Genomic DNA, 144,179 nt, shown 5'->3' with positions numbered 1-144,179 from the left:
TTGTTTATTCATTCATTGGTTGATGGACACTTGAGTTGCTTCCATCTTTTGGTTATTGTGAACAATGTTGCTATGAACATAGGTGTTCAAATATCTGTTAAGTCCCTGCTTTCAATTCTTCTGTGTACATTCCTAGAGGTGGGATTGCCAGATCATATGATAATTCTATATTTAACTTTCTAAGGAAACACCAAACTGTTTTCTGTAGTAACTGCACCATTTTACATTTCGACCAGCAATGTACTAGTGTTCCTATTTCTCTGCATCCTTGATTACAGTTGTTATTTTCTAGTTTTTAAATAATAGCCATTCTTGCGGGTGTGAGGTGGTATCTCATTGTGGTTTTGATTTGCATTTTCTAATGATGTTGAGTATCTTTTCATGTGCTTATTGGCCATCTGTACGTCTTCTTTGGAGAAATGTCTATTCAAGTCTTTTGCCTATTCAACCCATTTTGTCTATTCAACCCATTTTTTAATTGGGTTGTTTGTCTTTTCTGTTGTTGCGTTTTAGGAGTTCTATATATAGTCTGGATATTAAACCCTTATCAGATACACAGCTTCAAAAATATTTTCTCCCTTTTTGTAGATTATCTTTTCACTTTCTTGACTATGTACTTTTATGGACAAAAGTTTTTAATTTTGATGGAGTCCAATCTATTTTTTCTTTTATTGCTTTTACTTTTAGTATAAAATCTGAGAATCCATTGCCTAAGGTCCTGAAGATAGTCCTCTGCTTTTGTCTAAGAGTTTTATAATTTTATCTCTTCTGTTGAAACTGTTAATCCATTTTTACTTAATTTTTGCATATAATGTGAGATAAGGGCACACTTTCATTCTTTTGTATGTGGATTTTGAGTTTTCCTAACACGGTTTGTTGAAGAAAGTATTCTTGACCCACTGGGTAAATTTGGCACCCTTGTATGTGCTTATTTCTGAACTCTCAATTCTATTTTATTGCTTTATATGTCTATTTTTGTGCCAGTACCAAACTGTTTTGATTATTGTAGCTTTGCACTAAGCTTTGAAATCAGGAAGTGTGAATCCTCCCATTTTCTTCATTTTCAAGTTGTTTTTAGCAATTTAGGGCTGCTTACCTTCCATGTGAGTTTGATGATTTGCTTTTCCATTTCTGTGAAGAAGACTGTTGGAATTTTGGTTGGATTACATTGAATCTGTAAATCATATTGAGTAGTGTTTACATCTTAATGATATCGAGTCTCCCAATCCTTGTATACAGAATGTCTTTCCATTCATTTAGGTCTTTAAAATTTTCCTTCAGTAATGTTTTGCAGTTTTCCATGTACCACTCCTTTACAACCTTGGTTAAATTGACTTCTAGGTATTTTATTCATTTAGCTGCTATTGTAAATTGAATTGCTTCCTTGATTTTCCTTCTCAGATTTTTCATTGCTGTTATATAGAAACACTACTCATTTTTTTTGTGTCAATCTTGCATCCCACAATTTTGCTGAATTCGTTTATTAGCTGAAATAGCTTTCTTCTGGATTCTTTGGGAGTTTCTATATATAGGATCATGTCATTTGTGAATGGGGATGATTTTAATTCTTCCTTTTTTAGTTTGGGTGCCTTTTATTTCTTTTTCTTGCCTAATAGTTCTGGCCAGAACTTCCAGTAAAATGTTGAGTAGCAGTGGTGAATACGAACATCCTTTTCTGATTCTGATCTTAGGAGGAGAACTTTCAGTCTTTCACTGTTGAGTATGATGTTAGCTATTGCGTTTCTTTTATGTCCTTTATCATGTTAAAGTCCTTTCTATTCCTAGTTTTCTGAGTAGTTTTTTGTTTGTTTGTTTGTTTTTTAACCAAAAAGGGTGCCTGATTTGATCAAATATGGTCTCTTAGGAGGAGCCTGTGTCGTTATTTTTCCTTCATTCTATTAATGTGGTATATTACATTGATTTATTTCCTAATGTTGAACTACGCTTGCATTCTTGGGATAAATCCCACTTTATCATGATGTACAATCTTTTAATATGCTGTTGTATTCAGTTTGTTAATATTTTGCTGAGGGTTTTTGCATCTATATTCATAAGGGAAATTGGTCTAGAACTTCCTTTTCCTGTATTGTCTTTATCTGGCTTTGGTATTATGGTAACAAACGTAGTATTTTAAGTAACTAGGGTTTAAGAGAATTTGGCCTGTTGGAGCAAGAGAGCAGTCTTTGGATTCCATTTTAAATGTCAAAGTGAATAATTGACTTGTGCTTTTGTTTTAAGTCAGATCCTTAAGACTGAAAATTACCATATATATAGGTCTAATTTATTAGATTTCTATGCATTGTTTAGATTTCCAGCTAAGTTTTGGTATTTAATCAAATAATTATATATTTAGGAAGAAAATTAAGGATATTAAATTTATAAATGTACTTTTTAAGTTTTTAGGTTGTTTAGTTAACAATATTTGTAAATGGGACCAATCACTGCTTAAGGTCCTTCAAAGTGGTTATTAAGATTTGCTAAATTAAAAAAAAAAAAGATTTGCTAAATTTATAAAATAACAATAGTAATTCTAAGTTGAACTGGAATCTTAAGGTAAACTAAGACTTTAAATTGCAGCGTTAGAAAATTAAATATTTCTTTTTAAAACTAAAGTAACTCCTGAATGATCTTTTTCTAGGCACAAAAGACAATCTCAAGGGCATCAAAAGACTCACAGTGATGATTTATATATGAACTGTGAAGGATGCACCCTGGAATTGGAGGGACCAGGTATAGTGGGACTAAATTGTACTCAAAGGTGGAAAAAAGTAGCATTTGTGATTTCTCTACCTCTTCTTATTCTGAATTCTCCATTTCCTCTGGTGGGCAGATGGGGTGGTGGTGGGAGGGCAGAGCAGGAGAAATATTCTTTCTAATTAAAGAAAATAAGAGACTACTTTTGGTTTCAGTCTCTTTGGGTAAGTGTGCTCAGTGTTTCAGGAATTTTCCTCTCTCCTCTTCCCCTAGACAAGATGGAATCCGGAAGGTGGAAAGCTTATGTGCTTACATGGCAATGGGGAGAGAGGTGACTGCTCCACATTGGGTCTTCGTCTTGCCTGGTGAGCACTTGCTGGGACTGGTGGTGTTATCTTGGCCCCCCTAGGTCAGGGCATTGGTTTCTGACCTCAGTGACTCTTCCTGGCCTCCAGTGGCATCCTTGTCACCAGGGACTCTGTAAGTCTACTAGGCCTCTTGAACTATCCTGACTTATCAAAGGTACACAGAAGGTATCCTACAAGAGGACACCTCCCTTTGTCTTAGGGGAACTTCCTAGGGTGTGCCTCTAAACTATTCTATCTACTTGTCTTCTACTCCAGACCTTTCCTTTGGGATTAAGTTCTTGTCTCCTTGAACTAGGCTCATTATAAAGTGCTCTTATATGGGTGGAGGACTTAATTCCTCCTCTGCTTCCACCCTCCTGCCCTAGGCCAGCTGTTCCCATTTCCAAGCTGAGTCTTAGATCCTGAAACCCTAACCTCAGTCTGTACCAGGCCCCCATTTCTTGAGCTGTCAAAGCAAGAAATATCAAAGCTGGGAATGTCCATGATTCTTACATGTCCCTTTTCTTTGACTCCATTTGCTTAAAAATTCACAAACCGTATTTTAAAAAGATGGAAGCAGAATTGCTAGGGACACAAAGTTCTTTTAGTAATTATTTTAAAATAGAAATGCAGTTTCTTCATAACAAAAACTTGTTTCTAATGGACATGTAAATCTGAAATAGTTGGGAAGAAAAGCTGAAATATAGATCCAGGTCACTATTAGCCACATGGTACCTTTATAAAAATTAGAGAGATACCTCTTCCTCTGAGTAGATAAAGCCCTGATTAGGCCTCAGTTTGGCAAGAGGAGTGCAGACTGTATTTCAATCCTCACTCACCCCTCGACTTGTGCCATAAACATCCTACGTGACAGTACAAAGCAGTCTGATAGAGATGATGTTTTAATGCAGAGTTTTACTAACTGTATCACCTTGGGTAAACACAAAAGTCCTTAAGACCTTAGATGTTTATATAACAAGTAAAGGGGTCATTCCTGATCTCTGAGGTCCTTTTTATCTAACATAAGCCATGCTCCAGGGGGCCTACATTTTTCCTCTTCGTAGGGAGTTTTGTCAGAAAGTAGAAGTAAGTATCAAATGCTGACCACAAAAAGGAACTGGTCAGAGAAGTGGAAGTGTCAGTAATCCATGGGGAAGAATGAGGAGGTTATTCCAGAGTTCAGGGAAGTTGAACATGAGCAGATTCACATCAAAGACTTTGGTAAGACATATCTAAAAAGATTTTTAGTTCAATGATGGGACTCTCTGGATAGAGACTCCTAAAGGGAAAATGACAAGTGTTTGAGAGAAGTGCTTCAAAATGAAATTCCAAACCTTGCAAACTAGGATGATCCAGAGAGATACATTTGGCAGCCTAGGAAACTCTCCATAAACTCAGATATCAAAGGATATGCACAAAAGATGGAAAAGAATGACATTTCAAGTGTGGCCCTAACTTTTAAAAAAATTGTTAGGAAGCTCAATCCTTAGAATGAAAAGACAATTGTCAAAAATTTTAAAGTGCTAAAAAGGACTTAAAAAGCAGATTTATAGAGATATAATTTGCATGCAACAAAATGCTCCATTAATGTGTACAGTTTGAGCCTTGACAAATATATATACCTCTTAAGATAAAACATTTCAACAATCTCAAAAGTTCCCTTGTCTTTCACTGCAGTCCATCCTCCACCAGCTCACCACTGGTAACCATTCATCTGGTTTCTATCTCTATGGGCTAGTTTTGCCAATTCTGGAAATTCATACAGATAGAATCATATGGTAGGCACACTGTTTTAGTTTTTCTGACTGCGATCAAAAACACCATGAACGGTTGCAGTTTTCAGTCCACCTCATCGATTTGCTGAGCATATTTCTCAGATGTAATGGTTTCGCTGGGATTCAGAAAGCTGTAGTGGATCAGACTGGCAGCAGACCACCAAACAGTGACCATGACCTTTTTTGGTGCAAGTTTGGCTTTGGGAAGTGCTTTGGAGCTTATTCTCAGTCCAACCACTGAGCTGGTCATCACGGGTTGTCATACAAAATCCACTTTTTGTCGCACATCACAATTCGATTGAGAAATGGTTTGTTTTTGTTGTGTAGAATAAGAGAAGACAACACTTCAAAAATGACGATTTTTAAAATATTCAGTCAGCTCATGAGGCACCCACTTATCAAGCTTTTTCACCTTTCCAATTTGCTTCAAATGCTGAACAACTGTAGAATAGTCATCGTAGAATACTTCAGCAACTTCTCGTATAGTTTAAGAGGATCAGCTTCCATGCTTGCTCTCAATTGGTCATTGTCAGCTTCTGATGGCCAGCCACTATGCTTCTCAATTTCAAGGCTCTCTCGTCTCCTTTGCAAAATGTCTTTTTTTAATTAAAGTTAATAGATCACAAAGAACATTACATTAAAAAACATATACCCCACTCCCCACCCCCACCCCATCATGTTTTGTAAATTGTATTTTTTTGAAGATATATACATCACACAAAAAATGTTACATCAAAAAATATAAGAAGCTCCCGTATACCCCCCAACTCCCCACCCCACTCCTCCCACACCAGCAACCTCCTCCATCTTTGTGGCACAATCATCGTACTTGGTGAACACATTTTGGAGCTCTGCTGCACCACATAAATAATAGTTTACCCTGTAGTTAACACTCTTCCCCAGTACAGGCAGTGGGTTATGGCAGGATATATAAAGTCCAGCATCTGACCCTGCAATATCATTTATGACAACTCAAAGTCCCAAAAATGCCCCCACATCACATTTCTTCTTCCCTCTCCCTGCCCTCAGCAACTACTGTGACCACTTTCTCCACCTCAATGCTACAATTTCTTCGATTACTAGTCACAATAGTTTTATAGTAGAATATCAGTAAGTCCACACTTACCCATATTTTATTCCCCCATTCTCTGGGCTGTGGGATGGTGTCTACCTCTAGATCAAGAGGGGTCTTAGATTCCACATGGATAATGGATGCAATTCCTCTGCTTGCAGTTGTTGGTACTCTTGATTCCCTGGTGTGGTGGTTGACCATCTTCACCTCCCTGTTAGCTGACCTGGGTAAGTCCAACGAATCGGTGAGTAGGTGTTGCAACTCTGCTAAGGCTCAGGTCCCAGCTGGCACATGGCCAGCCAAGAGATTCAGGTCCCCTGAGTATGCACCATCCCTCACACCAACCACAGGTTCAGTAAAAGTGACAGAAGAGGCATGTGTAGAAAGGTCACATCTGAGTCCAGCTCCATCACATTCAGAAGCATAAATTTCAAAGTAGGGCCCTCTGACATGGCACAGAACTCCAAATCCATCTTCCATGACTATATATCCTGTGGATCTCTGTAGCCCTCAGGAGAACCAGCCCCTAGGGTTATATCTATTTTGGCTCTCTCTGGGGTCCTGCTGAGGTGTACATAAGCGTGACCCCTCTGATAACCCCCCAACTCTTTTTGGAAGGCTCTTAGCAATATAAAGTCATTAGTCTGCCATTTCCCCCCTTTATTCAAGGTCAAAAAGCAGTTTTTAACACTTGATCCAACATGTAGGCTGAGATATTCTGCTGATCTGAGTTGACCCTTTATTCAAGGTCTCTTTGTAGTTGCAATACCAATTAGTGATTGGTAGTAATCCCTTGGCACCAGGGATGCTCATCCTCAGGAGTCATGTCCCACACTGGAGGGAAGGTAATACATTTACATGCTGAGTTTGGCTTAGGGAGTGGCCACATTTGAGCAACACGGAGGCTCTCAGGAGGTAACTCTTAGGCACCCTGAAGCTCTAGGCCTAGTTGAAATTTCAGGCACACAGGCTCATAAGCATGGTCATCAGCATCAAGGGCTCATTGTTGGACCATCCTTCCTTGTTGGTCTTTGCCATTGCCTTTGGGGGATTATTGTTGTTCCATTGGGGAATGTGACAAGAGCTCCCCTGGGTAGGAAGTCAGCACTCCCTCAGTTGATGTTTATAATTGTAACTACTATAAAAATATCCAATATACATCACAACATTTTTATGTCCCCTATATACATACCCGGGGAAAACTCCCCCCCACTCATATGCCCCCCATCAATAACACCCCACACCAGTGCTCCTCCCCTGCCATAGTTGAACCTCTCTGTGGTCCAAAACCTCTTCAACAATGAAGCCTAATATATTGCCAAATTCAATGAACAGGAAATTGAAATATAGTGATGGGTTTAAAGTTTAGAAATAGAATACATAATAATTTAGAAATACTAAAATAAGTAAAAATAAATTGGTATATTAATAATCTGAAAAATATTATAAAGCTTTGTTTCAAACATTTTGCCTCTCATCATTGTAATAGGTGTTGCCTTGTATGTACAGTGGCAAGGCACTTTCTTTCATTTCTTCCTCAGTGTCTACATCCTTTTTCTTTTCTTCTAACTTTTAATTTTGTCTTCAAAAAAGTTTTAGGGAAGTGGACTTGGCCCAGTGGTTAGGGCGTCTATCTACCACATGGGAGGTCCGCGGTTCAAACCCTGGGCCTCCTTGACCCATGTGCAGCTGGCCCATGCACAGTGCTAATGCATGCAAGGAGTGCTGTGCCACACTGGGGTGTCCCCCGCATAGGGGAGCCCCACATGCAAGGAGTGCGCCCCATAAGGAGAGCCACCCAGCACGAAAGAAAGTTCAGCCTGCCCAGGAATGGCACCACACACATGGAGAGCTGACACAACAAGATGATGCAACAAAAAGAAACACAGATTCCCGTGCCGCTGACAACAAGAGAAGTGGACAAAGAAGAACACGCAGTGAATAGACACAGAGAACAGACAACAGGGGCGGGGGGCGGGGGATGGGAGAGAAAAAATAAATAAATAAATCTTTAAAAAAAAAAGTTTTAGATCGCAGTAATTCACATACACAATATAGGGGACTCCCATATATCCGAAATCAAACCCTTTTCCCCTTTCCCCAGCAATGATCTTTTCATGTTCATGTTATATTTGCTGCAGCTGATGTACAAATTTTGAAAATAGCTATCAAACATGGTTCCATTTTGGTTTACATTATGGTTTATATTTTAGACTGCACAAATTTCTAAATTTTTAACTTCCTTCTGTTTTACATTATGGTTTACATTTTAGCTTATAGACTTTTATACACTTTTGGTATAAGTTAACATGTCCTATATCCATCATTGCATGATCTTGTGGAACACTTCCATTTGCAAAATGTCTTGAACCACCACTGCTCTGTATGTTAGTTACCAGTTTCTGGGCCAAATGTGTTGTTGATGTTGCGAGTTGTCTCCAGTGCCTTATGACCCATTTTGACCTCAAATAGGAAAATCGCTTGAATTTGCTTTTTGCCTAACACCATTTCCATAGTCTAAAATAAATATAAAATAAACAGTAAGAAATAAGTTATTAGCAAAAAAACATAAAGCGTGAAATGCACATTAAAATGATGTATAACATAACCACATTTATTTAAGAATGTATGCCAATATCAAACAGCAAATTTCAACAATGCAAAATTGCAATTACTTTTGCACCAACCTAATAAAATAAGCCAATCTGCAATGTAACAAACTGGAGAGATTTAATTAACTAGGACATTCTTTAGAGAAAAGCGCTAACTTTATTTAAAAGAAATACTTTGAAAAAACAAGTGAGGGTAGAGGTTAAGACGCAAGGCCAGACCTAAGCAACAGAAGGTTGAAAATTTATTCTACATCAATAAGGAAAAGGTATATTACTCATGAGAGGGAAAAAGAAGGAAATGGCGGAGAGACAAAGAGTAAGATAATAAGAAAGGCAAGCAAGATAGTAGGATGCAGAGCTAAGCTGCACCCTGTCATTTGTGAGGTTTGGCCGGGCTGGGCTGTAGCCGGCTTGCACTTGTTCACGAGCCACATGTGCCAACTCCATAATCAGTCCCATCATGTTGGTAGCTTGAATAACCCACAGTGAGAATATTGACACCATAGAAATTGGTAAAGGCTATAATTCAGGCTTTTTCTTCTTCTCAGAAAGGCTATTTACCCTCACACCTTTGGGAATGGCACAAGGAATGCAAACATAAGGTCACATGTCATGTGTCCAAATAATTAAAAGTTATAAATCAGGTTTAAAAAAACCCCATTACATAGAATGTGTTCTATCCTCCTGCTTGATAAATGTATTTTTATAATGATCTGGAAAGGCAGATTTGAATTTAGAATCCTTAGACTCCTTAGAGTGCCCCAACAGGACATGAACAGAGAGAGTTGGTGCCCTGGCCACCCACACCTGCCCTATAAGGCATTTTGCCTTCTATTTATACTCATTGCCCATCCCATGTTGCAGAGGGTCTTGTATGTGCATGAGTGGACATTCCAAACTGCATGTCTAAGTTCTATCTCCACCTCCCATAAAACATGTGTCCTTGGTTAGCCTTGGAGCCTAGTGGTGTGCACACACCTGGATGGTCTGCCTTTGGGAGGACTGAACCAGGAGAGAGGATGCACAGGCCCCAGACATAGGTTCAAGGCTGTGTTGACAGATAGTTCTGGGGTCCTAGCCAGACACTGGTATAGGAGGACATGTACAGGACCATGTGGGCCCCACAGACTCTTTGACCTGTAGGGATGGGTAGAGTCAGAGAAGAGTTAACAGTGAGACCCTCTAAAGCACAAAGCCTAGGACAGGAGCCCTTCCTGCCCAGATCTAAGGGTGGTTTTGTGCTAGGCATTGGACAATGGACCTCTCTCTATGATTCTGGAGAATTTCAGTGAATTCTACAAAAATTATGCAATGCCTAGGTTACTAGATTTTCTTCCTGGAAACTGGAGAAGAAGTGAGTTCTAAACCATAGATTGATACAGAATGAAACAGGCAATACACCTGGACATAATGAGAGTAAGAAGCTAGAGGTTCCAGCTGACATTGGGCCTCATAAGTATTGAGTTGAAAAAAAATTAATCCCTTCCCCTTTGCTTTAGATATCTTCCCTTCCTGCTCTTCTGAGGGTCTCAGTCCAACCATCTTCTCTCTCACATTTTTGACCCTCATCCCTGATGGATCCATCAGTATTTTAACATTTCGTAGATCCCTAGGTCTGCTGTAACTAAGTACTACAAACTGGGTGGCTTGAAACAAGATATTTATTGTTCTGGAGGCCAAAAGTCCAAACTCAAGTTTATCAGCAGGACCATGCTTCCTCTGAAGCCTGTAGGGGAGAGTCCTTCCTTGCTTCTTCTTTGTTTCTGATTGTTTGCTGGCAATTGCATTCTCTCTGTGTCTGTCCAAATTTCTTATAAGGACACCAGTCATCTTGATGACATATTAAAGTGACCCCTAATCCAGTCTGACCTCATCACCTCTAATCACCTCTACAAAGAGCCTCTTTCCAAATAAGGTCACATCTATGGGATAAGATTTAGGACTTGAACACAGCCTTTTGGGGGGACACAATTCAGCCCATAACAAATACACTCAAATTTCTCTCATCCAAACTCAATACAAAATAAAAACTTCCTTTAGCTTGCCCTCCACTGTCTTCTCTTGACAAGTTTCTTCCCTTCTATTTCAAGCCAAAATTCTTGAGAAGTTGCTCATATTTCCTCCCTTATCTCTCACCTTAAATCCACTGCGGTGGTTACTAAAATTCAGAGGATACTTTTAGCCTTTCCTTTGACCTCTCTCTGGCATCTGACATTATTAATTGCTCACCTGTTCCTGATATAACTCCTCTTTGGCTTCCAGGAATTCATTGTTCTGTTACTTTTTAGAACCCCCACCATGCCCTATCTCCTCCATTCTTTAAACACTTGCTTTCTTAGGGCTTTGTCCTAATCCTTCTGTGCTTCTCACTCCCACCCTCTCCTAGGGTAATCTTATGTGGATGATTTCTAATCTTTATCTCCAAACCAGATCGCTTACTTCTAATTTATAGTCTTGAATGGTCTGCTTTGGATCCACTTGGAAATTTTGCAGCCACCTCAAACTCAGCATATTCCAAACTGAACTCACCACCTTTCCCCCTCACTTAGAAAATGTCATCCTGTCACCCACCTGCCCAAGTCAGAAAACCGAGTCTTCTTTCATGTCCCCCTCTCTCTCACAGAACACAGATAGGTCATGTTGCAAACTGATGTAAGTCTATTCCGCTCTTAACAGCTTTTAGGTTCTTACTGGCAGATGTTAAAAGTTTCCAACAGAGGTAGGAGAAGGCTTTATGTTTGTTTCCCCCAAAATCCACTAAAAGTTGGCATGTTACTGTGTTATCAAGCCACAGATGAAATTCTGCCCCATTATTAGCAAGCAGGCACCTTATTTTTATAAGCTCAGCTCAATCCATTAGTTACTGGATGAGCTGGGATAAGGCAAGGCTGCTCTAACAAAGAGGTCCAACAGTTGTACAGTAGTTTAAAGTAACAGTTCAAGGTGAATGTTCCAAGTTGGCAGGAGGTTCTGCTCCATGTGGTCATTCAGGGACTCAAGTTCCCTCCAACAAATGCTCCACAATTTCCAAGACCTTTCATTGTATACATAGCCAAGGTTTTAGCCACCCAAAGGCAAGAGGGAAAGAGAGCATGGGGGAAGCATACTCATGGTCTTGAGGTCTAGGCCCAGAAATCTAGGCACACAATCTTTCACTCACATTCCATCAGACAAAACTTAGTCACATAACCACATTTATATGTTCGATGGGCTGGGAATATGGTTTAGTCATGTATCTAAGAAGAAAGGCAGAAAGGGTTCTGGTGGACAACTGGTTGTCTCCACCCCTGGCACACTGCGAAGTACCTTGAATGAAAGGGTTAGTCAAGGCAGATGCAATAATATTCTAGAGGCAGGTTCAGCTCAGGATTCTTACCAGACTCCTCAGGTGTATATCAGAGCCTGAGCCAAAAAGACTACTCTGTAAGGTATAGGTGGCTGGGTTAATAATTTCCTATACCCTCACACATATACCCCCTACATTACTGCTAACTAATTCTACATATATTGGATACTACTCATTTTTCCAGTTAAAAACTATTTGTATCATATCTTAAGCTTATTAGCAATTAGTATATCGAGATAACGATAGTTGAACCAATAGATAACAATTGGGCCTCTGGAATGTGGAGATCTTATAGGACACTGCAAATATGCCTTGGAGAGTATATTTAACTATGGAACTTCAGATGATAAATTACTGCCTTTAGATTAAAACTAACAAAAACACATACATTCTATTGTCTATGCTCTTGATACATATTGAAAACATTAAAACACACACACACACACAGGAAATACAGAAGACTAGGCACCAGAATTGAGATGATAATTAGCATGTACTGTCCATTCTGTTCAGCTATCAACATATAAATATTCCCAGAGGGATTTTAAAATTAAGGATTTTATGAAGAAGACAAAAATTTTCGTTAAGAATGACTGAGCCCAGTCTGTACATTACAAAGTTTTAAATGTCCTGATGTCAATTTCCAGTTCCTCCTCTTTCAGGATCTGGAGATAATGGTTAACCTCTGTGGCCAGGGGAATACATCTGAGTGGCCTGGATCCTCTTTTCAGTGTCCCACGGTGCTCTCATTCCACACAGATTGGGATGTCCACTTACACTTCCTGTTTCTGGGTCTTTATTATAAATTCAAGTATTTCTTTTTTTGTTTCAGCCTCGACCCCAAATACAGTCTTCAATCACTGTGTCTTTATCAATTCCTTTGCATATTATTGTGTTTCGGCCTTTGAAGAGGCAAAATAACTGATGGTTCAAAGCAAGGGCTCTGGACTTTGATAATCTGAGGCCGAATCCCAGCATTGCCATCTACCACGTGTGTGACTGTGCACAAATGTTACTCAACCTCCCTCTTCCTCAGTTTCCTCACCTGTAAAATTACTTAATCGATGCAAAGTGCTTAGAACAGCACCTGGTAGAGGAAGCGCTATATAGGTGTCGGCTATTATTATTATTCATTTCGGCTGACAGACCTGTAGATTGGGGAATTTTGAATATTCTCCACTTTATTTTAATTTAAGAAGAAAACCACTGGCATATACTTTATACCTTCACCATCATTCTTAATATGTTATGTGCACAACCCCTTCATTAGGCAACTACAGGGACAGGGTCAGATGGCTGCTGGGATTGCCTTGAACCTTGAAATGCTTAAGCTGTGATTTCAGGATCTAAAAAAATTACCTTTCTTTTGCAATTTATCTGTTGTCTCTCTGTTAGACATTTAAACTGATTATGAGACTTTCCATATGAAGAAATAAAGAGGTTCAAAAAAGAGAATTGAAATAAATTTTTTAAAGAGAAAAAGCACAGTAGGCAGCTGATGAAAGAAAATCTGAGAGTTTCCTCATTGCCTGTGACTTAAATTTATCTGTATACCATTTGTTCCCTTTGATAACTGTAGATTTCCTGTGGTGTTAGATAGGCTGAAAATTCTTAGGAAATTTTTAACTCAAGTTGTTTACGAAGAAAGTATGTTTAGACTTTATATAATTCTGTGCCATGAGGCTGTTTCACATGAACTGTTTATCTACTGTTTACTTTAAATATTATACCATCTAGTAGGTAAAAGAAACATAAAATTTAGAATATACTGTATTTAAAAATTACACATAGATCAACAAGCTTGATTCTATCCTGAAGGAATGCCAAAATCAGGTAAATTTCGAGAAAATCACTTTCCAGTTTCCTATGCAGACAATGCAGCCAAATGTGGCTGGATGGTTGTATGCTGGGGGATTGTTGTATGCTGGGGTCCCGGGTTGCCTCGGGCTTTCCTGATTATAGCACTGCAAGTTCCACCTCTTGAAAAATACCTCAGTCCTGGGCACACCAGGGTAGTTGGTCACCAGAACTAAAGGGTCTTGGTTTGCCTGGGACTTTCCTGAGTGTAGCAATGGAAACCCCACATCCTGGGGATTGCCTCCGTCTTGGGCAAAGGGGCTTGGTCACGGACTGAGCCAGTGCTGGAGGCCTTGCATGCCGACCACGTTTACCGGAGCAGCAGCAACATGAACAAACAGGCACCAGATACTATCCATCACCTGCTATGGCTTCCTAGGAGCTTCTCTCAGAGTAGGAAATAGGAGGAGCAATAGACATAATCAATCCCCCCTCAGATTACAGATTTTCCATTTAAGACCTAGAGTGTCATATGCATTCCCCAACACCCATATCATGGTGAGTTTCAGCTGGAGTAATATGCCATCCAGGTCAGGGTTGAGGGTTTTGTCACCTTGTGCCCCATAGAGAGATAAAACATAGTAAAGGTTAGGAGTGTGGGGTCTAGAGCCACCTAAGGTCAAATTTGTAGCTGTCCTTTACTAGGTATGGTGGCTTTATAGTGTCAACTTGGCTAGACTGAACTACTGTCCCAGAATTCCCCTCCCTGTTTTACTGGTTAGCATGGGCCACAGGAGATATTCTACAACCAAGGACTCTGAGTGTGTAAATCACTTAGGTCTGGTGAAAGGCCGTGACATTCCACTATGTTTGGCTACCAGACCTAGAGTTTTTGCTGTAGTATAGATCAAGTGATATGGTAGGTTGCCCAGTTATTTTTATTCATAGGGACAATGTGATCAATTACCCACTGCAAAAGATCTTTGTGAGCCAAGGATTCTGATCACCAATATATCCTACTGCTCTCCACAGTAGATGTGCCCACCAATCTTGTCTTTGGTGCTTAAATACTGCCACTTGGCACTTGCCACTTGTGATCCCACCATCCCCATTGAAATCAATGTGTCCATCTCAATGGTGATATCCCCTAGAATAATACCTGGCCTACGAAGGACAGCACAAGAGCAAATAATAATTTAGTGACCAGAGTATCATCTAGACCTTTTGTTAGAATGTAGCTGGAAGACAGGAGGAGGTAAGTGTGCAGGTTACACATGATAATTCTAGTCCAACATCCCTATCTTTCTAAGCCTTTGGGTTCTTTGTTTTTTATTATAGCAGTAATGTGCTCTAGTAAGTGCACCAGATTTGGGCCTGATATAGTGTTATATTCCACTCTTCTTGTTCTAACATCTCTAAATCCACTCCCACATATGTCCTCCAGGTTTCTGATGATATATATGTCTTAGAAGAGTGTTGCAATTCTTTTGGTGTGTAAACTATTTCCTCTTGGGTTAGAGTGTGTGCCTGTCCTGCTGGAACATACTGAAATTTGACTTTAGTTATATGTCTGATGGCAACAGGGATAATTGTGGTGGCTCTTGAGGAGAATGAACAACCCCTTTCAAGGCATCTTCCCCAGTGAGGTTAACAAGGATATTTAAGCAAAGGAAGGCCAGTCTTTTATCACAGAGCAAGCTAGTTCCACGTGAAAGGGAGGCTCAAAAATTGTGAATTCAACAGTTATTTGTACTTCAGCAACTCATACAATTAAAATTTATTTCTCATTTTCAGCAGTATCAGCCCTCTGGCTACAGAAAGAAGAGATTATTTGAGGCTGTCTGATTCAACAACTCTGAAAGGTAAAGGGTTTGAGCTTGTCATGTTCTCTCTGCAAATACTCATGTGCACTCAGAAAAATCTGTCCAATACCACATCATTATAGTCATCATTTTATTGCCATATAACAATCAAGTGTAACAACTGCTTGAGCTCCTAAGACATTTCCTTCAGTTGGTACTTCACAACAATCAGCCCCAAGTGATAGCTTGACTGTGCAGCCCCTGAATGCCAAGCATTACCAGCTTCCCATTCCCCATTGGCAAGGAGCTCAGCCCTGTCCTCAAGGCTAGGGGCATGGCCAAATCAACCCCCAAGTTCCCATCTTTGCAGGTCTGTCTCCTGGGGTCATTCTCAGCACCAATTCTGTATCACTCTGAGTCCAAGTATAATTTGAACAGGGAAAGTTTAATATAAAGAATTATTAACTACAACAGGGATAAAGGGAATGCTAAAGAAAATACTAGAGTAGAGGAAAAGAACCCAAGGAAGGAAAAAACCCAGAAGGGTGCCCCTCTTTCCAAGGCTGGGTTTCAAACCTTGTCGGAAAAAGTGTGGTTGCAACACACTGGATGGTAGAGACGTTTTCTGTGTTGCCTTAGATCAGAGCTAGTCCAGAGTCACCAGGCAAGTAGAGAACACCCACTCTGGGGTGCATGTGGGCAAGGATGGCAAACAGCTCCGTGGTGTAAGAGGGCTGAGACTGCTACTATACAGAATTTGGGGCATCAAGAACCAGTTGCCAGCAGAGTGGCATGAGGCCTGGTGTCAGGAGGGCTGCAGAGAAGTAGTTACTCGGCAGTGCTGAGAGAAAGCTTGCTGAGAGATTGCACGTTGTATGCACACAGCTGAGAATACTGCCGAAAGTATCCCCACCCAACCCACACGCACCACAGGCAACCACATGTAGGAGCACAGCTGAACCAGAAAGAGAAGCCACTTCCACTGTAGTGTCTCTACAGGGCCCTCTACTGTCAAAGCTTAATGCACTCATTGCAAAGGAGAAATGCTTACAGGACCAGTTCTATTATTACTAGATAATGAAGAGTGGATAATGAAGAGGGCATCTGGAGCTGTGAGGCAATAAATCGAGCCAGCACACTGGTTCTTTAGCTTTCTAAGCATCTCTGTGAGTTTCCAGATACTCTCTCAAAAAATGTCTTTTCTGCCTAAATCAGCCAGTTTACACCCAAGAACACCGATAAACTTGTTTTGTTTGGCTTCCCATTTTTTCTTCTGACAATAATGGTGTATGATTTTGCCTTCAAATGGTCATTTGGGGAGGGATAGACCAAAATTTCCCTGACGTTTTATAATTTTTATAAATATGAGTTAAAATTATCTGAGCCTATAATGAATGTGTCATGCCTGTGAACTACAGATACAAGACCAGGGATCTGGCTTTCTTGCTCTTCCTTGAGGTGCTTGGCTTATCCCTATTCAAGGATTATATACTTGCTCTGACTTCTTTGTGGAGCAGTGTTCCCTCAGGTATGCATGCCATTCCCTCTCATCACATCATTTAAGGATCTATCCAACTGTTACTCAAAACTCCCTCCCTAGCACCCTATCTAAAACAGCCTTCCTTCCCCCCCTTAGCTTTCTTTCACTTTAGCCAGCTCTATTTTTCCTTATAGCATCTTACAATATGCCAAATTATATTAATCCAAATAATACATTTATTTATTTACCTACTCATTTTTTCACTTATTTGTCATTGAAATGTAAGTTCTACAAAGTCAGGGACATAATTTGTTCAAGGTATCTTCAGAACCTAGAACGGTACATGGTACATGGTAGGTACTCAATAAATATTGATTAAATGAATAACTGTAGGTGTCAGAAAAGGAGTGGGGGAAGTGGACTTGGCCCAGTGGTTAGGGTGTCCATCTACCACATGGGAGGTCCGCGGTTCAAACCCTGAGCCTCCTTGACTTGTGTGGCACTGGCCCATGCGCAGTGCTGATGCACACAAGGAGTGCCCTGCCACGCAGGGGTGCCCCCCCCCCCACATAGGGTAGGCCCACGTGCAAGAAGTGTGCCCCATAAGGAGAGCCACCCAGCAAGAAAGTGCAGCCTGCCCAGGAATGGTGCCGCACACACAGAGAGCTGACACAACAAGTTGACGCAACAAAAAGAAACACAGATTCCCGCACAGCTGACAACAACAGAAGTGGACAAAGAAACATGCAACAAACGCAGCAAATAGACAACTGGGGTGGCGGGGGCGGGGTGGGGGCAGGTAGGGGAAAGAAATAAATAAAACAAATCTTGAGAAAAAAAAAAGGAGTGGCTTTTCTGGAACATAAGATCTGTAGCAATAGAATTTTATCTCAGCTTTAGCATGACAGCAACTCAAGTAGGTTTTGGTTATTCTCCCCCAATTTTGTTGACAATGACTTCCATTCACAGTTCTTTTTATTGAGTGTTTTAGTTTCCTATGGCTGCCTGAAACAATAGAAACTTATTCTCTTTCAGTTCTGGAGGACAGAAGACCAAAATACGTCTTATGGAGCTAAAACCAAACCGTCCATAGGGCCATTCTGCCTCTGGAGGCTTTAGGGGAGAATTCCTTGCTTTTTCCAGTATCTAGAGTTCAATTTCTTGCATTCCTTGGTTCATAGTCCTTTCCTGCATCTGCAAAGCCAGTGACATAACATCTCTCTGTTACTCTGCTTCTCTCTGCTTTTGTTACATGGCCTTCTCTTCTGTCTGCAATCTTCTTCTGCCTCCCTCTTATATTTGTGATTGCATTTAGGGCCCACCTGAATAATCCAGGATAATCCCCCCATCTCAAGAGCCTTGATTTAATCACATCTGGAAGGTATTTGCTATACAAGGTAATATTCATAGACTCTAAGAATTACAATGTGGACATCTTGTGTGGCCACAATTATTCAATCTACTACACTGTGATGTAATTTGCATACAATAAAATCCACCCTTTTTAGTTTATAGTTCTATTTGTTTTGACAAATGAATGCAATTGTGTAAAACCATCACAATCAAATATAGAACAGTTTCATCAGTCCCAAAATTCCCTTGTGCCCTTTTGTAGTCTTTGTAGTCAACCCTTCCCCACAATCTCCAACACCTGGCAACTACTGATCTGTTTTCTGTACCCACAGTTTTGCCCTTTCCAGAATACCATATATCTTAGTTCCTTAGCTACTATGACAAATACTGTACAATAGATTGGTTTAAACAATATAAATTTATTGTCTCACAGTTTTGGAAGCTGGAAGGAACTGTGAGACAATAAATTTGTTTCCTCCTGGATCATTTGTGTTCTCATGGGCTGGCAATCCTTGAGTTCCTTGGCTTTCCTGTCACATGGTGATGTTGTCTCCTCTCTCTTCCAGGTTCTGGCTGTGGCCTTCTCCTTTTAAGGCATCCACTAATGGGATTAAGACCCATCCTGATGCAGTTGGACACACCTTAGCTAAAAATAACATCTTCAAAAGTCCTATTTACCATGAGTTCAAGGCTGTAGGAACGGGATTAAGATTAAGAACATGTTTTTTTTTTTCTTCTGTGGTATATAACTCAACCTACCATATGATAACAATAGAATCATACAGTACACAGTGTGGCTTCTTTCAGCTAGTGCACACACATACTGTTGCAGACATCAATAGTTCATTCCTCTTAGTATTCCATTATATAGATGTACCACAGTTTGTTTATCCTTTCAGCAGTTGAAGGGCATTTGGTTTCTAGTTTGAGGTAATTATGAATCATGCTAATACAAACATTTGCATACAGGTTTTTGTGGAAATATAAGTGTTCATTTCTTTTGTGTAAATACCTCAGGGTGCAAGGTCATACGCTAAGTACAAGATTAACTACAAGAAACTTCCAAACTGTTTTCAAAAGTGGCAATACAATTTTGCAGTTCCACTAGCAATGTCTGAGAGTTCTAGTTGCTCTACATCCTCACTAGCATTTCTTACGGTCATTTCCACGTACAAATAAAGAACAAAAACACATATATTCCTGACCAGCTAAAAACAAAGTGAAAAAAATTGAAAAACAAAATGAATGAATGGGGAACAATTATAAACTCACTTAACTATTTCCAACATTCCTCCATGTATCCTGATATCCTAACAAATTTTAATTAGCAATGAATAATTTGTGGTAAAACTATCTTATTTGTAACATATTTTCAAGTGAATGTGTTTAAAATATCTGGAATGTTTATTTTTGTATTAAAATACTGATCAATGACATAAACTTATTCTGGATTATAAAGTGTTAAAGTTGTCTTTATTTCTCTTCAAGGAAATAAAGTACACTGAAAGCAATTTGTGTTGATGAGGCATTTCCTCAGTAGGACCTGACCTCTGATTCCAGTAATTCTCTAGGGACACCCTGTCAGTATGTCTATTGCTAAAAAGTATGAAGGAAGTAAGAGTCATGATAATTTAGGCTTCTGTTAAAATGCTCAATATTGCCAAAAGGAAAAACTAAAAACTTTAATTTTTAAAAGAGTCTTAAACTGGCAAGTAAACAAAAATATAGTTATTTTGCATAATTACTTTCAATTTATTTGCATTGAACTTATACTCTATTAATGGTGGAACATCCTTTTTTTTTTTAAGATTTATTTTTTATTTATTTCACTCCCCATTCCGTCCCCCCCCCCCCAGTTGTCTGCTCTCTATGCCCATTCGCTGTGTGTTCTTATGTGCCCACTTGTGTCAGTGGTACCTGGAATCTGTGTCTCTTTTTGTTGCGTCATCTTGCTGTGCCAGCTCTCCCTGTGTGCGGTGCCAGTCCTGGGCAGGCTGCACTTTTTTCACACTGGGAGGCTCTCCTTACGGGGCGCACTCCTTGCGCATGGGGTTCCCCTACGCAGGGGACACCCCTGCATGGCAGAGCACTCCTTGCGCACATCAGCACCGTGTGTGGGCCAGCTCATCACACAGGTCAGGAGGCCCTGGGTTTGAACCTTGGACTTCCCACATGGTAGACGGACACCCTATCCATTGGGCCAAATCTGCTTCCCTTTACAACTCACCATAATCTTAACAAGTTCTCAATTTTCTGTTCTTATTCTCCCTTTCCCCTAAACTGAAACCATTTAAGAAACTCAGGCTTAGGAACTGAATGCTAACATTCTTTTGCTAAAATAGAACCTTAAAATCAGCTCTTCTTAAGTGAATAGTTCCTCACAGATGGCTTCCATAAAAAGAGGAAAAAGAATGCTAAAAATACCTTCAAACAACGACAACATTGTTTGCTGAGCACAGACCATAAACCAAGTGCTGTCAAAAGTGTCACAGTACTACTCATTTAACAAATACTTATTGAGCACTAATGATGTGCTAGATACTCTTCCAAGCACTGGAAATACAGTATTGACCAAAGCAGAAAACATTTGTGCGTCATGGAGCTAAGATTCTTGTTGATGGAGACAGACAATAAATAAGAAAATAAGTGAAGAAAAATAAGTTAGGAAGTTTATCTACTGGAGTGTGTGCAGATTTAGAAAGAGAGCATGAAGTTTCATTAAGAAGGTAGCCTTTGAGCAAAGACTGAAGGAGAGCGGACAGCTATGAAGATATCAGGGGGAAGCATTCTGGGAACTGCAACAAGGCCAGTGTGCCTGGTGCCATGTTAGCAAAAGAAAGAATGATACAAGAGTCAAGAGGTAACAGTCAGATCTTACAGGTTCTGTTGCCCATGTTAAGAACTTTGGCTTTCTTTTGAGAGAAATTGGGAACCACTGGGAGATTTTGAGCAGAGGCATGACATGCACTACCTTTTGCTTTATCAGGATCACCCTGGCTCTCATAGTAAGAAAAGACTGAGAGGGGACAAGGGCAGAAGGAGGGAGACCTGTTAGGAACTGATTACAGTAATATAGTGGAGAGAGGATGGAGACTTGGACCAAGGTGGTAGTATTGGAGGTGGTAAGAAAAGATCAGGTTTTGAATATATTTTGAAGGTATTGCCAAAAGGCCTTTCTAGTATCTTGGATGTGGAATGTGAGAGTAAAAGAGCAGTTGTGAATGATTCCAAGGGTTTGGAAGTGGAAGAGTAGAGTTACCATTATTGAGATGGAGAGGTGGCTGGGAGGAGGAGGATTGAGGGGAAAGTACAGTTTTGAACATGGTAAGTTGAAGATGCCTATTTTGCATTCAAATAGAAATATCAAGTGAGAGTTTACTATTCAACTGTGCTGAGTTCAAGGAGTAGTTTATGTTGGAGGTACACATTTGGGAATTATCAATGTACAGATAACATTTGTCAAAGAAAATATTGTACCAGGCAATATTAAACAGGTAAGGATGACTTTATTCAAAGTTACTTGCCATACAGAAAAGAGAGAGATCAGATGGCTATTGTGATAAGGGAAAGAGACCAGAACCAAACCTGAATTCACCTCCACTGTAGCAGAGGACAGGAGAACGTTTAAGGACTGGGGTGAGCTAGTGGAAAAGTACTGGAGGATGTTAGGCAGAGGTCAAGCAATGGGATGGGTCAATCACATGGAGGGATCCCCTGAGTTTACTGTTGAGGCCAGGTAGTGAAACATGTTCTCTCTAGAGTCTGTATGGGTCAGGGTGAGGAGTGTCAGGGCCAAGCTTTAGGGAGAAGCTTGTCCGAAGTTTATTCAAGCTAAGGGGAAGTTAAGGCTGTATTCATAAATAGCACAAAGGGATAGGGGGTTCTTACTGTTGGAAATTAAATCATGCCCCCCCACCCCAAAAAGACATGTACAAGTCCCGTGGGTGAACCCTTTTGTAAATAGGACCTGGAAGACGTTATTTGTTAAAGTGTGCCCAAATTGAAAGAAGGTGGGCCTTAATGCAATTTGGCTGAAATTCTTAAAAGCAAAGGAAATTGGGTATGGAAGTAGAAACCAGAGGAAGAGTCAGTAAGAGCCAGATCACCATGTGACAGAGACAGAGATTGAGCCAGCACTAGAACACTACAGACTCCAAGAGAAACATGGCCTGCTGAGACCTTGATGTTGGCCTTCCAGCCTCCAGTCTGAGTGCCAATAAGTTCCTGTTGTTTAAGCCAATCCATTCTGTGGTATTTGTCATGGCAGCCTGACAAACTATGACACTTAAACTAAGCTGCTTTCAAGGATCACAGAATTCAGATGAAATTCAGCATTATCACATTTAAAGTCACAAAAGTGGATGAGATAATTGTGTCATGCAATTCTTACAAAACCACCATGTCATAGATATTGTTTTAACCCCCATTTAAGACATAAGGAAACTGAAGCTTGGGCAAAAATAGTTTGCCTAAGTCATATAGTTAGTAAGTGTATGGATGCAAGTGTATGGATGCTTACCTCAGTTCTTATCTGTGAATAACTTGTTCTGATTTTAAGAAAATTGTCTCTTTGGCTTTAGTTTCCTTATCTGCAAAATTAGGACTTTTTGATCGACAGTTTTCAAAATTGGATTCTCTGGGAATTCTAAGGATCCCCAGAAGTTCTGCAGGGGCTCCCTTGAAGAAGAAAAGGGATGTTCAGAAGAAGGGTTCAGGAATCTTCACCTGGGTTAAAGGGAAGCAGCTCTGTTTTCCTCTGTATCTACATGTTGGCACTTAGTATAAAATTTTATTTGGAAATAAAAGTATTTTTGTTGCTTATGTAACAAAAATTAGAGAAACTCACTGCAATAAGTGGTCTCTATGGTCCCTGCCAGGGTTTTTGTTTTGTTTTGTTGCTGTTGTTGTCTTTAAAGAGTACCAGGGATTGAACCCAGGATTCATACATGTGGTGCAGGCACTCAACCACTGAGCTACATACACATACTCTTGCCTGCCAGTTTTAAGAGTTTCCTTTATTCATCCAACAAGCAATTAGTGCCGATTCATGACAGGCTATGCACTGTGCTACACTCTTATGGGTCTAGCTCAATGTTGAGAAGGTAAGGAATGCTAGGGAGTTTTTCCCATTTTCAGATTTAACTGTAAATAGATAAGAATAACTACAAATCTATCTATATATCTACATATCTATCAGCCTGGCCGTTTGTCCATCCATCCATCCATTCATCCATCCATCCTTCACTATCATATCTATCTCTCAAATTATACATGAAAGAGCATCCAAATAGAAAGGTAATACTGTTGATAGCATGAACATTAAAAACACTGGCATTCTGCTTGATTTTAAAGTCTTTCCAATAGCACATTTTGGCTGATTACCTTTCAAAGCAAGGAGGGAGGGGAAGAAGGGACTAACATCTTTTGAGTTTTATCATGTGCCAAGAAATTTTTCTCAGTTTCGCCTCATACCAACCAAGTGAAGTTAAGTATTATTCCATAGTTTCAACAGATAAGGAAACCAAAGCTGAGTTTATGTAACCGGGCTGAGGCCACTCAGCAGGGATTCATATCCAGGCCTGTCCAATCCCACAGGCAGCACCTATGTACTTTGTGCTATCACTAGCTTGCAACTCATAACTGTAAAGGCTTCCTGTTTGCCAAACCCATTTCAGTATGTATTTTCTTTGTATTCAAGAATTTACCGTCATCTTTTATCTTCTAACTTATACAGTTTTATTGCTTTGATTATATATTGTCAAATTGCTTCCCAAAATGTGGTGCTAAACTTACAGCCAAAACCCAGAGGGCAACCATGCCAGTTTGCCACATACTTGTTACCACTGGGTATTGTCATTTTTAAACATTTTTTGGCCAATATAATTGGCAGAAAAATCACCTGATTGTTTTAATGTTCATTTCTTTGATCTTTGTTTTCTAGTGAATTTGAGTATTTCTTTGTTTGCTTACGACCTTTCCTCTTTTATGTCTAACATTATCCCAAATGAGATGACACATGCAAAAGAGCTTTAAAAATGATGAAGCACTATATAAAGTAATTAGGCCCTGACTTGTGTAATATTGAAGAAAGCCATCCACAGTACCAATATTTACATTGGTCTACAAGCAATTTAGGAGGAAAAACAAGAAAAGAAGGAAAAACAGGAAGTAATTTAAGGGTATAATCTAGGACTGCTTGCCAAGATATTTTGCAAACCATCTACTTATTTGCTTAAAGTGTTTATAAATATTATTTGTATTAATCAGCCAAAGGGGTGCCGATGCAAAATACCAGAAATCAGTTGGTTTTTATAAAGGGTATCTATTTGGGGTAGAAGCTTACAATTACCAGGCCAAAAAGCATAAGTTACTTCCCTCACTAAAGTCTTTTGCCATGTGTTGGAGCAAGATGGCTGCCAACATTTGCCAGGGTTCAGGCTTCCTGGTTTCCTCTCTTCCCAGGGTTCATTTCTCTCTGGGCTCAGCTCCTCTGTTTTCTCCACAATGTCAGCTGTAGACTCTGAGGCTCTCTAGGCTTTGCCTCTCTCCACGAGGCCAACTATAGACTATCAGGTGACCGGCTCTGTCTCTCTCCCGAATTCATTCTGGGTTTAGCTGTTCTGCTCCTTTGGTGCTTACTTCCCTGGCTCCAGCTCAAAACTCTAGCCTCCCTTCTCTGCAGTGCGGTTTCTCTGTGAGTCCTCACCCTCTTGGTGATACAACATCCTACTGATATGGCTCAATCAGAGCCTTAATCATCGTTGAATCAAATAAAAGTAAAACCTCTGAATCCAATATGCCCAGAGGAAAAGACCAGTTTACAAATATAATTCAGTATTTCTTTTTGGAGTTTATCAATAATATTAAACTGCTACATTCTTATTACTGAGCTATTGGCTCACACAGATATAGAAGTCTTATAGAAATGTTGAACTATATGAGATTGCTATCTTTATAGTTCAAACTTTTTAAGTATTGATAATCTCATATGGTATACTGCTATCCATCAACACTGTCCAATAAAAAATATGTGAAATACAAATGTAATTTAAAATTTTCTAGTAGCCACATTAAAAAAGTAAAAAGAAACAGATGAAATTAATTTTAACAATAGATTGTATTTAGCCTGATTTATGCAAATATCTCAACTTTAAATCAATGAAAAATTACTGAGATTCTTTGCATCCCTTTTTTCATACAAAGTCTTCAGAATCTGGTGTGTGTTTTCCATTTACGGCAGGACATCATAATCGAGATTAGCCACATATCAAGTGCTTGACAGCCACATGTGACCAGAGGTTACTGAACTGGACAGCACAGCCCTATATACCAGATTGTGAGCTCTTGAAGATAGAAACTGTCTAATTTATCTCAGTGTCTGTGTCAACTAGCCTGTACTGGGCCATAGGAAATGCTCAACAAATGTTTGGTTTGATGACTCTCTCAATGAATAGTATATATTAGTGAGAACAATTATTAGACAAAAATATTACATCCACATGGAAGAGAGTGTTCTATATAAAGCACAAAATCCAAAATCCCTGTAACTATTAATAAAAAGTTGGCATTTTAAAATGAAAACACAGTCTAAACTGTCTAATATCAGATCTTTGGGATATGATCAACAAGGCAGTGCACATTAATGACAATAAACCAATGGGCAAAGAACAATAAACAATAAACAAATGGGCAGGTAATTCACAGAAGAAATACAAAGGTCCTATAAACACTTTGAAAAAGACTCAAGTATGCTAGTAATAATATAAATGTGGAACAACATATTATTCTTGCCTATGTAAGTGCCAAAAAAAATTATGCCTTAGTGTTTGCGAGGGTCTGAGGAAAGAAGTATGCATGCACTGTTGATAGAAAAGTAGACATTAAATCTTTCTGGAGAATAATTTGAGAATATGTTTCCAAAACCTTAAAAGTGTGCCTAGCACATGCCCATCCTACAATCACTGGACATAAGCATACAGAGATATTCCACTTCTAGGGATTCATCCTATAGAAATAATTAGAGATGTGCCAAAGATATAAATTTATTCATAGCGCTATTGTTTGTGAGGGAAATAATGTAAAAATCCTAAGTGTTCAATAATAGGGTTAGTTAAATTATAGCACATACATAAGATAAAAAACTTAAGCAGCCAACAAGCACTTATATTTTGAAAAAACATTTAATGACAAGGGAAAATACTAAGTGAAAAAAGATTTTAAAAAAGAAGTATAGTGTGCCTATTTTATCAAAAATGTTTATATGTCTATTAAAAGTCAAGAAGACTATTAGTCTGCTAATAGTGCATTATCCTTGGGTAATGATGTTATAAATTATTTTTATTATCTTTGTGTTTTAATGTATTTCTAGACTTACCACAACATACATCTGTTACTTTTGCATTAGGGAAAAAAATGCAGTAAATATTTTTAAAAGATAGACAAGAGCTGAGAGTAACTTTTCATTTCCCATCCTTTATCAATTATTTTTCCTAAGGACGAGAAAGGTGGCATTGCTATTCCCAGGGATGTTTCTGATAATGAGCAAGGTGTGTCAATTCATTACCCCACATTGCAGGAGACCTTTGGACATCATTAATCAAGAAGCTATGTTGGCTCCACTGTGAGATGGGGTTATGACTGTTTTTACCATGTGACTTGCTGGTAGCTCAAGGTATATCTCAACTTGGGTGTTCTGTTGGCACTTGATTTCATTTCCCAGCTGCTAAAACAGATACCATGTAATGGGTTGACTTAACAACACAAATTTATTGGCTCACAGTTTCATATGCTAGAAGGCTGGCTTCCTCCCCGGGTTGGTATCTCTGGCTGACTGACAATCTTTGGGGTTCCTTGGCTTTTCTGTCATGTAACAACATGCAGTGTGGCTTCTCCTTTCTCTTCTGGATTCCCTTAACTCCCAGCTTCTAACTGCTCCCTGCAGCTTCTCTCATTGCTGAAGGCATACTCCTTTGTTGAGTGTAGATGTAATCAGCCATAGATACAACCAACTGACTAATGATTTAAATTCATGAAATACCCTCACAATAACAATAATGCAAGTGCTGGCTTGAGCAAATAACTGGATACCATAACCTAGACAAGTTTGCATGTGAAATTAGCCATCACAGGGTTTATTTTTCTTCTTAGAACTGTAATTCTTTTACAGATGGGGGCAAAGATTATTTCTCAGAGGAAGACAGGGAAGCCTGAGGTTGCAGTTATAGGCCTTTCTCTGGTACTCAATCTTATCCTTTATTTTGGAAAGAAGTTATCAAATAATAAAATCTCCTTTCCTTTGCTTTTGTGGAGACTACTTTTAGGTTATCCTGAAGTCTATTTTTAAAAGGCAAACATTAAAAAGTACAAATAATGTTGGAAGGGTTTAAGATTAAATTCCTATTTTAAGTTAAAACATGGAGTTTAGAACCAATACCTTTCCAATTTTTATTACAAAGGTATATAATAACATGTTACTCATAAGTATTTTCATTTTTGTTTCTTTAATCATTACTCACATCTTTACATAGTTTCAATCATGTGTGCATGAAAATCTATATTTTTATTATGGCACTTCACAATGTGAACTTTTTAATACATTGCTGAATGGTGTACCAGGAGTGGGGTCATGCTTTTGCAACTACCAAAATGCTGGAATGGCTTTATAAATGGGAAAGGGGTATTTGTGGAGGAATTGTGACATGCTTTATGGAAAAGGCCTAGATTGCTTTGAAGAGACTGTTGGTAGGAATATGACGCTAAAGATATTTTTTATGAGGCCCTAGAAGTAAATGATGAAACTATTATTGGAAACTGGAGAAAAGGTGATCCATATTTTAAATTTGCAAAGAACTTATCAAGATTAATTCCGATATTTTTTGGAAGACAGAATTTGAAATTGGTGAGCCTGGTCATTTAGCTGAAGAACTTCCCAAAATGAACTCAAAAGAATATGGCTTGGCTTATCCTTACAGCTTATAGTAAAATGCAAGATGACAGAGATAAGCTGACAAGTGACCTGTTGGGCACAATGAAAACAGAAACTGATTCTGGAAATTCCAAGCCTCTGGAAGTCAAGCCCCTAGACAACAATGCCCCACTTGAGGTCTTAACCAAACTTGGAACTTGTAAATCAGGATTGAAAATGCAGTTATCTAGGAAAGACTTGTGGAAAGTCTTTCTGCCTGATGGCTTGGGCCCCTGTTTCCTGCATACTAAACCAACAAGCTTTCTGAGAGCACTGTATAAACTACAGTTATCCTGGACTAAAAGGGAAATGTAGGAGAAAGATGGAAGGGAAAACAGCTTTAAGAGGAAAACCATGGAAACTGAGATCTGGAATTAAGATATCTCCTTGTGCCAAGAGAAGAACTCCATCCATGTGTGCAGAGAGAGTGAGTTTGCCCTGCGAGCTGAAGGGGTGGATGTTCTCACCCACTGTTCAGGGAGAGTTTTGCCATCCCAGGTTACAGAGAGGGCAGAGCACATTCCACAAGGATTAAGGAGGGCAAGGTTGACAGCTCATAGGTCTGAGAGAGGTGGGCTTGCCCCCATGGATTAGGGAAGGCTAGGTCACCAACTCATTGCTCTGAGAGGGTTGGGCTGGTAGGCCCAAGGTTAGGGAGAATATTACCTTCACTACACTATACTAGGGGGGTTAAGACTTTACCCCAAGGAAGCAGATGTGGTTCAAGCGACTGGGCTCCTGTCTACTCTATAGGAGATCCACGGTTTAATTCCTGGGGTCTCCTGGTGAAGGCAAGCTGGCCCCCACAGTAAGCTCACCCAAGCGGAGAGCTGGCCCCCATGGTGAGCTGGCCCAAGTGGAGAGCTGGCCCACACAGAGTACTGGCCCATGCAGCAAGCTGGCCTGAGTGGAGTGCTGGTGCAACAAGATGACACAACAAAAAGAGACACAGAGGAGAGACAATAAGAGATGCAGTAGACCAGGGAATGAGGTGGTGCAAGATATTGAGCACCTCTCTCCCACTCCAGAAGGTCCCAGAATCAATTCCTGGTGCCACCTAAAGAGAAGATAAGCAGACACAGAAGAACACACAGACAGCAGACAGCACAAAACAATGAGGTGGGGGAGGAGAAATAAATAAATCTTTAAAAGAAAAAAAAACAAAAAACACTTTACCCCAGAGGTCAGGGAATGTGTGACCATTACCCCAATGTTCTTGGATGTTGAGGTCAGGAGCTTGGTCACCACCCAGATGCTTAATGAGGGTGGAACCAAGAAAATGGTCATTGGGCAAGCCTGTGGAAGGGGTAGGCCCCCATGAGGCCCCAGGGAGAAGAAACCATCACCTTAAGAATGACTCTCAGACTTTGAAATCTAATGAAGTATGTCGTGCAGGTTTACAGAATTGTAGAGGAGCCATGACTCATAAGGACCAATTTCTCCTTATGGTAATGCAAATATTTATCCTTTGTCTGTCCCTTTGTATATTGGAAGCAGGTAAGTGGTTTTGTAAGTTTCAGAGGTCTACAGCCAGATGGGACTTTGCTCCAAGACAAACTATATTTCTTTAATTGTAATAAGACTTTGTACTTAGTATTGCTATGGAAATAAGGTTTTTTCTGAATACTGTAATGTCTTTTTAGAATTCAGAGGGTGGAGTATAGCAGTGTGATATTATTTGTGACTTCCAAAAATAGATATTGGATTATATTTGTAAACTGGTCTGTTATTCTGGGCATATTAGGTTGCATTAGATTCAGAGGTTTCACTTTTACTTGATTAAATTATAATTAAGGATTGCTTCAGCCACAGCAGTAGGACACTGAGTCTCCCCCCTCAGTGGGCAGGGACTCACAGGGAAAACGACATGGCAGAAAAGAGAGTGGAGTCTTTGATCCTGGAGCCCCAAGAAATATATACACAGAAGAACACAGAGGAACAGAGATGGCTCCATAGACAAGGCAGAGGCCCTGGGAAGAGAGAGAGCCTGACAGTCTATAGCTGACCTTGTGGAGAGAACAGAGCAGATGAGCTTGGAAAGAAATGAGCCCTGGGGAGAGTGATGGGCCTTATGCCAGGCTACAGCTTAGACTGGAAGAAGGAGGCTGGTTCCTCACAGAGACTGGCAGCCATCTTGCTCCAACATGTGGCAACAGACTTTAGTGAGGGAAGTAACTTATACTTTATGGCGTTCTGATCATAAGCTTCAGCCCCAAATAAATACCCTTTTTAAATGCCAACAGATTTCTGGGACTTTGCATCAGCATGCCCTTGGCTGACTAATACAAATGGCATTAATTTCTCATGGTTGACCCAACACTGGATCTGGCAAGTAACTAAGATGTTAGCTCACTTGAAGTACAATAAATTACAAATATTTATTGAGTTCCATATATTGTGGTGTATTAAAGATGTTGCAGTTAAGTCCAACAAGGTCCCAGTTATCATGGAATCTCTAGCCTAGCAGGTAGAGACAGATCATTTTTAAACCTATGAGAATGCTACTAATATTATCCCTATTTGAGGAAACAAACCACAGAGAGTTCAGGTAACTTGCCCAAGATCATCCAACTGGTAAGTGCTAAAGCAAAATTTCTGACCCAGGTAGGCTATCTCCAGGAAGTGCATTCTTAACTACTACTTCAATGATACCAACAAATGCTCTGAGGGTTCAGAGGACAGGCCACTCAAAATTGGAACTGTATTTGTTTCCTTGTTGCTGTGGTAACAAATTTCCAAAAATTGGCTTAACAGAAATTTATCTGCTTTAAAGGCCGGAATTCTGAAATGGGTGTCACTGGGATAATGAAGTGTCACCAGGGCTGGTTCCTTCTGGAGGCTCTGAGGAGAGAATCCATTTCCTTACCTTTTTCAATTTCTAAAGGTTGCCTACATACCTTGGCTTGTGACACATTCCCTATCACTCCACCCTCTTGCTTTCATCCTCTTACTGCTGGCCTTTGACATTCTTGCTTTCCTCTTATAGGTACACTTGTGATTACATTGGGCCCACCTGGATAGTCCAGGATAATTTTCCCATCTCAAGGTCCAAAACTCATTCACAGCTGTGAGGCCCCTTTTATCAGGTAACGTATCAGGGATCAGGACATGGACATCTTTAAGGGGACATTATTCAGCCTGCCACAGCTGTGGCATTGAAATAGGTAAAACTTGTGCTTTGGGACAAAATTAAAAGATTAGAGTGGATCAGGTGGAGCTTTTATAGCCAGCATTTATAGAGTGCCTTTCCCAAGTGAGGTTCAGTACTAGGGCCCTTTATCATATGCCAACATAATGCTCACAACTGCTAGCAATAAGCAGATAGCATTCATCACTTGCATGGGGTCTTAGAGCTGGTGAGTTCATTGGTAGAATTCATACCCAGTCCTATTTGCTCCAAAATCCAAGTCTTCACCATGGTACCAGCTGCTGGAGAACAGTTGTGATGGCAGGTATGTGCAGGTGAGTGTCGCCTGTGGACAACGAAGAGACCAGCCCAAAGGGTGAAGGGTGTAAGTAGTTGTCTGAAGCTGAATATATTCCAGAAAAAAACATGTTCTTAAAGCTAATCCATTCCTGTGGGTGTGAACCCACTGTAAATAAGACATGATAAGGTTACTTCAGTTAAGGTGTGGCCCACCTCAATCACGATGCGTCTTAATCCTATTACTGGAGTCCATCATAAGAGAATGAAATTTGGACAGAGAGAAAGTCATGGAAGCCAGAAGCTGAAAGCAACAAAACCTGGAAGATAAGGAAGAGACCAGCACACAGAGGAGTCAAGGATTGCTATCAGCCAATCTTCATAAAGAAAGCATTGCCTTGATGATGTCTTGCTGTGGACATTTTCCGGGCCCCAAAACTATGAGGAAATAAATTCTCATTGTTTAACTCAACCCATTTTATAGTATTTACTTTGAGCACCTTGGGAAACTAAAACAGCATATATTGAGTTGGGGGAAAAAGTAGGGTACAGACTGATCATGGAAGCCCTTACAATATGGAAAAGGCATTGAGCAATTTAGCAAATAAATCCAGGAAAAGGGAGAGGCAGTGTTTGTGATATAATCTTCAGACTCAGAGGCCAGGTATCCTGGCTTCCACTCCAACTCCACCCCTATCATAAACCTATACTGGATAACGATTTACGATTTCCCAAGTTCTTTCACTATTTTTTTTCTTTAGAACCTCAAGGTGACTCTGAGGCAGATCAGGATAAGATCCTGCACCATTGGACAATTTCCCAAGGCAAAACTTTGGTAATTTCTACTATCATGAGAAAATACTTACAATATCCTCACAGCTATACTTTTGTGGTTTTTTTTGGTTTTTTTTGTTCTTGTTTTTTGTTTTTTTGTTTTTGTTTTCTCACAGCTATACTTATCACACAACCGTGATACTAGATGACTGCTGCAATTCTTTACAGCCATGATTGTTTTAAGGCAATGATTCTAGAGGTTAAAAATGTACTTTATCTTTTTTCCTTCCCAATCTACTCCTTACTCATTTTTCCTGCTTTTTCAGCCTTTCTACCTGGGAGGAGGAAGGAGAAATGAAAAGAACTGAATAATTCAATTACGTTCAAGCAGCTTTCTGAGAACAAGAAAATCCAAGAATTAACTTTACCTATATTCATGTGTCCTCATATATCACAAAGAACTGCAGGATTTTTACTGATTCTAAGGTTTGTTACATTTCAATTTTCAATGACTGACTTAGAAAAATGAAACAAATACACTGCACTTAACTTAAAATTGGAATCAACCCTAATGGGTTAAGATAGTTAAGCATTCTAAAATATGGGGTAGGGAAACGGACTTGGCCCAATATTTAGGGCATCCGTCTACCACATGGGAGGTCCGCGGTTCAAACCCCGGGCCTCCTTGACCCGTGTGGAGCTGGCCAATGCACAGTGCTGATGCGCACAAGGAGTGCCGCTCCACGCAGGGGTGTCCCCCGCGTAGGGGAACCCCACGCAAGGAGTGCACCCGTAAGGAGAGCCGCCCAGCGCAACAGAAAGTGCAGCCTGCCCAGGAATGGCGCCGCCCACACTTCCCGTGCTGCTGACGACAACAGAAGCGGACAAAGAAACAACACACAGCAAATAGACACAGAAAACAGACAACCGGGGGAGGGGGGGAATTAAATAAATAAATCTTAAAAAAAAAATTATGTAAAATCAAAAGCAACCATATTTCCCTAATAGTAGGGGATAGGGCTTACGGGAAGATGGAAGATTAGAGAGGCAGAGGTATCAATTCTCTCCCAGAAAAAATAGAGGACAAGAGGAGACTGTCTGGAGGGCTGCCCTGGGGCTCAGGACACCAGGGTAACGTGAGACACCACCCAGAAGAGAGAGGGGCAAAGGAAAGTTCCCCGGCTGGCTGAAAAATCCCACAAGCATAGTTGCAGAAGCAGCAGTGTGTACCCATCCCCCCAACCCTTGAAACAAACAGCAGTCTGTGGACTGCAGTGACTGCAGACCAAAGTGGTTGCAAGGATCTTCTTCCCCAATAAAGGGAAAAGGGAGAGCACAGCCTAAAGGGAAAAGGGAGAGCACAGCCTACAGCAAATTCAGATTTTGGCCAGTGAACTTGGTCTGCTGCATTGGAGAGGTTGCACAGTTCCAGGCTGGGTGGGGCCATGGCATTGTTTGCAGGGAGTTAAAGATAATTTGCCTCCTCAAACACCCTCCCTACTGTCCCCAGGTGACTGCAGAGGGAGGGAGGATGCAGTCTGGCCAAGGGTGGAGAACAGCTCTGAGAAAGTTTGTTTAAGAGGCTAGGCCAGCCCCAAGGACAATGCTTCTGCACCACCCTCCATGGAGTTACATTGAATGCATTCCACCCCAGCAGATGGGGTCTGAGCTGAGAGGCCTGCCAATGATTGCCATCTGTTGGTCACACCAGAAAAGTGCAAAAGAGGAAAAATAAAAAAGGCAAGCATGTGCCTTTACTGACCCTCTCTCCAAAGCCCTTGAAAACTGGCCTGCACCCCATTACGTGGTCCTTATCCCTGGTTTGAGCAGTTAAACGGGGAATCCTGAATAGCTAGAACAGTTTGAACGAAGACTCAAAGAACAGTAGTAATACACAGCTACTTAATAGTAAATCCCTAGGCAAGAGAAAGAAATTGAGCATAACAGAAACAGAATCAGATGCCTAGACACCAGCAAAAAATTACAAGCCATACTAAGAAAAAGGAAGATATGAGTCAGGCAAAGAAACAAATTAAAGCTCCAGATGAGACACAGGGCTTGAAACAGCTAACCAATGAGGTTCATACAAACCTCTTAAATCATGGGGTTGAAGGACAACATGGCTAAAGAAATAAAAGACATTAAAAAGACACTGCGTGAGCACAAAGAAAAATTTGAAATCTTGAACAGAAAAAAAACAGAGGTTATGGGAATGAAAGATACAATAAGTGAGGTTATAAATACAATAAAGGCACACAACAGCAGATTAGAAAATATGGCAGAAAGAATCAGCAACATAGAGGAAAGAATAACTGAGGCTGAAAAGAGATGAAAAGAGAGAAAAGAATTGAAAAAAATTGAGCAGGGACTCAGGGAGTTAAATGATAGCATGAAACACAGCAAATGGTATGGGAGTTCCAGAAAGAAAAGGGAAAAGGGCAAAAAGAGTATTTGAATAAATGGCCAAAAATTTCCCAATTCTCATGAAAGACATGAATGTATGTTTCCAGGAAGCACAGCATACTCCAATTAGAATAAATCCAAAGAGACCTCCAGAAGACACAGAATATTCAGAATGCCAAGTGCTAAAGATAAAATGAAAAATTTGAAAGCAGCAAAGGAAAAGCAAAACAGGGAAACGGACTTGGCCCAGTGGTCAGGGCGTCCGTCTATGACATGGGAGGTCCCTGGTTCAAACCCCGGGCCTCCTTGACCCGTGTGGAGCTGGCCCATGCGCAGTGCTGATGCGCGCAAGGAGTGCCCTGCCACGCAGGGGTGCCCCCCACGTAGGGAAGCCTCACGCCCATGCGCAAGGAGTGCACCCGTAAGGAGAGCCGCCCAGCACGAAAGAAAGTGCAGCCTGCCCAGGAATGGCGCCACCCACACTTCCCATGCCGCTGACGACAACAGAAGCGGACAAAAAAACAAGACGCAGCAAATAGACACAGAGAACAGACAACCGGGGGAGGGGGGGGGAATTAAATAAATAAATAAAATAAATCTTAAAAAAAAAAAAAGAAAAGCAAAACATCACATAAAAAAGACATCCAATAAGACAGTGTGAATTTCTCTTCAAAAACGATGAAGGAGAGAAGACAGTGGTATGAAATAATTAAGGTACAGAAGGAGAAAAATTGCTAGCGAAGAATTCTTTATCTGGCAAAACTGTCCTTCAGATATCACTGTGAGTTTAAAATATTCACAAACAGAAACTAAAGAGTTCATAAACAAGAATCCAGCTCTGCAGGAACCATTAAAGGGAGTTCTGCAGCTAGAAAAGGCAAGAGAGAGAGGCTTGGAAGAGTATGAAGAAGTGAAGACCATCAGAAAGGGTAACCAAAATGGTAAAAAGATGGACTAAATTAAGACATGACATAAGAAAGCCAAAAGGATAAAATAGTTGAAGTAGTAATACCTTTACAGAATAACATTGAATTTTAATGGATTAAACTCCCCAATCAAAAGATATAGGCTGACAGAATGAATAAGAAAACAGGTCTGCAGGAGACTCACCAAGAACCAAGAATGCAAATAGACTGAAAGTGAAAGGCTAGAAAAAGATATTTCATGCAAATATCAACCAAAAGACAGAAGGGATAGCTATACTGGTATCAGACAAAACAGACTTTAAATGCAAAAAAGTGGTAAGATATACAGAAAGCCATTATACATTAATAAAAGAGACAATCCACCAGGAAGGCATAACAGTCATTAATATCTATGTACCTAACCAGTGTGCCCCAAATACCTGAGGCAAACTGGCAAAACTGAAAGAAGCAATAGACATCTTTACAGTAATAATTGGAGACTTCAACATGTCACTCATACCAATAGATAGAACAACTAGACAGAAGATCAACAAGGAAACAGAGAATCTGAACAATATGATAAACAAGATGGACCTGACAGACATATACAGAACATGTGACTCCAAATAAGCAGGTTACACATTCTTCTAATGTGCTAATGGATCTTTCTCCAAGATAGACCCTATGCTGGGTCACAACGCAGCTCTCAATGAATTTAAGAAGACTAAAATTATACAAAGCATCTTGTCTGAACTCTCCTATAAATTATAATTGAATAATATAAAAGTATATATATAAGTAGAAATGAAAACAGGCAGTCCCTGGTGACTGACTCACTGCCTGCTCTAGTTACTGTGTGCACATAGACCAGGTCTCCCAAATAAATGCCAGAGTTGGAAGCAACAGCAGGATATATGGGCATAGTTTGTAAAAATTTTACATGTTTATTTAAATTCTCCTAAAACATGAAAAAGTAGAATCGTTTCCTGAATTAGAAGTTTTTGGCAGGATGTAAAAGTCACAAAGAATAGTAAGCCCTAACCTACCACAGCAACTTTTATTTTTTCCCTTTAAAAGGAGTCCATTTTCCTATAGATACATTCATTTAGATGATATACACATCAGCTTTTTTTTAAGCGCCAAAACTCATAATTTCCATCACTTCAAATAAGAATTACAATGAGCAGAAGAATGCACTGACTCCAGCACTGAAGGCCATCTCAGAGCTTGAAGAGCCCCTGATTTCTAAGAACAGGGGAAGAATTTTGCTAGCAAATGGTAGAACTAACATCTAGGCAAATTCTCTCCAAATCGTCAACGTCTGGCTCTTAATTCTTTAATATATTGTAAAAGATGGTTTATGCAAATTTAATTTTGTGGTAACAATACCTGAAAGTGTTTTGTAAAAATTTGCTTTAAAAATTCCTAAACTTCATTTGCTAATTTTATGATTTACTATCTATACTTTTCTTTACTTCTTTTGTTTTCTTTTCTTTCCACAAATTTCCAAGGACAATTCCTAAAAAAATTATTAGTCCTAATGTTTGGTTTGAGGTAAATTTATCCCAACAATCTTCAGGTCTGTGGATGTCTAAAGTGTAAATCTGTAAAAGAATAACATAATGCTTCATTAGTACCTAGTATGGCATGCAGTGGAAATGACTTTTTGGTATCACTGATGAACACATCAAAGCAAACATGAAAATGGTATCTCATCCTGTTTCCCAGGGTAGAAATATCTACCAATCTCTCACTGGGGGTCATTCAAGTTATGCCCTAAAAACTTCCAGTAGAGGGGAACATGAATGCTTTGAGAGGCAATCCTTGCTATTTTAGTTAGATTTGGAAAACTCATCCTTACACTGACTAATCTAAAATCTGTTTCCCCACAATTCCTACCCTCTAGTGCCAGATTTATTCTCTGGACCAATGATTTTCAACAGGAGAAAAAGTCACATTTAAGGCAGGCAACTCTCTATTGTGCAGGGTTGTCTGGTTCAGTGAAAGATATTTAAAATATACCTCATTCATTAAATCCTCTAGTGCCTCCTATCCAATTTATTATAAATCCAAAAATCTCCCACACCATTTTCAAATATTTTCCCCCTCACAGAGAGAAGGGGTATTGAGAACTACTTCTAGTGACCTGGAACAAAAATACCCTTTTTGCCCCATCGCAGCCCCACAAATACATCAAGTAAGTCTCATGTCTCTGTCTTATTCTTCACTACAATTCGGCATCCCTAATTTTCTCAACTCTTATTTATTATGTGGTAAGCAGATTTCCATTCTTCAAATAGTAGAAGGCTATGTCCATCTTAAAATGCTGCATCAAGGACTGGACTGAGGAGCACAAATGCAATTTACAATATAAAGTGGGTACCAAATATTTCTTATAATATTTGTGACTATCCTCCTAATTTTTGCCTTTCTCTGATGTCTAATATCCAAGTACTTAAATGTTACTACACATCCCTTAACCTAGCCAGACAATCAACTAATGATTCTGTAGCAAAAGATGCTGAAATACTCATGGAGTTTAGTTATGAACCAAAGGAGGTGCTGAGAAATTCTGCAATGGAAAATGGTAGAATCATGAAGAATCATCCATTCATTATTTTTTTTAGTTTTCCCAGTGAGGAAAACAATTAAGGTGATACAGCATATGGTTTGTTTATGGACATCAAATTTTAGTTTCATTCATACTATATTGTGGAAGTCTTGCCTATATTGACATATAATTTTTAATAATCTGCATTAAAAAGATGATCTAAATACAGATTCACTAAAACCTTTTGGATTCTATTAAATGAAAATAACACTGATACAAAGAGACAGTCCATTTTCTAGCAACCTATTTAACTAAAATTGGATTTAGTTCATCCAGTTACAAAAATCAATAATGTAGAATCTCAATATATCCTTGTGGGGTTTAGGCGATTGGGTGCTAGATTAACACCCTGAAATGACAGTTTCCCGTTGTCTAGGCAGAGCCCTGACATGTTTGACATTTCATTTCTTATCTGGTCTTGGTCTCTTATGTTATGGGACCCAAACTGATGAATTAAGTTTGTTTACCATCACTAGAAACCCAGAGTTTTCAAAAGCAGTTTTTGATTACTTTTCTTTTAGAGTAATTCAACTCAACCCACAACCTTTAGAAATTATTGAAATTATTTCAGACATGCATCAGAAGTAATTCCAGGACAACCAGAGAATATTCTCAGGGGGAAACCCTTATTTAGGTTTATATTATTTTTCTAAAATAACAGTTAGCTTTATTATATGATAATTTGGAGCAGGGGAGGGGATGGTTCAAGGTAGTACAAGCTGAGTTATTCATGACAAGAAGTATCTTGCTCAATGAACACAGAAGGCATGTCATTTAAATACTTTTTCTAATTTATACCAAGGATAAAATGAAGTGAAAAATAAGAAAACTGTCAAACCTGATGAGCCAGGTGGGCCCCGACAACGGCCAGGGCAGCGTAGTAGGGAGCGGTCTGTTCACAGTTCACTCCCACCAGGCTCAGTGCCCCCAGCATTGCCAGACTGAAGCCACTGAGCCACTGCTTGGTGTTTTCATTGAACCGCAGCGCCGTTGATTTCAGACCAATAAGAGCATCATCTTTTTTGTCCTAATATCAGAAAGTAATGAGAGTCTTTTTAAAATGAGATAGCATTCACATAACATAAAATTCACCATTTTCAAGTGTACAATTTGGTGGCTTTAGTATATTCACAAAGCTGGGCAACCATCACCACTACCTAATTCTAGAAGAAATAATAATGGACATGTAGATATACCATAAGCTGTGAAAGATGACAGCAGCTAATGAACATAGGTGATCAATAACGAATGTGCACATCAAATCAAAGTTAAATGTTACTGCTGAAATTACCTTCTTTTACTCACCATTCCATTTCTTATAGCCCTATAGTGATGCTTAACTACACTTTTGCATTTTATTAGGATGAAACCCAACTCCAATTCCTCACAGAGCTCCTTTCCACATTAGAGTTCAAATCTCAATACTTTCTTAAACATTTTAAATCTTACTAAACTCACAGATGTAGAAAAATGCTGACTTGCTGTGACTGTTTGGCATTGGTTATGAAGTCTAAAAATAGATACTGGATTTTTGTAAACTGGTCTGTTCCTCTGGGCATATTAGATTGTATTAGATTCAGAGGTTTCACTTTTACTTTATTAAACCAAGATTAGGGTGTTTTATTTGACCACATCATTAGGGCGACTAGGTTTGAGTCCCTGCCCCCCACCCACATTTATGGGCTATATAAATGGATGCTCGATCAAAGACAGGGAAGTAAATGCACAGAGAAGGAGAACACAGAGTTTATTTTGGATGCTGGAGGCCCAGGGAGAGAACTGAGCCATTCGCCTGATAATTTGCAGCTGAAGAGACCTGAGCCCTGAACAGCTGCTCAAGTCCAGAATGAAATGAGTCCTGCATCTTTAATTATATAAACCACAAAAATGTCAAGGAGTATGTGGTGTTTTATTGGAAAAAAAGGTAATCTAATTGGAGGACAATTGTTATAACCACTAATTCCAGATCTTACTACAAAAAAGTATAGGCATCATATGGGAATGCTATATTTTCTACATGTATTTTCTCTACATGATTAAAAAAACTGACTTCTCTAATTTAAAAAAATATTTTTTTTTAAGTATAGGCATCTCTCCTAAACTGTCATTCAAGCTTCACTTCAGGAAACCAGGCTAAGTACAGATCTGGTGAAATTTTTCATAGTAATACAAATATGGTACAAGGAGGGATAGGTTAATGGAAAAAAAGCAGGATGAAATTCAGATAGAAATAGTAGGAAAAAACCTAAAACTCTTATTCATAAAGATGGATGTGATTAGAACAGTATTATTTATAATTGTGAAAATTAAGAAATAAAAACTTAAATGGCCAAAATAGACAAACAGGTCTTTAAAAAGTTATGGCATATTAAATCAATGGCTATATGCAGTTTTAAAGTAAGAGTAAGAATCAGGAAAAACATGGGAAAATGTTTACCTAATACTAACTAAGGTAGGTTGAATTATGTACCCCAACAAACACATGTTCTTAATCTTAAATCTGCATCACTGTAGATGTGAACCTCTTATAGAAATGTTATTGAAGATGTAATTTTTAGTTAAGGTATGGCCAACTTAAAAAAGCCTTAAAAAGAGTACCCGAAAATGACAGCAGCCAGAAAGGAGAGGACACTGTGACACAACAGGACACAGAGTACAAGCTGCGGAACCTCAAGGATTATTGGCAGCCAGCACCAGAATGCTACAAGGCTCTGGGAGAAAACAAGCCTGGCCAGTATCTTGATTTTGGACTTCTAGGCTCTGAAACTGTAGCCAATGAATTCCTGCTGTTAAGCAAAATCCCATTTGAGGTATTTGTGATAGCAGCTCTGGCAAACTAAGACACTTATGTGAAAAAACAGATTAACACAGTGATTGAAGGCATAAAGGAAAGGCAGTAGAGGATACTGGTTAAATGCAGACTCTGGAGAGTCTCAACTCTGTCACCCACTAGCTGTGAGACACAGAAAAGTTATTCCTCTGCACTTGTTTTCTTAATAGTAGCTTTCTCTCAGTTGTCATGAGCATTCAATTAGTAATTGTATAAAATAGTATTTAAAACAGTGACCAGCATATAGTAAATACTATTTAAATGTTTTTAAGTAAAATTAAATAAATTGAGCTCTATAATAATACACATAAACATGAAACAAAAATGGGACTGTACAACACAGTGAACCCTATTGTAAATGATGGACTATAGTGAATAGTATAATTTTAAAAATGTTCTTCCATGAATTGTAATAAATGTACCACACTAACACAAGGTGTTAAATATAGGGTGGTATATGGGAACTCTATTTTATACATGATTTTTCTGTAAACTTAAAACTTAAAACATTTTCTTTGTTGGAACCAAGGAACTGTGATTTTCTTTTAAGAAAAAACACTTTTCCCTTAATTTTCTTATTTTAAAGTTCCTAAAAGGGAAACAAATGTCTAAACCAAAGTTAAGAAAAAGATATAATTTCCTTACCTGATGTGCATAGATAGTATCATATATTAGTGTCCACATTATTCCAGAAAAATAAAGGGGCAGGCAAACAGATGGATCACAGGAGCCCTTAATAGCAGACCATCCAAGTAATGCTCCCCAATTAAAAGTCAACCCTACAGTAAGTAAAACACAAAGAAGGGACTAAGACTAAATAAACTTTAGAATTCCAAAGGAAAGGAGAGCAGTACCAGCACACACTAAGTGCTTGCTTTGTATTAGGCTCTGCATATGCTGTATTCTACATGTTCCTTCATTATGTCCTCTCAGCTTCCACAGTAGTTATTAGCTCCATTTTATAGATAAGGATACAGGCTCAGAGAGGTTAATTAATCAAAAATAACATAGCTGAAGTTTAATGGGAACAACATTTATCCTAGAACAGTCAATACATAGTTGATGCTGGGGTTGGATTTAGATCTACTAGACTCAAAAACCCATGTTCTGTCCATTACCATTCTACCTCCCCTACAAGATACAGAAACAAGATAAATAATAAATTCTTGTTTACTCTACAATCCTTATTTATTCTACAATCCTCTCAGAGGACTGAAAACCAACACCTACATTTGGCAACTCCTAAATCTCTATTCACTAGCCTAATCTCTTTTCTAAGCTTCGGACTAGATACTGGACTGCCTGCTGGATATCTGCACATCCCTCAGATATCTCAAACTCAATGTGTCTCAAACCCCTTTCCTCCTCCTATATCATTTATATCTACTCAGAATGATCCCTGATCAAATGATTAGTTGCCTCTCCTTTGTTCCATAGCACTCAAGCCTGCCTCATTGTTCAGCAATTACCTGTTTACCTGTTGTCTCCTTCTTTAGCTCCTTAAAGACGGGGAATGTGTCTTAGCAATTTTTGTTTTCCTAATATTTGGTGGTCTTCCTGGCAAAAGGAGAGGTCCAATAAATCTTTGAAGTAAATATATTATCTAGTAGATAGGAAATGTTAATGTTCCTCTCACTAAAAGGTCAGCTGAGAAAATAATTTCCTACTTTTTTTTAATAATGAAAAGAAAGAATGTTGAATGAGAGTATCTCAGAAAAAAATAAATATTCTACTCCAACTTTTTAACAAGTCAGACTTGCATCAATTTCTTGGTTCATTTTTAAATTAGAATACAGTTCAAAGAACCAAAAAACAGAAAATAAATGTTGGAAGCAGATATTTTTGCAACAGATTTAGACTTATCTACCTACCATCCTCTCTTTCTACCAACAAATATTTATTGAATACTTGTGATATGCCAGGTACAACGCTAGATGCTGGGCAATATGTAAAGAATGCCTTATCTTTGAGACATATACAATTTACTGATGTGGAGACAAAGAATAATCCAATGTTCTTGTTGGATTAAAGTTAAAATGAGTAAGTGCTACACTGAAGTGCTATGGGAGTCCAGAGAGGGAGAATGGCTAGTTTTTTCCCCGGGAATTTTAAGGAAGGCTGTATGGAAAAGGAGCTATCTGAGCTATCGCACATTTTCAAACTCTGTTCTCCTGCCAATTCTTCAGGGCATTCAGGTCAGCTACCTGAAGAGCTGGGTAGGGTTCTTGTTGCTTTTTTTTCTTTAACATGGCATACCTAGATTTTTAAAAAGAGCATTTCAGAGATGAATAATGATGATGATGATATTCTTAATAAATATGCAGATTCTTACCCAATAAATACTGCTAATTGCCCTTTTTTAAACTATAAAAATCTTTTCTTGGTTTGGAAACTGTTATGACTGGCTTGACATTTTATCTCTGCCACATTATCAACAAAATAGTTTGAGTATCAAAAGAAATACTTAAGAGTTATTTCAAGCTCACCCAAGGCTAATTGAGGCCAGTATGTAATTCTTTTCATTAGCGGGTAGGTGATGACAAGAAGAAGGGATGCTGCTCCCAGAGCTATACTGAAATCAGGAAAACACATTAAAAGATTAATGTTACCATCTCTTGTATATCACCAAATACTTTAAGACAACGACAACAGCAACACTAATTGGAAAATATTTATTAACCAATTATATTTTTATGTAAAATTCTCTTCCTAGACTTTTACTTTTCCTATTATAATGATACTTAGGAAATATATTATGTGTTACAGAACAACCAAACAAAAATAATAATAGCTAACAAATATAGTACTTTCATGTATTAGGCACTATTCTAGGTGCTTTGCAAATGTGAACTCATTTTAATCTTCACAACTCTAAGAGGTAGGTAATTTTATTCTCCTTGTTTTATAGACTAGGAAACTAAAGTCCAAAGAAATAAACAACTTGCTAATTGTCATACAGCTTGTCAGTGGCAGAGCCAGGATTCAAGACAATTGCTCTAGAGTCCATCTTATAATATTAAATTCTAGTTTCTCTCTTAACTAGATTCAAGTATTAAGGCATCTAGTAAACTGAGACATCTTAATAGAGAAAAGATTCAAATACCCTTCCCTATATGTGTGAGAGCACAGGTATAACTTCTCTAGAAAATGTTGAGGTCACAAAGTATCTATGAAAAGATGATAATATAAGATGCTCTGAGGTACCTCAAGCTTTCCTAACATCACTACTCCAAGAATCACTTTCCAAAGTGTTTTCCTATTTCTGTTGCCATGAGGGCAAATCATACATAATCATCACTATAAAGCAACACTCATTTACTGATGTCCCCCAGTGTTTCTGTCACTTTCCTTCTCATTGAAGCTCTTTGTAAGCAGCCATTTGATCCATAAAAGTTTAATTCTGTCTGTCTAAGAGATATAGGAATTAGTCCTCCCATTTTTTTCCTTCTGTTATTGATTGGTAAGGAGCATGGCCCTGGGAAAATGAGTATAATCTCCTCTGTTTTTATCTACTTCAGAGATAGTCAGCATAAATAAAATTACACAAAGACGTGTGTGTGGGTGTACACATGCATACACTTAGACAAATATATAGAAGTGCATGTGCAAATACTGAAGGTAATGCAAATAAATTAAATTCTAATCTAATTCCTTTGCTTGAAAATATTTTACAATGTGTGGTGACTTATTTACACTTGCTAACTTATAGATGTTCAATATGTATCCAATAAACAACTCTGTTACAGATACTTCAATTTTCTTGTATTCCTTTTACCTCTATTTCAAAGGAGAACTTTAATATATGACTATGAAAACCATATTTAATATACCTGTAGTAATTCAGACACAGAAGAACACCCAGTGCCAAGGTCAGCTGTCCCCCAAGAAAGACAAAGGATTGAAAGGTTGAAATGTCTCCAGCAGCTATTGGTCGATTTGCTGTCCTTGTAACCTTAACACATGAAAAACACATTATTTACCTCACGTAATGATTCACTCATTTAAACATTTAATTCCGAGACTGCCCTTTAGTAGGCACTAAAGATACAAATACGAATAAAAGATACATATTAATATTTGAAGTACTGCCAAGAATCAAAACTTCAAATTTGAAATTGTTTTGAAAAGAATCAAAATTCCTATCATTCCCTGTTCTCTCCCAACTCCAAAGAAACAAAACAAAGCAACTTTCTTTTCTAGCTACTCAGCTGAGCAAGTATGTTCAATTTCCATAGAGAAAAGAAGAAGAAGAAGAAGAGAATTCTCAGGAAACATGAAAAGAGGAAATATTAAATAAAGATGATATCACAAGAAGTCTTGATCATGGGAAGCAATGCAATCAGAAATCAGATGTGAAGAAAGAAGAGACATAATCTGAGTCTGTAATTGAGACTGCTTTTGCTAGGCCTCTTAAGAATGAGTCTATAATCTTATATTGATTCAAGTTCTCACCTAAAATACAAAGAGCAAATTCATAGTAAGAATGAGCTGTTATGTAGACAAACACACTTTAGCTGTTTTTTTCCTTCTGACTGATCATGAAATGTGACTATGTCAGAGTTAAAAACAACCAAATATCTAATATTGCCAGAAGTTAAGAACTTGGAATCTGGGATCAGAGAGCCCAGTATTTTAATCCAACTCCATTTGTTTATTAGCTGTGTGAATATGGGCAAATTACTTTATGTTTTTCAGCCTTAGGTTACATACCTGCTAAAAAAGAAAGAAAAAAATAATAGTGCATACTTTACAGGGTAAATGCAGAACTGAGGCACACAGTATGCAATAATATTATCTATTAATAATTTAACATATTTTTGTATGATTTATATTAGGGGTCGGCAAACTATGGCCCGTGGGCCAAATCTGTTCTGCTGCCTATTTTTGTATGGCCCATGAGCAGATGGGTTAAAATGGTTTGAGTTTTAAATGGTTAAAAACAAGTCAAAAGAATAATAATGCATTGTGACACAGGAAATTTATATGAATTCAAATTTTAGTGCCCATAAATACAGTTTTATTGAAATACAGCCATGCTTATTTGCTTACATATTATCTATGGCTGCTTTCAGGCTCCAATGAAGAGCTGAGTAATTTTGACAAAGACCATATGGCCTGCAAACTCTAAAATACTTGCTATCTGGTCATTTACAGAAACTTTGCTGAACCAATTTATATAATGTATCACTGCATAATAAAATAACTTTTCAAAACTGTGAGTAATGACTCATCCTGGTTAGACTACCAGAACTGAATCTTTTATCCCTAATTTAGTTTGAAATTGTTAATGATATTTGTGTTTTATATTTGTTTCAGGCATGCTAATATTTACCTAGTGGTTATAATGTGCCACTATTCTAAGTGCTATCTATTAATCATTGAATCCTTATAACCATCTTGTCTTTCAACCATTCACAAATTCTTGCTATTTCCAACTTTCATGAAACTGAGGCTCAGTACCTTTCCAAGGTCACACAGTGCTAAGTGGTGGCACAGTTAGTCAAGTCCAATGACGATACTACTCACCACAAAATTATTCTGCCCTTGTGGTAAATTTACCTAGTTTAATTTGAAAGCAGAAAATAAACAAGCACTCTATCAAAAGACTAAAAACAATCTACATGATAAAACACATTCTAAGAAACCAGCATATTCAAAGCCTACAAAACCAAATCATTAATAGATGTATATTGAGATTATTTCAATGTTTGTGGACCTTATGTTTATCAGTTGATCATATGGCTAGTGAATTATACAACATCAACAAAACACACTTAACCCATATACACTAATAGAAATCCACTTATAATTTAATGTTAGTAAATAACTAATTTACTAATGCATTAGCAATTATCATGTACATCAAGTAAAACCTTGAGCCATAAATATGTACCGTAATGATATAAACCTTTAAGAAATAATGAGGTAAGCATTATAATTTGGCCAAGGTTTTTAATTCATCCTTTAAAAGAAATACATGTAGAAAGCAGGTGAGGCTCAAGTGATTGAGCTCCCGCCTACCGCATGGGAGGTCCTGGGTTCGGTTCCCAGTGCCTCCTGGAGAAGGCAAGCTGGAGCGACAGACAGGTGTGGTGAGTTGATCCAACAAGATGACACAAAAGAGATACAAAGAGGAAAGACAATGAGAGACACAATAAATCAGGGAGCTGAAGTGGCTCAAGTGACTGAGTTCCTCTCTTTCACATGGGAGGTCCCAGGTTTGGTTCCTGGTGCTCCTAAAGAGAAGATGAGCAGACAAAGAAATCACATGGCAAATGGACAAAGAAAGCAGACAGCAACCTCAAACGAGTTGGGGGGAATAAATAAAAATAATCTTTTTTTAAAAAAGATGCATGTAACACTTTAAAATTCATGTTAGCACTTTCACTATACACTTTTTATGTATGTTCATGTATGAATGATAAACTTCAATAAAAATTTTTAAATGAAAAAAAAAATTCATGTTAGTAAAACCACCTCAATAGCTATAAAGCATTCATTTAGTGCTTTGTCTATGTTAATGTAGAATTTGGACTCTTCAAAACAGGGAAAAACTGCATGAGGGAGGATAAAATCACTTAGTAGGGCATTAAAATGGTCATACTTTATTAATTAAAAAAAGGAAAAAGATGGTTGGCTTGAATATATTATATTCATACAAAACTGATCTATTTAAGATGTATAATTAGCTTCATTAAACTTTTTCTTTTGAGATAGTTGTAGATTCACATGCCATTTTAAGAAATAACACAGAGATCCCACGAACTCTTTACCCAGTTTTCCCTAAAAGAAAAACTGTAGTACAATATAACAACCAAGACACTGACACTGGTATACTTAAGAACATTTTCCCCACCACTAGGATCCCACATGCTGCCCTTTTACAGCCAAATCCCCTTACCTACTAACCCTGTCCCTTCTTTAACTCCTGGCATCTAATCTGCTGTCCATTTCTATAATTTTGTAATTTCAAGAATGTTATATGAATGGAATCACACAGTGTTAAACTTTTGGCATTGACTTTTTTCTCTCAGCATAAATCTCTGGAGATTTACCCAGGTTGCTGTGTGTATCAATAATTCATTCCATTATATTGCTGAGTAGTTTTCCATGGTTCAGATTTACCACAACTTATTTAATCATTTACCTGTTGATCATCTGGGTTGTTTGGGGCTATTATGAATAAACCTGCTATAAATATTCATGTACAGGGTTTTATGTAAACCTAAGTTTTAATTTCTCTGTGATAAATGCCCAGGAGTGCATCTGCTAGGTTGTATAATAGCTGCATGCTTAGTTTTTTAAAAAACTACCAAACTGTGTTCCAGAGTGGCTGTACAATTTACATTCCCACCAGTAACACACGAGTGGTACAGTTTCTGCACACATTATTGTCAGTATATTAGTCAACCAAAGGGGTGCTGATGCAAAGTACCAGAAAGCTATTGGTTTTTATAGAGGGTATTTGGGGTAGAAGCTTGCAGGCACAAGGTCATAAAGAGTCAGTTATTTTTCTCACCAAAGTCTGTTGCCAGTATTGGAGCAAGATGGCTGCTAGTTTCTGTGAAGGTTTAGCCTTCCTCTTCCTCCTAAGGCTCTGTGGTTCCAGCTCCTTCCAATCTCAGCTGTAGGCTAGCATAAGGGTTTTCCCTCCCCAGGGCTCGTTTCTTTCCAGGCTTCCTCTGTTTTTCAGGGCTCTGCTCTCCTCAGCTGCAAATTATCAGGTGAACAGCTCGGCTCTCCCCCAGGGCTTCCGCATGAAAACTCAAACTCCCTCTTCTGTCATTTTCTCTCTGAGTCCCTGGGCAGGGACCCAATGTCCCACTAACGTGGCCAAATCAATCCCTCAATCATAATTTAATCAAGTCAATGTGAAACCTCTGAATTTAATACAATCAAAAACGCCTAGAGGAACAGACCAGTTTACAAACACAATCCAATATCTATTTTTGCAATTTATAAACAACACCAAACTGCTATAGTCAGTATTTGGTATTTTCACTATTTTTAAATTTTAATCATTCTGAAGAGTATGTAAGTACCTCACTGTGGTGTTTTTTAAAAAGATTTATTTATTTATTTTTTCCTCCCTTGCAGCTTGTTTTTTGCTGTCTGTTCTGTGACCATTCACTGTGCATTTTTTCTGTGTCTGCTTGTCTCCCTTTGTTGTGTCATCTCGCATGGGCCAGCTTGCCTTCACAAGGAGGCCCCAGGACGTGAACCCAGGACCTCCCATATGGTAGATGAGAGTCCAACTGATTGAGCCACAGTCACTTCCCCCTCATTGTGATTTTAATTTGCATTTCTCTAAAGGCAAAGGATGCTGAACAGCTTTGCATGTACTTATTTGTTATTTGTAAAAATCTCTTCAGTGAAATATCTCTTCAGATCTTTTGCTCATTTCCTAATTGAATTGTTTGTTGAGTGTTGAGCATTTTAAAATATATTCTAGATATTAGCTTTTTGTTGGATATGTGGTTTGCAAATATTTTCTCCCAGTGTGCTGCTTGTCTTTTGAACCTTTTAACAGAGTCATTCACATATTGAATGCTTTCATTTTTTTTAAGGAGGTACTGGAGATCAAACCCAGAACCTTGTACATGAGAAGCAGGTGCTCAAACACTGAGCTACATCTGCTCCCAAAAGTTTTTAACATTGATGAAGTCTTTTCCACTTATGGATCATGTTTTTGGAGTCAAGTTTAAGAACTCTTTCCCTAGCTCTAAATCCTAAGGATTTTCTCCAATTTTTTTTTAAGTTTTATGTTTCACAGTTAAGTCCATGACCCAATTTGAGCAAATGAGTATGAAACATGACTTAAGTTGAGGTGTTTCTTTTGTTTTTGTTTTTCCTATGGATGTCCACTTACTCCTGCATCATTTGTCAAAGAGGCTATCTTTCCTCCACTGAATTGTGTTTGCACCTTTGCCAACAGTTGGGCAAAACCTACAATTTTTTTAAAATCCAACCATTTTTATTCAATACACACATGCAATTTAACCAGTTTTGGTCTGGTCCAGGAAAAGCTATGAAACACATATCTCCACAGAGTCCAATCATTTCCCTGTCACAGGCCTCATTCCACACCACACCTACAAATCTACTCCCCTTCTCAGAGCCTCATTCATGTTTACCCTTCCCCAGAGAGTTTACACCCACCCATCCCCAAATATCACAATTCTCTCTCCTTCTTTCTTAACTGACATTTGGACCTCAAGTAGCAGTGGCCAACATAACAAGTTGATCTACTAACTTCCCCTTTACTTGCAACATCTAATAATCTAATGTCTTAACAAAGAGCAGAACCTTCATTGATTAGATTTGTGGCATTTTGGTAGAGGCCAACGTCTTTTCCTTTTTTCTTTTTTAAAGATTATTTCTCTTCCCTTCCACTGACATCCCCCCCCCCGCCCCACCCTGTCTGCTCTGTGTCCATTCGCTGTGTGTTCTTCTGTGACCGCTTCTATCCTTATCAGCGGCACCAGGAATCAGTTTCCTTTTGCTGCGTCACCTTGTTGTTGTGTCAGCTCTCCGTGTGTGCGGTGCCATTCTTGGGCAGGCTGGACTTTCTTTCGCCCTAGGCGGCTCTCCTTACGGGGCGCCCTCCTTGCGCAAAGGGCTCCCCTATGCAGGGGACACCCCTGTGTGGGCCAGCTCATCACACAGGTCTGGAGGCCCTGTGTTTTAACCTTGGACCTCCCATGTGGTAGGTGAACACCCTATCCGTTGGCAAAAATCCACTTCCCAATGTGTTTTTTCACAATTTGTTTTTCTACTAACTGATTCATCCAAGTAGTCAAATTTAGGGTTGTTTTTGGTATTCCTTTATTATCCTTTTGGCATCTGCAAGGTATATAGTGATATGTCCTATTTCATTTCTGATATTGCTAATTTGTATCTTTTCTTTTTTGTGTGTCAGTTTTGCTAAAGATTTTCAATTGATCTTTTCATAGAACCAGCTATCAGTTTAACTGATTTTCTCTATTGTTTCTGTTTTCAATTTAATTTATTTCTGCTTTTATATTTACTATTTCCTGCTTTTTGTTTGCTTTGGGTTTATTTTGCCTTCTTTTTCTAGGTTGTTGAGGTGGGAGTTTATATTAATTTAAGGCTTGTTCTCTTTTCTAATATATGTATAGTGCTATAAAATCTCCCCTCAGCACTGCTTTGGTTGTATCCCATAAATTTTGACATGTTATTTTCCTTTTCACTCAATTTAATGTATTATTAAAATTTTTCCTTGAGACTTCTTCTTTGATCCATGGTTTACTTGGAAGTATGTGTTTTAGTTTTCAAGTATTTTGGAGATTTTTCCTATTATCGTTCTGTTATTGATGAGTCTTAGTGTGGATTTCTTTAAATTTATCCTGTTTGGGGTTTGCTTAGATTCTTGTCTCTATAGTTCATGTCTTTTGCCAAATTCGGGAAGTTTTCAGTCATTTCTTTAAGTATTTTTTCAGTCCTACCCACCTTTTCCCTTCCTTCTAGCATTCTGATGACATAAACATTCAATCTTTTGTTATAGCCCCACAGATCCTGGGGCTGTTCACTTTTTTTTTTTCCAGTCTATTTTCTTTTTTTCAGATTGGGTAATTTCTATTGTTCTCCCAGTTCACTGATTCCACAGTCCTCACCATTCTGCCATAGAGCCCAGCCACTGACTCTCTTATTGTCATTATTATATTTTTCAGTTCTAAAATTTCCGTTTGGTTCTTCTTTTTTCCCTTCACTGAGGCCCAATATTTTTTCATTTGTGTCAAGCATGTTCTTAAACGCTTGTTGAAACATATTTATGACAGGTGTTTTAAAAGCTTTGTCAGATAATCTAACATCTCTGTTGTCTGAGTACTAGTATCTAGCTATTGATAGCCTCCTTTCATTGAAGTTGAGGTTTTCTTGGCTCTTGGTATGATGAGTGTTTTATTGAAAACTGAACATTTTGGGTATTATATTAAGATTTTCATTTTAGCTTTTTGGGGTTTTTTTTGACAGCACTGGTGCATGGGGTGGGGGGGGGGGGACAAATGTCCAAATTTCCCATTTGACCTTCACTGATGCCAGAGGTAGGGGTTCCTCATTTCTGTTGAGTATGGGTAAGAATTCTGCCTCCCCACCAGTCCTCTCCTGATAGCTCCCTAGTGCAGAGGGGTAGGAATACAAAATTTCAACTCTCTATGTGCCCTCCATAGAGGCCATGGGGGGAAGGGAACCTTGTTACTGCTGGGTGCTGGTGGAAGTCCTGAATCTCTAGTAGGCTGCCTCTGATACCACAAGAGTGGGAAGGATGCCTCATTAATTTTGGGTGTGTAGGAGTCTAGATTCCCCATGTGGTCTCCACTATGCTGTGGAGAGAGTGGGAGCTTGTTACTGCCTGGTGGGGAAGAAAGTCTCAGTTCCCTACTCAGCCACTTCTGACACCACTCTAACAGGGAGTTTGGAGTACCTTGTTATTGCCTGGCAAGGGTAGAAGTCTAGATTCCCCATTTGATCTATGCTGACGTGTTTTCTTTTCTTCTCTATGGTGTTTGGCTGAAGTAAAGTGGCTACTGTCTAAAAGTGTTCCGTCTTGTTAGGCTGCCCATTTCCTGGTCTTTCTGCTAGTAGGTGTTTATTGTTTTGTCTGCACTCATCAGAATTTCTAGGTTGCCAAATTCTACTTTAGGTCTGAAATATATGAGACAAAAAAGAAAATCCAGAAAACTCACCAATGGGTCATTTCTCGGGTTGTAAAAACCTTGCTAGTCTGTTGCCTTCTCTCCATCTCTATAGTCATCTTATGTTCATTTTATATATAATGCCCTGGATTTTTATTCACACTTAGTGTAAGGAATAGGGAAAAACACATCTACCCCATCTTCCCAGAAGCAGAAGTCAAAATTTAGGAAATTAGTTTTTTTTTTAAGGTTTCCTTCCCTCCTTCCTTCCTCCCTTCCTTTTTTTCTTCCTTCCTCCCTTCCTTTTCCTTCCTTCCTTCCTCCCTCCTTCTTCCTTCCTCTCTCCCTCCCTCCTTCCCTCCCTCTCTCCCTTTTTCTTCCCCTCCCCACCACCCAGCTGTTTTTGCTGTCTGTGTCCATTCACTGTGTGATCTTCTGTATCTTTTTCTCTTTTTATCTTCTCTTCTCATCTTTCTCCTCTAGGATTCACCAGGATTTGATCCTGGGGACCTCTGACGTGGAGAGAGGTTCCCTGTCAATTGTGCCACCTCAGTTCCTGGTCTCTGCTGAGCGTCACCTTGACTCTCCCCTTCATCTCTGTTGTTGTGTCATCATCTTGCTGTGTGACTTACTTGCACGGGCACTAGCTAACCACGTGGGCACTCGGCTCACCACTTGGGCATTGGCTGTCCATGCGGGCACTCATCTCACCAGGTGGGAACTCATGCGGGCACTCGGCTCACCACAGGGGCACTGGCTCATCACGCAGGCACTCATGTGGGCACTTAGCTCACTGCATGGGCATTCAGTTCACCATGTGGGCACTTGGCTCACCACACGGGCACTAAGCTCACCATGTGGACACTCACATGGGCATTCAGCTCATCACTTGGGCACTTGGCTCACCATGCAGGCACTTGGCTCACTCTGTGGGTATATGTGTGGGCACTCAGCTCTCCATGGGGGCACTTGGCTCACTGCACAGGCACTCAGCTCACCACACGGGCACTGGCTTGTCATGCAGGCACACCTTCTCTTCTTTTTCACCAGGAGGCCCCAGGGATTGAACCCAGGTCCTCCCATATGATAGGCAGGGAACTTATCACTTAAGCCACATCCACTTCCCTAGGTAATTAGTTTTAACACTAGTGAAAGTGAGGGACTGAAAGTTTTAGGGTAGAGCCTGTCTACCAAATAAGTTGAAACAACTTAGAAATTATAAATTTTGCATTTCATCTTCAAGTTTCCTATTGACCAAAGTCACAGGTCTTAATTAGATTTTGTAGATTACTGGGAACAAAACGTTTTTCAAATATTTAATCTCAGATATTCACTTGGGTAAACAGACCCATGACTCACAAGTTATTAAAGGGCTATTTACCATTTTCTATAAGTCTTATAGTGAGCTAGCAAATATTTTTTAAAAAGAATGATCAGCTGCTCTAAACATGTTCAAAGGTTGGTGTATACTCAGGAGACCTGAATCTCTGGACTGTTCATGTGACAGCCAGGCCCTGAGCCTTAGCAGACTTGCAACTCCTACCCTCTGGTTTATTGGACTTACCCCGGCCAGCTAACGGGGAGGTGAAAAAGGTCAACCAAACCAGGGAGCCAAGAGTGCCTACAACTGCAAGCAGAAGAATTGCCTCCATCATCCATGTGGAATCTAAGTCATCTCTCGATATAGAGTGTACTGGACAAAACCATCCCAGGGTCCACAGGATGGAGGAATAGAGTATGGATTAGAGTGACTTACTGATATGTTACTATGGAACTATTGTGATTAGTAATGGAAGAAATTGTAGCATTGATGTGGAGAAAGTGGCCATGGTAGCTGCTGATGGTAAGAAGAGGGAAGAAGAGATATGATGTGGGAGCATTTTCAGGATTTGGAGTTGTCCTGGGTGGTACTGCAGGGAAAGATGCTAGATATTGTTATGTCCTGCCATGGCCCACTGGGTGGACTGGGGGAGAGTGTAAACTACAACATAAATCATTATCCATGTGGTGCAGCAGTGCTCTAAAATGTATTCACCAAATGCAATGAATGTCCCACGATGTTGAAAGAGGTGCCACTGTATTATAATTACTAAACTGTGGGGTCAGGAATGTTGTACTTAATTCATGCAATCCTAGAACCTGTCACTGTGTCTCACAAGTATCAAGTACTCAATGAATGTTTTAAAATTTTAAAATATATCAATGTGACACTGTCTGTAAACTAAAAATTACAGGTATACCTTGCTTATAGAAAATTTAGACTTATATGAAAGGAAAACTAGGGGTAATTATTCATTTTATATAAAAGTTCACTATAGGTTTATTTTAAATTCAGACTTCACTAGATTATTTACTCAAGCATTTAATGATCTTGTAGTTATTGTGGCACTGGTGCTAGGATAAAAGGCAAAAAAAGATGACCCCTTCCCTTGAAAGAATAATTATCTGTTAAGGAACAAAGAAATAATTATACATATTAATTTAGAGGAATATAACACATCAAACTGCCAAATGAAATTTTCTCAGGGGGGTTGAAGGAGGGGATAAGGGAGATTCATCTCCTAGCTTCTGAACTCTGTGAATTTTTCAGAATAAAAGTATGCATTACTTTGCTAAGGAGAAGATAAAGAATAAAAGTATACTTTTTAAAAAATCAATTATAGTAAATGTTAATAGGCCTGCTTTGGTTAATTTAAATTAAGTTTGATTTACTAAGACTAGTTATAGCTACACAATATATTTAGAAGGAGGGATGACAGTTATTCATATACTCACAGGTTTGGGATGGATTTACCCCTTCACTCCTAATATCCTTACCCTCAGTCCTCCAAATTTTAATTCGCTTAGTAAAAATGAAGTAAGTGGACCCTATGGTCACTCTTTTTTTGAGAATAGATCTACATTGCACTTTTTAACACCAATTATTTGACTGATATGAACACTTCTTATGTTGGATTTCAGTGGAGATACTAAATAATCTTTTGTTTTATGTGGTATTCAAAAGTGATGCCACCATGGTAATTCTGCAGATTTAAGAGGAGACTCTCTGTTCCTTTCCAGGAAGAAGCTACCTTTTTATCATAGTCCTTGTCCCACATGTCATTAATAGTACAGCCTGCTCCACGCATCAGAACAGCTCCAGTACCAAAGAGGGATAACATGTACCAGTCTGGAAAACAACCCGGGTCAGCTGCCAAGCCAATGCTCCAGGTACATGGCAGATACAGCAGCCAGGTTCCTAGTAAAAATAAAAAAAACAAAAAAGGTACAAATTCAAATTTGTTAACTGTCTTCATTTGTTTAAATACCATATCCCAAAGAAGTAAAAACACTATAAACAAAGTCAAAAAACATACGACAAACTGATAAGATAAATTTGCAAATATCACAAGGAACTATTTTCCCTAATCTAATATGTAAAGAGCTATTATAAATTGAGAAGAAATCGATAATTCAATTTAAAAATGGACAAAACCATACAGATGGTTCACAGAAAAAGAAATACAAATAGGTCTTATACAAATGAAAAGATACTCAAATTCGAGAACTGCACATTAAAACTACACTAAGGTAACATTTTGCCAGATCGGATTGGCAAAACTCAAAAGTCAATATACCAGAGCACTGATATGGAGACAGAGGCCACAGTAGTTGGTGAGGGCAGGGAGAGGGAAGAAGAGATGTGATGTGGGGGCATTTTTCAGGACTTGGAGTTGTCCTAAATGATATTTCAGGGACAGATGATGGGCATTATATATTCTGCCATAACCCACTGAATGCACTGGGAGAGAGGGTAAACTACAATGTAAACTATAATCCATGAACTGCAGCAGTGCTCCAAAACATATTCACCAAATGCAATGAATGTGCCACAATGATGAAAGAGGTTGTTGATGTGGGAGGAGTGGGGTTTGGGATATATGGGCACCTCTTATATTTTTAATGTAACATTTTTGGTGATCTATGTATCTTTAAAAAAAAAAAAGACAATAAAAAAAAGAAAAACATGATAAGGAAAAAAAGTCAATACACCATGGAGAGTTGGGTACTCTTGCATATTTCTGATGGGATCACAAAACCATCCAACTATTATAGAGGCCATTTTGAAAAGTTTTACCCAAATTATAAGTACACATACTCACTGACCCAGAAATTCTTCTTCAGGTTTACTTTATAAGGTACATATTTGACATATGCACTAGTAAAAGACTGAAAACATTATAAATTTAGGTCAACAGTAGATGTTAAATAAATTATACAGTATATCCATTAAATGGATTATAATGGAGTCATTAAAAAACCAGGCAATTCTCTATCAGTGTACTAATACAAAGTGATCTGCAAGTTACACTGTTAAATGGAGGAAAAAAACAAAACTAAGTATAAAACAGCCTGTGTAGTAGCTACCATGCATGTTGGGGAGTGGGAGGAATACAGATATTTACAGATATAAATATAGACATACTTATATTTGAATGTTAATATATTCATGTAGGAAGGATACATTAGATTGATAAGAATTGTTACGAAGAGGAGAAATGGGTAGCTGGGGCACAGAGGTAGGAGACTTATTACTCACTCTATACCACTGCACCTTCCAAAATTTGTATGATATACATATATTAATATTACCTACTCAAAAAAATTAATAAAAACTCCCTTTACTGTTGTTAGTACAATAAACTAAAAAGGTCTTGGGAGGGACTTATTACCTTAAAATTTTGTTATTTTGTATTGAATATTTTGCAACCACATGCATAAATAGGAATAATTATTGGAATTTAGCCCATAACCTAGCTGAAATTAAGCTAAAATAAAATAGATTGTATGGATATATGACTTCACACATAAACGTTAATAGGTGTTCTACTTCCAAAAGAAAGTCTTCCAACTACTGTTTAGATATGGTGCCTATTAGATAAATTTTGTGCTTCCTTTCCCTACTTAGGAATGTAAGAGAAAAAGAATTACGGGGCTAAAGAAAGATCAAATGTTACAGAAAAATGGTCAAATGAATAAAGTCTCTATAATCATGTTTAAGCATCATTAAGTTTAAGCCTTGCTCATTTACAAATATTTATAAAGCATATATTCTGTGCCAGGAACAGGGAATACAATGGTGACTAACAAAGAGCTGGTCTCTTTCTTACCCAGCTTATAAATCAAAAGGAAGAAACAAAGTTAAACAAGCAATAAAAGTAAAATAGACTGCCTGCATAATTGTTTTCTGCCTTCCTTTTTTTTTTTTTTATTTTATTTTATTTTATTTTTTTAGTGGTTCACATGATAAATTTTTTTTTAATATTTATTTATTATTATTATTTTTAAATTACATTAAAAAAAATATATGAGGTCCCATTCAACCCCACCACCCCCGCCCCCCATCTGCCTTCCTTATGATACTTTTATTACACTCTCTTTGTAAGAAAGTTGTGGTGGTGGTGGGGAGAGGAGAAATGTGTATTGTAGAAGAAGGAATATGTCTCTGGAGAGGTGAAATAAAATAAGCAATTTCCAAGAGGCTATGGCAGATCAAAGAGCCTTTGTAAATTGAGTCTAAGATGCATTCACCAATTACACATTATTTTCATGGCAGCATAATCACCCATAAATAGAGCAAAACAAAAATTACAATGACCATTTAGTGGAAAGAGTGCCACCTGCTGAGACTTCCCTGTAATGAGGGGAACTATAATCCATTTGAAAGAAGCTGTATTCTATTCTCAAAAACAAGGAAACCCACTTTGGTTTAGAAAGATAACAAGATCAACAAAGTAAATAAACGAACAAAAAGCTCAGGATGGAGGAATAAAATATGGATTAGATTGTTCTTATATTCTACTACAGAATTATTGTGACTCTAGCAATGGAAGAAATTATATCATTGATGTGGAGACAGTGGCCACAGGAGCTGCTGAAGGCAGGGAGAGGGAAAAAGAGGTGCGATATGGGGGCATTTTCAGGACTTGGAGTTGTCCTAAATGATACTGCTGGGACAGATGCTGGACATTAAATATCCTGCCATAACTCAATGAATGGACTGGGAGAGAGGGTAAACTACAATGTAAACCATAATCCATGCTATGTAGCAGTGCTCCAAAACATATTCATCAAATGCAATGAATGTACCACACTAATGAAAGACGTTGTTGATGTGGGAGGAGTGGGGGGTGTGGGGAGTGGGGTATATGGGAATCTCTTATATTTTTTAACGTAACATTGTGTGTGATCTATGTATTTATTTTTTTTAAGAGATAATAAAAAAATGTTTTTAATTACCCCACGAAAGAAGAAATTAAATAAAGACATAGCAAACCTGGAATTCTACTACTGTCAATTTATTTTTCCTGGAATATGGCAAGGGCTCAAAAACTTTATTGAATGAATTATAACACAGTACTATTAATAAGTGTCTGAAAAGTTTTGCACTCACCTTATTTAGACCAAAGCATATATGTTGACAACTTCTTAACATATATAATACTATTAACACAATCTTCTCTAATCTCCACTTCTGAAGTAATAATGCCTAACATTTCGTAAGCACTTACTATATTCCAGGACTATTCTAAGCACTGGACATATATTAATGAATTTTCATGACACTACTACAAAGTCATTATTAGTATCTTCATTTCATAGATGAGCAATGAAGGCCCAGGAAGTGAAGTAATTTTAAAAGATTTCTCAAATGGGCAGCATAGAGATTCATACCCAAGGGTTCTACTCTCTATAGGGGAAAAGGTCAGAGTCCATAGCCTGGGCATAAAAATGCTCCCTATTCAGACTCCAACCTGATTTGTAGCACTAACTCCACTGCACGTCTTGTTCACTTACTGACTCCGTTTCTCTCTTGACCAAGCAAGATTTCTCTGTCACTAACTGTTTCTGGAATAGTATCCTCTCTCCATTTTAGTTATATAACTATATCCAACCTTTAAGGCTCAATTCTTATCCCACTTTCAACAGTATTTCCTAACTACTTCAGCCACAGTGATTTTACCTACTCTGAACTATAGGGCATGCTTCTAACTCTGTAACTCATATTCATTCACATATGATGTTATGATATTTCATGTTAAATTTTTACTTTTAAGTTTCCACCCGTTACCTGTTTACTCAGTAAATTCAACAAATATTTATTGAATGCCAAATCAGAACAAGATTGTTGTCTTTAAGTAGATCACAATTATGTCTTAGATTTTATATGCTTACTGACTAGTAAAAAGATAGCTATAATCTTTTTTGTGATAGGAGAACTATTAGTGCACATAACCAGGGGGAGTTCATCCAGCCTGGGAGTTCAAGACAGAAAAACGAAAACCAAAAACACCCTAGGGGTCTGGCTGCAGAGCTTTACTCATAATCCCTCTAACTTCTCCCTGTGTGGTGACATGTCCTAGGCACTAGGGTAAAAGCCAGAGGTTTAATTGTGAAACTGGGAATAATGGTAGCTGTTGAAATGTCTTGGATGCCTGCAGCTCTGTGATACAGGCCACAGAACAGAATTGCAGTCTGGCTTTGCATGAGAACTGAGTTTGGAAACTTATGCTTATCAATCTGTACCTGACACCAAAATGCAAGGGGTCATATGACCCCTTTCCTACCATTTAATTTGCTTTTATATTTTAGTTGCCAATTTTGTTAAAACTCTTGGGGCTCTGATACCAAATAGGTTGAATCCACGAACTCAGATACCAAAAGTTAATTTTGGGCTCTGAGCTGGCAAAAGTGGAGTGAATGTATCTAAGCATTTGAATGTAATTCCATGCACTGCAATGACAAAACATAGCCATCTAGATTAGCCAGAGTTTAGACTCCATTGCCCCTCCCCATGATCCATTCTTCTTTAGTCCAATGCTTATCTAGCCTTGTCTCCCACTACTTTCTATACCCACTGGACTTCCAAGTCAGGCTCATATCCTTAGTGCTCCACATGACTTTGCAAAGATATTTCCTTACCAAGATCTCTTCCCTCCTCTGCAAAACCTACTTGTCCTTTGGGGTACAATTTCTTCTTGAAACTTTTTTCAGAAATGGAGATCCCCAGTAATTTTTTTTTTTTGTCAGCATCACTTGCTATTTGTACTCATACTCATATCTGATCCCATACTTCTCCAGCTCACCAAATAATGTGCCTTTTTACATTAGACCGGAAGCTCTTTGAAAGCAGTTTCCATAGTTTATCCCTAAAGTTAAGCGATGTGGTAGGAGTTTATTAATTCATTCAAAACTACTTTAGCTAGGCATGCTATAGGCACTAGGTTAAAAAGTCCCATCTACGTAGAATTTACATTGGACTGGAGGAGTCAATCATCCAATAAGTACAAAGGGTTAGTTACTAGTGAATGCTCTGAAGAAAATTGGAGGGAAAAGGGAGAGTGAAGAAGTGTTACTTTAGATAGAAAGAAAGGTCAAGGAAATCCTCCTTCAAAAAGCGACAGTGAGCTGAAAGACAGTCCATAAGCACTGTACCTGCGTGTTCAAATGAATTAAATCTTTGTGTTAACGGTGGTGCAGAAAAAAGAGCCTCAGCATAAAAACACTGGGTTCTTCAGATCTGGCTTTGCCCTGGAGGCCTAATTTCTTCAGCACTTTAGTAGTCTTTGCCTTGGGGGCGTTACTGGATTATAGTGAGGATCAAACTTAATGAATGTGGAAATGCTTCAATACTATAGGTCTACGCAAACAAGGGGAAACGAAAGAAATGTTCCTTTTATTCGCCATTTAAGCAAGTATTTGAGGGATGAGCGAATTCATTCCGCTCTTCGGGGCGCTCAGGATCCAGAGGAGAGCCGGCAGGTTCCCTAAGACACAGCCCCGTCCCCGGTGACCCCGGGTGACTCGCCCGAAAGCAGTCGGCGCCCGGCGGCGGGACCAGGCTTTCCTGCGAACTGATTTCTATTACGCCCGCTCGGTCACCCAGGGCAGCTCCGCCCAGGGCCGCGGCGGGCGAACCCCAGGGCCGCGGCGCCGCGCGCCCCCGCACTCACCGATGGGCTTGTCCAACCGCATGAGGCGCAGGTACGGCTGCAGAGGGCGTGGCGCCGACGCCACCACGGCCGCCGCCAAGCTGAGCGATCGGCGGTGCGGCCGGGTCCCAGCTCCGGGCCCGGCTGAGGGCCGGCGGTCCCCCGCGCCAGACCCGCCGGCTGCGCGCGCCAGGCTTAGGGGACGGCCGCCGCACGGGCCCCGCAGCCACGCCTGCGCCGCGGCCCGCAGGCCCCGCGCCAGCGCCGCGCCGCGCGAACCCAGCATGGCGCCCGCAGGGCGTGGCCGCGCCGCCCCGGCCCGACGGAGTTCCCCCGCGTCAGGCCTCCGCGGGCATGCGCAGTGGCGTCTGCGGGAGACTGGCTGCTGGCGAGTGCAGGGACGTGGATTGAGCCTTCGGAGTAACTTGATGAAAACGCTTTACTGTGTTCACGTTACCCCAGGAGGGGGTCCGCGGGATACTTAAGGTAGAAAATAAAATAAAAATTTAAAATTCGTGTTACCAGCTTTCTCTATGAATGGAAAAGGATAGCGCTTACGAACACGAATCAGTTGTACCGGAAAAAGAAAAACCTACTCGACCCAAAGTATTAATTTGCATTCAGTTGCTTCCTCTTCAAAGCTAAAAGAGCACCAAGCAGCCAAATCCAAGAATGTAAACTGAAACTGTATTCGGGGTTAAGGGACATTCATAACCCAAGTGAAAAACCTTAACCTTGACAGTCAATCAGAGAAGTTTATATAATCAAGATGCAACGTGTGTGATGCTAAGAACCTGCAGCTAGCACATCGGGTCGGCGCTCTGAATCGCTGCCACCCAGAGGAAAGTGTACGTTCATCATAAACTATATTGCTGTACAAGTAGTTTAAGCACAGTGAGCCACTCTTACCAGTTCTAGGAATGGTAGGAAACCTCCCGAAATCGGAGTTCCCAGATGACAGTAAAAAGCCAACCGAGCAAGCAAGACTTTCTCAAGATAGCAAGCTCAGGCTCAAGTTAACTGCACAATAACACTATACAAACACAATATTATAAAAAATGGAATAATGTTACAAAGCACAAACCAATTGTTACGGCGAAGCGGCTGCAAAGCCGAGGGTAAGAGGCAGGAACTCCAAAGGGAGCGGTTGTTGGGTGGCACCGTGGCTGGGATCAGCACCATCGAGACAGGGAAGCGCGAGATGCAGGTGGCACAGCAGCAGGGGGATGATGCCTCCAGGGGGAAGGGGAGGGAGAAAGGCGGGTCCTGGAGCAGACTGAGACCGAGGTGGTCTCCTTGAGCAGTCAGGTCCAGCTGGTTGAAGAGGAGCTGGACCGCGCTCAGGATGTCCTGGCCACTACCCTGCAAAAGCTGGAGGAACCAGAGAAAGCTGATGAAAGTGACAGAGCTATGAAAAGATGAAGATAAGATGGAACTCCAGAAAATCCAACTCAAAGAAGCTAAGCACACAGCAGAAGAGGCAAGTTGCTGTACAAGTTGCTGTAACATCCTCATCTGAAGTACGACGAAGTGGCTTTTAAGTTGGTGATTACTGAAGGGGTCTTGGAATGCACTAAGGAACGAGTTGAGCCAACAGAATCCCACTGCTGGGAAATGGATGAGCAGATCAGACTGATGGACCAGAACCTGAAGTGTCTGAGTACTGCTGAAGAAAAGGGCTCTCAAAAAGAAGACAAATATGAAGAAGAGATAAATTTTCAGATCCTATTATTTAGGAAATACTTTTGTAAGGTTGTTGCTGACATAGATATCTGCTGGATAAGGACAAAGTCAATTGAAAATCTTCTGGAAAGGTTTCACCATTCTAGATGCCATTAAGAACATTCATGTTTCATGGAAGGAGGTCAAAAATCACCATTCTCATCCTCCTACAAAGGCATGTCGGTGGTTTCCTGTCCTTGGACACATAAGAATTGGAGGCAAAGAGATGTGGACTTGGAGAAGTCTGGAGCCCGCTAGCTCCCTGCAGGCTCAAGATCATCCTTTCCCACACAGAAAAAAAAAAAAAAAAAGAAAGAAATCACCATTCTCAGGAGTTTGGAAGAATCCTTATGGATGGCTATGAGGGGTTCAAGACTTCAGTGGAGAAGTATATGTAGATATGGTAAAAGACAAAAGAACTAGAATTAGAAGTGGAGCCTGAAGATGTGACTGAATTGCTGCAATGTCATTATAAAACTTAAGTGGTTGAGGACCTGCTTTTATGGATGAACAAATAAAGGGGTTTCTTGAAATGGAATCTACTCCTGGTGAAGATGCCGTGAACATTGTTGAAATGATGGCAAAGGATTTAGAATTTTAATTGATAAAGCAGCAGCAAGGTTTGAGAGGACTGACTCCAATTTTGGAAGAAATTCTACTGTGGCTAAAACACTATTGAACAGCATCACATCCTACAGAGAAATCTATCATGAAAGGAAGAGTCAACTGATGCAGCATACTTCACTCTTGTCTTATTTTAAGAAATCACCACAGCCACTCCATCTTTGCTGTCTACTGATGTGATTCTTAGATATACTTCTTGGAAACATTCCCGTGTCTGCATACACAGACTTGGGGGAAATATTCCACCTTCTATTTTCCTTTTCACCTGTTTTTGGAAATTTAGATTGGAGCAAGAGTGCTATTTGTTGTCTTATGTCTGGCAAAAGGAACTTTGAGCAGATCCAAATGAAACTGGAGCTTTCAGACTTGTCAGACCTTCCTCTATAGCCTGATGCAGAAATACCAGTCCCAGACTTATTCCTGCAATCATCACTGTCAAAACGTGAGGGCCCTTATCTGGAGCTAGGGTTCTTCTTGCTTCTTTGGTGTCCTCTTTATCTTTTGAGCAATCCTTAGAACACATTGGTTTTTGTGTTTTGTAGGAGAAAGAGCCAGATTTTGGGGGTGGGGTAGTGGAGGTAGAGGCTGAGTTTCTGAGTTTGCTACTTTGTTTGACTGCCCTCTCCACCAACTGAGATTCAGATGAAAGAGCAGCATCTTCCTGCCACTACTACCACCGCTCATGAGCATTAGGAACTCTAGACAAAATCTGCCAGTTTAATTTTTTTGTCTCTCTTTAAAACACCAATAGACATTTATTTTTATCTTTCTATATGATTTTAGTAATTTTCCTTTGTATTATAGTGATCCATATGCTTGTCTCATTTTGATTGTAAGCTTCCTAAAGTCAGAGAGTATATTTGAACACAATATTTATTGGATTTTTAGTTTATGAAAGCCCTGTGCTTAGCAGAGGGTCTATTAAGGAACAAAAGCCCTGCTGTCAAGGAACACATAAATTAAAGAGGAAAACAGTGTTTAATACTTGGTGTTATGGATTGAATCGTGACACCGCCCCCCTTCCCCCCAATATATGTTCATGTCCTAACCTCACATTGTGATCTTATATGGAACTAGTGTCATTTCTGATAGAACTAGTTAAGTTAAAATGAGGTCATACTGGAGTGGGGCCTTAATCCAATATGACTGATGTCCTTATAAGAAGGGGAGAAGGGCCTTGGATAGATACAGGAAGAAGACGGCCATGTGACAACAGAAGCAGAGATTGAAGTGCTGCAGCTGCGAGCCAAAGAACACCAAGGATTACTGACAAACCACCAGAAACTAGGAAGAAGCAAGGAAGGATTCTTCCCTACAGGTTTTAGAGGGACCTCTCAACACCTTGATTTCACACTTCTGGCCTCCAGAGCATACATTTTTGTAGTTCTAAATCACCAAGTTTGTAGTAATTTGTTATGGCAACCTTAGGAAGTAAGACACTAGGTGACAATGCTAGTTAATATGGACTAAGAGCACCATGGGAATACATAGGAGGAACATCTCACCCAGGTTAGAGTGGAGGTGGGAGAGGGGTCAAAATATCCTTCCCAAAAGAAGGGATGTGGTATACAGTCTGGGACCTGAGGGTCAGGTCCAAATTAACCAAGCAAGGATGGTGTAGGAGGAAGGCTGAGGGCAGGACTGAAGAGCACTGTGGAGGTTTGGAGCTGTATGTACCCCAGAGAAACATGTTCTTAAATTTAATCCATACCTAAGGGCCTGAACGCATTGTAAATAGGACATTTTGATGAGGTTACTTCATTAAGGTGTGGCCTACCTTAATCAGGATAAGTCTTAATCCTATTCTTGGAGTCAATTATAAGTGGCTTGAAATTCAGACAGACACAGCAAGAAGCTGAAATTCAACAAAACCAGAAAAGAATGGAGAGGGCAGGAGAGGCTGCCATGTGCAATGCCACACGTGACAGAGGAACCAAGGACCAAGGATTGCAAGCAGCCAGCCCCAGAACTCCAGTCTTTATGGAGAAAGCACTGCCTTGATGATATCTTGATTCGTATTTCTTCCTGGACTCAAAACCATGAGTCATTAAATTCCCATTGTTGAAGTCAATCCATTGCATGGTATTGCTTTAGCGCCCAAGGAAACAAAACAAGAACATGCAAAGTTCTGAGGTAGGGAATTGTGGGAAGATGGTGATGGACTAACAGGCAGAACTCGATGCTTTCACAAAACAATGGAGAAAGAGCCAAAAGCTGCCGGAGGGACTTGCTTTGGAGGTTAGCAGACCAGGACAGTGCTAAACAACTCCCAGGAGGATAAGAAACAGAGAGACAAAGAAGCCAAAACAATAAACGTGAGCCCCTTCGGTGACTGGGAGGGAATCCCCTTCCCCACTTCCAGGATATTCAAGTGGTTAAAACCCCTGGCTCAATGCGCATGACTGAGAAGGGAACAGGCATCTTCTTCCCTGTCAGCTGTTTCAAGGGGAAAGGGAGGGGAGATTGGGGTGCTAGTCTGCAGTGAATTTGCATAGCAGAGCCTACTTTGAATCTCCACTCTCGAGATTCAACATAGGAACACAGGTAACCCCAGACAGAAAACACCTCCGTGGAATGGTGTGCTGATGAGCCTTCTGCTGGCCAGTCTGGAAAAAGCATGGACAAAAACTTCTCTGTTCTATCTGTATCATAACCCCTGGGAGAAAATCTGTGCCCCACTAGTGAGCCCCTGGCTCAATTTTGATAACTTAGGCTGGGAAATTTTAAGAACTTAGAATAAGTTGAACCAAATATCAAAGAAGAGCTGTGAAGAAAAAAATAGGCAAGAGAGAGTAGTTGGCCATCAGAGTAAATTCACCGACATATTCATATGCCTAGACATCAGCAAAAAAATTACAAGCTATGCTAAGAAACAGGAAGAGAGGGCCCAGCCAAAAGAACTAACCAAATATCCTGAAGACATATAGGATTTAAGACAATTAATCAGTGATTAAGGGAAACGGACTTGGCCCAGTGGTTAGGGCGTCCGTCTACCACACGGGAGGTCCGCGGTTCAAACCCCGGGCCTCCCTGACCCGTGTGGAGCTGGCCCATGCGCAGTGCTGATGCGTGCAAGGAGTGCCATGCCACGCAGGGGTGTCCCCGGCGTAGGGGAGCCCCACACGCAAGGAGTGCACCCGTAAGGAGAGCCGCCCAGTGTGACAGAAAGTGCAGCCTGCCCAGGAATGGCGCCGCCCACACTTCCTGTGCCGCTGACAACAACAGAAGCGGACAAAGAAACAAGACACAGCAAATAGACACAGAGAACAGACAACCGGGGGAGGGGAGGAATTAAATAAATAAATAAATCTTTAAAAAAAAAAAGAAAGTCATTAAAAAAAAAATCAGTGATTAAAAAAACACAACCCACATAAATCACTTCAAAGAATTTAAAGAATATATGACTAAAGAAATAAAGGACATTAAGAAGACAATAGGAGAACATAAAGAACAATTTGAAAGCCTGCAAAGAAAAGTAACAGACCTTACAGGAATGAGAGGCACAATGGATGAGATTAAGATTACAGTAGAGAGGGAAGCGGCTGTGGCTCAATCAGTTGGGCTCCCGTCTACCATATGGGAGGCCCTAAGTTCATGTCCCGGGCCTCCTTGTGAAGGCAGGCTCGCCTGCACACTACGGAGCGTCTGGCCACCAGGTCCACAGGTGCCGCAGACAGCTGACCTTGCTGATGCAACAAAAAGGGAGACAAGCAAAAACACAGAAGAGCGCTCTGTGAATGGACACAGAGAGCAGACAGCAAGCAAGCTACAAAGGGGGAGGGGAAATAAAATAAATAAATACAGACACGGAAGAACTCACAGTGAATGCACACAGAGAGCAGACAGCACACAAAAAGCCACAAGGGGGGAGATAATTTAAAAAAATACAGTAGAGGCACATAAGAGCAGATTTAAAGAGCAAAGACGGAACTAATAATTTCAAAGACAAAACATCTGAACTGGAAAAGACAGGAGAACAGAAAGAGAAGAAAACGGAAAAAATGGAACATAGTCTCAGGGAATTATATGACGAAGGGAAATGCACAAACATTTGCATTATTTGTGTTCCAGAAGGAGAAGAAAATGAAAAAGGGGCAGAAGGAATATTTGAGGAAATAATGGCTGAAAACTTCCCAACCCTAATGAAAGACAAATATCAATATCTAAGAAGGACAATGCACCCCAAACAGAATAAATCCAAATGGGCCTACCCCAAGATACCTACTATTCAGAATGACGAATATCAGAGATAAAGAGAGGATTCTGAAAGCAGCAAGGGAAAGCAAAGCATCACATAAAAGGAACTCAATAAGATTAAGTGGCAACCTCTCATCAGAAACCATGGAGACGCAAAGAAAATGGTATAATATATTTAAGGTACTGAAAGAGAAAAACTGCCAGCCAAGAATTCTGTACCTGGCAAAACTGTCCTTCAAAAATGAAAGTGAGTTCAAAGTCTTCACAGACAAACAAAAACCAATAGAATATGTTACCAAAAAACCAGAATTACAAGACATACTAAAGGGAGTGCCATGGCCTGAAAGGGAAAAAACAGGGGCAAGAGATTTGGAGAAGAGTTTAGAAATGAAGATTATTAGGAAGGGTAAACTAAAGGGTAAGAAGACAGACAATAGAATGATATGACAACAGAGAGCCAAAGGACAAAATGGATGAAGTAAGTAATACCCTTACAGTAATCACATTGAATGTTAATGGCTTGACCTCCCTAATCAAAAGACATAGACTGATAGAATGGACAAAAATATACAAGCCGTCTATGTGTTGTCTGCAATAGACTCACCTCAGATGTCAGGATACCACCAGGTTAAAAGTGAAAGGTTGGGGGAAACAAATGTGACTCAAGTGATAGGGCTTCCAGTTACCATATGGAAGGACCTGGGTTCGATCCTTGGGTCCTCCTGGTGAAAAAGAAAAAGAGAAAGCATGCCTGCATGGTGATCCAGTGCCCATGTGGTAAGTCAAGTGCCTGAATGGTGAGCCGAGTGCCCACATGGCAAGCCAGTGTCTGCACAAGTGCCCGCATGGTGAGCCAGTACCTGCGTGGAGAGCCAGTGCCCGTGTGGTGAGCCAGTGCCCATGCAAGTGAGTCACACAGCAAGATGATGATGCAACAAAAGAGACATGAAGTGGAGAGTAGAGGTGAAGCGCAGCAGAAACTAGGAACTGAGGTGGCGCAGCTGACAGGGAAACTCTCTCCACATCAGAGGTTCCCAGGTCAAATCCTGGTGAATCCTAGAGGAGAAAAAAATGAGAAGAGAAGACAAAAAAGAGAAATAGATACAGAAGATCACACAGCAAATGCACACAGACAGCAAAAACAGCAGGGTGGGGGAAGGGGAGGGAAGGTGGGGGAAAGGGGGGATATAAATTAATAAATAAATAAATCTTTTTTTTTTTAAGTGAAAGGTTGGAAAAAGGTATTCCATGCAAATAGTAACCAAAGAAAGAGCTGGAGTAGCAATATTAATATCAGTCAAAATAGATTTCAAATGTAAAACTCTTACAAGGGATTAAGAAGCTCATTCACCAAGAAGAAATAACAATAATAAATAGTTATGTACCTAACCTGAGTGCCCAAGATACATGAGGCACACACAGGCAAAACTGAAGGGATAAATAGATGTCTCTATAATAATAGTTGGAGACTTCAGTACACCACCCTTAGTATTGGATAGAACATCTGGATAGAGGATAAATAAAGAAACAGAGAACTTGAATAATATGATAAATGAACTCAACCTAACAGACATCTATAGAGCACTGCACCCCAAAACAACAGGATCTACTTTCCTTTCAAGTGCTCACAGATCCTTCTCCAAGATATGTTGGGTCACAAGACAAGTTTCACTAATTTCTAATAGATTGTAATTATACAAAACACTTTCTCTGATCATACCGGAATGAAGCTGGAAATCAATAATGGACAGAAAAAGGCAAAATTCATAAATATATGGAAATTGGCAAAGTTCTGAGGTATAGGGAAATAAATCTTCCGGGATTTCTCAGTGGTCCTGTGAAAAGTTCTAGTCTCCTGGGATGCATAGATGTGTATGATATTAAAACAGAGAATATTTGCCTTTGCTTTCTCCAGACACTTTCCTTTTCACATACTTGCTGATTACATCTGTAGCAATTTGTCTAGTTGATTGCTCTGATACAAAAGGATAATAAAATCCATCTCCCTGAAAGAGCCAAATGGTTACAGCCCAGACTAGCCTCCTAGTTTAAGCTTCCAACGTGCCAGGAAGCCTGGAGTACTATCTCCCCAGGTATCGATGTAGGGGAAAGAGTCTCAGGAGCTTGGAGATGTCTCTAGGTTGCAAAAGAGACACACAAGACTACCTGGTCCCTGGAGAGACTTTATTTACATTCCAAAATGTTAGTGTGAGATCCCAGAATCCTTTCCATCACGTCTCCAAGGAGCAAAGGTTTTTCTCCCTCCTTTCAGAAGAGGCAAGGAGGTAGCTGCCTCTTTCTCCTTTATATAAGCAGGCAAAATCCATTTCCCCCCACTTTTTGTATGTGTAGGATACTTGGCCCAGTGTTTATTGCATCACCCCAGGAGTAAGAATCAAGTGTGGGGTACCGAACAGTCAGTATTTGCTTTTCAAGTGAATAATGAACTGTCTCTGATCCAGAACACCTTGTGGGCACATTCAGGATAAAACTAATAGAAGTTGAATATTAAAAACTCAACAGAGAGAAAGAGAGCTCATGGGCCTTTCCTGGAACTTCAGGTATTAGAGTATTTAATTGCATCCTGGAATGTGCTGAGATTAAGGACTGCCTCAAAAGAAACTTCATCATATAGGGCAGGCAGAGAAACAAAAACCAAATTAAGATACAGAGAGGGGCAGTTTGAAAATTAGGAGAGGGTGGTGTCCTGGAAGCCCAGACAGAAGATTAGATCAAGAAGAGGAAGTACTCAACAGTATCAAACGCTTCAAGTAAGATAAGAACTGAAAGTGTCAGCTGGACTTACGCATATTTGAATCTCTGATAGCAGCTGACATGGTGTGTTTCATATGATAAGAAAATATATGTGTGTATATTTGTTGGACTGGTATGTAGAGAACAAGACTGGAAACATGAACGTCTGACTTTTAATTGTGACTGGCACTATCTTTAAGCACAAGATATCTACTATGTTACAGGAAATTAAATCTTTTCCATGACTACTGATTGTAACCTTTATACAGAAAGCTTTCTTTGCTGTTTTCACTTGAAGTATTGTGAGCAACTCCACTGTCATTACATAACTTCCAAAAATCACTGTTAATGACTGTAAAATATTCCTTTATATGGATGTACCATGGTTGATTTAACCATTCTCTTGTGGGACTTTCAGATGACTTTCAATTTTTCACTACCATACATAACTCCCCTCCACCCAGGATCTCTGATAATTCATTCAGCTAAATTTTCAGTCACACTGTTTCCTTGGGCTAGATTCCTAAAATAGCATGATATATATTTTTTGTTTTTGCTCAGTAATAACAGGTCTTCGTAAAAGCTGTCAGAATGCTATAAAATACAATGCCTTGGCAAAGAGTTTAAAGAGTGGCAGGAGAAAGGTACAAAGATCATCTTTTTAAAACTGGTAGATAGCAAAATTAGTAGTACATCTGGCAGAAAACATAGGTGCTGGGAGGACTGGCTGAATATGAACCTCAGATTTGAAGACTCATTTATTCTCCTGTGCCCAGAGGCAGGACCGACTGCATGATTTGTGGGGTGCAGTACAAAATGAAAAATTATTAAGAATTTCAAGATGACAAGAACTGGCATTAAGTCATACAAGAGGTTCTTCTGAGCCTGGAGCCCCAAGCAGACTGCAAAGGTTGCATGCCATGAAGCTGGCTCTGCCCTGAGGGATTATGATCTCCAGAACAACAGCCGATGAAAATGCCAGGAGACTGAAGTGGGCACCCAAACGCCACTCTGCTAATTTATAGTACAATAGAACAGTCGCAGGAGTGGAGTCCCACCCTTCAGGGATCCCCTCTAGGCTCTAACGCCTAGGCACTGTAGGCTCTCAGATGTGCCACTCAACTGCTGCAAACTCTTCAGAAAAAGCAGGGGATAGTTGATATATGTGTCCCCTTCACTTGCATAGATTTACATTTTTGAAGGACTTCCACTTTATCATAATATTTTATCTTTACAGTCACTTTCACTTCTCCACTGCCTTTCATCTGATTTTGGTGGTGGATCCCAGAGAAGGTCTTATAAAAAATATATATTGTTTGACTCCCCAAATAGGATTGCAGTGTTGCAAAAGTGACTTTCAAGCTTAAACAGTACAAGCATTAACTATAATTGCCTCATGCCTTAAAAAAGTTTAAGGAGTAAGTGTAACTCAGTGGTTGGGCACGTGCTTTGCATGTATGAGGTCCTAGGTCCAACCCTGAGTATCTCCTTAAAAAAAAGTTTATTTGAAGGGTGATCTTGTCCAAAAAAATTGTATTTGACAGTAAAGTGACAATAAAATGCTAGTTGATAAATAAAAATAAGAGAAAAATTCTGGGAGGCACTGCATATTGCTCCTAACAGTACTGGTAGAAACAAGCTCCATTACCTAGAGCAGCAAACTCAGTAACACACCCTAAATTTGGCTTTTCCTTCTTCTCCATTGCACTGTCCCCAGTCACTCACTCCTGCTTTCTGGGATCACCTCCCAAGGAAATTACTTGACCGGGAGCCCTTGTCCAAGGCTTTGATTTGGAGAACCCCAATCCTGAAAGCAAAAGAAGAAGGGGTCCAACCCAACACACTAGTGGTTGTATATCCTGTTTCCAGACTGCCTAGTCAAAACCTCAATCTATTACCTTAGCTAATGTGTGGGTCTGAATTGGTAATTCTGTTAACTCTGGTTAGGGAAGTAAATTTGTAACTTTGGGATAGAGAGATTATATTTTGGGGCAAGTTTATATGGGTTTTGCTATCTATGTTTGTTGTTTAAGATGTTTAATGACTTAGGAAATTTGATCTACTAAATTTGTATGATTTATTAGGTTTACAAGAGGTTTTCATCTTTAATGTGCTTAGGAAGATTCTGTTAAATTTGCAATGTTTGCCTTAATAGATTTGGAGTGTCGCAGAATCACATGAACTAGATTTGTTATCCTCCTCTGAAGGGTCTATGGGAATTTGAATAAATATGTAAATTGTGTTTAACAAAGCTAAATATTTAGGAGGAACATTGGGCTAACATTAAATGGGTGAAAATAAGTAAAGAACAAATTCACTCACATCAAATGTTTCATAAAAACCTTTAGAGGCGGCTGGGCGAGTGAGTCACACGCCGGCGCGCTTTGTGCGCAGGTGCCTCGGGAGGCCTCTGTCTCCCTCCTCCTGCAAGCGCCAGGCAGCGCAGGGTCAGCGGGCATCGGCTTCTGCACGCGGAGGAAGCGGCGGCTGGAACCCTGGGATTGTTCTCCTTTGACGTGTTTATGATGAAGTATTAGCACTACTTTTATTTTCTGGATTTATGACTGGCTGTAGAGGTAAATCTTCCTATGGTTTAGCAACTAAGTCACTGTTGGGTTCCTTTGATGACTTCAGAGCTGACTATCTGTATAATTATGAATTTCAGGACATCTCCAGAGTTTAATAAAGAGTTTATTAAAGGAGGTGTATTGGTAGAACATGTTAATGTTTTTGTCATAAAAACATTCCCAAACCATTACAATATTGTGACAGGCTTGTGTGAAGAAAGCCATGGCATTGTGGCTAATTCCATGTACGATGCAGTCACAAAGAAATATTTTTCTGACTTTAACGACAGGGGTCCTTTTTGACGGAATGAGACTTTACCTATTTGGGTTACCAGTCAGCTTCAGGAAACAGAACAAGTGCTGGTACTTATGTGGCCTGGTACTGATGTACCGGTTCACAATACCACATCTTCCTATTCTATGAATTATAACTCCTCAGTGTCATCTGTGGTGAGACTAAATATTATTACTATGCAGCTGAGCAATTGGAACCCATCAGTCACCTTTGCAACGCTATTGGAAAGAACCCGATGCAAGTGGCCACAAATATGGACCTGAAGATAAAGAAAACATGTGCACAGTGTTGAAAGAAATAGATAACCATATTGGTGACCTGGTTCATAAAATCAAATGTTAGAGTTGTGGGAAAATATTTTTTTTTTTTTAAGATTTATTTATTTATTTCTCTCCCCTCTCCTCCTCCCCCCTCCCTCCTCCTCTCTCCCTCCTCCCCCATAAGAAAATAGAGAAAAGCGCTGAAGACTTTGTGGCTAATGCCTTTGTGTAAGTGATTTAGTTGTGTGACTATGACTGTGCACCTGTGGATATTATGTGACCTAATACGAGAGGAGGTCATAGGGAGACTGGACTGTAATTGGGCTTCCATTCCTGTAGAATGTGGGGGTTTTGCACTTCATATTTATTTACTTTCTCCTAACTCATAAGTAAAAATAAAAATTTAAACGGTTCTTTATTTTTTGTCATTTTTAACTTTCTCATGCTATTTATTGCTGACAAGATATCCAGGTGTCTCAGAGACATTTATTTATTACCAGAATACAAATCTGGTTTTGCTTAGGTGAGAATGAGGAAGAGAAATTTTTATATTTACCTTGGAGACTTTATGCCTTGATATTTTAGGCACTAGAAAAGTTAAGAAAATTAAAATAGAATTTAGTATTTTTTGACCTTTTTTATCATTCATGTGTTAAGTGGCAAAATAATATTCTGTTAACATTGAATAGGCAGAAACCCTTGCTTTTTTACTCCAGTATTTGGATTGCAGAAATAATCACTCTGTCATTTCTTTAACATATTTGTTTAGCACCAAGGATTTGTTGTAAAAAACTATCATCCTACCTATGCTAGTTGGTATCTTCTAATAATTAAAATTAATATGAAGAGCTGAGTTATGGCAGACCAGATTGTACCTACTAGAGAAAAATTTGGATTAATATTAAGAGTGATCTTTAAAGTTTTGACAATATAAAATAAATGTAGTAACTCTTGCAAACACAAAAATAACCTATAGTGACTATATCATCCAATTAAACCTTGACTACCTGTGATGGTAAAGAACAACAATGGTGTCAACCATCCAACACATCATTCATCCTATTGGGTCACTGTATTTCCTGAACCTGGTGTTTGATGCCATTTGTATTTGGAGCCCTTGAAAGAAAGTTTCCACACCTTACATAAATAATCTGTACTATTGGTTATAGGAATTTTCTGTTTTATGAACAGCATAATAAACAAATAAATGAAATAAAACAAGTAGGACTCATTTTGCTTTTCAGCACATTTTATTTATGACTTTTCCAACACATAAAACAGTTATCCTGAAGGTTAGTAATCTGAACAAAATAATAGTAAAACGCCTTTCTACTTCTGTTTCCATTTAAAAAAAAAAAAGGAAAGAATAGAACTGCCACATTTAAAGCTTTTTTTTTTTTAAGTGTCTAAAATAGTAGCAGGGTATTTAATACTAGTTGAGTAGAGCTTGGTCCTTACAATGCTGTGGAGTTTAGTGACTGCATTAGCTTAATTAAAGGTTTTGAGTTTCAGAAATCTGTACATGGCATCCAACCTATCAGTGGGTTCACTATATGAGAGATGTTCTGTTAGTGTAGTAACCTATTCAACAAAAGACATTTACCTCTTTATCTTTTTTTTTTTTCCATTTCACTCTCAAGGTATTAACTTTAATTTTGTTAGGTAAATTGCTTTTTTTATCGGTATATCTGTATGCTGATGGGACAAGAACAGTATTTAATCAGACAAGTTTATATATTGTTGCTGTTCCCCTGTGGCCATTAGCTAGACGGCTGGCCGGGCCGTTAGCTAGACGGCTTTCCCCTCGGTGAGGCGAACTTCTCGAACGGGTTGTGAGTGACGACGGGGCCCCGGTATCACACAGCCAGGTTAAACACACAGTAACCACCCCGGAGACACGGGCTCGTGGCACAGGTCTAGTTTATTGGGGAAGTGGTACAGCTTATGTAGGCAGGGGTGGGGGCTTGAAGTGACGTGGCAATTATAGATAGGCTAAGGGGATTGGAATAATATGAAGCGGCTACTGACTGGATGAGGCAGGTTTGAAGTTGGCGCGCGCAGGCTTCTCTGGCAGGAAAATGGTGAGGAAGAAGGGCGGTGCCGTTTGTGATAGCCATTATGTGTGCTTAGCGGCCATTTTGGCTAGATGTTACTTGCTAGCAAGCTCACCAACAATATATAATATTGAACTTTGCATTAATCATCTGTATATTTTAAAAATTATCACTTAAAGTCAATAACTACTACTATCAGGAAGCAGATGTGGCTCAACTGATAGAGCATCCACCTACCATATGGAAGGCCCAGGGTTCAAACCCAGGGCTTCCTGACCCATGTGGTGAGCTGGCCTATGCACAGTGCTGCCGTGCGCAAGGAGTGCCCTGCCACACAGGGGTGTCCCCCCCATAACGGGAGCCACCCCATGCAGAAAAAGCGCATCCCACCCAGGAGAGGCACCACACACAGTAAGATGACGCAACAAAAAGTGACACAGATTCCCGGTGCCGCCTGACAAGAATAGAAGCAGACACAGAAGAATACACAGCGAATGGACAGAGAGAGCAGACAGTTGGGGGGGTGAAGATGAGGGGGGAAAGGGGACAGAAATAAATTTTTAAAATCTTTTTTAAAAAAGTCAGCAACTACTGTAGTACACTGAGAAAATCTAGTAAATCTAGCCTGTTATACTAAAGTTTTGTTGTACATTTTGTTAAATAGTTGACTAATATGCTGTTTTCTGGATGGTAGAAAGTATATGGTGCCGTGGAACACCTTGTCATTTCTGGCAACAATAGTAAAAGGTAACAGGAAAACTTTTAGTTAGGTGTATTTTGTTAATTCAGTGAGTGAATGCTTCCAGAATAAGTGCATTTACCTATGGTATTGGAACAGTTCTGTTGTTATTAATGTACAAGTTCTTCTGGTACAGATTAATAGAGTAAAACTTATCTGAATATTTGTGCTGTAGGCTTTGTTATTGTTCCATTAGGCTTGGTATGAGAATTTGAAAGTGAAGGTTTTTGGAACACTGAAGGATTAAAAGTGCATTTGCTTTGTTCTTGGGTGGTTCTCTTCTTTGCCCATATCTCATAAGCTTTAAGGATGAGTGCATTTAATTCTCTTTGGGGGAGGAGGGTACTTTATTGTGAATAGATGAAGCTATAAATGAAGGACAAAAGATGAGATGAAAAGTATGTGTTCATTGTCAATTTGTAAAATAGGGTGTATATAAAATGACATGATGGTGCTTTAAAAAATTTGTATTAGTGCCTTATGTTAAAGTATAACATATATTGACCATATTGTTTGAATTCATAGTTAATGACTTTGCATATGATTACAAACTTTACATGAATAAAATCTACCAAAGCAAAAACAAAGCAAAACAAACAAACCCCTAAACACCTATAGGAATTAATGGCAATAAAAGATTTTAAAATACTCTTAAGTATTTAAGTATTCATATTGTTCCAGGACTTTCTAATCCATAAATCTATAAAATCAAAAGGGATGTAAAATTGGAAAAGACAAGTCAGAAGTACCTTATCCTTGATAACATTGTTTAAAAGACCACTGAAGACATCTACAGTTGAAAACTAGTTATTCATTCCATGACTGCTTAATTATAGTTTTAATTTTTTTACTTTCATTTTTATTGCATTAGATAAAATTAATGGGCATTTATGTTAATTTTGGTAATCAAAATTCTGGTTGGAGGATAATTAAAAGACTTATCAAGCACCAGGTGATTTGGTAGGTTGATGAAACACATCAGAATTTTAAAAAAGGGAGCAGATGTGGCTCAACTGGTTGAGTCCCACATTGGAGGTTCTGGGTTGGTCCCCGTGTGCCTCCTAAAAACAAACAAACAAAAAAATAACAACAACCAGCAAACAAATGACAAAACCAAATCAGGGGAGCTGATGTGACTCAGTGGTTGAGCACCAGCTTCCCACATATGAGGTCCTGGGTTTAATTCCTGGCCCTGATACTGCAGGGGAAAAAAAGAGAAATGTATGCAGTTACAGAACGGACAAACCCTGAACACATAAGTATCACGACAAGACTAGGAAAATCACATTATCATGGAGGAGTGAACCAAAAGGGCCACACTAAACGACAAACAGTTTTCAGCCAACATAAAGAGTTGTAGAAAATAACTTATTTTGATTAAGCACCAAAGGAAGGGTATGGGCTCAAAAAGTCTCAGTGAAATCACAGACAAGAGCTTACACTAAGGAAGTTAAAGAAAACCTTAATATTAATGCATTCAATATTCATTAATATATAACTGACAGTATTTCTTTCTAGACGTAACCACCCCCTTGTTATTCACATAACCACACCCCCCATTAGTAAAAATTTACCAGTTATATTTTAAAGATTTTGAAAAGGTAACAGACCTTTTTCAGGTTTGAAATATAATTACATATTTCTGTATATTCAAAATCAAAACACCTAAATAAGTTTTAAATTTGAATGCTCATTTGAGTCATTAAGGAAACATCTGAGTGGCCACTCTATGCCAGACAACATGCTAAGCCCAGAGAATACAAAGATGATTTAAGAAATAGTTCCTGCTTCTTGAAACTTTGTGTTAAGTGCGAAAATTTTATGTACAACATTAAAATGCACCATAAATGCCACAGTCAACGTACAAAACACTATGGGAGTGAAGAAAAAAGACTAAACCTACTTAAATGATAGAGGGAAGTATTAAAACTGATATTTAAGATGGGTCTTAATAAACATGGAAGTTTGCTACATAGAGAGGAGAGTTAGGATAGTCCAGGTAGAGAACAGAGGGAACAGCACAAAAGAGCAAAAAGTAAAAAAAAAAAAGGGCAGGTATACTCAGACCTCTCAATTGATCTGTGGGTTGGAAAAGAACTCATGGAGACAGTATCAAAATTTGAGGCTGAAGAAATAGGCAGGTACCAGGTTATGAAGGACCTTATGTGCCTATAAGAAATGGGGAGCTATGTAAGAATTGTAAGCAAAGTCAGGGTGAACAGTTCAAGTATCACTATAATAATATAAGTGAGAAAGTTGCCTTTGAATTTATTAAGAGGCAGAGGACACAAGGAAGAGAAAAACAGAAAGGACAAAACTTGGATCATGATTGGATGTATACGATGAGATTTTGTGCTTCATCTCTTTTCTTCAAGGTCATGCTTTTGGCATTGGGGGTGGAGGAGAGAACAAATGAAGGTAGGAGCTCCAAATAAAGTGGTGAAGGAAAACGAGGCTTCTGTAGGCTTGGAGGAATGTAAGAATCCTAGGCTTAAGCTTTATTAAAAGAACAATTATACAATATTAAGGTTATAAAATTATTTTATTTCAGATGTGAAAATATAAAAACTACTTACATATAAAATTTAAGGGTACTGAAGCATCCAAGCTTTAAGTTCCAACTTGAGTTCCTTATAAATGTACTTAAATTTAATTGAGACCGTATTCACAATTAAAAGAGAGGATTATATTTCTAGAAATTGAAATACAGGGGAAAATAACACATTCTGTCATTGATAAAATGCACAAAACTGTAGTGGTCGGTGCTATAGACTCCCTAACACCCATTCCACTCCAAAGGATTACTCTGAGACAAATATAGCAATCTCATTGGCTTTGCCAGTGATCAGGGGAATGGCCATGGGACCTATTTCTGATCAATAAGACATAAGGAGACATGAGGATAGGTTTGCTGAGAGAAACTCTGAGAAAGACTTCTTCAAATCTATGAAGAAGAAATAGAATAAAATCGCCATCTTCTTCCTCTGGCGGCTGCCACATCTTCGAAGAAGTAACAGCTATTATGTTACCAACTTGGGAATAAAGTGAGCACTAAAGATGACATAGCAGAGAGATGAAAAACAGGTCCTTGGTGACACAGTGAACTGCTGGAGCCCACCTACTTGAATGTCTTCTTATGTGGGTTATAAATTTCCTATTATTTAAGCCACTTTGAATCAGCATTTTCTGTTACTTGCAGACAAAATCTTCCCAACTAAAATAAGAACTAATGAGAGGTTAAAAGTGAACCTTAACGGAAGGTTTTATAATTTATTGGTATTGAATATTTTCTAAATTTGCTTCTCTTGGTAAATCAATATAATTTAGTCATTTAAAATTTTCATTTTGAGTTTACATGCTATCTTCCCTCTGAATTTTCATTAACAATTAGCCTCTAATCAGATATCTATCCTCTCATATATTATTGTTACAACAAACAGAACAGAAGGAAGAGAAGCAGGAGCTAAATTTCTGCTCCCTGTTAAGGCGCAAAGAAATTGTCTCTCTTACCTAACCAGTTTGAAGACTGTAGCAATAAACCTTTTCCTGTGGGAGCCCATAGAGATGGTATATGAAGGAAGGAATGCAACAACCTCCTAATAACTGTTTTTAAAAATAAAAACAACTAAGCACTTTCTTAAAATTAATGTTTCCTTCATTTACTTTCTCTGGGCCAAACTCAAGTAATTGTTACTGATGCTGTGTGATTGAGAGTATTCATATACATTTCTAATTTCCTTAAATAAAAATAGTGCATGCAAAGTGCTAAGAAGAGTGCTGGGCACAAGGGATTATTAGCAATTACTATTAACAGTAACCTACTTACAGAATCAAAATACTGCACCAAATCTAGCATGGACACTAGTGTGTCCTAGTGTCACTGAAGCTCCCATGAATTGATTCATAATGTGTGTGCTTGCCTTTCTGCAGCTAGAATTTTGCTTTACTCTTATCAATATTCTTGCCAAATTCAATTTCAGGGCTAGTGTACACCTCTCACTTTTGGACACAAGCAGCAACTTTGGCATTTCTTATCACAAAAAATCCATATGAGAAAGCTGGCAAGCCCAGTGAACTTCCTGGGCGGAGAGGTTTTTCTGTCAAAGCTGGCAGGGTTTGATCATCCACCATTTTCAGAGTTTGGCCATTGAGTTGAACAGATCTGCAAAGGGGAAAGATACACCTGAATTAGCCAAGTTGTGCATACTCCACTTGCCCTACAAGACTCATGAGATAATCATGGACCCCTAAAAAACTTTGTGTGTCTTTGTGTGTGGCAGTTTATATTACATAGCAATGTTACATCAGTTCAGCATTTGACCTAGATGGTCCCTGAGTTACAATTGTAGAGCTGAGTAGTTGTGACAGAGACCACAGACCTATAAAGCCTAAAATATTTACTATCTGTTCCTTTACAGAATATGGAACATGCATCATTTATATGAGGTAATCTGAGAGAGCTACCAAAAGGATAAGCATAGCATAACTTCCAGAGTTGTGGCAATTTTACTTGATAGTAAATAATTGAAAACATTTTTATACAAAGTGAACAAGTGTATATATGTCATGTGTGACACTTTGAAGCTGGATAAGCCCTAGAAAATCATGTCCTTGTAGCTAACCCATTCCTGGTGGGGTAAAGCTCTTGTAGCTTTACAATAGATTGCTATTGATTAGATTACTTCAGTAGGGCATGACCCAGGGTGGGTCTTAATCCTCTTACTGGAGTCCTTTATAAACAGGATGAATATGGAGAGAGTGACAGAGAAAAAGCCGTAGGATTCGAGAGAGAAAGCCATGAGAACAAAGAGCTGAAATCAGCGGAAACTGGGAAACAGGAAGCAAGAAGCTGAAGCAACAAAACTCTGAAGAGAATGGAGAGGCCAGAAGATGGCCAGGATGTGCCAGTCTTTGGTGAGAAAGCATTGCCTGATTTGGACACGTGACAGCTCCAGAACCGTAAGCCTGCAACCTAACAAATCCCTGTTGTGAAAGCCAACCCATTTCTGATATATTGCTTTCGGCAGCCTTTAGCAAAGTAAAAGGAATTTGTCATGGAACGTAAAATTCACAAATGTAACATAAAAAATGACAGTCAATGAAATTTCTTACTTGTAACTATTTCCATAAACCCCCTAACCTCTTAAGAGGTATGCATTCACTTTTGAGTCAAAAAACAAAAATAAATTAAGGGCAAGTGTTATTTCTTATGCATATCCATTATTATTTAAATCAAATTGATACATGCTCACAGCAACAAAACCAACAAAAACAAGAAAGAAGAGCTTATGAAGACAAGCAAAAGTTTGCTTTATTTTCTACTCATAATTACTTCCATGATCTTAAATGTTGCTTATATTTCTATTACCTTTCTGTCAAATGCTTTTTATATTACAAAAAAAAACTTAGCAGTTCTATTGATGAAAACTTAGAAGATATAGTTAATAGCAGAGTTAAATGCATGTCATACATGAAGCTAGGTAGAACACTTATAATAATAGCATCTCGCATATAGTAAGCACTATCTAAGTATCATCTATCATTATTTTTATGTAAACCAAATGGTTATACTGTTCATAGTCTCTTAAAATTTTATTCTTTTCCTGCTTGGCCCATCCCAAAATTTCCCACACCATTACACATTCATCCACGACATCACTTTAATGGCTGTGCAGGATTCCATTGTGAGTGTGTGAATTTATTTACTCAATCCTCTTGCAGACTTGGTTGTTTACAATAGAGTTTTCATTTTTAAAGATCTCCCACACTCTGAGCTAAGTTTCAGTCATTAGAAAAAATGGTTTCCATTTAGCCTCGGTTGGGTGCTCAGCTCTTGGCTCTGTAACTTAAGGCATATCAATAGCCGATGCACGATTGTGCCTGCATTGCAGCTGTACACTGTCCCGTGCACTGCTGGGGTTTTTTAGCACCCATTATCACATCAGTCTTTAGCTGGGTGGGGGAGGAAATGCAATGAACATCAACAGGAAACCACAAATAAGAATAGATCTTCTAAACTTCGCTAAATGACATTAGTGTGAAATTAAAGACCATTTACAAGGGTATACATTAAAGTTTCAGAAATATTTTGAAGAGGTTATTATGCTGCAGAATTAAAAGATAAATCTGATCATTGTGATTTATGTTTCAGATTAGAGGTAGCAATTCAAATGCCCACAAGGATCAAGGAAGTTATAATGCAAGTAAAGTAGCCAAGTGGAGATTACTGAGAATTAGAAAACATGTACCCTGTATAATGTAAACAACCCCAATTCAACTGCAGCTAATTAAGAAAGTGAGCACAGAGTTTTCAGAGTATCCATTTTAAAAGAAAAGCTAGAAATCCAGATATTTTAGTAATTGTCAGCTTTTAAATGTTGGCAACTAATTACAATAAAAATTAATAAAGGGAATGCCAACTTCTGCCTCACCACCAGAAAAGGGGAAATTCCCCTCAAAAACAAAACCTGCTGTCTACTGGCATGATGTGTAGTCTGTGCCCTCTGCTCCAGAGAATAGAACTCAGGCTCACTTTAGCCTCGCTGTGAGCTCAAAACAGAGAAGGGGTCAAACAGACCTGTGCGGCCTTAGATAGGTGATGGGACCAAAAAGATCCCTTAGACACCACCATCCCTGCAAGTACCATTCAATTACTTCACAGAAGGTTAATCCATATCTGCATCAGATATAGATATGCTAAAAATACTCATATCAAATGGTCAGAATCTAAATAGACAGAAGTTTATTGGTTACTCAAAAGATACATTATTTATCATAGGAAAAAAAGGTATAAATGAACCACAGAAATTTAAAACCAACCCCACTTTGGTGCCTGCAATCACCAGGGTCTTGATTAATGCAGTACTGTCCTCCGTAACCCAATGTTAAAATAGTTTTAGCTGCTTAGTTGATAGACAAAAGTGCCTAGTTTTGAAGTGAAAAAGTAAGGCTTTAAGAGTAAAGAATTAGCTCTCGATAATGATTAGTGAAACACTATTTAGATGCTTTTTCTTACTTTTCCAGTATGTTATAGAATAGCCAAAAGTTAATACCTGAAATTACTGAAACTGGCTAGATTGATCTTACCCCTCGCTTATGGTTATTTCAAAACTAGGTTCACCTTTGTGTATATTTTACTATTGTGATGGTAACCACTCCACCCTCCCCTGTTCAAACCATAAAATCCCTGCTCCTGTTGCTCAGGAGAGGCAGATTGGAGACACCTTAGTCTCCTGTCCTTCCACTGTTATAAACCTGCTTTCTTTTCTGCTTTCTCTCGTGAACATCTCAGTGTGGACTCCAATTCATGTGCTCAGGGCATGAACCCAGAGAGATCCCTGCAGGGTTTCCTTCATAAGTCATAGGAAAAAGGTTAAATAAACCATGGTATATCCATTTTATAAAGCTCGCAGCCCATTTAAAATGTCTACAAAAACTGTATGAAAATTAACTTGGGAAAATGTGTAGGTGTTTTTTTTTTTCTTTTGTCCATTAAAGGCTATATGATTTCGGTTATACTAAAAACAAAGCATAAGGGAAAAAATAAAAGAACCACATACAATGTTGATAATGCTTGTCAGTGGTAGGTAGGGCTTTGGATAAAGCATGCTTACTGTACTTTTTCAGGTCCTCATGCTAATTGTCACTGAAAGTATCATTCATACAGCACTTTCAAGGATGAGGGGAGATGGTGAGAAAATTTACAGCTGTAAATTTCTGTGCTCCAATATGAGAATAGTAATAATGAAAAGAGCTTCTTCCAGGGCACATTGGACTGAAATCTAACAATGCTTGTGTGCCTAACTCTTACGTTAAGTAAAATAGAATGGCCAGCTGAACTGGGCATTGCTAGGGGAAGACTCCTTTCTGAGAAGGCTTTTCCAGAGGACAAAAATATTTGACCTACAAGGGTTTTCTGAGAAAATGGAACACACTCTACAGAGTCACTAAAAAGCAATACCTAGTGATAAATCTAGCTTTGGTCCAATAGAGACAGCTTATTAGACTGGATGAACATGTCATACTAATCAATGTGTACCTGCACTCCATTTCATTGATCCTCTAAGTAAAATGAAAACTTAATGTCAGCCAATCAGGACATTTCCTTACTTGCTCCAGCTTTCACCCTGTGTAAGTTTCCTCTTCCACTCCCTCAGTGGAACTTCCTTTCTACTTTCTGAATGGGATGCCATTCGATTCCTCAATCACTCTGTGAGACCCTAAATTACATGAAAAATATTTCTTTCATCAGTTTTGACAATGAGGACAGGACTGACTGGCTCTGGAGACAACAAGAAAGACAAAGGTGCCTTAGAACCTTTGAGTTCTCTGTCCTTGCCTTCTCCAAAGGTTGTGCGTGACTACCTCTAGGAATCAAGCTCCACTCAGAGTTTAAGCTCTCTGATCTCACTAGCTTCTAGTGAAAGGTTAGTGGGTCAATCTTAATTAACAAGAAGACTCAAATTTTGAGCATAAGCCTCTAGCTTTTGGTTTCATCCACAGTTTCACTTTTGCTACTGCTGGTTCATTTGTCCTGTGTACAACATAAATAAGATGGGATCCTTAAAAAACGTAAATAAGATGGGATCCTAAAATTCTCAAAATTTTGATTCACCACCCTTTGGCATCCCAGCATATTACATGTTCAACAATTATGGGGCTGGAGGCTGTGCAAAATCCCACCCAAGACAACCTAGAGTTGCAGTGGCCAGTATGCGGGGGGCTGTTCTAATTAGACAAATTTACTCATCTCAGAGGTGCACTAGAAGGAAAAGGGCCCCCTAATTAAAACAGGCCAAATGGGATGCCTATTTTAAATGGTACTCAGAGTCTATTAAGAAATTGTATAACTCTAACGGTAACTTACATAAACTAGTAAGTTTTGTATTTCTATGTTTTCTGTGTTTCTCTGCTTTTATGTGTGACTCTTGGCTGAAATTTTTAAAATGAAGTTATAAGTTCTTTATTTGTGTCTGTCAATATGTTTGGTGTATATATTCCCATGTCTGGATAGCATTATCAAATTAACTTATAAAACTTCTTAAAAGATCTTTACTCAAATTGGCTTAAGGATAAATAAGTGCTTAATGTAAGTTAACACTCCTAAAGGCCCAGAAAATAAAGAAATCAAACTTTTACTCTTTCCAAATGAAAAGAAAAAATGTATTTGTAGAATTAAACCCAAATATTTTAAAAGTATTCAGGTTCACGTAATTCAGATAAACCTTTGACAAATGGGACTAATTTAATATTCTTAAATAAAAATAGCTATGCTTTCAGAGTTACCAATATTAATGAAGCAGGTTAGTGTAGGGAAAAGAGGAAAAGAGGAGTCACAGCTGGGATTTGGCAGAGATCATGACCATGAGACCCCACCCAGAAACCCCCTGAGGGTAAGGCTGCTCCAAAGACCAAGCCAGAAAGACCCCACCAAGACCCTGGCCAAGAGGTCACATTTGGATCTCTCCTGGGATCAAGGGGAGGCCCCAGAAAGCTCCAAACAAAAGGCCTCATCATTGGTCCCCTGAGAGCTAACAGGTGGGGCAACCAACCAATCAGAAGAGCAAACAGCTGGGGCTCCTCCCCCAGTATCAAGGAAGGGGAGAAATGAATAATGGCTTTGATAAAGGCAGCCCCCAACCGCAAATGCTCCTTTTTTGCCTGGAGGAGCCCGCATCCACATCTCGGTGTGCACTTCCTTTCTTTTCTCTCATTTCTCAATAAACTCTTTTTACTGACCTAACTGAACAGGCATGTTCTTAAATTCTTTTATGTAACATAGCCAAGAACAGATAGGAATCCATGTCTTTCGATGTCATTATCACAATGCAACCACACAATATTTTTCTACCTGGGTATGTTCTTTCTAAATTTACACAGGTTTACCAATAGAATAAGCTAGCATTGTATCTACTAGATCTTTAAGACAATGAAAAATGTAAATCTGTGTTTAACCAAATTGATTATTATTTTGATGAACTTTATTTTAAGAATAATTGTGTGTTGGAGGATGTTTGCTTGAAAAGGTTTTCCAAAGTATGCAGGATGTTTTTGTTAAGGAAAAAGAGAGTTGTTTTTCCCTAAAGTAAAACAATGGGTTGTTGCAGAGTGAGAAACAGGAATGTATAGGACAACCAGGAATGGCTAAAGAATGTTGTAGGTTCATGGAAAAGGAATTTTGTCATTTGTCAAGGTTGGCTAAGATATGTTAAGCTTATAATTTTTAAGAGTTTTCTTATCAGACAGTAAATGCACACAAAACTAGAATTTGGTTTTCTCTTTTAAAAATGGCCAAGTTTTCTTGGATTATTTGCCTGGCTTTAAAAAGAAGTTATATAAGGTTTTTCTTAACCATCTAAGTAATCTGCCTAGAAGGCAAATAGTCTATATCATCAGAAGAATCTCCTTTATACTGATTGACCTTATCTTCCTTGTTTAAGAGAACAAATCATCTCACTTTTGAAAGAACTAAGTTTTTTTCTTTACAATCATGTTAACTCATGTACTTTTAAAATCTTTATTGTCATTTTGGTTAAATAGGGAACCAGATATTATTTCACAGTGACTCATGATCCTATTTAACAAAATGTTCAAACCTGACACCTTTTTTGACATTTTGTCTTCCCAAAGTCATACCCTAAAAGGCATCTTATTGATCTCAATCTCTCTTCAGAATTTTCCGGAGCGCCCCTGGAAAATCATAAAGAATTTGTTCTTTCATCTTGTAAAAAGAGAGGTGCTAGAAATAATTAGGCTTATTTGCTATTTTATGAATTGCATGGGAAGTGTAATAAAATTTAAAAAGATTTTCCTAACTTCTGTTTATTAAATTTGTATGGGTAAAATGTTATTAATATAAACACTTCAGAGATTTGTCAATATCTTCACTATCCATGTCCTATTACTGATCTGCCTGATATTAGACAGCAGTAGAGAGCAATTGGTCATAATTTCAGTTATTCTTTAAAAAGATGTTACATGTCACTGAAACAACCAAATTCTTAATTGCATTATATTTGTAATGAACTTTCATCAGAACTTTCACTTTTGTAAAACAGTAACATGTTAACCATGGCCATTTTAAGTCTTTTATCATCTACAGACACTTTTTATCCTGATGCTTCCCTGAAAACACTAGTAATCAGCTACAGGCCAGGTGCTTTGTCTTCAACAAAAAAAAGGGCTGTCTCGTAGACCCACGGAAAGGACTACGCCAGGTCCTCTGGGGCACTGGCTTCTATTGGTATCTGTTACATAACTGAGAACATTTAGCTGGACGGTCAAGATTCCAGAATTCTAGTGAAGAAGCTGATGGGTCATGAGATTACTCACACAAGATGGGGCCAAACAAGGACTAATTATGTAGGATTGAATGAAATGATAAAGAATGATTATAGATTTGTTTGGATTATTGCTGGTGTTTTCTTGTTCTATTTTCTAGATACAAGAAATATTTTACTCTTTTCCCTTAAGCTGTAATTTATAAAACATTCATCTTTTCCTCTCTTCCTGGACCCTCCAGAATTCGGAAACTCTTATTGAATATTTGTATTTTTATGGAAAAATAATTTTCTGCATAGGTTCAATCAGAATCTAACCTTGTTAATAAGATATAACTGAAAACACTAGTTTATACAACCAAGGCTTTGACTGGAATGTCATGTTTAAGAATGATGCTCATTTAAGCAGACATGACCAAAAACTTTTGGGAACTAAGGTTGCCTTTATGGAGCCAATGCTTGCAAAACCTCTTCAAAAAAATGGTCCAGTACCTGGCTCTAGGGTTCCCAACCTTAGAGGTAAATAAGGAAGTATTACTTCCTGGAAGCATAGGGAATGTATGATACTTTGGAGACCTTGAAAAGAGGAATCCACCCAAATCTATTTGTATTGCAGTTGAAATCTGATGTCAAGTTTTTTGACTTGGCATCCTGTCTTCGAGAGGCTTTAAAAGTCCAATTGGAGATTCCTTATGAAAATTACCAGCAGTGGAATACTATAGCACACTACCGTGGTTTATCAGATTCTGCTCTTGTTCACTGAGCTATTTTGCATCCTCTTTGTAAACTGCAGATAACCGCGGTTCTGTTACCTACCTGTAAATTGGACTAGATCCTGTGGTCTTACATATATTGTTTGCCCTAAATGCCAGTCAGAAAGCTAACTTAGTATCTTTTGAACATCAGCCTCAAACTGACAAAAGAGGCCCCCAAACCCTTTTTGCTCTACCATAATACAGATTTCCTTTTTTTCATGAGTACCATCAAACTTTCCCAGTAACACGTGCCCTGGACTAAGCTGTTATAAACGTATCTGAGGTTAGGAAACAGAGCTTTAACACCACCCTAAAGGCTCTTCAGGTCCTCCAGGCTGAAGTTGACAGCCTGGCCTCGATGTTCTTGCAAAACAGACTCTAGACACCCTGACTGCCCTTGAACAATGTTTCATTTGTGTTAATAAGTCTGGCACAGTGATAAAAACAAACGAACCTGAATATTCTAAAGGGCCAAGTTCAGGTGATTCATAATATCAGTTAGGCTCAAACATTTCAATGGACAGACCTATTTCCTGACCTAGATTCTTGGTTTAATGGAATATGGGGACAAACTAGTACACTTAGAGTTTATGCTTTCACTTGTGTTTATCAGTCTATATGTTTTTATTTCTTGTTGTATAAACTGTGCTTCACGATTCTGTTCAAATTCCTTGTCACCCTCAAGGCAGATGGTCACCTTAAGAAAGCTAACCAAAATAAAAATGAGATAGAAATGGGATTGTCTCTGGTGGACCAAGACTAACAATAAAAATAAAAATAAAAATAAAAATAAAAATAAAAATAAAAATAAAAATAAAAATAATAGATACCTTGACTTAGATAGAGGGTTATATGTGTAATCCACTCAAAGGAAATATGGAACAAAATGATGGACTGAGCCTATGCAACTGTCTGAAAAGAAAAGAAATGATGGTGACCAGAGTGTTTTGGTCAACTTTCCAATGAGATTATTGGAAACATTACCGAAAGCGGGTACATTGCTAAGTTAAACAAAATGGCCACCTGCATTGGCTATTGCTAGGAGAATACCACTTTCCAGGAAGGACTTTTCTAAAAACAATTGACCAGCAGGGCTTTCAGAGAAAAAGGAACACGCCTTACAGGGTTGCTGATAAGCAATGCCTGGTAATAAGAACTAGCTTTGTCCAGCAGAAATAGCTTACAAGAATGGACAAGCATACTATACTAATCAATGTACACCCACTCTCCATTTTGTATGGACTGTCCCCCAGTTTAATGTTAGCTAATCAGAACATTTCCTCACTTGCTTCATGTTCACCCTATATGAGCATCCTCTTTCCATCCAATCAGTGGAACTCTCTTCCATTTCCGAATGGGATGCTGCCTGATTCATCACTCACTCAATAAATCTGTGAATTCTAAATTGTATGACAAGTTTTTCTTTTATCACTACAATATTCATAACCATTCTTTGGGACTCTTTTGAATATGGACATTTATAAGATATATTCAATGACTGGTTTCTGAAACTAAAATGTATTAGAACCCACTTCAAATAATCCATATGGAAGGCACATTTCTTGCCATTTTTAAATTCTTGTTCTAAGTAATAAAAAATAAATGAAATTACCTTATTGCTGTAATATAATCACAGTAGTTCATGTGGTATGATATTGTATACCAACCCATACATTATTAATAGCAATTACATATAGGTATGTTTTGCTTTAGTGGCTGTGTTACCAAGAATTGTAAGTCTTCATGGAGCAAATAATCCAAATTTACATTGAGCAGATTTTGATGTATCAAGTTTTTTTTTACTATTTCCTATGCTACTGCTAGTTTGTGTTCATATCTTTTTGCTTTGGACTCTCAAAGTGAGTTCTACCTGCAATAGATAAACTTCCTAAATATTAAGAATTGTTCAAACTTGGAATAGTTTATTTTTTCCTGCTCATTGTCAACACTGTCTGTTCTGATAAATACCAATCAATTTAGTGAAAGTTAGAAATGAACAAGGAAAATTACTCACTTGGAAAGTAATCCATCAGGTCCTGAAGGTTTTACAAGGTACTTATCCACTTGTTTGTCAAATACATGATATGGTAACTGCAGGGTCTTGGTGACATTATGTAGGTTTAAGGCATACAGAGTTAAATCTCCTTCTTTATACTTTGGACTAAAAGAAAATAGATTAACTCAATAAAAATATTCAATTTGCCCCATAAGATTGAAACCCCCTCTCAATCCAAGGCAGAATGGGCATCACCATCCCCAAATCCTCAAGGTTGAGGAATGAACAAACACAAGCGGGGAATGCAACCATGGCCAAAGTAAACTTATTACCATTGTAGTAATGGAAAAAGATGCAACATTGTTAGAATGATGGTGGTTACCAGAGGTTCTGAGGGAAGAGGGAAGGAATAATAGGTGGAATTTAGGGCATTTTTAGGGCATTGGAATTAAGTGTAAACCACAGTGAAATCTATAGACCTTGGTTAGTAGCAATGCTTCAATATTTATTCATCAATTATAACAAATGTACCACACAATTGTAACACGTTACTAATTGGGGAAGATGAGGGTGAGAATCCCATATAATTTAGATGTAACTTTTTTGTAATCTAAAACCTCTTTAAAAATAAAGTTTATTGTAGTAAAACATATTCAATCTAAGCAATTAAAAACTCGATTACAAATATGATCATGGATATTAGGTATTAGAATCTACAGTGATGACAGTCCTCTCAGCATTCTTCCTTTTATGATACTGTTGGACACTTGAGGTGGTCCTACTTTGAAAACATGATTAAAAATATTGCTCTTTACCATTTCCAAGGCTAGAAAATCTGCAATCTTTGCTGCTTTGCCAGGCTGAATTGCTAGTAAGCCAATTAGCCAATCCATTCTCAACTGTAGGAAGGCCAAATAAAAATGAAGTTTGTGCATTCGTGTAAGTTCAGACTGTAACCATACAAACAGGGTTTTTTCCTAGCCTTATAAAAAAAAAACTTGAACAAGAAAATTAAATCTGCTATCACTTCTCAGAATTCACCCATCTGAAGCATTCCCTACTATTTCCTAACGGGGCCCTCACTATCCACAGAGTTCCCAGTCACCAGACACGGGAAATAGTAAGTGACTTTTTGGCCAGAATGTGCATTTTTATAAGGACGGATAGATTGAATCTAAGAAGAGAAAAACCTTTGAGATTTAGGAATATTTTTTACTACTGGAGGCCAGAACACCGTAACCCAGTGTGGTTACAAAAATATCTATCACCTCTCAGCTACAGAAATTGACTGAATCTGCAAATAAGGTTGTTCTTGTTGTTTTTCTTTATTAAATTTAAGTTGTCAAGTGTGATGCAAGATGATAAGTATATTCATCTAATTACGCATATGTATTATTATTAATATTGACATTCATTCATAGTCATTCAAAGAATTATTCATATAAAAAGTTATATTGTCTTATTTTAGTATTATTATCTATTTATGTAACTTCAGGATATACTTCCATTATAAATTTATGACAATTAAAACGTTCTCATGAATTTTTGCTGGACTGCAAAATGCCCATATTTAAGCTATGTGTTTTTAGTTTGGCACTGCACCACCATAAATATGAGGGAAAAATTGACCCACCTTGGACCCACCATTTATTATATGACAACAGAGAGTTAGAGTAGGAAGTTGTGTGCTTACCAATTTAACACTTGTTGATTGGTTAAGGGTGACTATCATACTTACTTGTTGGGATTTGTGCAATGAAGGTATACTCGAAGTTTGCTTCTTTCTGGACCTTTCACACTTGCCATTAATACATTGGTGCCCACAAGTTTTTTGAACAGAAGAGATAGCCAGTAATCCTAATTGGAGGGGGCAAAGAGCAAATAATTATCTTATGCAGAGTGTCACCATTATCCTAGAGGTAGTTAAATAGCATTTATCATTTTGGTCCATGGTACCACCATGAATCTAAAGGCAATAACGTGTGTGCTGTTTTTAACATTGCGGACCTATGCTTTAAAAATTCAGAGGGCCACACACTCGAGGAGATACATTTTAAAACTCCTTTCTACTACTCAGAGAGAGAAAGAGAGTGTTTAAATATTATTGGTTGTCCTTTACCTAAGAACTCAAAACAAAGCTCAAAGCCTAACTTTTAGATACGTACACCCCCACACAGGAAGACAAGCTTTTAAAATAAAACTTTTATCTCCTTAAGAGACTAAAATAATTTCCTTTAAAACCTAATCCCTCTAACAAAATGGATTTACACAATGATCATCTATAGCTATTAATGCCAAAAAGAGAGACAAGCATACATTATATGTCTCTTGGTGGAGGTACACAACATTATATGATTTCTTTAAGTAATTAAATTGTAAGGGGAAAAAACAAGAGAGAGAGAAGGAGCTTAAAGATTAATAGACCTGAATTGATTAATATGACTACAAAATACATCCCCTGAAAGAAACCTCCCCAGAGATTCAGTGAATAAAAGGACAAATCCCACTTGCTTAGTACTTTAAATGACACTAAAGACTGGAAAAGGATTTCACAAATGCTGACTCAAAGAAAAAGAAAAATATCAGGAAATTTCCATTCTGGACTCACTGATCCACTTCCTTCCACATCACTTGGTTCTAAACAGCTTGGGAGTTGCTCAGAGGCAGTGGCTTAGGTCTTTCCCACTAGGACACAGACTATAGAAGCAATCACAGCAGTTAGTTAGAACCCCATGCATATCCAGCCACAGAAACCCAAGACCACAGAGACCCAAAGCAGAACACAAGCCACTGAGGAGTGCTACATACAAAAGGGCCCCTGGGCTGGGGGTGGGGGAATACCACAGTAGAAAAGCTGGTGAGTAGTGCACTTAATCCAGTTTCTGTTGACTGGACCACCTAAATGAAAAACAAACTTTTCTGGATTGACCCCATCAGGTTCCCTGGAGTAGGATTCCCTAACAGGGTAAGAAACCAGAGGCAGAAAAGTCTCACAGAGAAAAAAAAAAGGAAGAGGTTTAAACTGATCTGCTGAATGACAGGAGGGTCCCAGAACTGGAAAGTGTAAAGAAAATGGGGCACTGTATGAGAGAGAATTTAAACAAATCATAGAAGCTGAGGAGAAAATCCTGCACAAAAACTAATGGAACAGATCACAATTGCCAGAGAAGGAAGAAGAGAAAGGAAGCTTTTCCCCAGAGGTGAAACAATTGCACAAAAAGTGCAATCTTAAAATTTGCACATGTCCAGTGCAAGAATCAGATGAAGAAGAGCAGAGAAAATCTGGTCAGTTAAACATGGACTATTTTAAAGGTATAGAAAAAACTGGACCGAGCATCAAAGAAGAGCTTTAACACAAAGCCAATCAACAACAACAGAAACCTAGACAAGAGGGAGAAACAGACTTTCAGAGTTAACTCATTAAGATAATCAGATACCTAGACATCAGCAAAAAATTATAAGCCAGACTAAGAAAAAGAAAGATATGACTCAGTCAAGGGAACAAATTAGAACTTCAGAGGAGAAACAGAATTTGGAACTGATCAAAGAAGATCAAACAAATCTCCTAAATCAATTGAAGGAGATGGATGAAAACATGAATAAAGAGATAAAGAATATTAAGAAGAAAATGTGGGAGCATAAAGAATTTGAAAGAATAAAAAGAAACGTTACAGAAATTATGGGGGATGGAAAACAAAATAGCAGAAATTAAAAACACACTAGAGGCATACAACAGCAGATTTGAACTGAAGAAAGAATCAATGGACTAGATGTACTAGAAGACAGGACAATCAAAATCACACAGAAAAACAGAAGGGGCAGAGGACAGAAAGAATATTTGAGGAAATAAAGACCAAAAATTTCCCAACTCTTATGATGAACATAAACGTACATTACTAAGAAGCACAATATACTCCAAATGGAATGAACCCTAATAGACTGACTCCAAGACACATACTAATCAGAATGTCAAATGCCAACAATAAAGAAAGAATTCTGAAAGTAGCAAGAGAAAAGCAATCTACATAAAAGGTATCCTCAATACAACTAGATGCTAATTTCTCATCAGAAACCATGGGGCAAGAAGGCAGAGGTATGATAAATTTAAGGTACTGAAAGAGAAAAACTGCTAGCTAAAAATTCTTAATCCAGCAAAACTATCCTTCAAAAATGAGGGAAAGTTTAAAATATTCACAGAGTTCATCAATGAAAGTCTTGTACTACAAGAACTCCTAAAGGAAGTTCTGCAGGTTAAAAGGAAAAGATAGGAGAGAGTGGCATGGTATAGTATGAAGAAATAAAGATCTTCAGTAAAGATAACTAAAAGAGTAAATGTAAAACCTAATATTACTGTATCCTTAATATACAACTCTACTCTTTTCATTTCTCCTGTAAGAGTCAGAATACAACTGAACTAGAAAAGGCATATTTCCTGATAATGGATGTGCAAAATATGAACAGGTAATGTGGGACAAAAACAACAGAATTAGGGGAAACAGAGGGATATGGGAGCAGAGAACATGTATGCTATTGAAGCTTATCTTTTCAAATTAGTAGATTATGGATGTAGGTTGTATAATACAAATACCAGGGTAGCCACAAAGAAAGTATTTTTTAAATACACAGAAATAAAAATGAGAAAGGATTAGTCAGATACATCAAAAATGATTAACTATACAGAAAAGGAGGTTGCAATAAAGGAAAAGAGAGAAGAAAAAGAGGAAACAAAGCCATGACATAGAAAAAACAAACAACAAAATGCCTGAAGTACTGCCTTTACAGTTATAACACAAATGTTAATGGATTAAAATTCTCAATCAAATGACACAGATTGGGGAAGCGGATTTGGCTCAACCCCTTGTGTACCCGCCTGCCACATGGGAGGTCCTGGGGTCAGGTCCTGGTGCCTCCTGCAAGAAGACAAGCAGATGCCACCTCCTACGATAACAAACTAGACTCTGCCTCCCTCCACAACAGTCTTAGATTCTGTCTTCTGCTGCAGCAAGCTAGACTTCGCCCCCACTGCAACAAGCAGATGCCACAAGTCAGCAGATGCTCAGCCTGCAGGGAGCAGATGTGGCTCAGGCTGTTGGGCACTCATCTCTCAAGTGGGAGGTCCCAGGTTTGGTTCCCAGTGCTCCTGGAGAAGGTGAGAAAATAATGAGCAGAAAAACAAGAGAACCATCTGGGAGAGGGGAAGATAAATTAAAAAAAAATAAAGTAAATAAAATAAATCTTAAAAAAAAAAACACAGATTGGCCAAATGGATAAAAGTGCACGATCTAACTATATGATGTTTACAAGTGACTTACCTTAGACTAAAATACACAAATAGGTTAAAAGTGAAAGGATGGAAAAAGCTATTCCATGCAAATAGTAACCAACAAAGAGCTGGGGTAATATACTAATATTGGACAAAATGGACTTTAAGTCAAAGTTGTTAAAAGAGACAAAGAAGGACACTATTAATAAAAGGAGCAATCCACTAAGAAGAAATAGTAATCATAAATATTTATGCACCTAACCACAATGCAAAAACTACATGAGGCAAACACTGGCAAAACTGATGGGTAAAATAGACCCCTCTAAAATAATAGGTAGAGACTTCAATACAGCACTCCTATCAATAGACAGAACACCTAGATAGAAGATCTATAATGGAACAGAGAACTTGAATGATATGATAAATGTACTGGACCTAACAGACATATGCGGAACATTGTATCCCCAAACATCAGGATATACATTTTTCTCAAGTGCATATGGATTATTCTCCAGAATGGATCACACGTTGGGTCACAAAACAAATCTCAATAAATTTAAAAGATTGAAATTATACAAGACATCTTCTCTGACCATAATGGAATGAGGCTGAAAATCAATAACACGTATAGAACTGGAAAATCCACAAATATATGGAAGTTAAATAACACACTCTTAAACAATCAGTGGGTCAAAGAAGAAATTGCAAGGGAAATCAGTTAATATCTTGAGACAAATGAAAGTGAGTACACAACATATCAAAACTTGTGGAATGCAGTGAAGGCAGTACTGAGAGGGAAATTTATAGCCCTAAAGGCTTACATTAAAAAAAGAAGAGCTAATACAAAGACTTAACATAACACCTGCAGGAACTAGAAAAGGAACAGCAAACTAATCCCAAAGCAAGCAGAAGGAAAGAAATAAGAAAGATTAGACCAGAGATAAATGAAATTGAGGATTAAAAAACAAACAACAGAGAACATCAACAAATCCTAAAGTTGGATCTTTGAGAAGATCAACAAAATTGACAAACCCTTAGGTAGACTGACAAAGAAAAAAAGAGAGAAGACACGAATAAATAAAATTAGAAATGCAAGGGGCAAACATTACTACTGACCCCACAGAAATAAAAAAGAATATAAAAGTATATCATGAACAATTGTATGCCAACAAATTAGACAACTTAGATGATATGGGCAAATTTCTAGAACCACACAAAGTGCAGTGACTCTAGAAGAAACAGAAGACCTCTACAGACCAATCACAAGTAAAGAGATCGAATCAGTCATCTAAACCTCCCAACAAAGAAAAGCCAAGGACTAGATGGCTTCCTAGGTGAATTCTACCAATGATTCCAAGAAGAATTAATACCAATCCTGCTCAAACTCTTCCAAAAAAAAATTGAAGAGGAGGGAACTTAAAGGAATGAAATGCTGACACATACTACATCATGTTGAGTGAAATAAGCAGACACAGAAAGTCAATTATTGTATGATCTTGCTTATATAAAATACCTAGAATAAGCAAATTTCATTGAGACTAACAGTAGATTACAGGTTACCAGGGCCAGGGGGTGGGTGGGAGGTGGGGAGAAGGGAAAGTTATTGCTTAATGAGGGAAGATTTTCTGTTTGAGGAGATTAAAAAGTTGGGGTAATGGATGTTAGTGATGGTAGCACAAAATTTTTTTGAATGTAATTAAAGCACCGAGTTGTATATTTGAAAGTGGCTAAAATGGGAAATTTTGAGCTGTATTTATGTTGCCTCAACAAAAAGGTTTTTTAAGCAATTAAAAAAAGATTAAATGACAAGAGATATATCAACCAAATGCAATATATGGACTTTGTTTGGATTCTGATTTGAATGAGCCAATTATTTTTAAAAAAACATGTGAGACAATTAGAAAAATGTGAAACACTGAAACACTTGATCATAAAGAATTATTGTTAATATTTTAAGGTATGAAAATGGTATTTTTATATATTTTTAAAAGGAGATACATATTTAAATATTTATGGATAAAATAATATATATGAGATTTGCTTCAAAGTAATCCAGAAGATCAGAGGTGAAGAATGGGTAGGATTATAGATGAAACAAGATTGGCTATGAGTTGATAATTGATGAAGCTAGGTGATGTACACCATGGGGTTCTCGTACTTTTTCTCTCTATATCTTTATATGATCAAAATTTTCCTTTATAAAAGTTTTTTTAAAAAGTCAATCTATACCCGAACTCTTCCTTCTTAAGTTGAGAGAAAGTAAACATAACAAAGCAAACAGATTTTTTTCTGTTCTGAAAAATTTTCTCACTGGAGATGAAGGGGATTAATTAGGTGTTTTTAAAAGGGCTGTAACATTAGCAGGGTTTAGTGAATGGTAGGGTAGAAAACATGCAGGCCTGAGAAACGGATTTCAACAGGATTCTTTAGAATCCAACTAATCCAAGAACACAACTATGTGACCTCTAGCAAAACATTCAACCTATTTACAACTTGAACTTCCTCATTGGAAAAATGGTCGTAAAATACCTCCCTTGCCACCTTATGGGATTGCTATGCAAATAAGATGAGAAGATACAAATGCATAGTGGCCTTAAGGTTGATCCTCTTTTGATTTTGTAGGCATCAGGACACCATTTACTCTCAAAAGGTTTTCTAGCTGACTCTGAACCTTGAGGAAGAAGTGTATTTAATGCACATACAAAGGGCTCTCAAACCAAAGGGTTATGTTTGGGTACTGGAAAGATTTAAATAACAGAATGAATAGCTGGTAATATTTATGAAAAATTGCAGAATAAGCTGGCTGATTTATAGACATTGTAGTCAATGTTAATTTTGTAGAAACTATTTTACCTTCTTTGTACACGGTCCATTTAAAGAAAGGCCAGCAGTAGATTTTGGATGTTTGCCTAGTGAAATGATTGTGCTTAGTTTAACTCCACAGATGACTCAAAATAAACTTGGGAAAAATTTAATTCTGTTTTTTGAAAGGTCACTTTTCTAAGAATTTTCTAAAAAATTGTGTCTTTCATGGGCTTGGACCACTATAGATAAAAAGCAATTTTGTCACGATATTTAGCCGCAAACCACAAAAGTCTAGCTTACTTTTTGACATGTGCTCTTTGCAAAATTGTTTAGCTTTCCTATGATATTCAAATAATTTCCTTAGGAATTACTCTTGGAAAAAAACCAGATATCTTCAAATGCCATTTTAGACTATAAAAGTCAAGGTCCTATTTTACAGGGCTACATTTATATTATCCCAAATTTTAGAACATATATATTTTTTTCAGGTAGCTTTTTAGCTAGAAAAGCTACATATCCTGATTTAGCACCAGATGCAATTGGAGGTAGGCTGGAAAATGACACTTTATTCAAAATTATTTTGAAGATTATTAACAAAATAACCAATTCTTTTGGTGAGCTTTTTGATCCATGGTACTGCTTTATTTTAAAGTTAAATAAATTGTGGTTTTATGACAAAAAGTTTTAAAGTTTTGGCTACTGTAGGTAAATTTAACTTTGATTTACTTTGAAAAACATTTTTTTATCCAAGCTTATCTTGTAAAACTTGAGTATAAATTTCAAATTTTATTCCTTAAAAAAAAAAAAGTTAAAAATGAAAAAACAAAAACAAACAAAAAATCCCACACCATGCCCCAAAGGACCTACATTAAAGAAATTATTTCTGGGTCTCGATTTCTTCTCTTGAGAAACAAAAACATTAGCATGGATGATCTCTAAGGTCTCTTCCAACTCATTCTATGATTTGACTCTGTATTAAGAGCACCGAATGACTATTCACAGGATGTAACAAGGGCTTTCAGCATACTGTCATCTATTTACAGAAATAGGAGTGTAATGGTCACTTACAGGTAAAGGTTCAAAGTTCGCATCCACTAAGTGGTAGTTTCCAGCTCCAAACAACACTTGTCTCATCACCACTTCTATGCCCATTCTGGCCGACAGGCCCAATTTATCCAGCCACCTGGGACAGAGTGAGACTCAGCTTTCTTCAACTTAAGAAAATAAAATAACTTAATTATATTTACACTCTATTCGGATATTCATATATGTATGAGGAATTAACAGTAAACTAGAAATGTGGCATTAATTATAAATAGGTCATTCCAATGAAATGGAAACTATAAAGTAGCAGCAGCAGAATCTTGCCCTTCACATCTTCCCATAGTTCAGCATGCCAACAATTCCTAGAAGATTATTAATCTACCATAGAGAAAGCAGAAGTCTCAGTCAGGGAAAGACAAGAAAATTCCCACCCATATAGATAATTTCTTCATCCTATGGAGTAGGTCTGAAGGAAAAGTTGTAGGTAGGAGTGGTAAAATGTGCAATAAGTAGAATCACACCTGAAATTTTATGGAACTCACTGCATCTTTGATTACAGGTAAAACAAACTTCACTATTCTTTTTTCCCTCACTTCACAGCCCCCACTGCAATAGGATTTGTGCTTTATATTGGGCTTATAAGAATGAGAACAGAAAAGAAGGAGGATAAAGAACTACAGATTGAAAGTGTTCAGCAGAGTCATTGACTGTATGTAGGGCAGTATTTTATAGCAATCAAGCTTGTAGTGGTTGGAGAATGAGGTGATTTAGTATATCTTTTTTTTTTTTTAAGATTTATTTATTTATTTATTTATTTCTCTTCCCTCCCCCACCACCCTGGTTGTCTGTTCTCTGTGTCTATTTGCTGCATCGTTTCTTTGTCTGCTTCTGTTGTTGTCAGAGGCATGGGAATCTGTGTCTCTTTTTGTTGAGTCATCTTGTCATCTTGGTGTGACAGCTCTCCATGTGGGTGGCACCATTCTTAGCAGGCTGCACTTTCTTTCGCGCTGGGCGGCTGTCCTTACGGGGTGCACTCCTTGTGCATGAGGCTCCCTACGTGGGGGATACCCCTACGTGGCAGGGCACTCCTTGTGCGCATCAGCACTGCGCATGGGCCAGCTCCACATGGGTCAAGGAGGCCCAGGGTTTGAACCGCGGACCTCCCATGTGGTTGACGGACGCCCTAACCACTGGGCCAAGTCTGTTTCCCAATTTAGTAAATCTTTACATTCATTGGTAGCCCCTTCTATTATGACTTCATACTTCAGGCTTAATAGTTCTTGGGGATCTATGAATACAGCTACATATAATAAGTATCCTCAGTCTCAAAGCTCTGAGATGAACTCTTTTACAACGCGCTTCTTTGAAGGAAGGAATCCTTGGCATATTCATGGGCCAAAATTAAGGACAGACATTTCTAAAGCAATTCATTCCTAGAGTGATTAATTTGGGAAAAACTTACAGATGTCCAGCAAGCTTTAGAAAATCATTCTCTTGCAAAATCTGACACAAATATTGGGGATCAGCTGCAGAAGTCAGCTTTTGATCTGCTTCTTGGCTGACAAGCTATTTCAGCTGAATGGAGGGATAGGGGGATGGCTACGCTCTGATCCTCGAAGCCAGTGTTGCTTTACTCACATAAAGCCAGCCGCAAAGGTATTGGACAGCAGGGGCGCTCCACCACCGTACGCTGAGCTTGTTTCTCCTAACCAGACCTTCTTGTGGGGTCTTGTCTCCTCAACAACCTACAGAACAGAAAAGTCTCCATGGGATTTGCAAACAAATTCAGCAACAAAGTTCTTGAGGATTAACAACATTCAAACCTAGTATTCATGGTGATCTGCCCCATCCATCCTATATAGTCACAAAATATGTTCAGTCATTTAGGTCTTTGGCAAACTAGTTTTATTGAAACACCGTGGCGTGGAAAGAATGTAAATCAACCTATTCTTACGGCCTATGATAGTTAATTCTACTAAAAGGCTGTTAAAAGTATTTCGCATTTCTAATCAAAATACATAGATAAGGCCGGATGTTAAGTGAGAACCAAAGGTGAACAAGACGTTGTGCCTGTCTTCAATAAATATATACTCTAGGATTAGAAAAGTATGTAAATGTATATACCTATAGAATTTAGACCTAGCTAGATTACAAAATAAGAACTCTGATTTTACATTAAAAGGAGAAAAAAAAAGACTATTACCTGGAAAACTTTTTGCACAGATAAAATAAAGGTGTCCAGTACATCAGGGTTTAGAAAATCTTCTTTGGTAGCAATGCGTCCATTCAAGTAGTAGCTATATTATTCAGAAATAATTTACAAATTTACTTTCTGCCTTTAAGTTAATTGGCTGATCTTTTTTTTTAATGTTTCTATAAAATCAATTTTATTTATACGTACTCCACATCCACCAAACATACACTCTCTGTTCCTCCCTCCCCAAATCCCCTAGTAACCTATAATCCACTTTCTGTCTTTGTAGTTTTGCTATTTCTAGACATTTCTTTTAAGAGACATCACACAATATGTCCTTATGTATCTTTTTAAAGTTTATTTTATTTTTATTATCTTTTTTAAAAAGATTCATAGACCACATAAAATGTTACATTAAGAAATATAAGAGGTTCCCATATACCCAACTCCCCACAACCCCCACTCCTCCACATCCACAACTTCTTTCATTAATGTGGTACATTCATTCCATTTGATGAATACATTTGGGAGCACTGCTACACAGTATGGATTGCTGATTTTATTCTCTTTCCTACTTCTCCCCCCAACCCCCACAATAAAAGTAAAGGCAGAGGTTCTACTAGGGAGAGACCAAGAAAGGAGGGAGACATGAAGAAGAGCCTATTTTCGTCAAATAACTAGAAATGAGTTGCTTTGTCTTGAGCAGACAGAGTAACTTGTGCAAGAACTCATGGGACTACCTGGTCCTTGGTGAGCATGTTGGTTTACATGTTCCATGGGTCAAGTCACAGAGTGCCTTGATCTTATAAAAACTCCCACACTATTTAAAATAATTTTTAGGGAAGCAGACTTGGCCCAGTGGTTAGGGCATCCGTCTACCACATGAGAGGTCCGCGGTTCAAACCCCGGGCCTCCTCAACCCATGTGCAGCTGGCCCATGCACGGTGCTGATGCGCGCAAGGAGTGCCCTGCCATGCAGGGGCGCCCCTGCATAGGGGAGCCCCCATGCGCAAGGAGTGCGCCCGATAAGGAGAGCTGCCCAGCGCAAAAGAAAGTGCAGCCTGCCCAGGAATGGCACCACACACACGGAGAGCTGACACAAGATGATACAACAAAAAGAAACACAGATTCCCATGCCACTGACAACAACAGAAGTGGACAAAGAAGAACATGCAGCAAATAGACACAGAGAACAGACAACCAGGGTGGGGGGGAGGGGAGAGAAATAAATACATCTTTAAAAAAAAATAGTGATTCTACACTTCTTGAAGCAGCAGCAATATTTTTTAAAAATAATAACTTTTAATTTTGGGTTTATTAATATTAAGATTCTAGCACAGTGTTACTTATGACACTATTTGATTCTTATTTGAATTATAAAATCAATTAGCAGTTAAATGGAAAGGATTTTTAGAAAAATAGGCATTAAGTAAAGTTATCACTTCTTTCCTAGTATTAAGAAGAGGAGATATACTTACTGATGCCATGTAATTGAATCAATCACTTCTCCTGCTGCCTGCAGGAAGCTAGGGGGAAAAAAAATCTCATTATGTCATCACTTAGCCCTGGTATGCACAATATATATGCACAAAAAATGCACAAGTGTTTTATTCCCTAGAAATGGACTGTTTACTTTAGAATCTGGCAAATATTAACTCCTTAATTCTAATAAAAATTTTATCAAAGGGGACATATGTCCCAGAACCCTTGGCATTCTGAGCCAGTTATTGTTTCCTCTTTTGATAAATCATATAGTCAGGCAGTTAATACATATGGATTATTGAAGATTCTCAACCAGAGAAGAACATTACTTAAAAAAAAAAGCAACTAAATCCCATATTCTTTTATTTTTTACCTTTAGCATTGATACAATATCTTCTTTGCCTTTGCTACAAAAATATTAGAATATTATTGTTAACTATAGAATATGTTACATTAGTAGTATCTCCCCATGTTTCTCCATATTCTTAATACCTTGTAACAGAGGAACATTCTTATATTTGTATTATTAACCACAATCCTCATCTACCACCGAAATCACTGTATTATACAGTCCCTAGATTATCCTCTACCTGTCTTTCAATTAACATTAACCTCCCTAGACTTTCTCTTTCAGCCACTATCACATTTATAAATCAACAATGTTAGTTATACTCATTAAAGTGTGTTACCATCAACTCTATCCATTTCCATATATTTACGACCAACTTTATTAAACTTTCTACATACATTTAGTATCAGCTCCCCCTTCTCAAACCACATTCTGTCTCCCACTAACCTTGACTCTATGGTTTAACTACATATGTTTACTCATCATATTTAATTCATCTCAGTATAGGCCAGCTTTCATAAAATATTTACTTTTCAGAAAAGTAGCTCTGTCTCCTCTAGCTCTTACCTCCTCAGCATCTTCACAGTCTTTCCTCGAGGCTGACCAACATCAGGACCATAGAGTTGAGCATTTTTGAAAGTAGACTTTCCTAGAAGTTTGTGCAACTCAATGAAATCTTCTCCTAACTGGAATCCATCAATGTAAATACCAGCCTTCTTCCGGAAACTGTTAGGTTCTAAAAGACAGCAATTCTCAAAATAATCTACCTAGATCATTTATTTAAAAGCAGACATACAACAGCATTTAAAAGTAACAAAACATTTCCCACATCACAAAAAATTAAAATTCAAAGACAAAAAAGGTAAAAACCCTAGTTATAAAGAAGATATTCCCAAAAAACAAAAATCAAAATTATATAACTAGAGTGTGAGGAGATATTAAAATAATTTTAAGTGACTAATGGGGATATTAAACCAATGAGTACTTGGAAAATAGTCTGTATCCTGTATTTAATAACCTAATTTTCTTTTAATAAAAAAGGTGGTTGGGGGAAGACATCTTAAAAATGCTTTCTAGAATAGAATTAAAAGCCTTATTGAGAACGTGTACTCACAAATTTTATGTGCAACTGGGCCTGGAAGTAGCAAAGCCAAAGAGATGGGAGAGAGGCCCAGAAAGGGAGGTGAGAGAGTATTCAATCTGCTTCTCAAATACATCCACCTAGCGTAGGCTCTTCCCTGCTCCCTACCCTTTCACCCGTTGCAAAATGTGGCCCAAAGGGGGAAACATGATAATAACACTCTTTTCATCTTGCTATGTAGAGGGGAGGGGTAGGCTCTAAGGGAAGGAAGGCTGTATAGAGAAAGGTAAGGATGGATGGTATAGTATTCATACAGTTGTAATAAAATTGTTCAGCTCCTAGCTCAGAAATGATTGCCTCTCTCCTATTCTGTTTTCTGTGCTTCAACTTGCCAGTTTTCCTCAGCAGCTTCATGTGGAAGTCTGCTAGCCTTTATTACAACACATATCACTGCAGACATGTATCTTACTTAATGGCTTGTTTTCTTTTTGGTCAGGATGCTTACTGCTAGAAAGGAAGCTCCCTGAGAGCAGGAACCCTTGCTCTGGAGCCAGACTGTCTGGATTCAAATCCTGATTCCTCTATTTAGTTGCCTGGTGTCACATGGCAATTTTTTTTTTTTTAAGATTTATTTTTATTTATTTCTTTCCCCTTCCCCCATTTTCTGTCTGCTCTCTGTGTCCTTTCACTGTCTGTTCTGTGTCCGCTTGCACCCTCGGTGGCACCAGGGAACTGTGTCTCTTTTTTGATGCATCATCTTGCTGTGTCAGCTCTCCGTGTATGCGGCGTGTATGCGGCGCCATTCCCGACAGGCTGCGCTTTTATCACGCAGGGCGGCTCTCTTGCAGGGCACACTCCTTGCGCGTGGGACACTCCCATGAGGGGGCACCCCTGGTTGGCACAGCACTCCTTGGTGCGGCAGCTCTGCGCATGGATTAGCTCACCACACAGGTCAGGAGGCCCTGGGTATTGAACCCTGGACCCTCCCATATGGTAGGCAGACGCTCTACCAGTTGAGCCACGTCTGCTTCCTTACATAACTTCTTTGTGTCTTTTTTCTCATCTGAAAAATGAGGGTCATCATTGTATCTACCTACAGTCTGGTTATGAAGATAAAATAATGCTTGTGAAATGTTCAGAACAATGCCTGGTATATAGCGTGTGCTCATCACACTATATCCCATTTCCCATTCCATTGACTGTACTGTGGAGAAAGCACACTACTATTTATTCCAAATATGTTTGGAATGAATGTAATGAATGTAACTAATCATCAACACTTTAGTTCAAATTTTTAAGTTCCCTGCAAAAAAGAGTGGAATAGACCTGATCAGAGACTTATACTAGGAACCTCTGTACAGTTTGAGACCATCGCCAGGATTGGCATGGGGTTGCTCAGATTAACTGACAAACTGAGAACCCGGAAAAAGGAATGGGAAAATCTCAACACAACCTGGATACTGCAGGGGAGGTTTTTGGCTCCAGCTGACTGTTTTCAACTCAGATGTAACATACATTGGGTTTAGCAATAATTTCTGGGATATAAAAGGAGTTTTCTGCTGTAAGCTATTTCAAACATTGCAGAGTTGAGTACTTTTAAGAATGTGCCCAGGTAGAGGTATATTTACTAATATTTTTAAATGAAAAGCCATAAATTGTAACAAAAAAATACCCAAATGGAATCACCTTACTAATGAAATGTTCCTGGGGGGCACTTACCATTGCCTAGTTCCCAAGAAATGTTATAACTCCTGGAAGAACAGTAGTCCAGAAGCAACTGAGCATTAGAACTGTTCCACTGCAAGTCTGCTGTTCTTAGTAATGCATTTAGGCCAAAGATCAGGTCCAGTCCTGAGCAATTTGCAAACGTATACAGCATATCCACTGAGCTTTCTGCAAGAAAAAGGTTGCAATGTAATGATTATTAGTTGGCACCACAGTGAAGAAAGCCAGGGAGCTGCTCTTTATGACTAACAATTTCTGTTAGTCCCAGTCCTACCAAGTGACTATAATTACGTCTAAGAGACAACAAAATTAGGCTGGCCAGTTTAAAAAAAAATCAATCTGACTTCCTTGCTTCAGCTGTTGAATCAAATCCCACAGAAAGTACCAGAAGCTTTGGTCTGACACTCAGGCTTTATTCAAGTGACTTCAGGTGAACTAGGAGAACCATACTTGATGACTCAGTGCTCAACATGAATTGGCCAGACCTTCATTAGTCAACATAAGTCTCATTCATCATAATCCAAATATCTCTATGCACAAACAGCTACAAAATATTTTGGTAAATTTAATTATTTTTAAAGCAATTTTCTGAAAATTTCCTGGATGTGATTTATTAATTTAAAAAAATCAAATTTTACATTTAAAAAACTGGCCATTAGTAGATGTGTGGTTTCCAAACTATGTGACAAGATGCCCAGGGGAGCCACAGTAAATTAATGGGTATGGTTGTCAAACCATAAACAAAAGATAGGGACCTAATTAAATTTGAACTTCAGACAAATAAAGAATAATTTGTAAGTAAGTATATCCTATGTAGTATTTGGTACATACTTACACTAAAAAAATACTGTTTTTTAAATCCGAAATTCAAATTTAACTAGGTATCCTGCATTTTATCTGATACTCTACTCAAGAAAGCATGCAGGATTGTTTAAATTTTCACATGAAACCATCAATGTCTGTTAGACATGATGGGAACTATTAGTATCATTATTTGGGCCTAACAAATTAATAATCTAAACTGTTAGGTATTTCTTTTGAAATAGTACACAGAAAAAAAACTACTGAGTCACTAAGGAGCTATGAAAGTTTGGGGATTTACGTATTTAGCTTTTATTTTAAACCATTAGCTTGCCCTTAATCACTTTTGCATGTGGCAACAGTATAATTTTGAGTCCTGTGTGGCCCAGCTGGATTTTGAAGCCAAGAGTGCATGGAGCCTTTGGGATCACTGAGTCTTTCTCTACTCCCTGCCCCCATTTCACAATGAGGAAACTGAGACCCAAAGAAATGAAATGACTTGCCCAATATCACAAAGCTGCTTGGTGACAGTGCCATTGCTGGAACCTGTTATAATGGGATGACACATCTGCCTTTGTGACAACTATGTCACAAAGGCTTATATGTTACAAAATCATATTGTGGAAAGTGCCCTGATCAGGAATCACCAGACCTGGTTGGTCCAGACAGGCTGTATGATCAGGGGTAACAACTTGACCCGACACCAGCCTCAGTTGCTCATCACAAGCCTGGAACGACCACCATCATTCTGCAAACCTCACATAACTGAGGTTTAAACAACATACGTGAAAACTGTCTGTAAACCAGAAAAAGGGCTTAGGATGTAAAGCATCATTATTACCACGTTCCTTTACAAAAAGATACAGCATCTTCAAAAAACCTGGACTGCTTGCATTTTAGAGTATTTATATGGCTCATGCATTATCCTTCTCCATTTCTTCAATCTTCCAAGAGCACTTGGAAATTTATATAGCTTGAAATTCTACGTCCCCTATAACATAATAAACAGTAAAATCTTCTAGAAAAGAGCTATATAACACTGAGCTCAAAACCACTCCTAAAAAAAAAAAAATGACCCAGTCTATAAGAATAATAAAAACTGATATCTAAACACTCTGTCCCTAATCATTTTCCATACTCTTGTCTTTTCCTCCATGACAAAGTGGGAAAAACCCTGGGATAAAGATAATCTAGAAAACACATTAAAAAATGGTGCACGGGAGCGGATGTAGCTTGAGAGGCTGAGTGCCTGCTTCCCATGTACGAGGTTCCAGTTGGACCCCAGTACCTCCTAAAAACAAACAAACAGAAGAAAAACCCAACTTTCATTGGGAAGGGGATGTATCTTGGTGGTTGAGCACCTGCTTCCCATGTACGAGCTCCTGGGTTCAACCCCTGGTACCTCCTAAACAAGATAGATAGATAGATAGATAGATAGATAGATAGATAGATAGATAGATAGATAGATAGATAGATAGATAGATAGATAGATAGATAGATAGATAAATGGTGCTGGCTCCCTTGCATTACCCCATGTAAGTTTACACAGGTGTGTCCAGCACCTGTGGGAGTGGAACAGGATGAACAGGATGAGAGGGAAGAGTGGTGGAGAAGGAGAGCAAAGAACTAGCTCTTCAACTATGATTATTTTAATAAGGGAGTCCTCCTTTCTGCTGTCACACCCAGAATTACATCAATACAACTCCCTCCTGCCCAAAAAGGTTTGCACTATGAGTTTATAATCTCATAACAAACGTTTTTGTCATCTTCCTCCTTAGTGAAAGATACCATCCAAGGGGATAGGTATTAGAAATTTTACCTACATCTTCTAGGACTCCTGTTTACGGGTATGGGCTACAGAAAAAAGCAATTAATGTTTTTTTTCTGCTACAGCAGACTTCTACTAGCTCTTCCATCACTGGATGCAACCCCAACCTTAGACATAGATCCAGAGCAGTGAGTGAAAACACCTATCGGTTCTGAGATACTTGTTGCTATCATGAGTAGGTGCCCAGACTAAACAAAGGGAGTTCTATGTTTCCAGGACATGCAGAGTAAAATAGAAAATTTCCAACCAGAAATCAAATGTTTCTAAATCAAATGTCTCTTATTATATAATAGAACACTGGGTTTTTTGTTGCACATTTTGACATTGCCAACAGGATGCCTGGAATGGCACTGGCCAGGTCACACAGTCAGGAAAGGAAGGCCTTCCTCCTGGTGTCGCAGCTATGAAGGGCCACATATCAGAGGCTAAGAGGCTGGAAATCTATCATCTTTGCACAGAAAGATCATGTGAGGTAGTAAACTTTTTTTAGAAATTGAAAATACACTGGTATAATGTTTAACATGACCCCCTCAAAAAACCCAAACAAACCAAAACATAGTGGGAATCCATACTAACTCAGGTTTAATTAATATCATGGGGTCTTCTATAGCAGGCCTATACCATAATGATTTATTAAAAATGAGACCTCTCTACCAAGGGCCTTTCTTGCACTTTCTGACATGACTTTAGTGGGATCTGAGAAGGCTTGCCTTATAACAAATTACCAAATTCTGTTCAATTGTGTATCATGTTCATTAAAGTATCAGAGTAGTTTTCCCCCTTTCTTAAATGCAAAAAACGTAATTCAGGGGACTAAGTTATCTATTAGCATATAATCTATTTTCTGATTTATCAAGTGTCACGTTTTTCTAGCAATAAAAATATATAAATTTAAAAATCCACCTGTTACACTGAAATCCAGGCAATGCACAGTAAAATCTTACAAAGACAATTTGCTTTAAATAAGGTGCTTTAAAAAAATGTTACTTAACCCAAATTAAATTAAATTCAAAATTATTTATTTTAGAAAAGTCAACAGAAATCAGTTTTAGAACATCTGAGCAGGTTATTTCCTTAACTGAGATCTGGGACAACATCCCTTAGTTAGGCATAAAACTCAGCTTTCAGATAAAAACGTATTTTATAGTTAAGTAAGGATTGCCTGTGACAATGCCAGCCATTTTGAAGACTGGAAAACTGTTTCAGTGAACAGAAATAAATTTCTGGTTAATTGAGCTAGTTCTGTGTTTGTAAAGCCACAGAAGGAAGAAAAAGAGCTGCTTGGTAGCCAAGACTGACTGGTATGACCCAGGATTTCTGTGTGTAATGATACACCCAACACATAACAGGGGTTACCTCTGGGGAGGAGGCACAGAGTGGGCAATGCAATGGGAATGATTTTTGCACTATAGCCTTTATACTTTTGCATTTGATTCTTAAATGGAGAATATATTCAGGTTTTCTGCGACTCTGTAGTTCTTAGAACAGTGAAGATCATTATCAGCTTGTGAATGACTGATTTCTACATTCCATTCAATGATCAGTAGGCAAAGCCAGATGAAGAAAAGAAGAAAAGAAAAAGAGGCTTTGGGTTCAAGATTCCCCACTCACTCTTCCTAGCATTTGAACACTGTACAGTTTTATATGGCTGCTGTTTTAAGGGCTTGTTAGAGTTCAAGCCCAAATCCAAGCTATGGAAATATTTTGGGGACTGGGAAACCTGCAGGGGGCTTTTCTTTTCTTACTTGTGTAGGTGCTATTCTTGAACTTTTTCTGATACTGTTCTCTGAGTAGCAATTGCTCCTGGAAGGGCCATTCCAACCATAACCTCTTCTCCACTTCAGGAGGAATGGATCCAGATTTGCAAATATCTGCAAATGGGAAAAAGAATTTAGAGGCTCTGTTTCCATAGCTATAAGGTTAAAGCCCTATACAAATATTTACTTAGCTATTTATGTGATCAAGGCAGGGTAATTAAGTTTCTAGTTATTAGATATATTCTGTTACATTTCAAATCTTGCTGCCCACCCAATCACCATAAAACCCTAAGGTGGCAGGTTTCCTAAGAATCACAATGCACTTAATAAGTTTATGATTAAAAAGACATTGGAATGTGATTATAGCAAATACCATTGATTGTATACTTTGGATGAATTGTATGTTTTATTAGTATGTATCAATAAAATTGGTATTTTAAAAAGTAAAGAAAAAAAGACACTGGACATAATTCAAATTATTTAATAATTCAGAAGATTCCTCAATAGCTTGAATTACCAGAGACCCCCTACTGAAGAAAACATGGGTCACTTCTCTTAAGGTTCACCTTCAAAATAGATGGAAAATTAGCTGTATTGGGATTACATTTGATCTGTGGTGATTTTTCTCTCACCATAATGGAAGATAAGACCCAAAATATTGACTTTTCATCCTTCAAATTTGGTACCATCGAAGCTTCTGGGACTACAGCATGTACACTTGGAAAAGTCCACCACCATCCTGACAGGCCAAGTCTGTGGCTTTATCATAAGCCAGCAGGATCATCAGGCCCTGGCGGCCAAGGCTGGGCTGATAGGCCAATGGCTTCCTTTCTGGGAAGCTGTGTTTTGAGGTTTTCTGGCAGCCAGTGCCTCATCCATCTCTGTGCTCCCAAAGGATGTTCAGAGGGATGTGGATAATTCCAGTGACCCCCACACAGGATGAAGATGACAGATGAGTAAAGGACAGTTTCCTGTCTAAACTTCAGAGATCTTTTGAAGGCATGTGACTGGAGAAGGAAGGAGCCAAGTCTAAATATAAACTCTACCAACTTGTTACTCAAAGTGAAACCTACAGCCTTTTTTTTAATTTTTACAATTGCTACTCTATTTTATCCCAAATATTGATTCGCTGCTCTAAACAATTCCCAACTGAAGAGTATAAACAGAGAGAAAATATTTAATCTAAGAAAAAATTATACATTATTCACTAATAAGCACATTACACACAGCCTTACAATTCAATGATGTATACAATATTTTAAGTAATAATAATTAATTAACTTCCATTTGATATCTGAATAGCCTTAATAAAAGATGTGGGGCAAATCCTCAAGGTGCCCTAGGGCAGGTTTCTCTGGTGAAGCCCACAGACTTTCAATATCAGAATCACCAGAGGAACTTATTAAAATTGGAAGCTAAGTGTGGGCCCAGGAATGCAAATATTCAAAAGCACTTCAGATGATTGTGCACAGTCAATAAAGTTGGGAGAACCATGGCCCAATAAATCAAGTCTTAAAATCCATTCTTAGAAACAGAGTTTATCTCCACATCCTCTTGAACCTTTCATCCACACAATCCATTGGTGTGTCTTCAGGTAGAAATAGTCTCTTTAGTTGGACCCATTTTTACCCACAAGCTCCCCCTAAACAGCTCCTTCTTTAGCTGCAGTCCTTGCATTTACAGCACGATGTACTTTCAGGCATGTCCAGCACACCTTATTTTTTGTGATTTCTCACATCCATGAGCAAATCATGAGGAGGACACCTAAGCCACCACTTCCTTCTTTTGTTTAGTTGCCTCAAAGTCCAGATGGGGGGAAGACGCTCTTAATCTCTTTGTTAGGTGTGAATAATGGCCCTTTTCTCTAAGTATCCCCATGACTGACCCGAGTTCATTAAAACATATAGTTAATTTTTTAAAAGCTTCACCCTGGTTAACTTGAGATTGCCAGTAACTTCTCTCTTCAAAAGTTGGCTCTTTCTTAGGGTCAAAAATTAGGAAGTCCGTCTTGGTACCACCAAATCTCAAGTATGCAGGAGACAAACCTCTGGCCAAAGTACGAAGTTTTGGAGAACTGTTGTGAAGACAAGCAAGAGGTTAACATTTTTTCCACTAAGATAATCCAGTCAAACATGTTTACTCCCTTCTCCCCAATTCTTAATATCTAGCTGTATGAAGAAGATAAAGAGAGGGCAATAATATAAAAAATAATATTGGTATAATGGGGGAATCTTCTTAATTTGAATCTCTCTAATTGCCAGATTGTTCTTCCAGGCACTTGAAGACAAACTGGAGCTTGAATTTGGGCAAGAGCTTTTATTTGACAAGTAAGATAGCATTTGGTACCTTTTAAAAAAGACCCATACCTTTTTTTTTTATGCTTGATGGAGATGAAGAGGTAAGAGGGTGAAACTGAAGTGAGAGATGAAAAACAGATTATCTTCAAACATTTATATTTTATATTTTTGATCGAGGATTCCTCCCTCTCCTCCCACCGCTTCCCCCTAAGAAAGATTATTCTTTTGAATTTAAGTGAAATGACATAGAATTATATAATGCTAGATTCTAATTCCTCTCGACATCTAACCTGGACAATTTAATTGTATATCCCACTAAGCCCAAATCCTCCTAGCAGGTGCTGTTACGTGCTCAGAATGGCACCAAATGCTTTAGAATGGAATTTAAACATTCTGTAATCCCTTCCCTCAGAAAGATAGGGGTATGGCTATTGAAGTGAGCAAAACCAAGGAAACAGAAGAGGAAGCGGACTTGGCCCGGTGGTTAGGGCGTCCGTCTACCACATGGAGGTCCGCGGTTCAAACCGCGGGTCTCCTCCACCCGTGTGGAGCTGGCCCATGCGCAGAGCTGATGTGCGCAAGGAGTGCAGTGCCACGCAGGAGTGACCCCCGCAGTGGGGGAGCCCCATGCGCAAGGAATGCACCCCGTCACGAGAGCCACCCAGCATGAAAGAAAGTGCAGCCTGCCCAGGAATGGTGCCACACACATGGAGAGCTGACATAACAAGATAACGCAACAAAAAGAAACACAGATTCCTGGTGGCTGATAAGGATAGAAGCGGTCACAGAAGAACAGACAGTGAATGGACACAGAGAGCAGACAACTTGGGGGAAGACGAGAGAAATAAATAAATAATAAATCTTAAAAAAAAAAAAAAGAAAAGAAAACAGAGGAGTCAGGGAGCAGGAACACCTGTCATACATTTCTGAAGGCTCACAAAGTGGTCCTGGCCAACCGCTCCTCAGTGCTTCCTGGAACACTCTTAAAATACATAAAACTTCTGCTGTCTCGTTCTCAGAAAAAACATGTGGGTTTAGTTCAAATCATAAAATTAAATTATTCCAGGAGGACTACCCAATTACCAATACTTCTTAACATTCTGGGACTTCAAGACCTGACCTGAAATCAACATTTTTAAGGTGTGCTCCTGCTAGGCTAAATATAGTGCTATGTAAAATTTTCAGAAGATTTCTATCTGAAAGACAGAGAAATTAAAAGATAGAAATTGCTCAAAGGATGAGTCTCCTGCATTGAAAACTCCAGCAATTCCTCCTTAACCTTTTTTGGGGGAAGGGCGGGGGGTGGCGGGGGGCGGGGCGCGGGTGTTTGGGGAGCACGGGAGTTGACTTCAGAGTTTTTTAGTGCAGTAGGTCGGCCACATTATCAGTTTCATAGACCCTCAGCACTTTAGCCTTCACGGGTCCCTTCACCTATTAAGAAAATATTAAAAATCGATTTTATGACTGCATTGATAATAAAGACAAGTATGTTAATATTCTATATAAGACATTTTCTTTGACTTATAATTCATCTTTTTTTCTGATATTAAAAAAAAAAATAAGATATTTTTGTGGGCCCCACATCATATTTTGGACTCTTGCACCAGGAAATGGAGCACAAAATGAGATGTCAGAAACGTTATCACCCCGGAAGTCACTTTGGTTGCAATGGCCGCCAACAGTGATGACCTCTAGGGAGGATGCCATCTCCTGGGGAATCCTCAAAAACACTTGAAAATACATGGAGATCCTTCTGTGTTTCATAAGCATGATGAATGGGTGTTTACGCGCTTGTGTGAGGTGTGTCTCCTGCCAACCTTGTTATGACGTCAGCACATTACCCGTCTGACGTGGGGGAGGGGGGGGGGAAGAAAATACATCGAAATGCTAACTTAAACTAAGTAAGGAAGAAGAAAGCTATTTCCACTTGGCTACAAACTCATACAAAAATAGATTGTAAAGATAGCATGAATTCAACAATGAAAATAATAGAGAGAGAAGGAGAAAAATACACTACAATTATAGCAGTGGTCATGATTAGGTGGTGAGATGAATGGTAGACTCTCTTCTCTATTTTATAAAATTCCTACAGTAAGCACATAATACTTCAAATTATATGGGTTTTTATTTCATTTTAGAATAGGTGAAGAAACCAAGGTATACCTGAAAGAGACGTTGCCATTCATTCATTTATTCAACTAACATGTACTGCAGGCTTCTTCTGTGCCAGGCATTATGTTAGTTGCTGGGAGAAAAAATGGTAAATGGGACAGACACATTGCTGTCATGTAGCTTATAGTTTAGTGATATAAATGAACAAATAAACAGGCAATTCCGAAACAGTGTGGAGATGCCTATGGAAACACACAAAGGGAGTCCTAACCCAGACTTTGGACTGGGGTTGAGGGGGGTGGTTAAAGAAGATTTTCCAAAGGAAGTGCTTCAATGTTAGACATGCAAGAAGAATAAGCCTTAGCCAAACCAAGGGTAGTGGGCTGGGATTGAAGGAAGTCTTCCAGGTAGAGGAGCAGTCTGTGCAATGACCAGAGGTAGGAGAGAATATGGCACCACTAAAGAACCAAAGTGTGTGGCCTGAGTCCAGAAGGACGGCAGGGAGGAATAGGGAGAGAGTAGGCTGGAGAAGCTAACAGGGCTTTATCTAGAGGCCCAATAAGCCATGTCTAGGAGTTACAACTATATATGAAGGCAATGGGGGGCTATGGAAGGATTGATAGCAGTGGAGTGCCTTGACCAGACTTTTCTTTTAGAAAGGAATCTCGGGATGCAGTGGGAGCCAGAGAAGAATTAGGAGACAATAGTGCTTATGTTAATGTAGGCAGAAAGTGATGGGCTGAAGCAAAGTAATATCAGTGGGGACGGAGAGAGATGGGTGAATTCAACAAATATTTAAAGGTAGGAATAATAGATTTGGTGTTGGGGAGGAGTCATGGATTCCTCCTGGCCAGCATCAGGGAAGATGGTGATATAAGTGATAGGTTTGTAGAAGGGGGAGGAGAGGGATGAGTCCAGGTTTGCAGAATTTGACATGCCAATGAAACATCAAAAAGATATTCCCATCAGGCAGTTCAGTTGGCCATACATATCTCGAGCTCAGGAGTCTCATGTATTATTAAGACATGTAGGCTAGGGAAATAGGTACGAGAATACTCATTATAAAAGCCAGGGACTAGTGACATCTAGCCCACAGGTCCTGAGACATGGCCCTAAAACTGATGGGAGGAAATTCCTCAGACCGCCTTTGTCCAGGAATTGGTTCTGGTCTTCGGCATTTTGATTGTGTTTGATGAAAGAGGAAACTCAATTAGATTTATGTAGCTGGTATTTGTAAGCAGTTGAGATTGACTGAGAAACAGTTGGGTTCTGGGATCTAGGAGGAAAACCAGCACCTGGGAAAAGAAGCCGTGGCTGCAAATGTGCATGGCCTGGGTCAGATGCCTGAGGACAAAGCCTGGGTGCCAGGAGCACGCATTGACTGTTCCATGCTGGGTCTCTCTAGTCCACGCTATTGCCTGTCTTTATTTTCATCATAGTATTCACCACTCTCCGAAATTAACTTCTCGTTCGTTTCCTTGGTTTACTATCTATTGGACCTCCCACCCCTGCCCAGATGTAAGCTCCACAAGTACAGGGACCTTCTCTGACTGCCTCACTAGTTTCCCCAGCACCTGGATAAGGGCCTGGCACACAGCTAGTGCTTTAAAAGTATTTATTAAATGAATGAATAAGTCTGATGAGATGGCAGGTGGGGCCAAAGACTGTTTTCTTAACAAAATAAAAATCCAATCTATGGCTGCTGCCAAGTAAAGAAAACCACATGTTACAAAGTAGTGCTATTAAGGCCTTTTTTTTTTTTGGTCTCTTTTGCAATGGAACATTGTCTTGTTTTGAGGATATTCAAGACCTTTGAGAAAAAACAGACTTAAAATGGCTGCAAAACATTTCATAAAAAACAAATGGAAAAAGGTACGGTATTTCAATCACATATAGGAAAAAGAAAGGGGAAAAAAACCAACAATACAACAGTGACATGGAAATAACAAAAGATTGCTTAAAAGCAGCTGCAGCTATTCCATCTCTGGAGAAGTTTATTAGGGAAAAAAAAAAAGTCTGCAGATATTTTTATTTGACTTTTTGTGAAAACTAAGCTGCTTACCTGACATGAAAGCAGAGGTGTGCTAGAGCCAACTTGTACTGGCTCGTACCAGTTTCTGAAAACCAATTGTTTAATTTTAAGGAATTCTATGAGCCATTTGTTCAACTACTGGCAGCTTAAAATTGTCCACAGTGGGAGCATTTACATCACAGAAATCAGAAAGAAAAAAAAAATCAGTTCCTCCTACTCCCAGAGAGCCATTTGTTGAACATTTCCCAGGACACCATTGCATGAAGAGTGATTCAAACCATGGAGCTGGGTAAGACCACTATGGAGAATATGTGAAATGAAAAGAGGACCTAGGTCACATGTCTGAGGAACACCAATATTTAAGACAAGCCAGAGAAAGAGATGGAGGAGAACTGTCAGCAGGGCAGGAGGAAACCCAGGAAGCGGAAGTGAAACACACAGAAAGATGAGAAAGTGTTTCAAGTTGTCGACCATGCCAAATGCTGCCAAGAGCTAAAACGATTTAGGCATTGCCTGGTGTTCATTGGATTTAGCAACAAAAAGAAGGCCACTGATTTCAGTGGCATGATTATGGTGACACCATGAGGGTGAAGCAAGGAAGGACTGAGGCAGTGAGGCAGCTGTGAAGGGGAGGAGAGAAGGTGGGCAGCTACTGCAGAGGCAGGAAGGCAGGGAGGCAGTTGAGGTGGGAAAGCCTTGAGGATGTTTATGTGCCTGGAGCCAACAAAAGGAGAGAGGTTGAAATATAGGAGAGAGAAGAGATGATGGGGAGAGCAAAGTCCTTGAGGAGGCAGGAAGGGACAAGGATGCAGTGCAGAGCAGGAAGGACTGGCCTGAGAGAAGAGGGAAGAAAGATGGATGAAGATACAGCATGTCTGCATGTTGGGTTCTTGTCTAGACTGTATTTTCTTTGGGAAGCAGAAAGACGGTCATATGCTGAAAGTGATGGGATTGGAGTTTGAAGAAAGTGGAGAATGAGAGAGACAGGGAAATGAAGAGACAAGGGGTAGCATTAAAGGCCAAGTAAGTATGGAGTCCAAGAATTTAAAGGGTAACATCAATCAATGGGGCTGTGAGACTTTTTCTCCCACAAACTCAATGTCTGAGCTCTACAGGATGACCACCAAGACTGGAAACAGAGGCAAATACATAAATGTGGTTTAATAATAAGCATTATAGTTCTTGATTAAATCGCATCTTCTGTTTCCAGACTTCATGGTTACCTATAGATTCCAAGGAGGAAAACACAGTTTGACTAAGCCGTTTTGGGGGTTTTAGCAAGAAGAAGAATAGGGCAGGGACAGGAGTTATCATTTGAATGGTTCATTTGAAATATCAAAAGATCAAAATTGGATGTGGAAGTAGAGAGAGGAGGAGACTGTAGAATGTTCAATGGAGGCACTGAAAAAACAGTTGTGGTGGGAGCACTGGAGTAAAAAAGCTGGGAGGGTAGTGTGCTGTGGTACAAGAATGGGGCATCTGAATTTAAGATTTCAGGTGTCGAAAGGTTCTTAGTAATAAAAAGAGTCAAGGTGTAGCTATGGCATTAGGTGATTGAAATGTAGTGAAGCAATGCGTGCCGATAAATCAGCTCTCTGAAAGAAAAAGTGCTCTTCTTTTCAGCATTTGCCAATTTCCATGGTATAAATATTCCCACTCTGGCTGATTTTAAGAAACTAGTGTGATGTCACTACATGCAAAGTTAGGAAGAGGTGGATACATCTCAACCTGGTACAAGCTGTGAGGATCACACAAAATGCAGAGGTAAAGAAATTGAAGACAGTTTATCCACGTGGATTAGGAGCTATTGAGGACAACGGGTAGAGAGGAAACTGAAATCAATGCCAGTCCTCAAGCAGCAAGGAGAAGCAAGTAAGAGGGGAACAGAGTGCAATGACAAGGAGCATAGGATGGGAGCCAGACCTGGAGACAGAGCCTCACACTGAAGTCACAATTGTCTACAAACGTGTACCAGGCAAGTCAGAAGTGAGCATCTTGGACATCTTGCATATGTTACTACATTTAATCCCAAAAACAATCCAATAAGGTTAAGTGTCATTATTAACCTCATTTTAAAAACTAGGAACCAGAACAAAGGGGTGTCGAGTGATTTGCCCAAGGTGACACAGCCAAAAGGAATTTAAAGGATAGGAATCTGGAGTTCAAATTAGGGGGCAATGTAGAACCCGGTTAGCAGGAAAGGGCTCAGGGAGCAGAGTGCAAAGGGCTAGGGACGACATGGGAACAAAGAGAGCTCTATCAGGGGAGAGCACTTCTCTTGGTTCAGAAAATGCAAGTTTATGACTGTGATTGTTCTTAGGTTCCTTGTTTCTCTTTGGCATGCAGAGGGCCTGCAGTTCTTCCCGACCTCGTTATCAGACTGTGCATTGAACATTGATAGTAAATGCTTTTCCAAAGATGAAAAGCAACTTTATCAATGAAGAAGCAAGGATCTGATTATCAAAAGTTATTATGAATAAATAGTTATTGAATTGGCAAAAAGAGATGAACTTTGCTGAAGTTAAATAAGGAAATCATTGTGAGAAGCAACACCTGACTGCATTATCACTACTATTGCTTCTAAACTTTTGCTCTGTTGTACTTACCATCTCTGCCACGAGAGGCCTTAGTGCTTGCACTTGTGTCACCTTGTATTACTGTGCTTGCATATGTATCTTGATTGAAATCTAAAGCTGCACTGTCCAGTACTATGGCCACTAGCCACATGTGGCTATTGAGCATTTGAAATTTGGTTTCTCTGAATTAAGACTGCTGTAAGTAGAAAGATTTCAAAGACTGGGTTTGAAAGAAAGAATGCAAAATATCTCATTAACATTTCTATATTGATTACATGCTGAAATGATAATCTTTTGGATATAATGAGTTAAATAAAAGAATTACTAAAATGAATTTCACCTGTTTCTTTCTACTTTTCAAAAATATATCTACTGGAAAATTTGAAATTACACGTGGGTTGCATATGAGACTTACATTATATTCCTATTGGTCTAGAGTTTCCCATCATTGAACTCTAAGGCTTCTTTAAAACTTTGTACACAGTCAGGCTTAGGAGGGAAAATTGAAAAGATAGTTAGCTCTATCATTGGCATTTAAGTTTTGTGTGCTCTTAGTTGCAAATGAAAGAAAAAAATACCTTTTTGCTGTTGTGGGAAGTCAGAACCATGACATCTGATTAGATTTGATTAGACCTCCTTTGAAGTACCCTTAGGGGGAAGCGGACTTGGCCCAATGGATAGGGTGTCCAGCGACCACATGGGAGGTCCACAGTTCAAACCCCGGGCCTCCTGGACCCAGGTGGAGCTGGCCCATGCGCAGTGCTGATGAGCGCAAGGAGTGCCGTGCCACACAGGGGTGTCCTCGCATAGGGGAGCCCCATGTGCCAGGAGTGCACCCCATAAGGAGAGCCGCCCAGCGTGAAAGAAAGTGTAGCCTGCCCAGCCTGCCCAGGAATGGCACCACACACACAGAGAGCTGACACAGCAAGATGACACAACAAAAAGAAACACAGATTTCCGTGCCGCTGACAACAACAGAAGTGGACAAAAAAGAACATGCAGCAAATGGACACAGAGAACAGACAACTGGGGTGGGGCAGGGGAAAGGGGAGAGAAATAAACAAAATAAATCTTTAAAAAAAAAATGAAGTACCCTTAGAGTTAGTACCCTTAGAGATTTGGGCCCTAAATCTCCTTTTTTTAGGTACCTAAGTTCGGGGATTAAACCCAGGACCTTGTATGTGGGAAGCTGGCGCTCAACCACATCAGCTTCCCAGAGTTGGTTTTTTCATTGTTTTGCTTGTTGTTTGTTTTTGTTTTTTCAGGAGGCACCAGGAACCAAACCTGGGACTTCCCATGTGGGAGGTGGGCACGCAATTGCTTGAGCCATAACCACTCCCTAAGTCTCTATTTTTATGTCCAAGATTCTTTTCATTGTTTCAGCCTGCTCAGTTTGTTTCTAGACAACTTTTTCTCCCAGACTCTTCCCTGTTTCTTTTAACAAACATAGATTGGCTTACTTTCTTTTTGTGTACTGTCGTCTCTATGATCAGAGTGGGTTCAAGCTCCAGCTCTTTCATTTACTATCTGGTTGACTGTGAGCGAGTTATTTAATCTTCCTGAGCCCTAATTTCTTCATTTTTATAAGTGGAGATAATAGTATTCACCACAGAGTTTTGTATCAAGGATTAAGTGAATTGATACCTGTAAGGTGCCTTGAGCAGGGCCTGGCATAGGGCAAGGACTCAGTAAGTGTCATTTTATTATCCTCTCCTTCCAGATGACCTCAGCTTTCACCTGCTCAGCCCTTGCCATCCTTGCCCAAGCATCTTCACCTTAGAGAAACTGTAGCAAAACAACAGCCATCTCACCCCTCACTACTGTGAGCCAATTATCAAGCTCAGTGTTAATTTCTGAGATGGAACCTGAATGTGTTGTCTTCTGTGATGGTTAGGCCATTCTTGAGAGATGGACCCTCGGACCCCAATTTGGAAGCTAGGCCTTAGGTAAGAAGGAGAGGGAGCTCCTGCACTTTGAACTGCCATCTTTTCAGTCTCAGCTGGGAAGTGTGGATGTGCTTATGGATTCGCCTGGGGGGCAGCCATGGAAGCTGGCCTCTGTCAGGTGAGGGTTCAAGAGCCAGTCCTGGAGAGAAGTTTGTGTGAGCAATATTAAACTCTGCTTTGTAAACCACATAATCCACTTGCATGCTATGCTCTTTTGGTTTTTCAATATCTCTGGTCTTTAAAAAAAAACAGGAGAAAAAAAAGAAAGAGATGCTATGGGAAATCAAGAGAGGTGTCTAAGAAGAGCGAAGGTTATCACCCTCACTGAAATACAGACTGGAAACTCTGTGTCCACGTGTGGAGGGTGTGAGGGAGGGGGAGGCTGGTGCTAGGCAAACCGTGAACTAGCTGCAGAGTGATCAGTCCTGCATCAGAAACATGTAGGATTTTCTTTTGGACCTGTTTCTCCAAGAGAAGAAGCCCCCCAGATGTAGAGGAATGGAGGGACATTGGCTAGCTGCAGCAGCAGAAGAGGACTCGAGTTCTCAAATTTCAGTTAATAGACATCTACATAACCTCTCTGTTTTCAGTAAAGCTCTTCACTCTCTCTTCTTCCCTCACCGACTTCTTCACTCCCACCTCCAGGTAGACCTGGGGTCCTCATCTCTGGAGCCCAAGAGTTCAGCATCATCGCACCCTTAAGGAGAAGGGGGTTAAAAATGAAGACTCCTCCCTATCAAGACATTCTCCTTGCCCAGGGAAAAGATGGAGGTTAACTATGATCAAGAGAACCAGGCAGGGGAGCGGACTTGGCCCAGTGGATAGGGCATCAGCCTATCACAGGGAAGTCCGCGGTTCAAACCCCGGGCCTCCTTGACCCGTGTGGAGCTGGCCATGCGCAGTGCTGATGCCCGCAAGGAGTGCCCTGCCATGCAGGGGTGCCCTCGCGTAGGGGAGCCCCACGCGCAAGGAGTGTGCCCAGTAAGGAGAGCCGCCCAGCGCAAAACAAAGTGCAGCCTGCCCAGGAATGGCACCGCACACACGGAGAGCTGAAACAACAACAACAACAAAAGAGAACCAGGCAGAGAAATGGTGAATGGTTAGCAACTACCCCCCATTTCCCAAGAAGAAAGAACCAAGCAATTAGCTTACATTTTAAACACTCAGTGTCAAACACTGTGCTAAGTACTTATTTTCTCATCAAACCTTGATAACAATCCTATGAAGTATGTTTTAGAAGTTCCATTCTGCAGGTGAAGAAAACAAGGCCAAGCAACCTGTAAAAAACCGAATCGGCAGTTTGGGCAGAGTAGGGATCAAGCCAGGCTGGTCAGGCTTCCAAGCTCTTAACCACAAGGCTACCCATGGAATTTGTAGAACAAATGACTGCAATTAGCAATAGAAGCTAACAGGGACTAACGGGGTCAGCACAGGAGGGACGGCAACTAAGGCCATGACAAAAGTGAGATTCCCATCTGTCTAGACTGAGATGTGGTTTTTCTGGAGGCCTCTGGGCCTAGATGACCCTGGAAAGTGTCTGCATCACGGGTCCCCACGCCCTCCATTCGGGGTCAGCTAGCCTGGGCAGCGGGGGTGGACATGTACCGGGTCGTTTCTCAGGTGAGGAAAAAACAGGCAGCGTCCCAGAAGGCAGCACCACATTTTGCAGCCTTGTTTTGGAGAAATATCTCTTTTTTTAAATTGTATATATTTTTTAAAGATACATAGATCGCAAATAATGTTACATTAAAAAATATAAGAGGTTCCCATATACCCCACACCCCGCCCCGAGGAATGATATCTTTTCATGAGCGTTCTGTAAGTCATCTGCAGTAGTCTCCAAGGTCTCACCTACTTAATATTTAGACTTTAAAAATAAGAGGAGAACTGTTCCTTCTTCCCCCTTTGACAGCTGACCACGGCGTACTTGGCGGGTCCCTCCTCCTGTCGCGTCGCTGGGGCGGGTGCGCATTTTCTTTGCCAAATTTCCCCTTACTACCCAACCCTTCGTGGGCACCCAGCCAACACTTCTGAATGAATGGGTGAGGGAAGTGGCAACTTCGGGGCGGCTATCGCTGGAGAGGAGAGAGACAGAGACAGAGAGAGAGAGAGGCGGGCAGGTGCCGGGACCCAGGGTGAAGTTGTTTCCGCGCCAGGAGCGGAGCCCCGGCGGCGGGACCGGCGGGCGCGTCGGGAGGACAGGGGCGGGCGACAGGGAGCAGGAGGCCGGCGCTTACCCCAGGAAGGTGAGGAACCGCGGGTCGGTGGCCAGGTTGGCGTCGATGGTGAAGGAAAGGAACGCGGGGCTCACCAGGTGCACCGGCTGCTCGGTGGAGAAGTCCAGCTCCACTACTTCCTCGGCCCGCGCGGCTCCCGCCCAGGCGCCCGCGGAGAGGGGCGCGAGCGGCCCCAGGAGCAGCAGCAGCGGCGGCGGCAGCCCCGGCCGCGAGCGCCGCAGCATCTCGGGTTCACCTGGCAGCCGCGCCCGCCCGCGGCCGCGCAGCCCAGCCGAGACGCGGCGCACTTCCTCCCGCCGGCCCGCCGCGCCCTCTCTCCTTTCCTCCACCCTCGAGCTCCGGCTCTCCCCTCCCACTGCGCCCTCCACCCTTCCCACTCCTCCCCTGCATCCCTCCCACTGCGCCCTCTTCTCCCCGCCCAGGCCTTCCCCAGCAGTCACTCATTTCCTTGCTCGCTTTTCTCTCGGTGCCGGTCACGTCCAGTTACGAAATCACCCACACCCATCTGAAGGGTGCGGAGATGGACGGGAACTAAGCGCCCAGAGGATCTGGGGGAGAGAACGCCCGGAAAGGAGCGCTGGCCATCCCGGCTGGGCTTCACCAAGCACTGTCCTCTGCGCACTGCTGGGAACACCAGAGGTTCTCCAGGTCGCACCCCGGTGGCGCCAGGTCTCCCGCTTCTAGCCCTGGTCTAGCACCTGAGCTGGGTGGGCATTCATCCCTTCCTCTCCCACCTGGCTTCTAAACACATGCCTGTCACTTGAGCCTGCCAAAATCTGAGCAGAGGGCTTTTTCCAGGCATCTTACTTTTGCCTGGAAAATCTGACCCGGGATAGGTACAGATACAGAGAGATCAACCGCCAAAAATTCTTCTCAGGTTCTCATGAAGACAGTATTCAGCAGTGCCTGAAAGTGTCAGGAGCGCCAACATTTGGAAATCTATAAATAAAACCACTATACAGCTTCAGGGTGGTGACTGTCCCTTGAATTTGGCGCCTTTGCCAAATTATCTGTCTGTACATTTATCTTTAGCTGTTGGCCAAACTGTTCCTCAGTTATCCTTTGTTGCTTATGTTGATAAATAAGTATGACAAGCACTATACAGTTAGTGCCTAGTATATGCCTGATAGATACCATGAGCAGGGGTTTACCTGCCTTATCTCTAATTCTCACAACAACCCTGCCAAGAAGTAACTTCACTTTACACAGGAGCACTCGAACTCTGAGACATCAACTTGTCCAACGGTCAGAATGAGATGGGAACACAACCCCAAACAGATGGCAGCCCATCTCAGTCAAAATGTAAGTCCCTCAAGGAAGCTTTCTCTGAATCTCCAGGCAGCTGAGGTCCCTCATGACACACTGTCCTAGCACCCTGAACTTTTTAGAACTCACTGCATTTGTTATGCTCACGAATGTTTGCTCAGTGTTGGGCGCATCTGCCAGACTGTGTCAGTTCCATGAAATCAGAGGTGGGGTCTGCCTGGCCCACTCCTCAGGCCACAGTGAACAGAATATTTGCTCACGCTTGGGACTTAGAATATTAGTTCAGTAAATGAAAGCCACCAAAACTCTTAGACTTTTTTCCACTTAGACTGCACCACCAATAAACAATAAGCAATAAAAATGGATTTTTGGAATTTATAACTAATTTGCATAAATCTATTCTCAAGCAACTTAAAAGTTAAACATTGAGTTTATTGAGGAAAGCCAGAGTTTGGGTATTTTGTGTCTGTGTCTATCAGTTACTATTGTGCAAATGGAATTAGGCTCGTATCTTAAAATTATATCTATGCATATACATGCACACACACCACACACACACCACACACACGTACACACCAAGCTACCAGAGGAGCAAAATCATATGGGGACAGAAATTGAGGTGGAATAGCAGAGAACTGGACTCTATTTTTCTACCTTTGTCAAGACATTGACCCTATATCACCACACCTCATCCCAGGCCCTGCCTCCTGTTGAGATGGGGCAAAAGTCACATGCATTTCTTTTGAATATTTGAGTGATTGGGAAAGTGGGTGTTTTAGTTAGCTCAAGGTTGCCAAGGCAATATACCAGATATGGGTTGGCCTTTACAGTGGGGATTTTTACCAGGTTGCAGGCTTACAGTTCTGAGGCCATGAAAGTGCTCAGCATCAGACAATGCCCTTTCCCCAAAGACTGGCACATGGTGGCATCTCGCTTCTCCTAGCCTCATTTCTGCAGCTGCTGGTTTCCTCTCTCCTGAGTTCCATGATTTCAGCTTCTCATTCTCTGCCATTCTCTCTGCTTGTGTGGCCTTTTTTCTCTGTCTATTCATCCTGTTTATAAAGGACTCCAGTGAGAGGATTAAGACCCACCCTGCGTTACACCTTACTGAAATAAGCTAATAAAAGTTACCACCTACTGTAAATTCACAGCCACAGGAATGGATTAATTTAAGAACATAATTCTGGGGTCCACAAAAGACTCAAACTACCACAGTGAGCTATTGCAATTTTTAAAAATAGTGAATCTTCATGACATCTTGAGATAGGGGCCAGAACTCTCCACCTGTGAGTTACTGATATGGAAACGGGGAAAACATTAATAAGGAAGCAAACATAAGCGACTTACTCATATGAGTATCTGTTGGCTGATATCAGCTGAATCTCGACTCCCGACCCTAAGCTGGTTTGGTCCACTATGCCTGGCAAGAGGAATAAATGGTCCAAAGGAATGAGGAATGTATGGGGATAGTAATGTGTCCTTTCTGTGACACATTACGTTAATACACACTATATTCTTATGACACGTTATAGCTTACATACATAGTAGCCCTGCAACTTGGTAGAGTGGAATCTTGTACTGGTTTTTCAACCTCCAAGAGCTTCAATTTTCTTATCTGTAAAGTGAAGGAAGTAAAACATACTCCATATATCTCTTTGGAAAGCGAACTGATTAAATGTATATCATGCACTTAGCTCCAGATACAGTGCAATGTAGTGTTCAATAGATGAGAGCTTTTTAAAAAACAATTATTATTATTTCATTTAATCCTCACAGTAACCTAGTAAAATAGGTTTAGACCTAGCTTTCTGATTCCAAATACAGAGTATCTGCACCATATCACCCAGAGTTGGTGACTCACAAATTATATGAAAACAATTGATTTAAAATTAAAAATCTTCAAATGAACTAGGGTAGTTCGTATGACTCTTCTAAAAATTATAATGTGGTTTCATTCCCATGAGGCTTTTGGTTTGATTTTCAGTTGTGGCATTGGCTTTTTAAGGATACAGGTATGATTTACCCTGTAAACAATTACATGTACTTCTAAGACTTTATCCTAGGTCATCTTCAGGAAATCATCTTGTCACTTCTCTGTCTAGAAAATTAAGATTTTTGTAATATAGAAATCCTTAATGGAGGTAGATCTCTTAGGCATTTATGGTTATTTCCATCTCTGTAACAGAAAACATACTGTCTTGTTTTGGAGTATAGAGATTTGACTTATTAAAGTAAAGCATTAGTTTGAATTCTTTGGTGATCAAACTATACAGGCATAACTCACTTTACTGCACTTCGCTGATGTGGTTTTTACAAATTGAAAGTTTGTGGCAATTTTGCCTCAAGCAAGTCTATCAGTGCTTTCCAACAGCATATTCTCACCTTGTGCTCTGTGTGACATTTTTGTAATTCCCTCAATATTTCAAACTTTCTAATTATTATTTTATCTGTTATGGTGATCTGTGATCTTTGATGCTACTATTGTAATTGTTTTGGGGCATTATTAACTGTGCCCATATATGATGGCAAATTTAATCAATAAATGTGTATGTTCTGACTGCGCCACCGACATGCTGTTCCCCATCTCTCTCTTCCGGCCTTCCTAATCCCTAAGACACAATAATAGCCTTTACTAAAGGCTATTTAGTAAACCGACACTCAGAATACCTCTAAGTGTTCAAGTAAAAGAAAGTCTCATGTCTCTCACTTTAAAAGAAAAGTCAGAAATGATTGAACTCGGTGAGGAAGGCATGTCAAACACCAAGACTGGCCAAAAGCTAGGCCTCTTGTGCCAAACAGCCAAGTTGTGAATGCAAAGAAAAGTTCTTGAAGCAAATGAAAAGTGCTGCTCCAGTGAACACACTAACCACCAGAGAGTGAAGCAGGCTTGTTCCTGATATGGAGGAGGCTTTAGTGGTCTTGACCACTAACCCACAACTTTCCCTTAAGCCGAAGTCTAATCCAGAGCAAGGTCCTAACTCTCTTCAATTCTCTGAAGGCTGAGAGAGCTGAGGAAGCAGCAAAAGAAAAGTTTGATACTAGAAGAGGTTGATTCTTTTATATAGATAGATATAGATATAAAATATATATATATATTTAAATTAGAGAAGTTGTGAACTTACAAAACAATCATGTATAATATGAAGAATTTCCATACAACAACCTTCCACAAATACCTTATATTGTTGTGGAACATTTATTACAGATGAGAAGAGGGTGATTCTTGAAGTTTAAGGAAAGAAGTTGTACCCATAACATAAAAGTATAAGGTAAAGCAGCAAGTGCTGATGTAGAAACTGCAGCAAGTTGTACGTAAGATCTAGCTAGGATATTTAGTGGAAATATTATAGGTATTTTTTTCTTTGTACTTCTCTATATTTTCCAAGTGTTGTACAATGAAGTAGTATTGATTTTTTAATCAGAAATATATAAATGTTATTATTTTAAAAGGCGATGTTTAAATTTTTAATTTATTGGAGTTTTTTTTTTGATGTGAAAAATATAATTGTAAAGTGAAAAATAAAATTTTAGAGAGCAATCATGGAGCCATGAAATTAAAAGAGAAATTATGGCTTAAAATATTACATGAGTATATTCTCCTTTGAAAATTACATTACAGCTCAGACTAAAATCCCATTGATTAACCTTTCTTCAATTCTAGTATCCAGAGAAAAGCACTACTCTTATAAGTTTGATGCGCTGTGTTTTAGTCTTTTTCTAATAAATTTACATTTATTTACATGTACCCATAGATTAGATATAATGGGGTCAGCAAATTACAACCCGTGGGCCAAATTCAGCCCATCTCCTGTTTTGGCACAGCCGGCAAACTAAGAATGGATTTTACAGATGAGCATTTGCAATCAGTCTGATCATAGAGCATACTAACTTTGAAACCTAAGTGAGCTAATTGCTATCCCCCAAAAGATATATTCATTCTTTTTATTAGTAGATCTATATTATAAAAAATTGTATGCAAATATTATTATCTTTTAAATTCTGCCAATAAAAATTGTGGACATTTTTTCTCTCCTGTTATATAAATACCTACATAAATTCTCAATTTGCCTGTTTGCCCTAAGGCCTAAAATATTTATTATCTAGTCCATTGCAGAAAAAATTTGCTGATTTTTTATATATTACAATGTGTATGCATAGGTGTGTGTGTGTTTATATAGATTGTAACATACCTTGAATATAGTTCTGCAATTTGCTTTTCTTACTAAACATTTTGGAGATCTTTCTAGGTCAGGACATATCAGTCTTCCCTTATTCTTTTTAACTGCTGCACAGCATTCCATAATTGAACATACAAATTAGCAATCCATTCCTATTGAGGAATATTTAAGCTTAAAAAAATTTTCCCCATTGAATAATTATCCTCATTTTGCATATGTGTGAGTATGTCTGTGCATTAAATAAGGAGAAATAGGATTGTTGCATTACAGGGTAGGCCCATTAAAAATTTTATTAGAAACGGACAAGTTGGTCTCCAAACTAGGTGAGGCAAATTATATTCTCCCAGCAATGCATAAATTATGTTCAATAGCAATAGCTGTTTTCAACTCTGAAAAATTTTTGCCTGCACAAATAAGTTGATATTTTATCAGTTTTAATCTACATTTTTCTTATTTTTAATGATGTTGAGTGTTTTTTCATGTATTTATTGGCCATTTGTATTTTCACTTTTCTTACTTGCTTTGTGAACTTCTTAATTGTCTATTTTCTTATTGATTTGTAGGAATTCTTCATATATTGTAGCTATTTATCCTTTGTCTGTTGTATATTTTCTAAATATTTTCTCCTAGTTTATGACTTGCTTTTAATTTTGTGTATGATGTATTTTGCTATGAATTTTAAAATTTTGATGTAGCCAAATTTATCAATCCTTCCCTCATTGGTATTGATTTTTATTTCTGTCTTTCCTGATCCAAGTTTGTAAGTAAATATATACTATACTTTCTTTTAATACTTCCATATTTCTGATTTATATATTTAGGGCTCTATTCCATTTGGAATTTGTTTTTTTGAGAGGTGTGAAATAAGAAGATCTGAGTTTTTATTGCCCCCAAATGGGTAAGGTATTGCTTCTGTAACTTTTTTTTTTTTTAAGATACTTAGATTACATAAATGTTACATAGAAAATATAGGGGATTCCCATATGCCCTGCTCCCCACACCTCCCATATTTTTCCACATTAACAACATCCTTAATTAGTGGGGTACATTCACTGCAATTGATGAACACATTTTGGAGCATTGCCACTAAGTGTGAATTAAAGTTTACCTTGTAGTTCACACTCTCTCCCACCCAATTCTGTAGGTTATGGCAAGATATATAATAACTTGTATCTGTCATTGCAGTGTCATTCAGGACAATTCCCAAGTGCCAAAATGTCCCTGTATTATACCTGTTTTTTTCCTATCACTGCCGTCAGAACCTCCAGTGGCCACTGCCTCCACATCAGTGATCTAATTTCTTCCATTGCTAGAATCACAGTAAGTCTATAGTAAAATACCAGTAAGTCTACTTTAGTCCATAGTTCATTACCCAATCCTGAGGATTCTGGAATGGTGATGGCCACTCCACCTCTAATTGAGAGGGGGCAGTGAATCCCATAGGGCCGATGGATGGGACTCTCTTGCTTGCAGCTGTAGACTCTCTTGATTCCTTAGTATGGTAGTTATCCATCATCACCTCCTTGTTGGTTGTCCTGGGTAAGACCAATGGACTGGAGAGTAGGTATTGTAACTTTGTTGAGATTCAGGCCCAGCTGGCACATGGACAGCCCAAAGATTTAAGTCTCTTGGACATACAATTAACAACTCTAGTACTAATTATAGGTTCAGATAGAAGGAAAGAAGAGCTTCCGTAACTTTTATGGCATAGTTGATTCAAGAATGTGCAATTATTTGAATATTGTATTACATTTTGTCATTATTTCATAAAGTGAATAAAAAATGGAAAAAACTACTGATTAAAAACATGATCTCATTAGTATACTTCATTTGAAACCAGATGGGAAATAATTAGGTGTGCTGATAGTGATCAATCTTCACCTTCAATCTGATGCTTGTCATATTTCAGCAAGCCAAATGTGCATTCACTTCTGAAGGAAAAAATCATGTTAAAGAACCTATTCAAGAATACTGGGAACACCTTTATTGCTATCACAACTGAAACAAATAAGCCTTCTTCAAAAACATTTATGAGGCAATCAGGGAAATGTACTGCATATTTAATGATATTTTGGCTATTTTATTTTATTTTTTAGAGACATATGCTGAAATGTTTTGGGGTAACTTATATGATGTTAGGAATTTGCTTAAAAATAATCTCAGTGGAGGAGAGAAGTGAGTAAGAGTGTGGATGAAACAAGATTGGCCATGAGTCGCAATTATTAGTCCTGGGTGATGAGTTCATAAGGTTGAAAGATATTTTATTTTCTAAAAATGGTCTCAACAATATCTTCCAGCCCACATAGTCTTTTGTAATTTGACCCTTCCGTCCTCTTATAGAAAGGTGAGGGTCTATGTCTCTGCCCTTTAATATTAGGCAGGCTTATAACTATTTTAATTAATTATGTCATAGTGAAAGTGACACTATGGAACCGACAAGGCTGGGTCATAAAAGACCTCACAGCTTCTGCCTGATTCCCTGGGCACACTTGCTCTCCAGACACTTCCTCTCAGGCTGCCGTCTGGAACCTGGCTGCCATGTTGTGAAAAGCCCAGGTCAATGGGAAGGACATGGGTAGGTTCTCCAGTCTCCAGACCCAGCTGGGCCCCGCCTTCAAGCCATCCCAGCCTGAGAACCAGAAATCTGAGGAGAAACCTCTAATGACTCCAGCCCTAGTGACTCCAGTCATACCAGTCGTTCTAGTTTTTCCACTTGAGGCCCCGGACATTCTAGAGCAGAAACAAGCCATCCCCTCCCTGCACTGTCCCAACTCCTGACCTTCAGAATCCTCGTGTAATCAGATGGTTATTGACTTATGACACAAAGTTTGGGGTATAACAAGCCACCATCTATTACACAGCAATAGGGAGAATAATGTTTGTTATACAATTCTCTCTCCTTTTGTATATATTTGGAATTGTCCAAAGCAAAAAGTGAAAAATGAAGAAGAAAATAAATTGTATGGCTATTTTAAAAGTATACTGAAATTGCATGTGACTCAAGCGATTGAATGCCTGCTTCTCACTTGGGAGGTCCTGGGTTCAATCCCTGGTCATGGCACCTCAAAGAAAAAAAATAAAAGAAAGAAATACATCATCAGACTTGACTAAAAGGTGAAATGCAATTAGGGATTTTATCCTAGCCTTTGCTCTCAGGGGACAGAATCCCTTTACTATGGTGAGGAAAACTTTCACAGATTCCTTGCACATGTACAAGTAAATTGTATGAAAGTCAAAGACTGTTTACATGAGCTTTCTCGTATTAAATTGGAGAGAAGAGAATATGTTGAGATGCCATTGGCAGATTCCAATATTTGGACTGAAAGGGTCAAATTAAGAATAAATGGCAGCTTCTGGGTAGATTTCTAGTTTATGTACAGAGAAGCAGTCCAAACCCTACTTCTTCTTCATTAATTTGGGATTAGGGAATTTTTTTTCATCATATTCATTAACCTTCCAGGAATTGAGCCAAACAGGCAGATCAACTAAGTTAAAGGTCTCTGTACTTCAGTTTCCTTCTTTGTTACCTGTACTTTGTGGAGACATTTTTTTTTTTTCCAAAATGAAAATAGCTTTATTTTATTTCTGATTATGGAGGGAATACATGCTCATTTTAAAAATTTAGAATATATAGAAAAAGGAATAGAGAAGAAAATAAATAGCTCCATAATCTTACATCCTGCAAATAATTAGCATTAATTGGTATATATCTTTTTGTATATATGCTTCCATAATTCTTTCCTATGGATAGGTACACACACATTTATTCTAAGAAAAAATGGGATCACATCATACACTTAATAATAAAGAAGATGTTTTTTCATTCAAAAAATCTATTTCAATGTTCCTATTTCAATGACTGCAGAATTTTCTTCTATATTCAATATGCAGCAGAATAAAACTTTGGAGCAGTGATTCTCAAAGTTTTTGGTGTCAGGAGCTTTTACACTATTGAAAATTTTTGAGAATTCCAAAGAACTTTTTATGTGGGTTATATCTGTCTACATATGACATACTAGAAATTGAAATTGAGAAATTAAATATTTATTAATTAATTTAAAATAATGATAGTAAACATTCCATATTAATATAAATATCGGAGTTTATGAAAAATAAGTATATTTTTAAAACAGAAAAAATATTAGTGAGAATGAGGACATTGTTTTACATTCGTGCAAATATTTTTTTTTTTAGATTTATTTTTTATGTCATTTCTCTCCCCTTCCCCCCAACTCCCCTCCTCCCCCCCCCCACTCTCTGTGTCCATTTGCTGCGTGTCCTTCCGCTGTTGTCAGTGGCACAGGAATCTGTGTTTCTTTTTGTTGAGTCATCTTGTGTCAGCTCTGTGTGTGTGCCACGCCTTTCCTGGTGGGCTGAACTTTTTTTTGTGCTGGGCAGCTCTCCTCACATGGCGCACTCCTTGCGCGTGGGGCTCCTCTATGCAGGGACGCCCCTGCATGGCATTGCACGGCACTCCTTGCATGCATCAGTACTGTGCGTGGGCCAGCTCCACATGGGTCAAATCCATTTCCCATGCAAATCTCTTTAATGTCTGGCTTACTAGAAGGTAGACTAGTAAGTGAAAACATCTGCTTCTGCAGTCTGTTATGACATTACATGACATACAGCCTTGGAAAACTGCACTGTACTCCTGCTCTCAAGAGGATGTGGGTGAAGGAAACGGACTTGGCCCAGTGATAGGGTGTCCGTCTACCACATGGGAGGTCCGCAGTTCAAACCCTGGGGCCTCCTTGACCCATGTGGAGCTGGGCCATGCGCAGTGCTGATGTGTGCAAGGAGTGCCCTGCCACTCCGGGGTGTCCCCCGTGTTGGGGAGCCCCATGGGCAAGGAGTGCGACCCGTAAGGAGAGCCACCCAGCGAGAAAGAAAGTGCAGCCTGCCCAAGAATGGCACTTCACACACGGAGAGCTGACACAATAAGATGACACAACAAAAAGAAACACAGATTCCCATACAGCTGACAACAACAGAAGCGGACAAAGAAGAACACGCAGCAAACGGACACAGAAAGCAGACAACGGGGGGGGGGGGGGGGGGAGTGGGGGGGGTTGGGGGATTGGGGAGAGAGAAATAAATAAAAAATAAATCTTTAAAAAAAAAAAGAGGATGTGGGTGAAAGAACAAACAGCATCTCAGTGTTATTTTGGAGAGTTTTGACCTTGCAGACCTCCTGCAAGGTCTCGCTTTGAGAACGGAGTTGTTTTGTTTTTTTTAAATGTCTTTGTCTTTATTTACTTTTTTTATGTTACGTTAAAAAAATATGAGGTCCCCATATACCCCCACCCCCCTCACCCCACTCCTCCCATAACAACAACCTCCTCCTTCATCATGGGACATTCATTGCACTTGGTGACTACATCTCTGAGCACTGCTGCACCACATGGTCAATGGTCCACATTATAGTTTACACTCTCCCCTAGTCCACCCAGTGGACCATGGGAGGACATACAATGTCCAGTAACTGTCCCTGCAGTACCACCCATGACAACTCCAACTCCTGAAAATGCCCCCACATCACATCTCTTCCTCCCACTCCCCACCCTCAGCAGCTACCATGGCCACTTTCTCCACATCAATGCTACATTTTTTTCCAATACTAATCACAATAGTTCCAGAATAGACATATCAGTAAGTCCATTCTAATCCATACTCTATTCCTCTGTTCTGTGGACCCTGGGATGGTGATGTCCACTCCACCTCTGTATCGAGAGGGTGCTTAGATTCCACTTGGATGATGAATACAATTCTCCTGTTTGCATTTGTAGTCACTCTTGGCTCCCTGGTGTGGTGGTTGACCTTTTTCAACTCCCTGTTAGCTCGCTGGGGTAAGTCCAGGGTGAGAACGGAGTTTTAGCAATATTAATCTATGACCCTTTTTTTTCTTTCTAAGTCTCTTTTGAATAGGTAACCAGCAAGGCTTATCAGCACAGGAGAGAGATGTGACAAGACAGAAAAAAGGAAACTTTCATTTCCAAAAGCTTAAACCTAAATCCATTAAGGAGATTATGTGGGATGCATCAGACTCAATATTTTACTATAGTACAATTTCCCAACCTTGTGCTCATCTCAGCATACACAGAAAATTATAGCATCACTCTAGTGCTTTGGTGAAATCTATATGCATTTGGGGAAAAATACATTGCATTTTGCATGTTATTTAATTATGAAAAGAGAAAGAAAATAAAGTGAAATATTGGTTTTGTACACAATTTCCAATTTGCTTCTATTTTCTTAATTAAAAACTTGAGCTTGCTTCTGTGAACATAATTTAATATAAAGTGTTATGCTTGAAATGGCTACCCATGATCTTGATCAGGAGCTTTAAATGATGATCTTTCCCATTTCTTGACAATAACTTTGTTCACACAAGTAATAAAAAAAATTTTTTTTAACTTTTAAAAAACCACCATTCATTTGTAGTAATGGAAACATTCAAAATTGGCTGAAGTGATGACAGCATAACATTGTGATGAAAATGAAAGCCACTGAGTGAATACTTTGAGGAGAGTGTATAACATTTCATGGGACTATATAACACAAGGAATCCAATGGTAGAAGATGGACTGTAGTTAACAGAAGAAATATGAGAACGTTCTCTCATGAACTATAACAAGTATATAATACTAATACAGGGTGCTAATCATCGGGTAGGTTGGGGGAAAAATAAACCAAATGTAGGATATGGACTATAGTTAGTAGTTTTGTTTGTACAAATACTACAAACTCTAGCATTTGTACAAACAAATGCTATAAATATTTGTTATACAGTTTGTAACAACTGTTTCACAACAATGCAAGGTGGTGGTGGTGGGGTGATGTATGGGAGCTCTGTATGATGATATGTGCATTTTCTTTGTATGTTCACAGCTTTTACTGTACACTTATTGTTTATGTATGCTCATGTATGAATGATATACTTCAATAAAATTTTATTTAAGAAATCAGGGAGACATTGTATAATAGCTCAGTGGTTGAGCACTAGCTTCCCACATATGAGGTCAGTGTCTCTTGCCTGGAGCACGCCTGCACTCATGTCTCCAGTGTTGGCTTACCCCTTCTCTCATTTCTCAATAAACTCTTTACTAGCTCGACTTAAAACAAACAAAAAATTAAATATTTAAAAGATAGAAAAACAACCATTCAAAATTTAAAAGTTGTAATTATTCTTTAAAATCTCACAGCTTTTCCTTTTTTTTAAATAACATATGTAATGTTGATTTTTTTGTCTGAAAATATGAATGGATTTTAGTTACATTTGAACTTTTTTTACATAAAATATGTCAAAGTAATGACGAAGCTGCCATTAGCAGAAAAGGGCTTGCAGATGACGAAGGGGCAGATTGACCAAAGATGTTCTAGCTGACAACTGTGTGGACCTGAAGACCAGGCCTACCCATCCCTACTTGCTCCCCACCTCACCCCCAACATATACGCCACAACTTGGCATGATTTATGCTCCTGAGAATTCAGCTGTAACCCGGCAGAAGAGGCAAAACTCTAAATTGACTGGAGATTGTTTCTATCCCTCCAGGGGAATGGAGCCCAAAATAAATACTAAGTTGTTATAGAAATGTTTTAAAAGTCTTATATTTAGTGCACACCTGAATTTGTGGTCTGAGATTCATTTCTGTGTCAGTGTTTATTTAACATGCTATTTAATGTTGCGTTATGATAAACAACACCTAGAGAAACTTCCTTCCACATACATTTTTTTTTTTCAGTTAGGGTAGGATTGCTTCTTTAGATTAAGTTGCTGCGGTAGATATGCTGGGTCAAAGTGTATGTAGCACCTATCTACCCACCCATCATCTATCTATTAATATCCTGTTTTTCTTTTATTTTAAAAAGGTCTTTTATTTATAAAAAGGTCAGAAGAATAGCCATAAAAAATATGTCAATTGGTCATTATTTTTGCCATAATTTTATTATAAAAATTTAAAACATATGTGCTGACAGAGAGAATTCTACAGTGAATACGCACATATCTACCTCCTAGTTTCTGTAACTAGCATTTTGCCATGTTTGTTCTATCATGTATTAATCTATCTAACCATCCCTCTATCCATCCATCAGTCCATTTTATTTTTTAATTGACATACAATTTACATACCTTTAAAGTCACCCTTTTAAAGTATACAATTTAGTGGGTTTTAGTAACCATCACCACTATCTAATTCCAGATATTTTCATCACCCCAAAAAGGAATCATGTACCCAATAAGCAATCAATCCCCATTTCCCCCTTTTCCCTGTCCCTGGCAACTGCTAAACTAGTTTTGTCTCTGTGCATTTTCCTATTCTGGACACTTCATCTAAATGGAATCACCACACAATATGTGGCCTTTTGCGTCTGACTTTTTTCACTTAGCATAATATTTTCAAGATTCATCCACATTTTAGCATATATCAGAACTTCATTCCTTTTTATGACTGAACAGTATTCTGTTACATGGATACAGCACATTTTATCTATTCATTTGACAATGGACATGTGTGTTGTTTCCACTCTCTGGCTATTGTGAATAATGCTGCTATGATCATTCATGTATAAGCTTTTGTGTGGATATATGTTTTCAGTTCTCTTGAGTATATAACTAGAAATGGAATTGTTGGGTCATATGGTTACTCTATGTTTAACTTTGGGGAACTGCCAAACTGTTTTTCAAAGCACTGAACCATTTTACATTCCCCTAACAATATATGAAATTTCAATTTCCTCACAGCATTGCCAACAGATATTACTGCCTGTGTTTTGATTATAGCCATCCTAGTGATTTTGATTTGCAGTTCCCTAATGACCTGTGATATTGAGCATCTTTTCATGCTCTTATTGGCCATTTATCTTCTTTGCAGAAATGTTTATTCCAATGCTTTATCCTTTCTTTTTTGGTGTGTTTTGATATAAGTTACAGACATTAGTACACTTTACACTTAAAGTCTTCAACATGCATATCATAACTAGAATTCAAACTTTGTTTATGGTTCTTTTTTTTTAGGGAAAATTTACGTAGATTGAAGCAAATATATTAAGTGCACTATTGGATAAGTTTTGACAAATGCATAAACCACACCTCTGTCATTCCAGAAAATTCTTTCAAGCCTTTCCTTCTCAGTAAATCTTCATTTCCGCACCCTAACAGAAACCATTTTTCTGATTTTAGTCAGCATAAATTAGTTTAGCATGCTCTACAACTCAGATAAATAGAACCACACAATACATAAACTATTGTGTAAGGCTCCTTTCACTCAGCATGGTGTTTTTAAAATTAATTCAGGTTGTTGCATGTGTTGGAGTTCATTCTTTTTTCAATAAAATTATTTTACTATTAAAAGATTATTGAAGAATAATTTATTAATATATTTTTAATATTATTAAACAAATGCTGTATGATTGTGCTGCTATGAACTAAATGTATTATGTAATATCATGGAGTTCTCTTGAATATGGGTCACCAGAACATAGAATGAGGCTAGAGAATGGAAAGTTGAGGGTCAGTTTGTGCAGAATTGGTAAAAAGGATGTGTTAATCTTTGGAAATGAACAGAAAAGGTTAAAGTCCAACATAATGTCTGTAACTAGTAGTGCTATTATGGGTATGACATTGAGTATTATGGGTATGACAGTGGTTTAAAGGGAAAGTCTAAGGACATGTATATTACTAAAGGGAAAGCTGATAAATGTAACATGTGTCTCTTTAGCATAGTAAAATTACATGTCAAATATGATTATGGGTAAAATTGCATATATAGGGCCATTTTACTTTGAAACTGACCAAATGTATGTTGGTATTACAAGATGTTAATATCAGGAAAAAAAACAAAAAGAAACAAGACACAAAGTACTACATATTGTATGATTCCATTTATATAAAATATAAATATAAACCAATTTATAAAGATGAAATTAGAGGGTGGTTATGTAGGGCTGGGGAAGGATAGAGGGACTGAGAAATGACTGTTAAGGGATGTGGAGTTTTTCTTTTTGGAGTAATGAAATTGTTTTCAAATTTTTTGTGGTGATGAATGCACAACATTGTAATTATACTAAAATTGATTGATTATACACTTTGGATAGATCATATGGTATGTGATTATGTATCTCAATAAAACTGCTTAAAAAATAAATGTAATAATAATAGCCAGAAATAGCAGCTATGTATGGCTGGGGAAGCATAGAGAGATTGAGAACTGAAGAATTTTCTTCTTTGTCTGTTTTTTGTTTATTATTATTACTGAAAAAATGAAAAATGTTCTAATAATGATTGAAGTGTTGAATGCACAACTATGTGATTATACTAAATACCACTGATTGTAAAATGGTACCATGTACAATGGTAATGGTATTGGTATTGGATGAATTGTATGCTTTATTAATATGTGTCAATAAAATTGATTTGTTATTTTTAAAAGTGAGTTAAAATTTCTAGGTTTGTAAAAGTAATTAAATGTTTTAAAAGTCAGGAATTACTTCTTAAAAGCATAAGACATATAATAATTAGGTTATTGAATACTTAACTATTAATTTCTAAAATGAAAATAACTTCCTTTCAGTGTAAAAGATAAAAGGATAAAAGGATATAAAAGAAAAACTTGCATTTATAACATATATGGCCATTTTGGCAAAAACTGTTTTAGGTAAGAGGTGAGGGGTCAGGTTGTGTGAAACAGGGGTACCAGGCACCAAATGAGAATAGAAGCCTGCTCCTCTTGCTCTAATCCCATATTTGCCATTTTTTAGCCTTTATTCCCAAGCACAAATAGAAACATTTTTCTGTGAAGTACTTGCTTCTTTATGTCACTGCCCAGTGTCAAAGCCCAGTGTCAATCAATTTGCTATACACTCCTTCCTGTAAACACACTTTAAAACTTACCATGTATGGCTTCCACCTTGCTCAGACTTTTTGCTTTTGCATTACTTATCTGGCTATTTATTCCACCAAGATTCTTCTTTGTACTCCCTGGGTGCAAATTAGAACCTTTGGAAGCAGCCTGAAATCTTTCTGTCACTAAGGTCCCATTTACCTTCATTTAGCAGAAAAATAATTCCATAAATGGTACCCGGGTGGCTTGAGTAAATGGATGTCCCTTCCAAATTGCTTAATTTGCAGCCTGAGGATGATTTAGCCACCCAGCAACATCTAGAATTCTATTTTTATTTACCTCATTAATTAACTTTCTAGTTACTTTGATAACTATTCTCAGAGTAGCCATATCATATTGCTTGGATAAGGGAAATACTAAAGTCACTGAGCTAATATGAACTATTTCAGGTTGCTATATAAGAAAGAATACATACTCATGTGGAAGAGCATCACTTTTTAAGGGTGAAGGTCATGATATTCCTAAATGCAGGCAGTTTAAGAATTATGTTAATTTCACAATAAAGTTACAGAGTCTTTGTTCCCTGGGATCTTGTCATGTACACACTCAGGTGTGCTTGCCCATCCCTTATGTCTCAAAGAAGTCTTCTTTCAATGCATCCATAGGGTTACCCCTGTGCAGCGATTTTGGACTATGGGACTTCCACTCTTTCCTGGCCACAGTTGATTGACCAAGGGTGGGAATTGAATCTCAGCTTGGGCACTCTTTGCTGGGAATTTGGAAGTGGAACTTAGAGACTGTGCAAGTGTCTGTTGATATCCAATGGGGTGGCTATGTGAAGGGGGTTCTGAGGCTACTTTTGGTGGGCATCCATACTATACCACAGGCCAGTAGAGGTGGGCAATCCTATCTGCAGAGAGAGAATGAAGCAACCATGCAGAGCAAAGATAAATAAAGAGGCTATAAGCACAGGATAGAGATGGAGGAGCTGCCCTGGTTTTTGAAAGCTTTCTGTTTCCTGGTTCCATTCTCTTACATACATGGGTGATATCCTGTTCTCTACGAAATATGCCTCTATTTCATAAGAAATCTTCCCTTTCATCAAAGGTTACTTTGCTTGGGATTATTCTATTTATAACCCAAAGAACGCTAACTAAGAAATAAAGGCCATTTACCAATATTAGTCAAGTCACAGAATCTGAATCTTAAGAAAAAATAACTTATTTAAGACAAAAATAATATAATTTTTTAAAAAAATATATGTGTTTATTTATTTGACAGGAGCCCAACTGCTTGAGCCACATCTGCTTCCTTAAACTTTTTTTAAATATATTTTTTTATTGAAGTACATCATTCATACATGAACATGCAAAAACCGTAAGTATATAGTAAAGATGGTAAACTTACAAAATAAACATACATAACATCACACAGGGGTCTCATACATCACCCCTTCACCAACACTTTGCATTGTTGTGAAACATTTGTTACAAACTATGCAAGAGCATTGTCAAAATATTACTACTAAATATAGTCTTTATCTTACATTTGGTGTATTTTTCCCCCAACTCACACTATTTTTTTTAAATATTTATTTTTGTTACAGATGTTGTGAACTTGCAAAACAATCATACAGATGTGTAGATTTCCCATACAATACCACACCATCATGGGACATTTGTTACAGGTTTATGAGATAATATCACCAGACTATTACCACCAATCATGAACCATAGCATACAGTTGGCATACTTTTTCCATACACTTCCATTATCAACACCGTACAGTTTTGGCACTGATGCAAGAATATTATAGTATTGCTGTTAACCACAGTCTATAGGTCATGCCAGTTGTAGTTTTCTCATGCTTCTCCATATTCCCATCACCCTGCAATAGTGATGTACATCTGCTCTAGCTCGCAGAAGGACTCTCTTGCATTTGTACCCTTAACCACTATCCTCATCCATCTCTGGGTTCACCATGTTATTCTTTAGTTTTCTTTTTATTGACATTTATTTCCCCAGACTACCTTTTTCAGCCACAATCCCATTTATAAACCAGTTGCTACTCACTATAATGTGTTGCTATCAACTCTTTTCATCTCCACACATTTACAGTCAAGTTAATCAAAACTACGTACATTAAGCATCCATAGTTCTTCTCAACATTCCTCTTATCTCCTTATAACTTATACTCTAGATTTTAATTCCATGTGTTTATTATTTGTTTTTAATTCATATTAATGAGACCGTGTAATATATGTCCTTTTGTGTCTGACTTACTTCACTTGGTATAATGTCTTCGAGATTCATCCACGTGGGAAGCAGACTTGGCCCAGTGGTTAGGGCGTCTGTCTACCACATGGGAGGTTCGTGGCTCAAACCCCGGGCCTCCTTGACCCATGTGGAGCTGGCCCATGCACAGTGATGATGTGAGCAAGGATTGCCCTGGCACACAGGGGTGTCCCCCCACATAGGGGAGCCCCATGCACAAGGAGTGCATCCCATAAGGACAGCCACCCAGCATGAAAGAAAGTACAGCCTGCCTAAGAATGGCACCACCCACACGGAGAGCTGACACAACAAGATGATGCAACAAAAAGAAACACAGATTCCCATGCCGCTGACAACAACAGAAGTGGACAAAGAAGAAGATGCAACAAATAGACACAGAGGACAGACAACCAGGGTGGGGGGGGGGGAAGGGGAGATAAATAAATAAATAAATAAATAAATCTTTAAAAAAAAATTTCATCCACGTTATCATATGTGTCCCAGTTTCATTTCTTCTTACTGCAGCATAGTATTCATCATATGTATATACCACATTTTGTTTGTCCATTCATTGGTGGATGGATACTTGGGTTGTTTCCATCTTTTGGCAATTGTGAATAATGCTGCTATAAACATCAGTGTACACATGTCTATTTGTGTCACAGTTTTTAGTTCTTATGAATATAGTCCTAGAAGAGGAATTGCTGGATCATATGGCAGTTCTATATTTAGCTTCTTGAGGGACTGCCAAACTGTCTTCCACAGAGGCTGCACCATTTTACACTCCCACCAATGGAGAAAGAGTGTTCCTATTTCTTCACATCCTCTCCAGCACTCACTGTTTTCTGTTTTTAAAATAATGGTTATTCTATATGGTGTTAAATGATATCTCATTGTTGTTTTAATTTGCATTTCCCAAATAGCTAGTGACATGGAGTATTTTTTCATGTGCTTTTTGGCCATTTGTATTTCCTCTTTGGAGAAAAGTCTATTTAAATCTTTTGCCCATTTTTAAATTGGATTTCTTGCTCTTTT

The 144,179-nt window shown here is 38.9% G+C and overlaps 2 protein-coding genes and 2 non-coding genes across 4 annotated transcripts; 2 read left to right on the top strand and 2 right to left on the bottom strand.

Annotated features, from left to right (window-relative positions):
• Positions 1–36,669: 36,669 nt before the first annotated feature.
• Positions 36,670–62,115, bottom strand: COQ2 (coenzyme Q2, polyprenyltransferase). The gene is made up of 7 exons (XM_058296299.2): positions 61,837–62,115; positions 55,915–56,081; positions 45,020–45,141; positions 43,676–43,761; positions 41,835–41,968; positions 39,198–39,386; positions 36,670–37,352 (listed from the first exon to the last, which is right to left on the bottom strand). Exons 1-7 carry the CDS (start codon positions 62,099–62,101, stop codon positions 37,194–37,196), a joined length of 1,122 nt encoding a protein of 373 aa, XP_058152282.1. The 5' UTR covers positions 62,102–62,115; the 3' UTR covers positions 36,670–37,193.
• A 1,584-nt stretch (positions 62,116–63,699) lies between these two features.
• Positions 63,700–63,831, top strand: LOC111758955 (small nucleolar RNA SNORA38). Its single transcript, XR_002793070.2, has one exon. It is a non-coding gene; the product is annotated as a small nucleolar RNA SNORA38 (small nucleolar RNA).
• A 15,719-nt stretch (positions 63,832–79,550) lies between these two features.
• HPSE (heparanase) lies at positions 79,551–124,867 on the bottom strand. Its single transcript, XM_004472675.5, has 12 exons — positions 124,587–124,867; positions 113,315–113,460; positions 111,375–111,500; positions 106,995–107,168; positions 104,762–104,930; positions 103,842–103,889; positions 102,373–102,466; positions 101,808–101,914; positions 100,194–100,308; positions 92,796–92,914; positions 91,076–91,222; positions 79,551–81,189 (listed from the first exon to the last, which is right to left on the bottom strand). The coding sequence occupies exons 1-12, from the start codon at positions 124,808–124,810 to the stop codon at positions 81,024–81,026; spliced, it is 1,635 nt and encodes a 544-aa protein (XP_004472732.1). The 5' UTR covers positions 124,811–124,867; the 3' UTR covers positions 79,551–81,023.
• Positions 115,431–115,534, top strand: LOC111758956 (small nucleolar RNA U13). The gene has a single exon (XR_002793071.1). It is a non-coding gene; the product is annotated as a small nucleolar RNA U13 (small nucleolar RNA).
• Positions 124,868–144,179: the final 19,312 nt, after the last annotated feature.

Source organism: Dasypus novemcinctus, chromosome 1 (genome assembly GCF_030445035.2).
Source record: "Dasypus novemcinctus isolate mDasNov1 chromosome 1, mDasNov1.1.hap2, whole genome shotgun sequence".
NCBI lineage: Eukaryota > Metazoa > Chordata > Mammalia > Cingulata > Dasypodidae > Dasypus > Dasypus novemcinctus.
The sequence above is the reverse complement of the archived record's forward strand: the minus strand, read 5'-3'. Positions and strand labels throughout refer to the sequence as shown.

Bases quoted from the DNA above. Each gene is read 5' to 3' on its own strand.
- COQ2 (XM_058296299.2), bottom strand. From the start codon at position 62,101: ATGCTGGGTTCGCGCGGCGCGGCGCTGGCGCGGGGCCTGCGGGCCGCG. The intron at 43,762-45,019 runs GTATATTAAATA...TCCTGATTTCAG, and splicing joins CTGTGTCTGAATTACTACAG to TATAGCTCTGGGAGCAGCAT. The intron at 39,387-41,834 runs GTAAGGAAATTA...TTCTGATATTAG, and splicing joins ATACTATCTATGCACATCAG to GACAAAAAAGATGATGCTCT.
- HPSE (XM_004472675.5), bottom strand. From the start codon at position 124,810: ATGCTGCGGCGCTCGCGGCCGGGGCTGCCGCCGCCGCTGCTGCTGCTC. The intron at 113,461-124,586 runs GTAAGCGCCGGC...TCTTCACAACAG, and splicing joins CGGTTCCTCACCTTCCTGGG to TTCTCCAAAACTTCGTACTT. The intron at 101,915-102,372 runs GTAATAGTCTTT...TCTGTTCTGTAG, and splicing joins CTGTGCAAAAAGTTTTCCAG to GTTGTTGAGGAGACAAGACC.